Consider the following 135,139-nt stretch of genomic DNA (forward strand, 5'->3'; position numbering starts at 1 on the left):
CTCCCTCCCTCCCCCCCACACACATACACACACACACACACACACAGAGAGAATGGCAGGGGGAACTCTGTCAGAGAGAGACAAAACCACATTCAAACCAAAATATCTGACTTCCTGTTGGTCGGAGCTAATGACTGTAAATGAGAAAGTTGTCCGGATCGATAAGCACAATATACAGACCGAGTTTTGTGACTGTAGGTAAAAATAACCCACCCACTTTAGTCAAAAGTATCTTGAAAGTAACACACTTCCTGCTGCCAGTTGGTGGCGCTATAACTTTGACTCACAATAGTCACATCCATGTGATCGCCCTCTTACAACAAACACACTGCTGAAGTTTCATCAAGATCAATAAATGTATGAAGACGTTATAACACATTGTGTTTTTCTTTTCTCGCCATAACTTCGTTTCCTCGCCACGGCCAAACCGTTCGAGATATCAAAAATCTGTCCGCAATTTAGCGTCCTCAATGTCTTGACTTCATGCTGACCGAGTTTGGTGGCGATAGGATAATTTTTCTTGGAGGAGTATATCAAATTCCAGGGGCATGCATTTTCATACAGCCCATAATAGCCGACTTCCTGTTGGACTGGCGTAAAACTTAGAGCACGAAAGTTGTTCGGCCCGATTAAATCTATATGTGTACCGAGTTTCATATTATTACATGCAAACGTGTTTGATATATGGACCAAGTTTTTCGGACCACGTTCAAGGGGGCGCTGTTGAGCTCCCCTGCCACGCCCGGGTACCAGCTTCAGCCCAGCCCTGATGGCCGCAGGTTCTGACCTGTGTTCAAAGTTTCAAGAGTTTTCGAGCACGTTAAGGGCCCCAAAAGTGCCCGAGAAGTCCCACACAGCAGAGAAAGGGTTAAAATAAAGCCCCCCTCCTCTCTCACACACACAGACACTGAGAGAGACTGGCAAAATTCCCATCAAATCACATTCAAACAAAAATATCTGACTTCCTGTTGGTCGGAGCTAATGACTGTAAATTAGAAAGTTGTCCGGCTCGGGGAGATAAATATAAATACCGATTTTTGTTACTGTAGGTAAAACTAATACCCCATTTTTGACTAAAGGTGGCGCTACTGAGCCCCTCCACCGCGCCCGTTTCTGAAACTTCACACATGCCTAGTACCTAATAAATGTGATATGCATGTTGAGTTTCATGCAATTTGAAGCATGTTAAGAGCCTCAAATGCACCCAAAAAGAATATAAAAGTTTAAAGCGTTGCCATGGCAACAGTATTTAAGATATCAATAATTCTTTCACAGGTCTACATCTGCCGTGTGTTTACATTATACACATAAAGTTTGAAGCAAATCGGGTAAAAATAAGACAGTGAATTCAAAGCATTTTGAAAGTGACACACTTCCTGCTGCCAGTTGGTGGCGCTATAACTTTGACTCACAATAGTCACATCCATATGATCGGCCTCTTACAACGAACACACTGCTGAAGTTTCATCAAGATCAATTAATGTATGAGGATGTTATAACACACTTCCTGTTTCCAATATTCGCCATAAATTTGTTTCCTCGCCACGGCCAAACCGTTCGAGATATCAAAAATCCCCTGGCAATTTATCATCCTCCATGTCTTGGCTTCATGCACACCGAGTTTCGTGGTGATTGTTTGAATCGTCTAGGAGGAGTATTTTAAATTCCATTGCATGTGTTTTTTAAACTACGCCAAATAGCCGACTTCCTGTTGGGCTGGCGTAAAAAGTCAGAGCATGAAGGATATATGAACCGATGAGATCTATAAGTGTACCGAGTTTCATATTATTCCACGCAAGCGTGTTTGATTTATGGACCAAGTTTTCGGACCGCGTTCCAGGGGGCGCTGTCGAGCCACCCTGCCACGCCCGGGTCCCAGCTTCAGTCCGGCTCTAATGGCCGCCGGTTCTGACCTGTGTGCAAAGTTTCAAGAGTTTTTGAGCACGTTAAGGCCCCCAAAAGTGCCCAAAAGGTAGTAATATAATAATAATAATAATAATAAATAATAATAAATAATAAAGAAGAATAATCCGAAGGAAAACAATAGGGCCTTCGCCTTTTCAAGGCTTGGGCCCTAATAATAGAGAAGAATAATCCGGAGGAAAACAATAGGGCCTTCGCCTTTTTAAGGCTTGGGCCCTAATAAAGAAGAAGAATAAATAAATATATATATATATAAATATAGCTGCAAGCAGCGATTACGGGCCCAAGCCGGTGGCACCGCCACCCCGGTGCCTTTAGTTGCACTAAAGGCACCGAGGTGGCGGTGCCTCCGGCTTGGGCCCTCCATCGCTGCTTGCAGCTATATTTATATATATATATATATATATATATATATATATATATATATATATATATATATATATATATATATATATATATATATATAAAAAAAACCCCGCCACCCCGGTGCCTTTAGGGTTCCTGTGCACAACGGGCAATAACGTAACTCCGCTTTGACTGTCGAGAAGAAGTCTGCTTTAGAGCTTGCATCAGTGTGGGTTCTGCAAAAGTGCGCATCGAGGGCACATATCAACCACAAAGTATGCGTGAACACCCTTCTGAAACCTAAAATGAAAAATTAGACACCCTACAGTCTCATGGACTTAACGGACACATGAAATCAGCAGCCATTGTAAGTACACAACACCGAAAATTCCTATGAAGTGTGGTATATATATTCATTGAAATTACTGTACTTTAAAACACTTGTTTAAAAGAAAAAAAACACATATACATAGTATAAAACACTAGATGGCACAATATACCTATTTTTAATAGAGTCTTTCTGCCCCCCTCCCCACACACACAGACAGGGGGGGCTGTCTGTGTGTGTGCCCTCCCTCCCCTCCCCACACAGACACACACAATGGGGGGGGGGGGGCTGTCTGTGTGTGTGCCCTCCCCTCTCCACACACACACACACACACAGAATGGCAGGGGGAACTCTGGCAGAGAGAGACAAAACCACATTCAAACCAAAATATCTGACTTCCTGTTGGTCGGAGCTAATGACTGTGAATTAGAAAGTTGTCCGGCTCGATGTGCACAATATACATACCAAGTTTTGTTACTGTAGGTAAAACTAACCCCCCACTTTTGTCAAAAGCATCTTGAAAGTAACACACTTCTTGCTGCCAGTTGGTGGCGCTATAACTTTGACTCACATTAGTTACATCCATGTGATGGGCCTCTTACAGTGAGCACAATGCTGAAGTTTCATCAAGATCAATTAATGTATGAAGACGTTATAACACATCGTGTTTCTCTTTTCTCGCCATAAATTTGTTTCCTCGCCACGGCCAAACCGTTCGAGATATCAAAAAGCCATCCGCAATTTAGCATCCTCAATGTCTTGACTTCATGCTGACCGAGTTTGGTGAAGATCAAATAAAATTTCTTGGAGGAGACTATATAAAATTCCAGGGGCGTGCGTTTTCATACAACCCATAATAGCCGACTTCCTGTTGGGCTGGCGTAAAACTTAGAGCACGAAAGTTGTTCGGCCCGATGAGATCTATATGTGTACCGAGTTTCATACTAATTCATGCAATATTCAGTTTGATATATGGACCAAGTTTTCGGACCCCGTTAAAGGGGGCGCTGTTGAGCCCCCCTGCCACGCCCGGGTACCAGCTTCAGCCCGGCCCTGATGGCCGCAGGTTCTGACCTGTGTGCAAAGTTTCAAGAGTTTTCGAGCACGTTAAGGGCCCCAAAAGTGCCCGAGAAGTCTCACACAGCAGAGAAAGGGTTAAAATAAAGCCCCCCTCCTCTCTCACACACACAGACACTGAGAGAGACTGGCAAAATTCCCATCAAATCACATTCAAACCAAAATATCTGACTTCCTGTTGGTCGGAGCTAATGACTGTAAATTAGAAAGTTGTCCGGCTCGGGGAGATAAATATAAATACCGATTTTTGTTACTGTAGGTAAAACTAATACCCCATTTTTGACTAAAGGTGGCGCTACTGAGCCCCTTACCACGCCCGTTTCTGAAACTTTGCACAAATGTGCTAGGCAATAAATGTAAAGTGTCTGTCGAGTTTCATGCAATTTCAAGCATGTTAAGAGTCTCAAAAACTTTAAAAAATAATATTAAAGTTTGATGCGTTGCCATGGCAACAGTATTTAAGATATCAATAATCCTTTCACAGGTCTACATCTGCCGTGTGTTTACATTATACACATAAAGTTTGAAGCAAATCGGGTAAAAATAAGAGGGTGATTTTAAAGCATTTTGAAAGTGACACACTTCCTGCTGCCAGTTGGTGGCGCTATAACGTTGACTCACAATAGTCACATCCATGTGATCGGCCTCTTACAGCGAACACACTGCTGAAGTTTCATCAAGATCAGTTAATGTATGAGGATGTTATAACACACTTCCTGTTTCCAATATTCGCCATAAATTCGTTTCCTCGCCACGGCCAAACCGTTCGAGATATCAAAAATCCCCTAGCAATTTAGCATCCTCCATGTCTTGACTTCATGCACACCGAGTTTCGTGGTCATCCGATGAATTCTCTAGGAGAAGTGTTTCAAATGCCAGAACATGCGTTTCCATACAGCCCATAATAACCGACTTCCTGTTGGACTGGCGTAAAACTTAGAGCACGAAAGATGTTCGGCCCGATGAGATCTATACGTGTACCGAGTTTCATATTATTACATGCAAGCGTGTTTGAGATATGGACATGTTTTTGAATCCCATTCCAGGGGGCGCTGTCGAGCCCCCCTGCCACGCCCGGGTCCCAGCTTCAGTCGGGCTCTAATGGCCACGGGTTCTGACATTTGTGCAAAGTTTCAAGAGTTTTTGAGCACGTTAAGGCCCCCAAAAGTGCCCAAAAGGTAGTAAAATAATAATAATAAAGAAGAAGAATAAATAAATATATATATATATAAATATAGCTGCAAGCAGCGATTACGGGCCCAAGCCGGTGGCACCGCCACCCCGGTGCCTTTAGTTGCACTAAAGGCACCGAGGTGGCGGTGCCTCCGGCTTGGGCCCTCCATCGCTGCTTGCAGCTATATTTATATATATATATATATATATATATATATATATATATATATAAAAAAAAAACCGCCACCCCGGTGCCTTTAGGGTTCCTGTGCACAACGGGCAATAACGTAACTCCGCTTTGACTGTCGAGAAGAAGTCTGCTTTAGAGCTTGCATCAGTGTGGGTTCTGCAAAAGTGCGCATCGAGGGCACATATCAACCACAAAGTATGCGTGAACACCCTTCTGAAACCTAAAATGAAAAATTAGACACCCTACAGTCTCATGGACTTAACGGACACATGAAATCAGCAGCCATTGTAAGTACACAACACCGAAAATTCCTATGAAGTGTGGTATATATATTCATTGAAATTACTGTACTTTAAAACACTTGTTTAAAAGAAAAAAAACACATATACATAGTATAAAACACTAGATGGCACAATATACCTATTTTTAATAGAGTCTTTCTGCCCCCCTCCCCACACACACAGACAGGGGGGGCTGTCTGTGTGTGTGCCCTCCCTCCCCTCCCCACACAGACACACACAATGGGGGGGGGGGGGGGGCTGTCTGTGTGTGTGCCCTCCCCTCTCCACACACACACACACACACAGAATGGCAGGGGGAACTCTGGCAGAGAGAGACAAAACCACATTCAAACCAAAATATCTGACTTCCTGTTGGTCGGAGCTAATGACTGTAAATGAGAAAGTTGTCCGGCTCGATGTGCACAATATACATACCAAGTTTTGTTACTGTAGGTAAAACTAACCCCCCACTTTTGTCAAAAGCATCTTGAAAGTAACACACTTCTTGCTGCCAGTTGGTGGCGCTATAACTTTGACTCACATTAGTTACATCCATGTGATGGGCCTCTTACAGTGAGCACAATGCTGAAGTTTCATCAAGATCAATTAATGTATGAAGACGTTATAACACATCGTGTTTCTCTTTTCTCGCCATAAATTTGTTTCCTCGCCACGGCCAAACCGTTCGAGATATCAAAAAGCCATCCGCAATTTAGCATCCTCAATGTCTTGACTTCATGCTGACCGAGTTTGGTGAAGATCAAATAAAATTTCTTGGAGGAGACTATATAAAATTCCAGGGGCGTGCGTTTTCATACAACCCATAATAGCCGACTTCCTGTTGGGCTGGCGTAAAACTTAGAGCACGAAAGTTGTTCGGCCCGATGAGATCTATATGTGTACCGAGTTTCATACTAATTCATGCAATATTCAGTTTGATATATGGACCAAGTTTTCGGACCCCGTTAAAGGGGGCGCTGTTGAGCCCCCCTGCCACGCCCGGGTACCAGCTTCAGCCCGGCCCTGATGGCCGCAGGTTCTGACCTGTGTGCAAAGTTTCAAGAGTTTTCGAGCACGTTAAGGGCCCCAAAAGTGCCCGAGAAGTCTCACACAGCAGAGAAAGGGTTAAAATAAAGCCCCCCTCCTCTCTCACACACACAGACACTGAGAGAGACTGGCAAAATTCCCATCAAATCACATTCAAACCAAAATATCTGACTTCCTGTTGGTCGGAGCTAATGACTGTAAATTAGAAAGTTGTCCGGCTCGGGGAGATAAATATAAATACCGATTTTTGTTACTGTAGGTAAAACTAATACCCCATTTTTGACTAAAGGTGGCGCTACTGAGCCCCTTACCACGCCCGTTTCTGAAACTTTGCACAAATGTGCTAGGCAATAAATGTAAAGTGTCTGTCGAGTTTCATGCAATTTCAAGCATGTTAAGAGTCTCAAAAACTTTAAAAAATAATATTAAAGTTTGATGCGTTGCCATGGCAACAGTATTTAAGATATCAATAATCCTTTCACAGGTCTACATCTGCCGTGTGTTTACATTATACACATAAAGTTTGAAGCAAATCGGGTAAAAATAAGAGGGTGATTTTAAAGCATTTTGAAAGTGACACACTTCCTGCTGCCAGTTGGTGGCGCTATAACGTTGACTCACAATAGTCACATCCATGTGATCGGCCTCTTACAGCGAACACACTGCTGAAGTTTCATCAAGATCAGTTAATGTATGAGGATGTTATAACACACTTCCTGTTTCCAATATTCGCCATAAATTCGTTTCCTCGCCACGGCCAAACCGTTCGAGATATCAAAAATCCCCTCGCAATTTTTCATCCTCCATGTCTTGACTTCATGCACACCGAGTTTCGTGGAGATTGGTTGAATTTTCTAGGAGGAGTATTTTAAATTCCATTGCATGTGTTTTTCAGACTACCCCAAATAGCCGACTTCCTGTTGGGCTGGGGTAAAAAGTCAGAGCATGAAGGATATATGAACCGATGAGATCTATAAGTGTACCGAGTTTCATATTATTTCATGCAAGCGTGTTTGATTTATGGACCAAGTTTTCGGACCGTGTTCCAGGGGGCGCTGTCGAGCCCCCCTGCCACGCCCGGGTACCAGCTTCAGTCCGGCTCTAATGGCCGCAGGTTCTGACATTTGTGCAAAGTTTCAAGAGTTTTTGAGCACGTTAAGGCCCCCAAAAGTGCCCAAAAGGTAGTAAAATAATAAATATATATATATATATATAAATAAATATAGCTGCAAGCAGCGATTACGGGCCCAAGCCGGTGGCACCGCCACCCCGGTGCCTTTAGTTGCACTAAAGGCACCAAGGTGGCGGTGGCACCGGCTTGGGCCCTCCATCGCTGCTTGCAGCTATATTTATTTATATATATATATATATATAAACCGCCACCCCGGTGCCTTTAGGGTTCCTGTGCACGACGGGCAATAACGTAACTCCGCTTTGACTGTCGAGAAGAAGTCTGCTTTAGAGCTTGCATCAGTGTGGGTTCTGCAAAAGTGCGCATCGAGGGCACATATCAACCACAAAGTATGCGTGAGCACCCTTCTGAAACCTAAAATGAAAAATTAGACACCCTACAGTCTCATGGACTTAACGGTAACAGACACATGAAATCAGCAGCCATTGTAAGTACACAACACCGAAAATTCCTATGAAGTGTGGTATATATATTCATTGAAATTACTGTACTTTAAAACACTTGTTTAAAAGAAAAAAACACATATACATAGTATAAAACACTAGATGGCTTTCGATGGCTAGTCTTTCTGCCCCCCTCCCCACACACACAGACAGGGGGCTCCGTCATTTAGTTCCACTAAAGGCACCGGGTGGCGGTGCCACCGGCTTGGGCCCTCCATCGCTGCTTGCAGCTTTAATTATATATATATATATATTATGTAAATTCTTTTTTCCCCCTATTTTTAACATATATATTATTATACATATAATAATAATATATATATTATTAACATTTTTGGATGCTAAACTATTCTTTATTATAGGCTTTGTACTTTGTACACTTTGTACACTCACGTTCCAATATAGAAAAATTATCCTCTTCAAATGCGCAAAAATGTGCTTGGAAACATCACAGTGGAGCGGTGCTTACTGTGAACGGTACGAACTGTACAACTAACTATTTAAACAGAGCAGTGTCATTTTTTTATGTAAGGTTGACTATTTTATTTTTATATTTTATTAAGGCTATAATGAACATGCTGCGATGTCAAGATTGCAATGCTAGAATGCTGTGTGTGTGTGTGTGTGTGTGTGTGTGTGTGTGAGGCTCGATCGAACAATGGAGACATAAAAACATACTCCGTCATTTTGTTCATACAGAACATCATTCAAAATGCAAAGTGTTTCCTTATATTTGTGTACACTCGCAATGAAACACAACATTGTGCTTTTGTTAAACTATAGTGATGGGCAATCCGGCTCTTTTTCGTGAGCCGGCTCATTTGACTCAGCTCACTGAAATGAGCCGGCTCTTTTGACTCACAAACGGCTCTTTAAAAAATAAACATTTTAACTCCCTGAAAGTCCACCGCACAACAGTGCAACGTGAATATTCACACAACCCGAAAAATTGCCTGCTTGCCTTGCACATCTAATTAATATGCAAAGTTTTCCGACAATTTTTCTTAGGCCTAGGCCTACCTTCTTTTTTTATGTGGATGTTTTTGAGCTTGTAGAAGTTAGCTCTTACGTTCTTCTGAACATCTTGCGCTGCCATTGCCCGATTTCATTTCTGAGTCATATCCATAATCTGCCTCTCACAAGTGGTAGGCTACAATGACTGGTTGTTTTAAAATATAACTAATATCGAAACAAAATAACCCAGTCAGTCTCATCTACGAGACGTTTAGGCCTCCTCCTGACAGCTCGGCTCATAGCTTGCAAGTTTGCTTAGTGGCAAACTTTCTTCATTTGATTGGTTTAACCGCCACCCGCCCAAATTGAATTAAAATATTATTTTTTGTCACGCCATCCGCCCGATCAGCGGTTTATCCGCATATAGTGTGTGTGTGTGCGTGCGTGCTCGGCCCTCCCTCATGCAGTATAATTGGTTGACATTGCGTGTTTGATTGACAGGAACAGAGTGTGAGGCTGATCAGACAGTCGAAACGAATGTGTGTGCGCCTTTAGGCCGATAGCCTAATTATTTTGTTGTGTTTCTTTGAATTAGTCAATTATTTTAAATAAAATTAAAATAATTAATTATTTCTTTATTACATAATGATTTAATTTCTATAGGCTATATATATTTTTAAATCGAGTCGGCTCTTCAGATATGCGAGCCAGCTCCCGTCGTTCACCTAAAAGAGCCGGCTTTTAGATCCGGCTCATTCGCGAACGACCCATCACTATTAAACTATAAACTCTTGTCAAACTGTAACCTACAACTGTTACCCAACCAAAATCACACACACACACACACACACACACATCCCCCTCCCCTCCCCTCCTCTCCCCACACAGACAGACACACACACACACACAGAGAATGGCAGAGAGACAGAGAGAGAGAAAATACACATTCAAACCACAATATCTGACTTTCTGTTGGTTGGAGCTAATGACTGTAAATTAGAAAGTTGTTCGGCTTGATAATATCAATATACACGCTGAGTTTTGTAACTGTAGGTAAAACTATAAGTTATAACACACTTTATGCATCCTTTTTTAATCATAAATTTGTTTCCTCGCCACGGCCAAACCGTTCGAGATATCAAAAATCCGTCCGCAATTTAGCATCCTCAATGTCTTGACTTCATGCTGACCGAGTTTCGTGGTCATCTGATTAATTCTCTAGGAGAAGTGTTTCAAATGCCAGAACATGCGTTTTTAAGGTATCCATAATAGCCGACTTCCTGTTGGACTGGCGTAAAACTTAGAGCACGAAAGTTGTTTGGCCCGATGAGATCAATATGTGTACCGAGTTTCATATTATTACATGCAAGCGTGTTTGAGATATGGACATGTTTTTGAATCCCATTCCAGGGGGCGCTGTCGAGCCCCCCTGCCACGCCCGGGTACCAGCTTCAGCGCGGCCCTGATGGCCGCAGGTTCTGACCTGTGTGCAAAGTTTCAAGAGTTTTTGAGCACGTTAAGGCCCCCAAAAGTGCCCAAAAGGTAGTAAAATAATAATAAATATAGCTGCAAGCAGCGATTACGGGCCCAAGCCGGTGGCACCGCCACCCCTGTGCCTTTAGTTACACTAAAGGCACCGGGCTGGCGCTGCCACCGGCTTGGGCCCTACATCGCTGCTTGCAGCTATATTTATTTATATATATATATATATATATATATATATATATATATATATATATATATAAAAAAGCCGCCACCCCGGTGCCTTTCGGGTTCCTGTGCACGACGGGCAATAACGTAACTCCGCTTTGACTGTCGAGAAGAAGTCTGCTTTAGAGCTTGCATCAGTGTGGGTTCTGCAAAAGTGCGCATCGAGGGCACATATAAGAAAAAAAAATGTATATATACATATATATATATACCGGTATGTGTTTTGTTAAACTATAAACTCTTGTCAAACTGTAACCTACAACTGTCACCCAACCAAAATCTCTCTCTCTCTCACACACACACACACACACACACACACACACACAGTTTAAAAGCAAAAAAAAATTATCCAACCTCATTTAAAAACAGTCTGTCGGTGCCATCTTTTGGACATTCATCATATTGCATTGGTTTTAATTTCTTGTCCTCAAACAGAGCAGTAATCTGTTTATTTTAAGCAGCAAAGATCAGCAGCAGGAGTCCGATTTCATTTACTGTAAGAACAATAGGCTATTGAACTCACAATTCAAGCAATCCACCCCGAACTATAGAGCCAAATCATGAAACTAAAAAGCGCATGGTTGAGACAAAGATAATTTTACTTGCCCAACCTGATTAGAACATGGGGAAAAAAGAAACAAAATCCTGATTATAACATTTATTGTAAGCTGCTATCGATAGTGCATTATAAATACATTACTCACGGTAACAATGTTGCGAAGCACTCACAAAATAATCCCAGTGAACAATTAAAAAATGGGGCGTTTTCATATTTTCTAACATGATACAGTTAAGCAACCTCACACGACGAGTCCTCTTTTCATGAATACCACCATCACAATTGAAAAATTGACATTGATTTCATACAACAGTTCAATAAATGCATAAAATGAGTCAATTACACTTTAGATGCAATGTTCCTGTTTTTGTTCTGTTTCAGCAGCGAAAATAGTTCAACAAAGATCACAGCAGAACCATCGCGCATCTCACAGTGTTTTTTCATTAGTGAATGATTCCGCTTTTTGAAAGAATCGCTTGACTCAAAGATTCAATTATCAATCAATAGACAACTGTCTCATTCATTAATGACTCAGTCGTTCAAACGACTCGTTTGAACGAATGAATCAATGACTCGCTCATTAAGACGGTCGCCTTGCGACACTTAAAGGAGGTTTAGTGTTATGTTCAAAAGTATAGCCTATCATTCTTTCCAACGATTGTTAATTAACTTATATTTAAAACAATCTCATAACATTATTTAATCCATTGTAATTTTTCAGTTTAAAATATTTAATTTGATCAGCCACAGGGTGTCCCTATAGTGTCTTATTATTCTAAATAATTTAATTTATTGATCAAATTTAGAAATTAAAAATGAAATATGAAGCATACATTTAATAAGAGTAGGGGTGTGACTAGGTACAGATATTAGGCTACAATATACAGATTTAAATATATAATCGCGCTCCACCGTCGATTTGAGATTGCAATGCACGTGTGTGTGTGTGTGTGTGTGTGTGTGTGTGTGTGTGTGTGTGTGTGTGTGTGTGTGTGTGTGTGTGTTAAAATAATTTAGTTTAGTTAGAGAACGGGCACTAACCTATTAAAACCTGAACGTGTCCGCTTAATAAAACGTGAGTTGAACGAGAGTCGCAGCAAAGATCAGTCCAATTTCATTAATCATCATGGGTGAAGAGCTGACTGAAAAGATGATGACGGAATATTTTGTGTAAAAACGACTATTTAAGCGAATCTGTCATTGTACTGTTTTATTGTTTTCCATTAAGAATAATAGGCTATTGAACTCGCAATTCAAGCAATAACGCGTTCACGGCGAGGAACGAGCAGAACAGAGTGTGTTTTAGTTCATTCCTACTGGACGTCCAGTACTTACTTTCGCTTTTAAGTTAGCGATTTAAAAGCTCCCGCCGGTGTCACACGTCGATTAACCGGTGGGAAAATATCCTCACACAGTCACCCTAATAAATATATATTTATGTCTGAACTATTTTGATCTCATTTAGACCTTACATGCTGGCATTGACTGTCATACATCACTAGAGGGCAGTATAGCCCTATGTATGACTTGATTTTTATTAAATAGCCCTATTCTGTTGGTCTGAGCTAATGACTGTAAATTAGAAAGTTGTCCGGCTCAAGGAGAAGAATACATATATAGATTTTTGTGACTGTAGGTAAAACTAACCCCCCCTCTTGGGTCAAAAGTATCTTGAAAGTGACACACTTCCTGCTGCCAGTTGGTGGCGCTATAACTTTGACTCACAATAGTCACATCCATGTGATCGGCCTCTTACAGCGAACACACTGCTGAAGTTTCATCAAGATCAATTAATGTATGAGGATGTTATAACACACTTCCTGTTTCCAATATTCGCCATAAATTTGTTTCCTCGCCACAGCCAAACCGTTCGAGATATCAAAAATCCCCTCGCAATTTATCATCCTCCATGTCTTGGCTTCATGCACACCGAGTTTCGTGGTCATCCGATGAATTCTCTAGGAGAAGTGTTTCAAATGCCAGAACATGCGTTTCCATACAACCCATAATAGCCGACTTCCTGTTGGACTGGCGTAAAACTTAGAGCACGAAAGTTGTTCGGCCCGATGAGATCTATATGTGTACCGAGTTTCATATTATTTCATGCAAGCGTGTTTGATATATGGACATGTTTTTGAATCCCATTCCAGGGGGCGCTGGCGAGCCCCCCTGCCACGCCCGGGTCCCAGCTTCAGTCCGGCTCTAATGGCCGCAGGTTCTGACATTTGTGCAAAGTTTCAAGAGTTTTTGAGCACGTTAAGGCCCCCAAAAGTGCCCAAAAGGTAGTAAAATAATAATAATAATAATAATAAATAATAATAAATAAATATAGCTGCAAGCAGCGATTACGGGCCCAAGCCGGTGGCACCGCCACCCTGGTGCCTTTAGTTACACTAAAGGCACCGGGCTGGCGCTGCCACCGGCTTGGGCCCTCCATCGCTGCTTGCAGCTATATTTATTTATATATATATATATATATATATATATATATATATATATATATATATATATATATATATATATATATATATATATAAAAAGCCGCCACCCCCGTTGCCTTTCGGGTTCCTGTGCACGACGGGCAATAACGTAACCCCGCTTTGACTGTCGAGAAGAAGTCTGCTTTAGAGCTTGCATCAGTGTGAGTTAGAGGATGGATACCCGACCCGAGCCCGACGGGACCCGCCGGTACCCGACGGGCCGGGCCGGGTTCGGACATATATTTAGAAATGATGTTGGGGTTCGGGTCGGGCTCGGTCACATCAGCGCGATAAGGCATTGAACATTTTAAATTTAAAACAGCTTATGTAGGTAGCCGATGTGCCTGATGCTTTCACTTGATGCAAACGTTCGTTTTTGTGATTAAAATACATGTAAAATATTACCATAACATCCGTCTTCCTGTGTGCGGACATTTGTTTATGTAGCCGTGACAACGAAACGCGTGCATAATGTGCGCGCGCCAGGTGTTAAGAGCGCTTGTTGCTCCGCGCGCTGATGCGCTTGTCCTGTTGACATTTCCGATTGCCTTCCTACAGTTGCTTAATAAAAGTGGGCTTTCCACACAAAAAAACGTACAATTGTCATTAGTATGAGAAAAAAATGGGATTTTAACTGTCGGGCTCGGGTCGGGCTCGAACATAAATATCTTTATGCCTGTCGGGCTCGGGTCGGGTTCGGTTACTGCTCTGTCGGACGCGGGCCGGGCTCGGACTGAAAAATTTGGCCCGATCCGCACTCTAGTGTGAGTCTTTCTGCTCCCCTCCAAACACACACAGAAAAGGGGGGGGCTGTCTGTGTGTGTGCCCTCCCTCCCTCCCTCCCCACACACACACACACACACACACACACACACACACAGAGAATGGCAGGGGGAACTCTGTCAGAGAGAGACAAAACCACATTCAAACCAAAATATCTGACTTCCTGTTGGTCGGAGCTAATGACTGTAAATGAGAAAGTTGTCCGGATCGATAAGCACAATATACAGACCGAGTTTTGTGACTGTAGGTAAAAATAACCCACCCACTTTAGTCAAAAGTATCTTGAAAGTAACACACTTCCTGCTGCCAGTTGGTGGCGCTATAACTTTGACTCACAATAGTCACATCCATGTGATCGCCCTCTTACAACAAACACACTGCTGAAGTTTCATCAAGATCAATAAATGTATGAAGACGTTATAAGACATTGTGTTTTTCTTTTCTCGCCATAACTTTGTTTCCTCGCCACGGCCAAACCGTTCGAGATATCAAAAATCCGTCCGCAATTTAGCGTCCTCAATGTCTTGACTTCATGCTGACCGAGTTTGGTGGCGATAGGATAATTTTTCTTGGAGGAGTATATCAAATTCCAGGGGCTTGCATTTTCATACAGCCCATAATAGCCGACTTCCTGTTGGACTGGCGTAAAACTTAGAGCACGAAAGTTGTTCGGCCCGATTAAATCTATATGTGTACCGAGTTTCATATTATTACATGCAAACGTGTTTGATATATGGACCAAGTTTTTCGGACCACGTTCAAGGGGGCGCTGTTGAGCTCCCCTGCCACGCCCGGGTACCAGCTTCAGTCCGGCTCTAATGGCCGCAGGTTCTGACCTGGGTGCAAAGTTTCAAGAGTTTTCGAGCACGTTAAGGGCCCCAAAAGTGCCCGAGAATCCCACACAGCAGAGAAAGGGTTAAAATAAAGCCCCCCTCCTCTCTCACACACACAGACACTGAGAGAGACTGGCAAAATTCCCATCAAATCACATTCAAACCAAAATATCTGACTTCCTGTTGGTCGGAGCTAATGACTGTAAATTAGAAAGTTGTCCGGCTCGGGGAGATAAATATAAATACCGATTTTTGTTACTGTAGGTAAAACTAATACCCCATTTTTGACTAAAGGTGGCGCTACTGAGCCCCTCCACCGCGCCCGTTTCTGAAACTTCACACATGCCTAGTACCTAATAAATCTGATATGCATGTTGAGTTTCATGCAATTTGAAGCATGTTAAGAGCCTCAAATGCACCCAAAAAGAATATTAAAGTTTGATGCGTTGCCATGGCAACAGTATTTAAGATATCAATAATCCTTTCACAGGTCTACATCTGCCGTGTGTTTACATTATACAGATGAAGTTTGAAGCAAATCGGGTAAAAATAAGAGGGTGATTTCAAAGCATTTTGAAAGTGACACACTTCCTGCTGCCAGTTGGTGGCGCTATAACTTTGACTCACAATAGTCACATCCATGTGATCGGCCTCTTACAGCGAACACACTGCTGAAGTTTCATCAAGATCAGTTAATGTATGAGGATGTTATAACACACTTCCTGTTTCCAATATTCGCCATAAATTCGTTTCCTCGCCACGGCCAAACCGTTCGAGATATCAAAAATCCCCTCGCAATTTAGCATCCTCCATGTCTTGACTTCATGCACACCGAGTTTCGTGGTCATCCGATGAATTCTCTAGGACAAGTGTTTCAAATGCCAGAACATGCGTTTCCATACAGCCCATAATAACCGACTTCCTGTTAGACTGGCGTAAAACTTAGAGCACGAAAGTTGTTCGGCCCGATGAGATCTATATGTGTACCGAGTTTCATATTATTACATGCAAGCGTGTTTGAGATATGGACATGTTTTTGAATCCCATTCCAGGGGGCGCTGGCGAGCCCCCCTGCCACGCCCGGGTCCCAGCTTCAGTCGGGCCCTGATGGCCGCAGGTTCTGACATTTGTGCAAAGTTTCAAGAGTTTTTGAGCACGTTAAGGCCCCCATAAGTGCCCAAAAGGTAGTAATATAATAAATATAGCTGCAAGCAGCGATTACGGGCCCAAGCCGGTGGCACCGCCACCCTGGTGCCTTTAGTTACACTAAAGGCACCGGGCTGGCGCTGCCACCGGCTTGGGCCCTCCATCGCTGCTTGCAGCTATATTTATTTATATATATATATATATATATATATATATATATATATATATATATATATATATATATATATATATATATATAAAAAGCCGCCACCCCCGTTGCCTTTCGGGTTCCTGTGCACGACAAGCAATAACGTAACCCCGCTTGACTGTCGAGAAGAAGTCTGCTTTAGAGCTTGCATCAGTGTGAGTTAGAGGATGGATACCCGACCCGAGCCCGACGGGACCCGCCGGTACCCGACGGGCCGGGCCGGGTTCGGACAGATATTTAGAAATGATGTTCGGGTTCGGGTCGGGCTCGGTCACATCAGCGCGATAAGGCATTGAACATTTTAAATTTAAAACAGCTTATGTAGGTAGCCGATGTGCCTGATGCTTTCACTTGATGCAAACGTTCGTTTTTGTGATTAAAATACATGTAAAATATTACCATAACATCCGTCTTCCTGTGTGCGGACATTTGTTTATGTAGCCGTGACAACGAAACGCGTGCATAATGTGTGCGCGCCAGGTGTTAAGAGCGCTTGTTGCTCCGCGCGCTGATGCGCTTGTCCTGTTGACATTTCCGATTGCCTTCCTACAGTTGCTTAATAAAAGCGGGCTTTCCACACAAAAAAACGTACAATTGTCATTAGTATGAGAAAAAAATGGGATTTTAACTGTCGGGCTCGGGTCGGGCTCGAACATAAATATCTTTATGCCTGTCGGGCTCGGGTCGGGTTCGGTTACTGCTCTGTCGGACGCGGGCCGGGCTCGGACTGAAAAATTTGGCCCGATCCGCACTCTAGTGTGAGTCTTTCTGCTCCCCTCCAAACACACACAGAAAAGGGGGGGGCTGTCTGTGTGTGTGCCCTCCCTCCCTCCCTCCCTCCCTCCCCACACACACACACACACACAGAGAATGGCAGGGGGAACTCTGTCAGAGAGAGACAAAACCACATTCAAACCAAAATATCTGACTTCCTGTTGGTCGGTGCTAATGACTGTAAACCAGAAAGTTGTCCGGCTCGATGTGCACAATATACATACCAAGTTTTGTGACTGTAGGTAAAACTAACCCCCCCACTTTTGTCAAAAGTAACACACTTCCTGCTGCCAGTTGGTGGCGCTATAACTTTGACTCACATTAGTTACATCCATGTGATCGCTCTCTTACAACAAACACGCTACTGAAGTTTCATCAAGATCAATTAATGTATGAAGATGTTATAACACATCGTGTTTCTCTTTTCTCGCCATAATTTTGTTTCCTCGCCACGGCCAAACTGTTCGAGATTTCAAAAATCCGTCAGCAATTTAGTATCCTCAATGTCTTGACGTCATGCTGACCGAGTTTGGTTGCGATTGGATGAATTTTCTAGAAAGAGTGTTTCAAATTCCAGGGGCATGCGTTTTCATACCACCCACAATAGCCGACTTCCTGTTGGGCTGGCGTAAAACTTAGAGCACGAAAGTTGTTCGGCCCGATGAGATCTAAATGTGTACCGAGTTTCATATTATTACATGCAAGCGTGTTTGATATACGGACAAGTGTTTGAATCCCATTCCAGGGGGCGCTGTCGAGCCCCCCTGCCACGCCCGGGTACCAGCTTCAGCCGCGGGTTCTGACCTGTGTGCAAAATTTCAAGAGTTTTCGAGCACGTTAAGGGCCCCAAAAGTGCCCGAGATTTTGCACACAGCAGAGAAAGGGTTAAACTAAACTAGCCCCCCTCCTCACACACACACACATACACAGATCCCCCCCTCCCCTCCCCACCCCACACAGACAGACACACACACACAGAATGCCAGAGAGACAGAGAGAGACACAATTCACATTCAAACCACAATATCTGACTTTCTGTTGGTCGGAGCTAATGACTGTAAATTAGAAAGTTGTTCGGCTTGATAAGATCAAAACACACGCTGAGTTTTGTAACTGTAGGTAAAACTATAACTAAGTTATAACACACTTTATGCATCCTTTTTTAATCATAAATTTGTTTCCTCGCCACGGCCAAACCGTTCGAGATATCAAAAATCCGTCCGCAATTTAGCATCCTCCATGTCTTGACTTCATGCACACCGAGTTTCGTGGTCATCGGATGAATTCTCTGGGAGAAGTGTTTCAAATGCCAGAACATGCGTTTCCATACAGCCCATAATAGCCGACTTCCTGTTGGACTGGCGTAAAACTTAGAGCACGAAAGTTGTTCGGCCCGATGAGATCTATATGTGTACCGAGTTTCATATTATTACATGCAAGCGTGTTTGATATATGGACATGTTTTTGAATCCCATTCCAGGGGGCGCTGCCGAGCCCCCCTGCCACGCCCGGGTCCCAGCTTCAGTCCGGCTCTAATGGCCGCGGGTTCTGACATTTGTGCAAAGTTTCAAGAGTTTTTGAGCACGTTAAGGCCCCCAAAAGTGCCCAAAAGGTAGTAAAATAATAATAAATATATATAAATATAAATAAATATAGCTGCAAGCAGCGATTACGGGCCCAAGCCGGTGGCACCGCCACCCTGGTGCCTTTAGTTACACTAAAGGCACCGGGCTGGCGCTGCCACCGGCTTGGGCCCTCCATCGCTGCTTGCAGCTATATTTATTTATATTTATATATATATATATAAAAAGCCGCCACCCCCGTTGCCTTTCGGGTTCCTGTGCACGACGGGCAATAACGTAACCCCGCTTTGACTGTCGAGAAGAAGTCTGCTTTAGAGCTTGCATCAGTGTGAGTCTTTCTGCTCCCCTCCAAACACACACAGAAAAGGGGGGGGGGCTGTCTGTGTGTGTGCCCTCCCTCCCTCCCCCCCCCCCCCCCCCCCACACACACACACACACACACACAGAGAATGGCAGGGGGAACTCTGTCAGAGAGAGACAAAACCACATTCAAACCAAAATATCTGACTTCCTGTTGGTCGGAGCTTATGACTGTAAATGAGAAAGTTGTCCGGATCGATAAGCACAATATAGAGACCGAGTTTTGTGACTGTAGGTAAAAATAACCCACCCACTTTAGTCAAAAGTATCTTGAAAGTAACACACTTCCTGCTGCCAGTTGGTGGCGCTATATTTTTGACTCACAATAGTCACATCCATGTGATCGCCCTCTTACAACAAACACACTGCTGAAGTTTCATCAAGATCAATAAATGTATGAAGACGTTATAACACATTGTGTTTTTCTTTTCTCGCCATAACTTCGTTTCCTCGCCACAGCCAAACCGTTCGAGATATCAAAAATCCGTCTGCAATTTAGCGTCCTCAATGTCTTGACTTCATGCTGACCGAGTTTGGTGGCGATAGGATAATTTTTCTTGGAGGAGTATATCAAATTCCAGGGGCATGCATTTTCATACAGCCCATGATAGCCGACTTCCTGTTGGACTGGCGTAAAACTTAGAGCACGAAAGTTGTTCGGCCCGATTAAATCTATATGTGTACCGAGTTTCATATTATTACATGCAAACGTGTTTGATATATGGACCAAGTTTTTCGGACCACGTTCAAGGGGGCGCTGTTGAGCTCCCCTGCCACGCCCGGGTACCAGCTTCAGCCCAGCCCTGATGGTCGCAGGTTCTGACCTGTGTGCAAAGTTTCAAGAGTTTTCGAGCACGTTAAGGGCCCCAAAAGTGCCCGAGAAGTCCCACACAGCAGAGAAAGGGTTAAAATAAAGCCCCCCTCCTCTCTCACACACACAGACACTGAGAGAGACTGGCAAAATTCCCATCAAATCACATTCAAACCAAAATATCTGACTTCCTGTTGGTCGGAGCTAATGACTGTAAATTAGAAAGTTGTCCGGCTCGGGGAGATAAATATAAATACCAATTTTTGTTACTGTAGGTAAAACTAATACCCCATTTTTGACTAAAGGTGGCGCTACTGAGCCCCTTACCACGCCCGTTTCTGAAACTTCACACATGCCTAGTACCTAATAAATCTGATATGCATGTTGAGTTTCATGCAATTTGAAGCATGTTAAGAGCCTCAAATGCACCCAAAAAGAATATAAAAGTTTAAAGCGTTGCCATGGCAACAGTATTTAAGATATCAATAATTCTTTCACAGGTCTACATCTGCCGTGTGTTTACATTATACACATAAAGTTTGAAGCAAATCGGGTAAAAATAAGAGGGTGAATTCAAAGCATTTTGAAAGTGACACACTTCCTGCTGCCAATTGGTGGCGCTATAACTTTGACTCACAATAGTCACATCCATGCGATCGGCCTCTTACAACGAACACACTGCTGAAGTTTCATCAAGATCAATTAATGTATGAGGATGTTATAACACACTTCCTGTTTCCAATATTCGCCATAAATTTGTTTCCTCGCCACGGCCAAACCGTTCGAGATATCAAAAATCCCCTCGCAATTTATCATCCTCCATGTCTTGACTTCATGCACACCGAGTTTCGTGGTGATTGGTTGAATCGTCTAGGAGGAGTATTTTAAATTCCATTGCATGTGTTTTTTAAACTACGCCAAATAGTCGACTTCCTGTTGGGCTGGGGTAAAAAGTCAGAGCATGAAGGATATATGAACCGATGAGATCTATAAGTGTACCGAGTTTCATATTATTACACGCAAGCGTGTTTGATTTATGGACCAAGTTTTCGGACCGCGTTCCAGGGGGCGCTGTCGAGCCCCCCTGCCACGCCCGGGTACCAGCTTCAGTCCGGCTCTAATGGCCGCGGGTTCTGACATTTGTGCAAAGTTTCAAGAGTTTTTGAGCACGTTAAGGCCCCCAAAAGTGCCCAAAAGGTAGTAATATAATAAATATATATATATATATATATATATATATATATATAAATAAATATAGCTGCAAGCAGCGATTACGGGCCCAAGCCGGTGGCACCGCCACCCTGGTGCCTTTAGTTACACTAAAGGCACCGGGCTGGCGCTGCCACCGGCTTGGGCCCTCCATCGCTGCTTGCAGCTATATTTATTTATATATATATATATATATATATATATATATATATATATATATATATATAAAAAGCCGCCACCCCCGTTGCCTTTCGGGTTCCTGTGCACGACGGGCAATAACGTAACCCCGCTTTGACTGTCGAGAAGAAGTCTGCTTTAGAGCTTGCATCAGTGTGAGTCTTTCTGCTCCCCTCCAAACACACACAGAAAAGGGGGGGGGCTGTCTGTGTGTGTGCCCTCCCTCCCTCCCCACACACACACACAGAGAGAATGGCAGGGGGAACTCTGTCAGAGAGAGACAAAACCACATTCAAACCAAAATATCTGACTTCCTGTTGGTCGGAGCTAATGACTGTAAATGAGAAAGTTGTCCGGATCGATAAGCACAATTTACATACCGAGTTTTGTGACTGTAGGTAAAAATAACACACCCACTTTAGTCAAAAGTATCTTGAAAGTAACACACTTCCTGCTGCCAGTTGGTGGCGCTATAACTTTGACTCACAATAGTCACATCCATGTGATCGCCCTCTTACAACAAACACACTGCTGAAGTTTCATCAAGATCAATAAATGTATGAAGACGTTATAACACATTGTGTTTTTCTTTTCTCGCCATAACTTCGTTTCCTCGCCACGGCCAAACCGTTCGAGATATCAAAAATCCGTCCGCAATTTACCGTCCTCAATGTCTTGACTTCATGCTGACCGAGTTTGGTGGCGATAGGATAATTTTTCTTGGACGAGTATATCAAATTCCAGGGGCATGCATTTTCATACAGCCCATAATAGCCGACTTCCTGTTGGACTGGCGTAAAACTTAGAGCACGAAAGTTGTTCGGCCCGATTAAATCTATATGTGTACCGAGTTTCATATTATTACATGCAAACGTGTTTGATATATGGACCAAGTTTTTCGGACCCCGTTAAAGGGGGCGCTGTTGAGCCCCCCTGCCACGCCCGGGTACCAGCTTCAGCCCGGCCCTGTTGGCCGCAGGTTCTGACCTGTGTGCAAAGTTTCAAGAGTTTTCGAGCACGTTAAGGGCCCCAAAAGTGCCCGAGAAGTCCCACACAGCAGAGAAAGGGTTAAAATAAAGCCCCCCCTCCTCTCTCACACACACAGACACTGAGAGAGACTGGCAAAATTCCCATCAAATCACATTCAAACCAAAATATCTGACTTCCTGTTGGTCGGAGCTAATGACTGTAAATTAGAAAGTTGTCCGGCTCGGGGAGATAAATATAAATACCGATTTTTGTTACTGTAGGTAAAACTAATACCCCATTTTTGACTAAAGGTGGCGAAAGTGACATTTTGAAAGTGACACACTTCCTGCTGCCAGTTGGTGGCGCTATAACTTTGACTCACAATAGTCACATCCATGTGATCGGCCTCTTACAGCGAACACACTGCTGAAGTTTCATCAAGATCAATTTATGTATGAGGATGTTATAACACACTTCCTGTTTACAATATTCGCCATTAATTTGTTTCCTCACCACGGCCAAACCGTTCGAGATATCAAAAATCCCCTCGCAATTTATCATCCTCCATGTCTTGGCTTCATGCACACCGAGTTTCGTGGTCATCGGATGAATTCTCTTGGAGAAGTGTTTCAAATGCCAGAACATGTGTTTCCATACAACCCATAATAGCCGACTTCCTGTTGGGCTGGCGTAAAACTTAGAGCACGAAAGTTGTCCGGCCCGATGATATCTAAATGTGTACCGAGTTTCATATTATTACATGCAAGCGTGTTTGATATACGGACAAGTGTTTGAATCCCATTCCAGGGGGCGCTGTCGAGCCCCCCTGCCACGCCCGGGTCCCAGCTTCAGTCGGGCCCTAATGGCCGCGGGTTCTGACATTTGTGCAAAGTTTCAAGAGTTTTTGAGCACGTTAAGGCCCCCAAAAGTGCCCAAAAGGTAGTAAAATAATAATAATAAAGAAGAATAATAATAATAATAAATAATAATCTGAAGGAAAACAATAGGGCCTTCGCCTTTTCAAGGCTTGGGCCCTAATAATGAAGAATAATCCGAAGGAAAACAATAGGGCCTTCGCCTTTTCAAGGCTTGGGCCCTAATAATAAAGAAGAAGAAGAAGAAGAATAATAAATAATAATCCTAAGAAAAACAATAGGGCCTTCGCCTTTTCAAGGCTTGGGCCCTAATAATAATAAAGAAGAAGAAGAATAAATAATAATCCCAAGAAAAACAATAGGGCCTTCGCCTTTTCAAGGCTTGGGCCCTAATAATCCGAAGAAAAACAATAGGGCCTTCGCCTTTTCAAGGCTTGGGCCCTAATAATAATAAATATATATATATATATATATATATATAAATAAATATAGCTGCAAGCAGCGATTACGGGCCCAAGCCGGTGGCACCGCCACCCTGGTGCCTTTAGTTACACTAAAGGCACCGGGCTGGCGCTGCCACCGGCTTGGGCCCTCCATCGCTGCTTGCAGCTATATTTATTTATATATATATATATATATATATATATATATATATATATATATATATATATATATATATATATATATATATATATATATATAGCCGCCACCCCCGTTGCCTTTCGGGTTCCTGTGCACGACGGGCAATAACGTAACCCCGCTTTGACTGTCGAGAAGAAGTCTGCTTTAGAGCTTGTATCAGTGTGAGTCTTTCTGCTCCCCTCCAAACACACACAGAAAAGGGGGGGGGGGCTGTCTGTGTGTGTGCCCTCCCTCCCTCCCCCCCCCCCTCCCCCCCCCACACACACACAGAGAGAGAATGGCAGGGGGAACTCTGTCAGAGAGAGACAAAACCACATTCAAACCAAAATATCTGACTTCCTGTTGGTCGGAGCTTATGACTGTAAAAGAGAAAGTTGTCCGGATCGATAAGCACAATATACATACCGAGTTTTGTGACTGTAGGTAAAAATAACCCCCCCACTTTAGTCAAAAGCATCTTGAAAGTAACACACTTCCTGCTGCCAGTTGGTGGCGCTATAACTTTGACTCACAATAGTCACATCCATGTGATCGCCCTCTTACAACAAACACACTGCTGAAGTTTCATCAAGATCAATAAATGTATGTCCTCAATGTCTTGACTTCATTCTGACCGAGTTTGGTGGCGATAGGATAATTTTTCTTGGAGGAGTATATCAAATTCCAGGGGCATGCATTTTCATACAGCCCATAATAGCCGACTTCCTGTTGGACTGGCGTAAAACTTAGAGCACGAAAGTTGTTCGGCCCGATTAAATCTATATGTGTACCGAGTTTCATATTATTACATGCAAACGTGTTTGATATATGGACCAAGTTTTTCGGACCACGTTCAAGGGGGCGCTGTTGAGCTCCCCTGCCACGCCCGGGTACCAGCTTCAGGCCGGCCCTGATGGCCGCAGGTTCTGACCTGTGTGCAAAGTTTCAAGAGTTTTCAAGCACGTTAAGGGCCCCAAAAGTGCCCGAGAAGTCCCACACAGCAGAGAAAGGGTTAAAATAAAGCCCCCCTCCTCTCTCACACACACAGACACTGAGAGAGACTGGCAAAATTCCCATCAAATCACATTCAAACCAAAATATCTGACTTCCTGTTGGTCGGAGCTAATGACTGTAAATTAGAAAGTTGTCCGGCTCGGGGAGATAAATATAAATACCGATTTTTGTTACTGTAGGTAAAACTAATACCCCATTTTTGACTAAAGGTGGCGCTACTGAGCCCCTCCACCGCGCCCGTTTCTGAAACTTCACACATGCCTAGTACCTAATAAATCTGATATGCATGTTGAGTTTCATGCAATTTGAAGCATGTTAAGAGCCTCAAATGCACCCAAAAAGAATATAAAAGTTTAAAGCGTTGCCATGGCAACAGTATTTAAGATATCAATAATTCTTTCACAGGTCTACATCTGCCGTGTGTTTACATTATACAGATGAAGTTTGAAGCAAATCGGGTAAAAATAAGAGGGTGATTTCAAAGCATTTTGAAAGTGACACACTTCCTGCTGCCAGTTGGTGGCGCTATAACTTTGACTCACAATAGTCACATCCATGTGATCGGCCTCTTACAACGAACACACTGCTGAAGTTTCATCAAGATCAATTAATGTATGAGGATGTTATAACACACTTCCTGTTTCCAATATTCGCCATAAATTTGTTTCCTCGCCACGGCCAAACCGTTCGAGATATCAAAAATCCCCTCGCAATTTATCATCCTCCATGTCTTGACTTCATGCACACCGAGTTTCGTGGTCATCCGATGAATTCTCTAGGACAAGTGTTTCAAATGCCAGAACATGCGTTTCCATACAGCCCATAATAACCGACTTCCTGTTGGACTGGCGTAAAACTTAGAGCACGAAAGTTGTTCGGCCCGATGAGATCTATACGTGTACCGAGTTTCATATTATTACATGCAAGCGTGTTTGAGATATGGACATGTTTTTGAATCCCATTCCAGGGGGCGCTGGCGAGCCCCCCTGCCACGCCCGGGTCCCAGCTTCAGTCGGGCCCTAATGGCCGCAGGTTCTGACATTTGTGCAAAGTTTCAAGAGTTTTTGAGCACGTTAAGGCCCCCAAAAGTGCCCAAAAGGTAGTAATATAATAATAATAAAGAAGAAGAATAAATAATAATCCCATGGAAAACAATAGGGCCTTCGCCTTTTCAAGGCTTGGGCCCTAAATATATATATATATATATAATTAAAGCTGCAAGCAGCGATTGCGGGCCCAAGCCGGTGGCACCGCCACCCTGGTGCCTTTAGTGGAACTAAAGGCACCGGGTGGCGGTGCCACCGGCTTGGGCCCTCCATCGCTGCTTGCAGCTTTAATTATATATATATATATATATTAAAAAAAATATATATATATATATATGTAAATTCTTTTTTTACCCCTATTTTTAACATATATATTATTATATATATAATAATAATATATATATTATTAACATTTTTGGATGCTAAACTATTCTTTTTATAGGCTTTGTACTTTGTACACTTTGTACACTTTGTACACTCACGTTCCAATATAGAAAAATTATCCTCTTCAAATGCGCAAAAATGTGCTTGGAAACATCACAGTGGAGCGGTGCTTACTATGAACGGCACAAACTGTACAAATGACTATTTAAACAGAGCAGTGTAATTTTTATATGTAAGGTTGACTATTTTATTATTATATTTTATTAAGGCTATAATGAACATGCTGCGATGTCAAGATTGCAATGCTGGAATGCTGTGTGTGTGTGTGTGTGTGTGTGTGTGTGTGTGTGTGTGTGTGTGTGAGGCTCGATCGAACAATGGAGACATAAAAACATACTCCGTCATTTTGTTCATACAGACCATCATTCAAAATGCAAAGTGTTTCCTTATATTTGTGTACACTCGCAATGAAACACAACATTGTGCTTTTATTAAACTATTAACTCTTGTCAAACTGTAACCTACAACTGTCACCCAACCAAAATCACACACACACACACACACACACACACACATCCCCCTCCCCTCCCCTCCCCTCCCCTCCCCTCCCCACACAGACAGACACACGCACACACAGAATGGCAGAGAGACAGAGAGAGATAAAAAAAAAATACACATTCAAACCACAATATCTGACTTCCTGTTGGTCGGAGCTAATGACTGTAAATTAGAAAGTTGTCCGGATCGAAGAGAAGAATATACGTACCGAGTTTGGTTACTGTAGGTAAAACTATAACAAAGTTATAACACACTTTATGCATCATTTTTTAATCATAAATTAGTTTCCTCGCCACGGCCAAACCGTTCGAGATATGAAAAATCCCCTGGCAATTTATCATCTTCCATGTCTTGACTTCATGCTGACAGAGTTTCGTGGTCATCGGATGAATTCTCTAGAAGAAGTGTTTCAAATGCGAGAGCAAGCGTTCTCCAATCAACCCGTAATAGCCGACTTCCTGTTGGGCTGGCGTAAAACTTGACCCAGGGAAAGTTGTTCGGCCAGATTAAATCTACATGTGTACCGAGTTTCATATTAATTCATGCAAGCGTGTTTGATATACGGACAAGTGTTCGAATCCCATTCCAGGGGGCGCTGTCGAGCCCCCCTGCCACGCCCGGGTACCAGCTTCAGCCTGGCCCTAATGGCCGCGGGTTCTGACCTGTGTGCAAAATTTCAAGAGTTTGAGCACGTTAAGGCCCTCAAAAGTGCCAGAGATTTTGCACACAGCAGAGAAATGGTTAAACTAAACTAGCCCCCCTCCTCTCACACACACACACACACACAGAGGGGCAGAGGGAAAATGCTCCAAAAAGTACACATTCAAACCAAAATATCTGACTTCCTGTTGGTCGGAGCTAATGAGTGTAAATTAGAAAGTTGTCCGGATCGAAGAGAAGAATATACGTACCGGGTTTGGTTACTGTAGGTAAAACTAATACCCCATTTTTGACTAAAGGTGGCGCTACTGAGCCCCTTACCACGCCCGTTTCTGAAACTTCGCACAAGTGTACTAGGCAATAAATGTCAAATGCATGTTGAGTTTCATGCAATTTGAAGCATGTTAAGAGCCTCAAATGCATCCAAAAAGAATATAAAAGTTTAAAGCATTGCCATGGCGACAGTATTAAAGATATCAATAATCCTTTCACAGGTCTACATCTGTCGTGTGTTTACATTATACAGATGAAGTTTGAAGCAAATCGGGTAAAAATAAGAGGGTGAATTCAAAGCATTTTGAAAGTGACACACTTCCTGCTGCCAGTTGGTGGCGCTATAACTTTAACTCACAATAGTCACATCCATGTGATCGGCCTCTTACAGCGAACACACTGCTGAAGTTTCATCAAGATCAGTTAATGTATGAGGATGTTATAACACACTTCCTGTTTCCAATATTCGCCATAAATTCGTTTCCTCACCACGGCCAAACCGTTCGAGATATCAAAAATCCCCTCGCAACTTTTCATCCTCCATGTCTTGAGTTCATGCACACCGAGTTTCGTGGTGATTGGTTGAATCGTCTAGGAGGAGTATTTTAAATTCCATTGCATGTGTTTTTTAAACTACGCCAAATAGCCGACTTCCTGTTGGGCTGGGGTAAAAAGTCAGAGCATGAAGGATATATGAACCGGTGAGATCTATAAGTGTACCGAGTTTCATATTATTTCATGCAAGCGTGATTGATTTATGGACCAAGTTTTCGGACCCCGTTCCAGGGGGCGCTGTCGAGCCCCCCTGCCACGCCCGGGTACCAGCTTCAGTCTGGCTCTAATGGCCGCGGGTTCTGACCCGTGTGCAAAGTTTCAAGAGTTTTTGAGCACGTTAAGGCCCCCAAAAGTGGCAAAAACCTTGAAAAAAAAATTATTATAAAGAAGAAGAAGAAGAAGAAGAAGAAGAAGAATAACAAAAAACCCTTAGAAGAACAATAGGGCTCTGCGCCCTTTCAGGGCTTGGGCCCTAAAAAGAAGAAGAAGAATAATCCGAAGAAAAACAATAGGGCCTTCGCCTTTTCAAGGCTTGGGCCCTAATTATAAAGAATAAAGAATAATCCTTTGGAAAACAATAGGGCCTTCGCCTTTTCAAGGCTTGGGCCCTAATAATCTGAAGGAAAACAATAGGGCCTTCGCCTTTTCAAGGCTTGGGCCCTAATAAAACAAAAGTCAATGCAAAATAATAATAATAATATTGAAAATAACATGTAAAAAGTCAATAATTGTATATACTCAGTTTAAATGATTTGTCATAATTATGAGATAAAAAGCCAAAATTATGATATACTAAACTGAAATTATAAAAAAATTGAAGATTATGACATTAAAAAGACAATTTTGACGGTCAATAATTTTTTTTTGTCAATTTTCACTTTTTATCTTATAGTAATTATGACTGTCATAATTTCGACTATGTCATAATTTTGACTTTTTATTCTCATAATTTAGCATTTTTGTCAATTTCAATTTACTAGGTATAATTTCGACTTTTGTGATCATTTTTACTGTTTAGTCTCATCACTTTTTATCCTCATTTAGTTATTCTCATCATCTTTTTATGTCATATAATTATGAGATAAAAAGCCAAAATTTGTATATAGCCTACTAAATTGAAATTATGACCAAAAAAAAATCAAGATTATGACATAAATCGAAATGATTATGTCAATTTCAATATCTGTCAATATAAAATAGTCAATTTCGACTTTTTATCTTATTATGACTCAATTTCGAAGAATTTCATTATGTTTATCAATTTCAATTTAGTAGCTAGGTAGAATTGACGTTTTATCCTCATCATTGATTCTCATCATCTGCATGTCACACAACTCTTCATCTCATGATTATGATTTACAGAGCATGATTTAGTTCCTGATGTGGTTAAAGTGGGGCCTGTTAAAGACACGTGTCTCTGGCAGATCTGAGATCAGAGATGATCAAGCTCCTCACTGTGGCCTTTACACGGGCTGAACTCTCTCTCACATTACACACACAGCCTTCACGATGTTGCCCAATTACCGGCGCGTTGACCGCGCGGAGTGACGCCAGCTGCGCTCGCGCGCCCTGGACTCGCTCTCGGCCCATAACTCACTCTGACGCGCGTCTCTGAAGTCAATCCAGAGGAAAAGTCCATAAAAATGTCCAAGCGCTCAAACGCATGAATGCCGTCATGCACTTTAAGAGGAACCCGAGATGAGAGCGATCACGAGATCTTCCCATCATGCTCTCTGTCTTCAGGGGGACGTGATGAGTGTGTGTCGGTGAGATTGAGAGTGTGTGTCGGTGAGATTGAGAGTGTATTGTATGTCCGCTAGCGCTGACAAGACCCATCTTTTACATTTTAATACAGGTATCATATCCAGGGTGTAATAATGAGTATTTGTTGATTGTTTTATTGTGTTATAAGTATGGAGATAGAATTGGGTCTTTAATACATGCGAGAAAATAAATGATCTGAGAGAAAAAAATATCACACTGATAGCAAAAAATATATATTTGAGAGTTGTTGTTTTTTCAAAGTATTTTGAGAGATTTTTTTTTCTCAGAAATAATTTTAAAAATTTCAAATTTATATTTTTTTATGTTCTATGACAAATTACTTTCTCTCAAAACTTTTTTTAGTCTCAAATATTATTATTTTTTGCTATTGGTGGGCGATAACTTTTTCTCTCAAACTTTTCTTTTTTCTCTCTCAGATCATTTATTTTCTCGCATGTAATAAAGACACAATTCTAGCTCCATAATAAGGTGTCCTTGAGTGTCATGTAAGGCGCCTATAAATAAAATGTATAATAATAATAATAATGTTACTGAGAGGTTTTCAAGATTGACTGACAGGATCATCACTGCAACAGTAAAGATGTGAGATCTGCACAATTAATGATTCTGGCTTTATCAAACTACCAAAGCCTCTCTTCTGCTCATTTATTTGATCAGATACTATAAAATACAGCAAAAATTGTGAAATATTATTACAATGTAGAATATATGTTTTCTATGTGAATATATAGTAAAGTGTAATTTATTCCTGTGATCAAAGCTGAATTTTCAGCATCATTACTTCAGTGAAATTATGACTTAAAAAGTAAAAAGTTTGACAAACTAAATTGAAATTATGACTTAAGTCACAATTATGACTTTGAAATTATATGTCAATAAGACCTGTCATAATTTTGACTTTTATTCTCATTACTTTGAATTTCTATGTCATTATTCATTATTCTGGCCTTATAAAAAACTACCAAAGCCTCTTTTCTCACCAAGGCTGCATTTATTTGATCAAAAGTACAGTAAAAATTGTGATATTTTATAATAAAAATAAATAAATTATATATTTTAATATTTTGAAGCTGGATTTTATTCCTGTGATCAAAGCTGAATTTTCAGCATTATTTGATGTTCGAGAAACATTTATGATTATGATCAATGTTGTGCTGCTTAATATTTGTGTAAACCGTGATTTTTAATATTTTTTTTAATCAATGAAAAGAAAACAAACTGTGTTTTTTTTTTTAACAAAATCTTGTAACATTATAAAGGTCAGTTTTAATCAATTTAATGTATCCTCGCTGAATCAGTCTTAATTTCTTTAAAATAAAAAAATGTACTGACCCCAAACTTTTCTACAGTACTGTACACTAAATATGAAAACCATAATTGAACTAGTTTTGCATTTTCAGATGTAAAGATCAGTGTGTATCAGCAAAAGAATATTGTTAAAGAGTTTAATGCTTTGCTTATCAACACAAGAAAAAAAGCTCACGATCACAATACAGTATATACAGTAAATCCTGTATAAGTCATCATGAACTACAGACAGTATTCAGCCAGATGTATTAGAGCACAGCGCCACCGTCTGGTCAATATGAGGAACTACAGCCAAATCATTCTGTACAAGTTCACAATATCATCTTTCTTTATAAACCACTCTATGGTTATCATTATATAAGTTATATTGACTAAACTGACTAAAGGTTCTCAAACCGGACAGCAAATAAACTGGTATGCTGAAATGTTTGATTAAATGTGGGCTAAAGTTTGGACAAGCTTTTATAACCCAAATCTCATCAAACAAATATTTGCTACATTCACTAACCAGCCAACTTAGATTTATTCAAGATAAATCGCACAGATTCAAGGTTGTCTAATGACTAATACATTCAATATTTACATTACAAGTTTAATGGCCTCAGAGTTTATGGCCTCTTACGAACATTAGCCTTCATCATTAGAATAATTATTAGATTTTAAATGCAATTTCTATGACAAACATGTAAAAATGCACTAAAGAGAAACTGTTTATTCATTTATCAAAGCTTTGCTCTCAAACAAAGGGATTGTGTCATGTTTAATATTCATGATTTGTCATTAAGCGGACAATCTCCACCCCCAAACTGGAGCCATTTTACAGAAGAAACCGAAGAGCCATCATCATCATCATCAGCAAGAGAGAAGAAACACATAATACTGAGTTACAGTGAGTTATAGCCTTTTATATCTGAATACTGTCCGTCGAGCTTGCATCACTGCAGATAATCGATTATAATAGCCTACTTTGTTTATGCACGTGTCGAATAATGAACTTCACTTATTTTATCAATGCATCAGTTTTGTAACGCATATTTAACTCGATGTATGACCCATCAAAAGCGCATCAGCATTGCATTATTATTGTTGTTTATTTGACTACAAGCGTCAGGGAAGATGACAGATTTAAGGGGAAAAACGCATTTTAAACATAATTCTAGGCAAAAAATAGCAGTTAATTAAAATAGCGCATTCTTACACACGACGGCTGGATGTCAATACATTAAACGCTTTTAATAATATGATAAATAATAAATGGAGAATATCCCTGTGACTGTCATGTGATCTGGATGGCGCTCGTGTCGTAATTCTCCGAGTTTAAGCGCAACAAGAAACCGGTAGAGTTACTTGAATGATCAAAAATACACCTCTCTGCATAACTCAATCCTAATATTACTCAAAAGTCATCTTCTACCATAAACATTTCCTAATCTTACGAGAACAATCACATTACTCATTAACAGCCCGTTCAGCCGAGCTCATATACTGTGTTTTACGGTAACTGAGTTCATGTGTGTCTGTTGGTCCACGCTCACCTCAGTCAGATGTAAAGATCTTCAGTTGGAGAGCTGTATTAATAATGTCATCTCATAATTTATCCAGAGAAGCGATTATAGGCTCAGCGATGCTGGGATCGATTTTTATAGCGGGATATTATGTGGGTAAGGAAACCATAGAACTAAACTAAAGCAGAAGTCAATCGTGTGTATCTTTCCGGAAGTTCGTGTACTTCGATTCAAGAAGCCGCAATTAAAGGCGCAGCACCCTAATTAATTTAAATATATAAAACGAAACAAATACATTTTCATCTGCCTGAGAAAAATAAATATCATGTGTTGACTTTTTTCCCTAATCTTTTGTATTAAAAGGGAAATTTCTTCTGTAAAACACTTTTTTAAAAGACTTCCCATGATAATGCATATAGCGAAGTATAACTGAAATAGTTAAATACAATAAAAATGTATTGTTTTATTGAATAGAAAACCTTAATTAATAAAATAAAATAAAAAAACCTACACAAATTAATGTTGGAGCCCGAATAATAAAAAATGCTGGTTTATAAATATCTTTGGATTTTGATACGACGAGTCCGAATGATACGATGATACGAATAAAATATATATATATTTTTTTTAATTGCATGTGTAATTGCACAAAACACTGAGGTGTTTCAGTGAAAACCAACCTGCTCATAAATGCAAACATCACAATTGAATGTTGAAATTGCAAATAAATAATAATTAAATAATTGTAAAAAAAAAAGAAAAAAAAGAAGATTTAAACAAGGTGTTGTCTTATTAAATGTACACTAGTGTAAATAACAAACAGTATAGCTAAAAGTGATTTCTTTCTCTGATTTCTTCTCTCTAAAGGCAAACGCAAATCTAAAATCTTCAGAATGCCGTCGGGTAAAAGCCACGTGGGGAAGAAAGATGATCCAGTGATGCAGTATCTGCTGAACAATTCCCTGCGGGAACATCCGGCTCTCAAAAAACTCCGGCTGGTAAAACTCCTCCTGCTTCTTCTTCTCATCACGACGACATCACGTCTCAACCCTAAACACACACAGATGTCCATAGAAAATCAATAGGGCTCAAAACTGCATATATGCATTCTAGGTTTAAAAAGATAGTTCACCCAAAAATTTAAATTAGCCCATGATTTACTCACGCCATCTCAGGTGTATATGTGACCCTGGACCACAAAACCAGTCACATGGGTCAATTTTTATGAATAAATAAGCTTTCCATTGATGTGTGGTTTGTTAGGATAGGACAATATTTGGTCGAGACACAACTATTGAAAATCTTGAATCTGAGGAGCAAAAAAATGTAAACATTGAGAAAATCTCCTTTAAAGTTGTGCATTTATGTTCACGATTGTGCTGCATTCACTCACAAAAATACATGTTTTATATATTTACGGTAGGACATTTACTAAATATCTTCATGGAACATGATCTTAATATCCTCATGATTTTTGGCATAAAAGAAAAATGGATAATTTTGACCCGTACAATGTATAGTTGCTATTGCCACAGATATACCCGTGCGGCTCCAGACTGGGTTTGAGTGACAGGGTCACATGTGTCATTCTTCTTTCAGATGAAAAGCATGAACTATCCCTTTAATATGGATTATTAAAAAGTAATTTCAAAGGTATCACTACTAATAGATGTTGAAGTAAGGGATAATGTATAGCGAGGCGGTTGTTATAGCGAACACAACCCCGACAGGCTGATCAGGACCCGACGCGGAGGGGTTGTGTTCGCTATACATTATCCCGCTTATTACATGGCTACCTACCAAATAAATCAATAATATGACACACAATATTGATTTAAAAAGGAGTTTATTGATTTAAAAACGACTGTATAGAGACAGAGCGTAACGCGTCATAATCTGAAGACCACGCCCACACCGGGGGGGAAGCAATCCAGCCGTCTCCATTGACTCTGCATTGTGAGAGGCTCCTCCTCGTCATTTCTTGCTTCTAACTAAAGACAGAAAAATGTCTAAAAGCTGCAGTGTGACGAGGTGTACAGCAAACAAGCTAAACAACCCAGAAATACGTTTTTATAAGCCGTCGACTCCAAAAACGAGCGTTTAAGGACATAAAAGTGGACACCGGCTGGAGCGAATGGGTAAATTGTGGGATCCTGACACTCAGTATGCACTAGAAACACAGTTACGTGTGCAGTGAGTTAAACATTTGTTAAACACAAATATCCAAAAGTCAGTTTTATATATTATATTTCTGTTAAATAAGCGATCCTGTGTTGCCGATGACGTTCTCCTCCAGCGCGGCGTACGCTAGTTCTCAGAGTAATGAGACACGTTACACTCGGTCTCGACTGCCTGATCCACTTTTATGTCCTTAAACACTCGTTTTTTGGGGTCGACAGCTTATAAAAACTTATTTCTGTGTTTCTTAGCTTGTTTGCTGTACATCTCGTCACACAGCAGCTTTTAGGCATTTTTCTGTCTTTAGTTAGAAGCAAGAAATGACAAGGAGTCATTTCGCAATGCAGAGTCAATGGAGACGGTTGGATTGTTCCGATGTGGGCGTGGCCTAAATACGCTCTGTCTCTATAGAGCATCACAGCCCGAGAGAGCTTTGGTGCCGGAAGTAAATTTCCCATTCATTTCTCCCATTGACTTTTGGAAAAATCCGTATCTAAAGAGTTTTAGAGCATGTCTGAGCATAACCAGCTACGGCTGAACTCATAAGCATACAACATATCATTTCGAGTGAAAAAACGAAGAGAAAATCCAAAAAAGGCAAAGGTACAAGACTGCGTACATATTTTCATTTCCGAGCGAAGGAACTACTCATCCCATAAACCACCGCGCCTCACTGAAGTCGACTGAAGCCAACCGCGAAAGAGCCTTACCAAATAAATCAATAATTTGACACAAAATATTAATTTAAAAAGGAATTTATTGATTTAAAAACGATTTATATGGCTTCCGCTAAAGAAAACAGTCCGTTCCGTCTCTGCGATTAGAATCCTGCTTCCATGGCAACGCTCTGTTTTTTCACGGACCTTCGCGGGGTTTACACGACTTCCACCAATCAGATGCATCACTGTGGGATTGTTTAGGATTGTGGGTAATGAAGTACTTATCCAAGACATCGCGAATAAAAGGCATTTATCTCAAAACAAGGTTAGTGCCCCATGAACTTTTGGCGTTTATATGAGCATACACAATCGCTTAGTACAGCCGTTGCTGGTTTTAAAGGGTTAGTTCACCCAAAAATGAAAATAATGTCATTAATGACTCACCCTCATGTCGTTCTAAGCCCGTAAGACCTCCGTTCATCTTCGGAACACAGTTTAAGATATTTTAGATTTAGTCCGAGAGCTTTCTGTCCCTCCATTGAAACTGTATATACAGTATACTGTCCATGTCCATAAAGGTAATAAAAAGATCATCAAAGTAGTCCATGTGACATCAGTGGGTTAGTTAGAAGTTTTTGAAGCATCAAAAATACTTTTTGGTCCAAAAATAACACAAAATAAGACTTTATTCCGCATTGTATTCTCTCCCGGGTCTGTTGTCAATCCTTCACAGTGACGCTGATGGCGTAAGACGCTGATGACGTGTTATCTGGTGCGCCCGAGCTTCATTTATAGTCTGAGGGAAACGCACGCTGTAAAAGTGTCTCATCCGCGACATGCACATTTACGCACCATTAAAAAAATGATATCCACGCAAACAATGTAGAATAGCTTGAATATAGCGTGCGTCTCCCTCAGACTGTAAACGAAGCTCGGGCGCACCAGATAACACGTCATCAGCGTCTTCCGTCAGCAGCGTCACTGCGGAGTCCTGAACGCAGATTCACAACAGACCCGGGAGAGAATTTAATGCGGAATAAAGTCTTATTTTGTGTTATTTTTGGACCAAAAAGTATTTTCGATGCTTCAAAAACTTCTAACTAACCCACTGATGTCACATGGACTACTTTGATGATCTTTTTATTACCTTTATGGACATGGACAGTATACTGTATATACAGTTTCAATGGAGGGACAGAAAGCTCTCGGACTAAATCTAAAATATCTTAAACTGTGTTCCGAAGATGAACGGAGGTCTTACGGGCTTAGAACGACATGAGGGTGAGTCATTAATGACATTATTTTCATTTTTGGGTGAACTAACCCTTTAAGTCTACCATGTATGCTTACGTTTTTATGGCTTATACCCCAACTGTCTATGGAGAAATTGTATTGAATTCTTACTTCCGGCACCGGCTGTGGGCGGGACTGTGATGCTCTATAGTCCTTCGATGACGCAAAAGTAGCGTTGGTCTATTGCTTCCGTTGAAGAACACCGTGTCCATGGCAATGCACTGTTTTTCATGGCAACGGTGTGTTATCCTTAGCAACAGTGTGTTATCAAGAAATAACAGACCGCATTCTACATTCGAATTTAACCAAGCCATGTAATAAGAGTAATTAACATGCGTTTGAATCGTTGTGTTTAATGAAGATGATGTATCTCTGTAGAAAACCATGGAGCACCGGTTGAACGGGATCATGGTGGCCTGTGAGCAGTCGCAGTTCATGGCAAATCTAGCCCGACTAATCAAAGTGGAGAAAGCCATTGAAATCGGTATGTGTGTGTGTTTCAGGAATACTGTGTGAAACACTGTACGTGTGCTGAACTCAGTGTGTGTGTGTGTGTGTGTGTGTGTGTTTCAGGAATACTGTGTGAAACACTGTACGTGTGCTGAACTCAGTGTGTGTGTGTGTGTGTGTGTGTGTGTTTCAGGAATACTGTGTGAGACACTGTACGTGTGCTGAACTCAGTGTGTGTGTGTGTGTGTGTGTTTCAGGAATACTGTGTGAAACACTGTACGTGTGCTGAACTCAGTGTGTGTGTGTGTGTGTTTCAGGAATACTGTGTGAAACACTGTACGTGTGCTGAACTCAGTGTGTGTGTGTGTGTGTGTGTGTGTGTGTGTGTTTCAGGAATACTGTGTGAAACACTGTACGTGTGCTGAACTCAGTGTGTGTGTGTGTGTGTGTGTTTCAGGAATACTGTGTGAAACACTGTACGTGTGCTGAACTCAGTGTGTGTGTGTGTGTGTGTGTGTCCAGGTGTGTATACGGGCTATAACGCCATGAGCATCGCTCTCACTCTCCCTGAGGACGGGAAACTGATCGCTTGTGACGTCAGCGAGGACTTCATCAACATCGGCAGACCCTTCTGGAAGGAGGTGAGTTACTCGAGCGCAGCGTATCGTCAAACTCACACCAGCCGCGTTTCCATCACCCTTCAAATGTGCAAAATGAAATTGCGAATTGAAAATACGGCTAATGGAAACACATCAATGTTTGCCAAAAAAAAAAAAGTTTACACGCTCGCATGAGGAGGTTTTTCAGACAATTCGAAAAAGGAATATTTCGCAAAACTGCAATGGAAACAGTTTTTGCACTTTTACAGGTCTCCTGACAGCAAATTTACCCCGTAGTGATAAAATAAAATAAAATTCTGTATCAAATTTATAGGCAGGACAAGTAGTTTGTTAAGACTTGGTTTGTAGGGAATTGCAAACATACACACATAACTATAGAATTAATTCTTGATGCGCACGTGAGCGCCATCAGTGTTTCTCACAGGTTCAGTGTAAAGTCTGTGTTGAGAGAACGTGTCGTCTTAGCGGTCTCTAATTTAATAACTAATGATCGTTGCGGCAGAAGTGAATCAATCAAAACTAACTTTAGCTGGAAAATAACATTATTCAAGAACCGCTATAAAACCAAAACAATCTGTTACCTTAAATTATACGTTTATCTCAGTAAAGCTGCTTTAAAACAGTCTACATTGTTAAAAGCGCTATATAAATGAAGATGACTTGACTTGACTGACGTTGAACCCGGCCCGAACCCGAAATAATTTAACCTGACCCGACCCGAACATTACGTTATATTTTAAGCCCGACCCGAGGTCCGTTTCTCACCTTTTTTTCATTTTTTTTTTTTCATATGCATTTTATGATTGCTTGTAACTATAATTAAAAAATAGGCTACATGTACAAACACCGCTTCACTACGGCACTGCGGCCCCTCATCAGTCAGCAAACAAGAGAGAAAAAAAGAGAAAGAGCACGGACTTACTAATTACGAAACTTTGATGTGGTTGAACAGGTACACAGTCACAAATTCCTCTGGAACTCAAACATTAAACTTCAAAACAAAGTTCGCGCAGTTGCACAACTATTTACACAGATATATCCTTCTCAGTCGGCTACGAGTTATGAATGAAGAGAACAGCATTGAGAGTTGATGGTTTCAGCGCGTCCTCTGATTGCAGTGTTGTGACTGATATAGCGCGCGTGGGAGCACATGCGCAAAACAGTTTTGTAAAATGATATATGATCAAATAAAAATGATTGATATATAATTTTAAAAAACTGTTTTGTGCATGTGCTCCCGTGCGCTATTCTGTCTATACTTTCTGTCGTGCACTGGAGGATATGTCTGCTGCATTACTCCAAAACCACTAGGGTGCTTTCACACCTGCCTTGTTTAGTTCGGTTGAATCGCACTAGAGTTCGTTTTCTGAATTGGTGCGGTTCGTTTGGGCCGGTGAGAATGCAGCAATCGCACTCGGGTGACGGGTGCGCACCAAAAGCGGACCAAACGTACCGAGACCTCCTAGGAGAGGTGGTCTCGGTACGCTTTCAAACGAACTCTGGAGCGGTTCGTTTGTGGTGAGAACGTGATCCGACCTCGAACAGACCCAACTGCCAAATAACTGCGCATTTTTGGACTAAACCAGCTGCCGTAGTCAGCCGCGCTGTGCATTATGTCAATGTTTAGCAACATTAATGCACGCGTTGCCTCCTCCTGAAGTGACTCGCTGCGTGCATTATTTATTTAAATTATTTTCAAGCCGCATTCTCGCTTCATTCTCAAATGTTATTGTTTGCCTAAAGTGGTGTAGACAAACTAATATAATAAACTATGACCAGGGATACAATCAGCCCACAAAGTCATTTCTCCATAGTAAAAAGCGGCGTGTTGTCTTCCGGATTTTCCTCCTCTTTGTTTACTTCCGTAAGTTCTGTTGGAATTTTCCCGCACGTTAATTCTGACAATAAAAGTGCAGTTATGAAAATACGTTCAAGACCCATCTGGCCAACGAGTGATGTGGATGTTGTCACGTGACTGCATTTTGGTTCGTTTCATAAACTGATTCGGACCAGAGCAATCAGTGTGGTGTGAAAAGGAACCAAAACGCCTGAAAAATGCTACAAAGTATAATTTTTCTCGCTTGGTCCGGACCAAATGAACCGAACTACAGATGTGAAAGCACCCTAAATGTATGGAGCTCAAACCAGCCATGTGTCTGGTTCTCAATTGTTTGACGGGCGTAGTAACAATAACTAAGGGGCGTGGCTTTTGCAAACGGTCAATTACAGGAATACTGGATTCTAATCCTCAAAGAAATGCAAAAATCTTTAAATAATAATAGCAAAAAATTGCACATGGAATTGAAAAAAGCAAATAACAGGTATTTTAGTGAAAATAAAACTGCTCATTAATGCAAACATCACAATTATATGTTGAAATTGTGAATAAATAATAATAATGGTTCCCAGTTCATGAAAAACTAAAAAAAACTCATTTTCAATAACAAAACCATTTTTCTATAAAGTTCATATTTGCTGTAATGAAGTTGTTTAACCAGGAAGAGTCAGCACAGGAATTTCCCACAATCCCTTATTGTTTAATATTGGAGCGCATGTTATAATAAAGTTCATCTGTTCTTATCAGAGACCATAAACCTTCACCACGGCCTTTATGTGCGTTAATATTTAAACGCAAGAGACTTTTAACACAGTTAATAAGTAACAATGTCTAACCCCAGTTTGCTCTAATGGAGAGTCACTTTAATCTATATTTCTATAATTCGCTTTGGATGTTTATTAATTGAGCGTTTATGATTCTCAGTGAATCACTCTCTGTGAATTATGAATGATCAGATTTCTTATGAAGTGCTTGGATCTCCAGGTTGATGTCTGTGAGATCAGACTCGCCGCTCTGAGGATGTGTTACATTAATTTCAGTTTTATAATCATGTGTTTAATAATCGTTCTCGTGTTCTGGAATCTTCAGGCTGGTGTTGAGCAGAAAATCGACGTGCGTCTGAAGCCAGCGCTGCAAACTCTCGGTAACTCCTGCTTTTACTCCAGCACTGGGGAATTATTCTCAGACTAATCACCTTTAGACTATATTCACATCGCATGACTTCTGACACACATCTGTGTTTTTTATTTTATTTTTATGAACAGCAAAGTTAAAGTACAGTAGAATCATTGAGACGCTATTATATTTTTTACTAATATTTTTTTATTTCCCGTTTTATTTTTAGTTACCGTTTTAGTAATTTTGTTATTAATATTTTTAAAATATTTGTTTTTCCAGTTTTAGTTATTTAGTTATTAATATTCATTTTATTCCAGTTTTAGTTATTTTGTTATTAATATTTTTTAAATATTCGTTTTATTCCACTTTTAGTAATTTTGTTATTAATATTTTTAAAATATTAGTTTTTCCAGTTTTAGTTATTTAGTTATTAATATTAATTTTATTCCAGTTTTAGTTATTTAGTTATTAATATTTTATAAATATTAGTTTTATTCCAGTTTTAGTTATTTTGTTATTAATATTTTTTAAATATTAGTTTTATTCCACTTTTAGTAATTTTGTTATTAATATTTTTAAAATATTTGTTTTTCCAGTTTTAGTTATTTTGTTATTAATATTCATTTTATTCCAGTTTTAGTTATTTTGTTATTAATATTCATTTTATTCCAGTTTTAGTTATTTTGTTATTAATATTCTTAAAATATTCATTTTATCCCAGTTTTAGTTATTTTGTTATTAATATTTTTAAAATATTCATTTTATTCCAGTTTTAGTTATTTTGTTATTAATATTCATTTTATTCCAGTTTTAGTTATTTTGTTATTAATATTTTTAAAATATTAGTTTTTCCAGTTTTAGTTATTTTGTTATTAATATTTTTAAAATATTTGTTTTATTCCACTTTTATTTATTTTGTTATTAATATTTTAAAAATATTCGTTTTATTCCACTTTTATTTATTTTGTTATTAATATTTTAAAAATATTCGTTTTATTCCACTTTTAGTTATTTTGTTATTAATATTTTAAAAATATTAATTTTATCCCAGTTTTAGTTGTTTATATTTTTAAAAATATTCGTTTTATTCCAGTTTTAGTCATTTTGTTATTAATATTTTTTAAATATTTGTTTTTCCAGTTTTAGTTATTTAGTTATTAATATTTGTAAAATATTCATTTTATTCCAGTTTTAGTTATTTTTGTACATAGTTGAACTAAATGAAAATTTATGCTTTGGAAACTTTTTTGTGTGTTTTGTTCAAGTGCCGGAAATGGTTTTAGTTTTAGTCATCTATAATAATATAAGTTTTAAGCATTTCTATTTTGTGACTTCAGTGTGAACGCTCAGATTGGAAGTAACTTGACATGCATCATAATAATTGCACACAATTTACTCTTGGCATGAATCATAAAATAATAGTACAATCTGAAGTATTTACATAGATAAGTGCAAACATTAGGTCTCATATGATGTGAGATTTTCAGTGAATATAACAAATTAAATCATATTAAATATGAAATTGGTTGAGGATGTTATGAGGAACATACATGTGAACGACCGTGTGTGTGTGTGTGTGAGTAAGTGAGTGTGTGTGTGCATGTGTGAGTGTATGTGCGTCTGTGTGTGTGTGTGTGTGTGTGTGTGTGTGTGTGTGTGTGTGTGTGTGTGTGTGTGTGTGTGTGTATGTGTATGCGCGTCAGTGTGTGTGTGTGTGTGAGTAAGTGAGTGTGTGTGTGCATGTGTGAGTGTATGTGCGTCTGTGTGTGTGTGTGTGTGTGTGTGTGTGTGTGTGTATGTGTATGCGCGTCAGTGTGTGTGTGAGTGTGTCTGTGCGTGTGTGTAACTGCAACCACCCTAGCAACCACCCAGAACACCGTAGCAACCGCCTAGCAACCACCCAGAACATCCTAGCAACCACCCAAAAAGCTTTAGCAACCGCCTAGCAGCCACCCAGAACACCATAGCAACCACCTAGCAACCACCCAGAACACCATAGCAACCGCCTGGCAACACCCTAGCAACCACACCTATAACACCCTAGCTTACTGCATAGCAACCACCCAGAATACCATAGCATCCGCCTAGCAACACCCTAGCAACCACACCTATAACACCCTAGCAACTGCATAGCAACCACCCAGAATACCATAGCATCCGCCTAGCAACACCCTAGCAACTGATTTGAGCAGAAATGGGATTGTGGACTTTGATCATATTTGCTTGTGTGTTTTTTTTGTCATCAGACGAGCTTCTGGCTGCAGGTCAAGCAGAGACGTTTGATTTTGTCTTCATTGACGCGGACAAAGTAAACTACGACAACTACTATGAGAAATCCCTGCAGCTGGTCAGGAAAGGAGGAATAATCGCTATAGATAATGTGAGTGATCATGTGACGTGTCTGCTCATAATAACAGCGTCTGGAATAACTCTCAACTCCTGAGAGAATTTTAAAAAACGACCTAAAAGTGATTGCAAGGAATGTTTCCGCCAAAATAAGATGTGCCTGCTAGCGGAGGGCTGACTGACTGTTCTCCTTCAGGTCCTGTGGAGTGGTAGAGTGGTGAACCCCGAGGAGGGCGACGTCGACTCCATCAGCATCGATGATCTGAACAAGAAGATCCATCGAGACGTGCGGGTCAATCTGAGCATGCTCACTGTGGGCGACGGCCTGACGCTAGCATTCAAGATCTAACGTCAACCAACATCACACACTGAAGAAACCATGTGATCATTCATTCATGTTGCTCCATTGAGGATACACACTGTGATAATTGATGTTTGACCATAAATATGTGACCCTGTCACTCAAACCCAGTCTGGAGCCGCACGGGTATATCAGTGGCAATAGCAACTATACATTGTACGGGTCAAAATTATCCATTTTTCTTTTATGACAAAAATCATGAGGATATTAAGATCATGTTCCATGAAGATATTTAGTAAATGTCCTACCGTAAATATATAAAACATGTATTTTTGTGAGTGAATGCAGCACAATCGTGAACATAAATGCACAACTTTAAAGGAGATTTTCTCAATTTTAATTTTTTTTTGCATCAGATTCCAGATTTTCAATATTCATATCTCGACCAAATATTGTCCTATCCTAACAAACCACACATCAATGGAGAGATTATTTTTTCAGCTTTCATATGATGTATAAATCTCAATTTAAAAAAAAATTGACCCATGTGACTGGTTTTGTGGTCCAGGGTCACATATATGAAGTTTTGTATTTGAATGTTCATAATGCCAACCACTGATTGTAACTGAAGTGTAAATGTACAATGTATTTGTGGTATACAATTTTTCAATAAACAAAATTACGGCACTGGAATCTGTAATACATATATATATATATAAAAAAACAATATCATTATTTTAATCCTTAGTTTTACAACAACAACAAAAATGTCTAAGCAAAGAGTTTTTAGTAAATTATGTATTTTGTCAGTTTTAGTTTTTTAATGTCTAGAGTTTTTTTTTCAGTATTAATGTCTGACAAAAATAACAAAATTACGTTTATATTGCAGTGCATCAAGGTGAAGGTGCGCGGTCGCGTTTGGCCCTCTAGCGGTTCAAACACAAAACGTACTCGGTTACTTACGTAACCTCGGTTCTCTCTAGAAGAAGGAACGAGTACTGCGTACTGAAAGTACGCACCGGGTAAAGTCTCTTTGCTCGAGATATTGAAGCCAAAATTTATCCTTAAATTTCCATATCTTGTAAACGCAGTGCAGCAGCAGTCAGACCTAGAGCGGGCAATCTAGCGCGCTCATTGGCTGCTCCGCGGCAACTGCTGCAGCCTACCACTGAGCCCCTGGCGTGACGTCACGCCCAAGCGCCCTCACGCGGCCAAGCCCGCCAAAATGGGAGTGGCTTAGCGTATATAAGGGGCAGTTCAGGCTGCTAACACTCGATTTTGATCGCTGAAGCGAAATGAGCTCGAAGCGCGACACGGCAGGGAACGCAGTACTCGTTCCCTCTTCTAGAGAGAACCGAGGTTACGTAAGTAACCGAGTACGTTCTCTTACGAGAGGTTCTCTCGTACTGCGTACTGAAAGTACGCACCGGGAACCCCTTGTAAACGCCGTGTGCGCTTAAGCAGTCACTATATGAATCCCAGGGGGGAACGCCCCGGGGGACATGGATAAGTGAAATTTAGGTGGCCAACAGAGTGGGCTCGCACCTGTACATAAGCACTATATGAGGGGATATACATACAGAGCGGCACTGCCGGTCTTATATTTGAACACATCTACCCTTGTAGCGCAGTTCACAAGTGAGTCGCTAGGACTTCTTTTTTTTTTTTTTTTTTCAGACTGAAAGGAGTCTAGCCTGCAAGGCGGGGACTTCTAGGTTGTAGAACCTAACAAATGTAGACGGGGAGGCCCAGCCTGCCGCCGTACAAATGTCATGAATAGAAATCCCGCTGGACCAAGCCCACGACGAGGCCATGCCTCTGGTGGAATGAGCCCTTACGCCCAAGGGGCATTGCAGGTCTTTTGACGCGTAAGCCGCAGCAATAGCGTCCACTATCCATCTGGATAGGCTGTGTTTCGAGGCGGCGAGACCTTTGGTGCGCCCACCGAACGAAACAAAAAGCTGCTCCGAGCGCCTGAAGGCGGCGGAGCGCGTGACGTAAATTCTCAGTGCTCTGACAGGACAAAGGAGGTTCGTATCGACCTCGTTGTCTGATGCCGGCAAAGCTGAGAGCGAAATGATCTGTGCTCTGAACGGGGTACCGATCGCTTTGGGGACATAACCATGTCTCGGTTTAAGGATGACTTTAGAGTCATTAGGTCCAAACTCGAGGCACGTAGCACTCACAGAGAGCGCGTGCAAGTCACCCACACGTTTAACTGACGCAAGAGCGATCAGAAACACGGTTTTGAGCGCGAGGTACTTCAAATCCACAGAGTGAAGCGGTTCGAAGGGATGTGCTTTCAGGGCCTCTAGGACCAGGGAAAGATCCCAGAAAGGAACCGAGGGGGGCCGTGGGGGATTCATCCTCCTAGCTCCTCTAAGGAAGCGGATGATGAGCTCATTCCTTCCTATCGCCTGGCCGAGCGTCGACTCGGCGAACGCTGCGATGGCCGCGACATATACTTTGAGCGTGGAGGGGGACCTGCCCCTTTCCAACATCTCTTGAAGGAAGCAAAGCACCCACGAGACTCCGCACGTTTGAGGCTGTAAGCCCTTGTCCGTGCACCATTTAGTAAACACCGACCATTTAGACGCATAAAGCCGCCTGGTAGAGGGGGCTCTAGATTGCGTGATCGTGTTCACGACCCCTTCTGGCAAAACAACGGGTACCCATTGATTATCCATGCATGCAGAGACCATAGCTCTGGATGAGGATGCCAAATCGATCCGCCGGCTTGGGAAAGGAGGTCTTTCCTCACCGGGATCGGCCATGGGGCTGAGTCTGACAGCCGCACCAACTCCGAGAACCATGTCTGGTTCTCCCATCGGGGGGCTATGAGGAGCACCGAGTGACGCATTTCCCTGATTCTCTTGATTACTTGTGGTAACAATGAGACCGGAGGGAACGCGTATAACGGGCATCTGGGCCATGTCTGGGCCAGAGCGTCCTCGTTCTTTGAAAAGAACCTTAGGCAATGGGCGTTGTCTGTCGACGCGAATAGGTCGACTTCCGCCTTGCCGAAGCGGTGCCACAATAACTGGACTGACTGAGGGTGCAGGGACCATTCCCCGAGGGGAACGTTGTTCCTGGACAGTCTGTCCGGTCCGTCGTTCAGGCGTCCTGGCACATGCGTGGCTCTGAGCGAGCGCACGTGGTGCTGAGCCCAGACGAGGAGGCGTTCCGCCAGATCGCAGAGTGCCCTGGATCTGACACCGCCCTGGCGGTTCACGTACGATACCACAGACATGTTGTCCGTTCGAACCAGTACGTGGTGGCCCCGCAGAAAAGGGAGGAAGTGTTTCACAGTGTACTCGACCGCTATCATCTCCAGACAGTTTATATGGAGGAGCCTCTCCGTGTCTGACCATAGGCCAAAGACCGGTCTGCCCTCGAATATCCCGCCCCAACCGAGGTTGGAAGCGTCCGTCGAGATAACTTTTCGGTACGAGACAGTTCCCATCATAACTCCCCGCTGATACCAGTCGGTCACAAGCCAGGGCTGCAGAGCTGAAACACAGCTCTGAGTCACTCTGATTCGGTAACCGCCGGAAGCCCACGCTCGGTGGTGTACACGAGCGTTGAGCCATCGTTGCAGGGGGCGCATACGCAATAGACCTAGCCGGAGCACTGCTGCGGCTGAGGCCATAAAGCCCAGCAATCTCTGAAACGTTTTCAGGGGAAACACTTTGTCTTTCTGGAAAGATGCGGCCAAACGCTGAACACGGCGCGCGCGCTGTGTTGACAAGCGAGCCGTCATTGCCACTGAGTCGAGCTGTATTCCCAGAAAGGAAGCTGACTGACGGGGCAGCAGTGAGCTCTTGGTCCAATTGACCGTGAGACCCAGGTTTTCCAGATGACTGAGTAGCACAGCTCTGTGAGACACAAGTTCCGCCTCTGATTGTGCTAAAATCAGCCAATCGTCCAGATAGTTCAATATTCGCATCCCCTGACGCCTCAGGGGAGCGAGCGCCGCGTCCATGCACTTCGTAAATGTACGGGGTGCTAAAGACAGGCCGAACGGCAGGACGGTGTACTGATATACCTGACCGTCGAAGGCGAATCTCAAGAATGGCCTGTGACGGGGTATGATCTGAATCTGAAAGTACGCGTCTTTCAGATCGAGAGAAATGAACCAGTCCCTCGGGCGAATTTGCGCGAGGATTTGTCTGGTCGTGATCATTTTGAACGGTCTTTTCATGAGAGCTTTGTTCAAATGTCTCAGATCTAATATAGGTCTGAGCGCTCCGTCCTTCTTGGGCACGAGAAAATAACGGCTGTAAAAGCCTGACTCGCTCATAGAAGGACGTACCGGCTCTATCGCCCCCTTGCATAACAGTTTAGCTATTTCTGCGCGAAGTAGGTGTGCTACTTCTGGGTTCACGCTCGTCACTGTACGGGCTCGGAAGCGCGGGGGACGGCGAGCGAACTGCAGTGTATAGCCTTGTTTTACAACCTTCAGCACCCATTCTGACACGCCCGGGATAGCTTCCCATGCTTTCGCACGCATAGCTAGGGGCAGAATGGTCTCCGCGTCCTGAGCGCCGCACTGCGCGGGCTCGAGGAACTGAAACGGAGGTATCAGCGCGGCGCGCGCGCCCTCGTTTGCTGAGTAATGCTGCTCGCTGGTTACAGCAGCCTGCCGTTTCGCATTCAGTAACTCGGTCGCTAGGGACGGAGAATAGTCTGTGGCGCGAACAGCGGTGCTTGTGAGCGATATGGGGGGAACAGTGTTCGTCAGTGAGCGCGCGTGCTCGTGAGCACGTGCGGCGCTTATATCTGAAACACGGCCTATTGGCTTTATTAGTTTCGCCCCCCGTGATAACTGTACAGCAGAGCGGACATTTTGTAGGTGTGGGCACTGGGACGTGGGCACAAATCCTACATTTAACACTCGAGCGGCGCGTGCCCGCTTTATATGAGTGGGCTCTGTGACAAACCTGGGGGGCGTGCTTGTGTGTAGGGGTGAACACATTGGAGTGGGCACATTTTCTACACATAGAACACAATCGGCGTGAGCCGTATATACAGACATTACACTCTTTTTGTGATTTATCTGGGTCGCCGTGAAAACGGCGTTTGTGTGCAGGCGAGCGTGTACTGTGAGTGGCTCGTTGGCTGCTAAATACACAACTGCAGTAGCCTTGTTTAAGGGGACTGACAGAGCGGCTAACTTTGATGGCGGTCCGGCGGCGGCGGCGGGACTCGCGCATCTTTTCCTCTTCGCGGTGGCTAGGAGGATTTCGCGGCTTCAGGCTTCAGCACGATCTTCTGTCGCGGTCCCCGGGGGGGAGGCGGTCTGTGACGGCTGTTTGAGCGCGATCGAGGGCGGCCGCCCTGTCGCTGCTGCGAAGCTGATGGAGGCTGCGATGGGCGTTGTTGCGATGAGCTTCGTGCAGGAGGCTGCTGGGAGCGGCCTGCAGCGGAGCTAACGCGTCGTGGGAGGAACAGCTTCATGGCTTGAGAAGTTTTCTGTACCTCAGAAAACCTTTCCACGATCCCGGTCACCGCAGGGCCGAAGAGGCCGGCGGGGGAGAGCGGGGCGTTGAGGAACACGGCGCGCTCAGACTCACTCATCTCGGCGAGCGTCAGCCAAAGGTGCCTCTCCGTTACCGTGAGTGAAGCCATGCATCGTCCCATCGCCTGTGCTGCGGATTTCGTGGCGCGGAGGGAAAGATCCGTCGCGCTGCGCAGATCCGTCACGATGTCCTGAACCGGGCGTTTCTCGTCCAAACGGCGGAGGAGTTCAGCCTGGAGGATCTGGAGGACAGCCATAGAATGCAGGGCGGAAGCGGCTTGTCCGGCGGCGGCGAAAGCGCGGCCGACAAGGGCTGAAGTGGTCCTGCAGGCTTTCGACGGGAGGGCAGACTTTGAGCGCCATTTTGGTGATGGCGGGCAAAGATGCACTGCGACCGCCTCTTCCACTGGGGGAATCCGGCTGTAGCCTTTTTCGACGGCTCCGTCCACTTGGGAGAGAGTCGAGGAAGCAGGGGAGCGGAGTCTCGCGGAGAATGGAGCATTCCACGATTTAGAGAGCTCGCTGTGGAGCTCCGGCAGGAAGGGTGCTGACCTAGAGGCAGGCGCTAGGCGGCGGCTAGGTAAAAAGCACCCATCGAGCCTGTTGGGCGCGGGCGCCTCCGGTGGAGACCAGTCCAGGCCCAGTTGGTCAACGGCCATGGTGAGGAGGCGGATAAGTTCGGCGTCCACATTAGACCGGGCCTTGCCAGGTTCCTGCGTCGAAGAGGAGGTGGAGTGTGTAGATCCAGACCACTCTTCACTGTCCGACGCCAGGAGAGAACAGCTGTCGATGGCGTCGTCCCCCGCCTCGTCCCCTGTGTCGACGGCAGTGAGGGCCGAAGCCGTCATCTGCGCGTCGGGAAGGGGGGGCGGTGAAGGGGAACGCGAAGCTCGAGGGGAAGGTTCCGGCGAGCGTTCGCGAGCGACGGGCTCCGGGAGTCTCTGGGCACGGCGCTTCTTCTTTCGCGGGCCACTGGAGAGAGGCGGAGCGACAGCCTCGACGTTGAAGAGGGCGAGTCGAGCCCGCAGGGTCGAAATCGCCATCTCGTCGCACTCGATGCAGCCACCCGTCGAGAGAGCGATGGCTGCGTGGTCTCGGCCCAGGCAGAGAGCGCATATCACGTGGCGGTCTCCGTCGCTGAGCGCGGTTCGGCACGAACCGCAGGAAAGACGAGGCATTTTTGTACAAACGCCTTTGCTCTTTTAGGACGTGAGTCGCGGCGGCGAGCTCACGGAGAGGTATTTGGAAAAGGATACTTTGTCGCCGGATAGCGTAGCTGGCACGGACGGCTGAAGGTGGCGAAGACGGCCGGCTTCCTCAGGCGCTGTCCTAAGCTGGCTGGTCGCTGGATTCGACGGCGGCGGCTTCTCTCGGAGATCAGCGTAGCGTAGAGCGTCGCTGAAGAGATTAAAAATCGAGTGTTAGCAGCCTGAACTGCCCCTTATATACGCTAAGCCACTCCCATTTTGGCGGGCTTGGCCGCGTGAGGGCGCGGAGCGCCCTCATTGGGCGTGACGTCACGCCAGGGGCTCAGTGGTAGGCTGCAGCAGTTGCCGCGGAGCAGCCAATGAGCGCGCTAGATTGCCCGCTCTAGGTCTGACTGCTGCTGCACTGCGTTTACAAGATATGGAAATTTAAGGATAAATTTTGGCTTCAATATCTCGAGCAAAGAGACTTTACCCGGTGCGTACTTTCAGTACGCAGTACGAGAGAACCTCTCGTAAGAGAACTGCATGCATTGGTCTCTGTGTGATTGCAGATTAATATGATTTGATATGATCCTTCTCCTCATAAAACATTCACTATTAGGCTTAAGAGAGATGAGCAGTTCAGATGGAAAGGATCTCAAGCTGAAGACTGTAGCTTTACACATTAGATATACGGTACTTCCTTGAAATTAATTCCAGCACAACTATAATAATGAAATGATCTTCACACAGAGAATGCTTCACAGTGAGAGAGACACATGACAGTTTATCTGATCAATAAAACACAGCTAGTCCTACTCACCGGTTGAGTAATAAAAACACCATCATCTCTGCGTGGCTTTTACAACATTTCAAATCCCTGGTGTCATCTCCTAAAGCCAATATAATGTTGATTCTTGTTTTATTACGAGCGCTATCTCCTTCTCCTTTGCCACTATGTCAATCTTTCTCGCTCATTTAGAAAACTAACCTCTGCCACACACACACACACACACACACACACACACACACTTTACTCTATTTATGGCTATGAAGAGACACAGGTTATGACGCAATTTCCCGCCAAAACCATCCCGTCAATTAACAACTCTTATATTTATTCAAAGATATGACTTAACCTTATTATTATGTTTTTCTTTTCTTGTGTTTATGTATATTTACATAATTTTATGCATGCAAATTCAGGATATTCATGTTTTCTGTTGTGCATTATTGTTTGTTCATTGTAAATGATACAACCTTGCTTAACTTCCCTGAGCTTGTAGTTATGTAGAAGTTCTGCAACAATAAATAAATGAATAAATAAACAATGTATTTATAAATTGTAACCTTATAATAATGTAAATATAATATAATGTAAACTTAAAACTTATAATAGACTTACCTTAATGAATCAGGGTAAGGCAAACACAAGTTTTGGAAGAAACTGATGTATTAACTCATTTATATTTTGTTATTTTGAACAACATTTTTTACTTAGTGTACCTTTAAATTAGAAATGTTGCCATATCAAGTCGTTAAAATAAACGTTTTTAAATATTTAATTTTAAGTTAATGCTCTATTTCAAGTAATACACGTTTATTTTCATGGTTTTATCTATAAAAAAAAAAAACAGAAATATTTTGAAATTCGCCTACATTTTTATAAAGTGTGAATATCCATGTTGGCATTGATCATAAAATAATCATACAGTTTGAGATGTAGTTTGAGAACAAACAAAACAACTCCAGATGTAGGACTTTATTGCAAAGGTTGACATACACAAGGGTGTGTGTGCGGTTCAGCATGAGTGTTTCTGGAGAGAGTGTGTTGCTCTCCAGACATCTCACCAGAGGACCTGTTTGAAACATCGTCAAGCCGGAATACAGAGAAGAACGAGCACAACAGCCACCAAATCAGCCCACACACACACACACACACACACACACACACACGAGACGGCGGATCCATGTGCAAATCATCATTGACATTCAAAAGAACAGAAGGAAACGATCGGGACAAAATGCGACCTCTGCCAGTGTTTACAGAGCCAGATTTTGAGCATCTTGATCGTGGCGAAGCTTCTGAGGATTTATGCAGCTTTTTCTACACTTTTTTTTTTTTTTTTTCAGCAACAAAATTACTAAATTTTTTATTTAAGTTTAAAACCGTCAAGCTCCAAAAAGTAATTCATTTTCAGAATATCATTATGTTGCTCACACAAAGATATACGTTTTCAGAAGACTGTATTTTATATTGTGTTTTTAATGTTTTGTTTGTTTGTTTGTTGAGCTTGACAGTCGTGGTCGGTTAGTCGTGTAGAAAACAGCTGCATAAAGATTAGTCAAAAGTTATCATACGCAGCATAAAGGTTTGCAACAACATGAGGAAGAGTAAATAATAACAATTACATTTTTTGGTGAACTTCCTCCTAGAAATTAAATAAATAAATCACCCGCACAGAAAAGCACACACAGATTGAAAGCGCTGGTTTGGAGAGAAATATCGACCGTGCAAATAAATAAGAGACGGCGGTTGGGTTTGTGTGACAGCCGTCTGTGTGAGGAGGTGTGAGACGCTTCAGAGACACACACACACACACACACACACTACGCCTCCAGTTCCAGTCCCAGACCCAGTTTATGACCTCCAGCGTTAATGCTCTTTCCATCAACCAGAGCGGACAGCGTCAGCTTCACTCCTGGACACACACACACACACACACACACACACACACATCAGCACACGAGCGACAAATTCATGTCCGGCTCACAATTATCACAAAATCAAAAGAGAAGAAATTAGAAGTCATATTCTGCACAAATAACATTCATTATTTTGATTGGGTTCTTGCTTCATTTAATGAGATTTACCCAGATACACACTTCAGCGCTCACACTGCATATATGGAATATTATTAGACAAATTTTAATCAAGCAAAATAAGTTTAACACAAAAATTAAAAGCATAAAAAATGTTTTAAAAAAATTACACACAACAAATTTTTTTCAAAATAAATATTTTATACAAAACGAGTTAAATAAAAAATAATGATACACAACAAAAACAAAATAAAAATATAACAATTAAATTAAACATCAAACATTTTATATAAAAAAATACTAAATAAAATATTAAAACAAACTATTTTCACAAAATAAAATATAAAACAAAATAAAATATAAAACAAAATAAAAATATTTTAAACAAAACTAACAATAATAAAATTACAAATTAAATATTGTATACAAAATTAAACATTTTATACACAACAAAAAATAAAACAAAATATTTTATACAAAAAAAAAGTTAATAAAAAAAATACACAAAAATAAAACATCAAACACTTTATATATATATATATATATATATATATATATATATATATATATATATAAAAACCAAAAATATTTAAACAAACTATTTTACACAAAATAAAATATAATAAAACAAAATAAAAACTATTTTAATATTAAAACTAAATATTTTATACAAAAAAGCAAAAAAAAAATCTACAAAAAAAAGAAAAGAAAAAGCATTTTATATAAAAATAATAATAATCTGGATGGAGCGAGTTGTATAACACACTCTCTCTCACACACACACACACACACACACACTCACCTGGTCTAAGGGTCTGAGTGTAGCCGATCCCAACCAGGCTGGAATTATTGACTTTAGCCTGAGAGGAAAACACACACGCTGTTAAAGACTGAAGCTTCACACTCATTCCTGCAGGCGGACAGAACACACTGAGCACATCGAGCCGGCAATACATGACCACTTTACACCACGATAACTGCATATAATCACAATATATACTGTTATCTTACATTAGTTATTTGGAGAAAGACATTTATATACTGTAAATAATTTATTTATAAATCAAAGAAACAAAATGAACAAAAGTAGAGTCATTTGTAATGTTCGTAAAGTTAAACTAAATTAAAACTGAGTTCAAATTGTAAAAATATCTCCCACAAGTGATCAAAATGTAAACGGCAGCAGATCAGACGCAAAATCATCAATCATAAACACAGGATTATATATATTAACAACGAGGAAAGCTGTGAAGACACACGTCAGATGTGAGTGAGTGAACACTTGATTGCACTTTTTATAATGAACAGCTGTCTACACTAGAAGTGCCATCATGGACAGTGATCTCTAGTGAAGCCCAGATTATGTGAGCGTGAGTTTTGATTGGCTCAGAGGAACTCACACTGATAGAGGAGCTGGAGTCCAGCATGTATGTCAGATTATGTGAGCGTGAGATTTGATTGGCTCAGAGAGACTCACACTGATAGAGGAGCTGGAGTCCAGCATGTATGTCAGATTATGTGAGCGTGAGATTTGATTGGCTCAGAGAGACTCACACTGATAGAGGAGCTGGAGTCCAGCATGTATGTCAGATTATGTGAGCGTGAGTTTTGATTGGCTCAGAGAGACTCACACTGATAGAGGAGCTGGAGTCCAGCATGTACGTCAGATTATGTGAGCGTGAGTTTTGATTGGCTCAGAGAGACTCACACTGATAGAGGAGCTGGAGTCCAGCATGTATGTCAGATTATGTGAGCGTGAGTTTTGATTGGCTCAGAGAGACTCACACTGATAGAGGAGCTGGAGTCCAGCATGTATGTCAGATTATGTGAGCGTGAGATTTGATTGGCTCAGAGGAACTCACACTGATAGAGGAGCTGGAGTCCAGCATGCATGTCAGATTATGTGAGCGTGAGTTTTGATTGGCTCAGAGAGACTCACACTGATAGAGGAGCTGGAGTCCAGCATGTATGTCAGATTATGTGAGCGTGAGTTTTGATTGGCTCAGAGGAACTCACACTGATAGAGGAGCTGGAGTCCAGCATGCATGTCAGATTATGTGAGCGTGAGTTTTGATTGGCTCAGAGAGACTCACACTGATAGAGGAGCTGGAGTCCAGCATGCATGTCAGATTATGTGAGCGTGAGATTTGATTGGCTCAGAGGAACTCACACTGATAGAGGAGCTGGAGTCCAGCATGCATGTCAGATTATGTGAGCGTGAGTTTTGATTGGCTCAGAGAGACTCACACTGATAGAGGAGCTGGAGTCCAGCATGTACGTCAGATTATGTGAGCGTGAGATTTGATTGGCTCAGAGAGACTCACACTGATAGAGGAGCTGGAGTCCAGCATGCATGTCAGATTATGTGAGCGTGAGTTTTGATTGGCTCAGAGAGACTCACACTGATAGAGGAGCTGGAGTCCAGCATGTACGTCAGATTATGTGAGCGTGAGTTTTGATTGGCTCAGAGGAACTCACACTGATAGAGCAGCTGGAGTCCAGCATGTATGTCAGATTATGTGAGCGTGAGATTTGATTGGCTCAGAGAGACTCACACTGATAGAGGAGCTGGAGTCCAGCATGTACGTCAGATTATGTGAGCGTGAGTTTTGATTGGCTCAGAGGAACTCACACTGATAGAGCAGCTGGAGTCCAGCATGCATGTCAGATTATGTGAGCGTGAGTTTTGATTGGCTCAGAGAGACTCACACTGATAGAGGAGCTGTGCCCGGTTGCATAAAGCACCTTAAGTTTTTCCCTTAAGTATGACACTTAAGGGGCGATTTCCCCTTACCTAAGATAATAACTTAAGGGTGTTGCATATAATCTCTTAAACGATTATCTTAGGTAAGGGAAACATTTAAGTGTTTCACGACAGCGATCCTGGATTCACGTTATAAAAGTCTGTTGTTGCCATAGATACGCAAAACACTAACACTAGCGGGAAATAGCCCCCGCAACCCGGTGAACCACTCTGCTGACAGACGATTTATGAACGTGGAAAACATCTCCCACTATCGTCTGAAAACTCACAGTTGCAAAAAAACGCAGTGCTATAAGCAGTTGTAACACCGCAGGTAAAGAGTGGTTGCGATCTGTGACACGGTCAAGGTCGCCGTCTAGTTTGTTAGTGATGTCAAATATTGCGCGTCGATCAAAACGGTATTCATGCAACAATAGGGTTCTCCCTATCCCTAAAAAATCTTCTTGGCACATAATTATCTTCAGCTGGTTCCATAAATTCAGCCATGTCGTCTTATTTTTTGTCCGCGTTACTCTTAAGGTAACGATTTCCAAACCTTAAGTTATACTTAGGGAAATGACCGTTAAGGGGCTTTATGCAACACTTAACGCTTTTTAAGGGATTATTTAAGTGAAAAAACAGCATTTAAGGGAAATTCTAAGTGTTTATGACGTTTCACTTAAAAAAACAGTTAAGTAACACTTCAGGGTATTTTTCTGCAACACCCTTAGGTTTAAGGGAAACATAAGGGCGAACTTAAGGGAAAATTTCACATAAGGTGCTTTATGCAACCGGGCACTGGAGTCCAGCATGTACGTCAGATTATGTGAGCGTGAGTTTTGATTGGCTCAGAGAGACTCACACTGATAGAGGAGCTGGAGTCCAGCATGTACGTCAGATTATGTGAGCGTGAGATTTGATTGGCTCAGAGAGACTCACACTGATAGAGGAGCTGGAGTCCAGCATGTACGTCAGATTATGTGAGCGTGAGATTTGATTGGCTCAGAGGAACTCACACTGATAGAGGAGCTGGAGTCCAGCATGTATGTCAGATTATGTGAGCGTGAGTTTTGATTGGCTCAGAGGAACTCACACTGATAGAGGAGCTGGAGTCCAGCATGTATGTCAGATTATGTGAGCGTGAGTTTTGATTGGCTCAGAGGAACTCACACTGATAGAGGAGCTGGAGTCCAGCATGTATGTCAGATTATGTGAGCGTGAGTTTTGATTGGCTCAGAGGAACTCACACTGATAGAGGAGCTGGAGTCCAGCATGTATGTCAGATTATGTGAGCGTGAGTTTTGATTGGCTCAGAGAGACTCACACTGATAGAGGAGCTGGAGTCCAGCATGTATGTCAGATTATGTGAGCGTGAGTTTTGATTGGCTCAGAGGAACTCACACTGATAGAGGAGCTGGAGTCCAGCATGTATGTCAGATTATGTGAGCGTGAGATTTGATTGGCTCAGAGAGACTCACACTGATAGAGGAGCTGGAGTCCAGCATGCATGTCAGATTATGTGAGCGTGAGTTTTGATTGGCTCAGAGGAACTCACACTGATAGAGGAGCTGGAGTCCAGCATGTATGTCAGATTATGTGAGCGTGAGATTTGATTGGCTCAGAGAGACTCACACTGATAGAGGAGCTGGAGTCCAGCATGTATGTCAGATTATGTGAGCGTGAGTTTTGATTGGCTCAGAGGAACTCACACTGATAGAGGAGCTGGAGTCCAGCATGTATGTCAGATTATGTGAGCGTGAGATTTGATTGGCTCAGAGAGACTCACACTGATAGAGGAGCTGGAGTCCAGCATGTATGTCAGATTATGTGAGCGTGAGTTTTGATTGGCTCAGAGGAACTCACACTGATAGAGGAGCTGGAGTCCAGCATGTATGTCAGATTATGTGAGCGTGAGATTTGATTGGCTCAGAGAGACTCACACTGATAGAGGAGCTGGAGTCCAGCATGTATTTGGCTGCGATGCCGAAGCGTGTGTTGCTGTTCCCCGCGGTCCAGGACAGATTCACTGCCGTCTCCAGGTCATCGTTCACTTTCTGATAAATAGAGCCGCCAAACTCTGTCCCATCATTCCTACGCCACACGAACATTCATACATGTTTCAAATCAACATAAACACTGTGATATATACACATTAAATATATACACATATATATATATATATATAAATAATTACAATTATTCTAAATAATAGTAATTAATAATAAATAAATTATTATTATAATTATCATCATCGTTAATAATAATTGTTTTCCAATTATAACTATTATAATAGTTTAAAAAAAGAGTGTATTATTTAATAATATTGAATAAATACATCAAATAAAAATATTTGTATTTATAAATCATTATTATATTTATAAAATTATTCTAAATAATAATAATTAATTATATTATAATAATAATAATGTTTTACAAATAATAATAATAGTTATTTATTACTTTTAAATAATAATAATATTTAATTAATTTTATATTAAATATATTAAATTAATTAAATATAATTATTATATACAATAAATAATTATGTATAATAATTTTAAGAATAACTAAATATTTGATTAATAACTAGTTTTTATTATTATTATTTAGTAAATATATTTATTTTTATTTACTTATTTTATATTAAATATATTAAATTAATTAAATATAATTATTATTATTTAGTAAATATATTTAGTTGTTAATCAAATATTATTTTAGTTATTCTTAAAATGATTATACATAATTATTTATTATTTGTAAATAATAATAATTTATATGTATTCTATGATTATTATGTAAATGATTATTAAATAATAATGGATTGCTGAAGCAGAACGTACACATTAGTGTGCAGCTGGAAGTCTCCGGTCTTGTATCCGATTGCAAAGTTGCTGCGGGTCATCTTGGACTTGGCGGTGTCAAAGGTCATCTGGTATCCGGCGAGCCAGCCCTCGAAGCCCAGCACCGCCGCGCCGTGCACCGCGGGACCAGCGAAGTCAAAGTCCACATCACAGCCCACGTTCAGGAACTCACGCTTATAGGCCGACTTCACCTTGCCACTCTTCTTGCTATTATAAGAACACACATAAACGTTAACATCGCCTCATCTGAAGATCACAGTGCTTTAGTCACCTTTGACAATATTGTGCAAAAGTTCATTTATTTCAGTAATTCAACTTAAAAGGTGAAACTAATATATTATATAGACTCATTACATGCAAAGTGAGATATTTCAAGCCTTTATTTGTTATAATTTTGATGATTATGGCTTACAGCTTATGAAAACCTTTTCACAATATTCTAATTTGAAATGTAAGCATCAAAATTATAACAAATAAAGGCTTGAAATATCTCAATTTGCATGTATTGAGTCTATATAATATATTAGTTTCACCTTTTAAGATGAATTACTGAAATAAATGAACTTTTGCACCATATTCTAATTTTTCCAGTTTCACCTGTATATATAAATGAACTAAATTAATAACTTTTTTACAACAAAAATGAATCCTCGCTGAACTTAAGCTGGACTGTGACGCTATTTTCTTCTAGAAATAAACTGTTGCATTATTTTCCTGTTGTCTCTGTAAAGCTGCTTTGAAACACTCTGTGTTGTAGAAAGCTCTATATATAAATAAAGGAGACTTGACTTGAGACGTGGCGTTTAAGTCACCGTACCCAGTGTTGGGTGAGAAGGTCGTGTCAAAGGTCAGCTTCAGTCCTTTGGTGATCTGTGAAACACAAAATATGATTATTAGAGCTGCACAATATATTGAAACGCCTGCTAACCTCTGCGTATGACGGGTTCATAAGACAACCATCGCTGTAGTTTCGACTGAGTGAAAGAAATGTGCTGGATATATATGTGACCCTGTCACTCAAACCCAGTCTGGAGCCGCACGGGTATATCTGTGGCAATAGCAACTATACATTGTACGGGTCAAAATTATACATTTTTCTTTTATGCCAAAAATCATGAGGATATTAAGATCATGTTCCATGAAGATATTTAGTAAATGTCCTACCGTAAATATATAAAACATGTATTTTTGTGAGTGAGTGCAGCACAATCGTGAACATAAATGCACAACTTTAAAGGAGATTTTCTCAATGTTTAAATTTTTTTGCTCCTCAGATTCCAGATTTACAATAGTTGTGTCTCGACCAAATATTGTCCTATCAATCCAGCTGAAAGGGTTAAACGTGGAAAGTGAAATAATCTATAAATAATGGTTAAATCATCTGCAAAGAGTGATTTCCAGCTGAATAATAATATATATATATAAACTACCAAGCAAACGTTTGCAATATTTAAAGATTTTAAAAATGTTTTTAAAGAAGTGTCTCATGCTCACATTGATAATAATCATAAATGTTTCTTGAGCATCAGATCATCATATTACACTGATTTCTGAAGGATCATGTGACACTGAAGACTGGAGTAATGATGCTGAAAATGATAAAAAAAAAATCTTAATAATTCCAAACTTTTGATTCTCAGGATTTACTCTTCTAGGCCTGAAAATTCCCATATTCATTTATTTTTCTTCCATAACACAGTTATTCTCTGACACGCGTGTGTATCTGTTGTTGAAAATAAGAACTTGTTCTTAAGTGACTTGCCTGGTTAAAATAAATGAAATCTAAATGAAATCTGCACCTGGTCCTCGACGGTGATCTCCGTGCCCAGCGTATTGTCCGTGTTCCACTTCTCCGTGAAGGTCAGTCCGTACTCGGCCCATTTATACTTGGTCTCCAGGTTCCCTATGACCTTGTTTGAGTCCATGTTGGACGTGCCACATGTTTTAAACTCCTGATGAGGGCAAAAAAAGAGACAATATTGTGTTATACAACCGCCTGCATGAGCTGAATGACAAGGTCAGGTAAGGTCATTACATTAAGATTCAGCTTTAAAATGATGATCATGGATGAATTGTGCACAGGGAGAGCAGAACATGTGAATTAGTGTGTATTTCTGAGCACGCACCACTCCGTTCACAGACTTGGTCTTGACATCCAGCTTCACCATCCCAAAACCTTTTCCGTTCGAAAAGACACAAGAGAAAATATGATATGCATGTTAATTAGAATAAATAAGTTTTATGCCCAGCCGAGGAAGTAAAGAGCGTTACCGTAGCCCTTATTGAAGACGTCCTTTGCAGCCTTTCCAAGGTCTGCGTATGCTGGAGGAACAGCCATTTTATCTGGAAACAAGATGAAAAATTATGATTTGTGTGATTGATATTAGTGGTGTTTTCTTCTTGAAACCTCTGACACTAAAGTGACTTTATATGCTAGTTTAAAAATGTTGTTTTGGAGTCTCCTGCAACATGTTCACATGCATTTAAGGTCAAAAACACTTTAATATTCTCATAATCTCCACTGCAGCGTCAGCTCTTTTCTCTCAGTGTCCGAAACGCTTCGTCTGCAGTCTCTAAGCTCCGCCTCTCTGAGAGCTGCTCTGCTCTGATTGGTCGGAAAGCAAACGCTCATTATCATATCTGAATCTCAGCTCTTGATCACAGTGATACGAACAGTAACGATGGCGTGGGTTTTACCGCCTCAATCTCAGAAAACAGCGTCTTCTCGACACGAGCAACACGAACCGAACTCTTCCAGTCTCAGATACACTACAGTGTTTGAGGGCGGAGCTAAGAGACGCTGTTCAGCCAATCAAGACCAGAGGCGGGCATTATGCAAATGACTTACAAACCTACATAGATTCAGCAGAAAGTGAGACTGGATTACTGACGACTCAGTTCAGAGTCGATTTATCTTTTAAACTTTGCAAAGCTTTTACATTCACAAACTGCATGAAAGGTAACAAACACATGTGTGTGTTGTTCTGCAACATTTGTGCTCCAGACATCAACGATTCCTCAAATCATGTGTTGTGTTGTTGTGGAACTGAATAGGAAGTGAAACAGCTAAAAAAAAAAATCCCAAAGACATTTCTGTGACTCATGTGGTGGATCATGTGGTGAGAGTTTCATTATGAATCCTCTGAGATCAGGTGTGGTCAGAGTAAACACACACACACACACACACACACACACACACCTTCCAGGATCAGAACAGAACAAACAAACCCCGCAGGAATATGCTGTATTCACAAAGAATCCCACAATGCAATGCGTCCAACAGTCCCTGCCATTAACAGAATGTCATTCATTTTACTTAATTATTTTATCAATCATCATAGCATTAAATTAAGACATTTCTACACAAAACTGAATTAAAATACACACAATTAAATAACTTGATAAAATGATATCACCATATTACAAAACAAGTGTCTGGAGTTCATTAACTCAATCAGATTGAATTCAAGAAAATATCAATAATAATTATAATCAATGAATATTGATGCTCTAAAATATAAACTATAAAACAGAAATATTTTAATTAGGTTTTATTAAAGGAGAACTCCGGTCAATTTTAACATTGAGCTCAATTTTTAGTAAATTTGGAGTGATGTCAATACAGAGAACAACGACAAAATCGGTGTTGCCTACACTGTGTTATCCTATTTTTAAAATTTACACCCTATTGACTTGAATGGGGCAAGTTTTAAACTTAACCAGTTCTTAGTCTTATCATCCTTGATGTGTCATTACAAGTGCCCAGCCATGTTGAGTGATTCCTTCAGAGTGAACACGGTGAATCTGACTGCAGTAGATGTGAAAGATATGAATAAAAATGATGTTATATCAGCCAGCGCAAATACCTGTATTTAGTTCCTGTTTTCGGTGGAAGTCCAAAGTAGTCGATTGTCGAGTTCACGCGCGTGATCATAGTAACTAAACCTATGCGCGCGAACTCGACAATCGACTACTTTGGACTTCCACCGAAAACAGGAACTAAATACAGGTATTTGCGCTGGCTGATATAACATCATTTTTATTCATATCTTTCACATCTACTGCAGTCAGATTCACTCGTTTTCACTCTTAAGGAATCACTCAACATGGCTGGGCACTTGTATGACACATCAAATATGTTAAGAGGATAAAAGCAGGTTTAAAACTTGCCCCATTCAAGTCAATAGGGTGCAAATTTTAAAAATAGGATAACACAGTGTAGGCAACACTGATTTTTGTCGTTGTTCTCTGTATTGACAGCACTCCAAATTTACTAAAAATTGAGCTCAATGTTAAAATTGACCGGAGTTCTCCTTTAAGTAAAACAGCACTAGATGACAATAATCAAACTAGACAAAATATCTGCTGTCAGTAATTTTCTTGATAATTATATTATATTTTAAATGACAATTAAAATAATAATAAATTATTTTAAATAGACAACGTCTGACATTGACCCTATATTCTAAATGTATTATTATTGTCCATATATGCCCATGTTTATTTGTTACACGTACAAAAATACAGCAGGTAAAATTAATTTCTGATATAATTTTATTTATTTATATGCTATAAAGGAAAAATATTATAACAAAAATATTACGAGATAACAGCAAAGTTCAATTTTAAAGAGAGAAACATATACGCACTAAGCCGGTCTGGTTTGAATCAGCATTTAAAACTAAAAACAAAATCCGCCGGTCATCCGTCACTCTCTGACCGAACCGAACCGAGCCTGGCCCGGAGGAGCGCAAGGTTTCGGTTCAATGTTCGTTTTAAAGCACAGCCAGCCACACATGAGCATCAAACGCAGAGACAGGAGAGTTTTTAAAGGTTTAAACTGCACTAACCAGGGAATGCAGATCGAACCTGTGCAGCAGAACCGGGCCGCGGCTCACCGGCGACAGATGAAGGAGACTCGAGTAATGCTAATGCGCTAATGCTAACAGCAGCATCAGGACCTCTGAGACCTGCCGCGAATAATGCCTGACCTAAATGATAGCTTCTGCAGCAGCATAGACATGTAAACTATTAACATAGATTCTCCGTTAGCGTATAATATGTAATTTTCTGACATTTGCTATATATTCTGAACGTATTAATGTAATTAAAAACGTAAAATAACGGCAAATCTTCAGCTAACAGTCATTTTCTGGCAATATAAAAACAACTGGACACGAAGGGCACTTTTGTGAATTTGTAAATTTTATTAATGATGGCAGACAAACAAATCTAGACCATCCTGAATCTCACTAGTACCCACCGGAACACAATATTCCACTTTTTATTCCCATTTTTTTTCAGTCTTAATAAAAGTCCATTAGAGGCTTAATGACATTTTCAAGCACTTCACAATGAAATTATCTACAGATGATGAGCAGATACTCTTGTTAAGCAGCATACAGAGTGTTTAAACCATTTAAAAATTAAATATATGGCAAATCAGACGATGAAAGCAGCAAACGATGTTCCTCATCCCCAATGTTTTCTGTAATTTGCTTAATTTTTTTTAATGATTTCGATTTAGTGTTACATACTGCAAATAAGCGAAATGTCAAGAGACGTTTTAAACGGATAACATAATAATACTACTATTGAATTATAATTATTAATCTCCACAAAACACACACGAGGTCACTCAATCCTCATGTGCTCAAAGAGATCTATAAATACACCAAATTAAAATCCTAAATGACCTAACACCGAAAACCTCATCAAGACTAGCCCTGATTATGATCAAACACGGCTCACTTCATTTAGACATCCGTTAAGACATGAGATAAGACGAGATTTTTCTGTTTAGCCATCAGTTACATACTTTTTTTGTAAACGTTCAAAAAGTAACAAATACCCTCATAAACAGTGAATCTGAAAATAAATCAGAGCATTAATGAACAAAAAAATGTTTGTATAAAGACTAAGACACGTACCGTTGGCAACTGGAATGATGCTGTTAGAAAACTTCCTAAGTTTGGCGAGATTTACTTTTCAAAACACTCATTAAAAATGGGGAAATGTACAGTAACAACGACAAAACCGAGAGTGAATCTCACAAAACCTGTCAGGAACATGTCCAGGTCATACTTATAAAATAATACAGATTACATTTGTAAAATATTTAAACATCCTTGCAATCGGTAACACTTTACAATAAGGTTCATTAGTTAATGTATTAACAAACAATGAGCATTTGTTGCAGTTTTTATTAATAGGCTAATAATGTTAGTTAATAAAAATACAGCTGTTCATGTTAGTTCATAGTGCATTAACTGATGTTAACAAATACCTTTGATTTTAATAATATATCAGTAAATGTTTAAATTAATAACTAAGATTAATAAGTATTGTTCAGTCTTAGTTCATGTTAACTAATGAACCTTATTGTAAAGTGTTACCTTGCAATGTTTGTTGTCTAGGTTTTAATTAATGTTGTTTAAAATAAAAATAATTGCATGACAGTACTTTTTCTTAAAAACCTAATTTGAATAGGCATTGAAGAGTACAAAATAATAAATAATAGTAAACCAATGTCATAATGCAAAAAACACAATATTATATAAATTATTTCTTTCATAATATATATTATATATATTCTTTATGCAAAAAGTGTATATATATATATATTTATTTAATGAAAAAAAGTAATTTATATAATATGTATATTGTGTGTGTGTGTGTGTGTAAATGTATATACCGTATATAACATTTTTTTTTTGTGTGAAATATGACCTTGCCATATTTTGTGAGATTCACTCAAACACAGGTGACAATTTTAAGTCTTAAACACAGTATTTTCATTTTGTCATTCACACAGATACTAATACTGCCAAAATAAGATCCGCACTATGAACATAGCAACAATAAATGGCAATAAGACCTATGCAACAATCATAGTAGAATTAAACCCATACGGTTTCACACAAAGATCTTCACAGAGCATCGAGAAGTTCAATATTGCTTCAAAGGAATTGATCACGCCGGTTCCTTTAAATGTTGAAATGTCTTTGGGAGAAATGAGGACTTCACAACATCAAGCGTCTACTATTATGAAACTAGGGGGAAAGTAATACTGCCGACTGTCAATTAACGCAAACCAGGCCTGAACGTTCCCCTGTCAGCGGGAAAAGCGAGACTACAGTTTATTAGTTTTAGTGTCTGACGTAAATAATAAAAGAATGACGTGATTTCTGAATCCTCTAATGGGAAAATGAGCCGTTATCCACAGAAATCCCTTTAAAGCCCGACATCTACTGGGAAACCGCTGTGTTGTTGATGCGCCGTTTAATCGAGGGGTCAGAGTCGGGTTTTGGCCTCCTCTACATCATGGCAATCATGTGTGTGTGTGTGTGTGTGTGTGTGTCAGCGTATGAGGCGTTTGAGCAGTGTGGGTCGAGTGAAGGGCCAGCAGTATTCGTTGGGCACGGGTCCGTTAACGTTGCACTCGAAGAAGGAGAACATGGGGAACCAGATGCGCGCGCGGCGGCTCTGCTGGTACGCGCGCGTGTTGGCCAGCGTGTGGTAGTACAGGAAGAGTCTGGTGGTGATGTAGAACGCGATGAAGACGTCGATGGAGTAATGCTCGTGAGCCGCCAGGATGAAGAAGATCCCGAACAGGTTCAGGACCCACGACAGCGTGTGGATGAAGTTCCAGCTGCGCGGCGTGTCTGTGAACACACACAGAGAGAGAGATCAACACACACACACACACACACAGAGAGAGAGATCAACACACACACAGAGAGAGAGAGAGATCAACACACACACACACAGAGAGAGAGAGAGATCAACACACACACACACACACAGAGAGAGATCAACACACACACACACAGAGAGAGAGATCAACACACACACACACAGAGAGAGAGATCAACACACACACACACAGAGAGAGAGATCAACACACACACACACAGAGAGAGAGATCAACACACACACACACACACACACACACAGAGAGAGAGATCAACACACACACACACACAGAGAGAGAGATCAACACACACACACACACACAGAGAGAGATCAACACACACACACACACACACAGAGAGAGAGAGAGAGATCAACACACACACACACACACACAGAGAGAGAGAGAGAGAGAGAGAACAACATACACACACACACACACAGAGAGAGAGAGAACACACACACACAGAGAGAGAGAGAGATCAACACACACACACACACACAGAGAGAGATCAACACACACACACACACACACACAGAGAGAGAGAGAGAGAGAGAGAACAACACACACACACACACAGAGAGAGAGAGAAATCAACACACACACACACACACACACACACACACACACACACACACAGAGAGAGAGAGAGAGAGATCAACACACACACACACACACAGAGAGAGAGAGAGAGAGAGAGAGATCAACACACACAGACACACAGAGAGCGAGAGAGAGAGAGAGAGATCAACACACACACAGAGAGAGAGAGAGAGAGAGATCAACACACACACACACACACACACACACAGAGAGAGAGAGAGAGATTAACACACACTCACACACACACACACAGAGAGAGAGAGAGATTAACACACACACACACACACACACACACGTACTGTGATTCTTGCGTTCACACCGTGAGCCCTATTCTATGTTATTGTGGGCATGTTGTGTATTTATGCTTTGAGCTGTTTTCTGGGAAACTTCTCACAAATCTCTACGTTCATTTTAGACTTTATTTAAATAATTTAAGACTGCTCGTATGAGGACACTCGACAAAACTGACATTTTGGCATAATTTGTGTGTTATGGTTTGTTCAAGCCCGAAAGAGAACTCGATACTGACTGTGTGTGTGTGTGTGTGTGTGTGTGTGTGTGTGTGTGTGTGTGTGTGTGTGTAAGTAATAGACAGGACTTACAGCGCGGTCTCTTTAGTCTTGTCACGCTTAAACGGTTTAAAAGGATTCACATTAATAAGAGCGTGATCATACAACGCTAGTCAATTGCGTTAAATATTTTTAACGCTTTAAACGCGGGCAAGTGATGAAACCGGTGTTGTGACTGAACTCCGTAACACCGGTAACACCGACTATTGTAGCAAGCCTATTACATATATGTGTTTTTTTTTTACTTGACAAGTTTTGACTTGTCTGGCGCCCGAACAATTATTACCGGAGGCGAAGTACATTTACTTGAGATTTTTTTTTTGTGTGGAAAATTTGTACTTTAAAGAATAGATTTAAATGTGGGTACTTTCACTCGAGTACATCTCTAATAAATTTTTTTTTTTTAAAGTGTACTTTTACTTTGTTACAGTATTCGACCCGCCATCGACGTTCCTCTCGTTACTTTATTTTAATGGAATAGATGTTCAGAAATGCGTAGTTAGTAGTGCTTTATAGCATACAAAGCGCTTTATAAATAAAGGCGATGACTTTTTTTAAATGTAAATGTTCAGAGGTATTTTTGTTATATGAAAATAGTTGTTAAACCTGTTAGGAGGACAACAAGTCCTGCGTGACAAAAGCTTCAGTAATTATTGTCATATGAAAATTGTATGCCGTCACACGCCTACTCCTCAGAAAACAAACAGGAATCAAAGGGTGTGTGTGTGTGTGTGTGTGTGTGTGTGTGTGTGTGTGTGCTCTTGTTTATGTGATTTATGAGGACACAAATGTGTATAATGACATGTATATTACTCTGGTATTACAACATAAACGTGGTTTATGAGGACATTTCATGAGTCCTCATAATTCAAATAGCTTAAAAAACAATAAAAAATGCAGAATGTTTCCTGTGATGGGCAGGTTTAGGGATAGGGGCAGTGTGTGTGTGTGTGTGTGTGATGGGCAGGTTTAGGGATAGGGGCAGTGTGTGTGTGTGTGTGTGTGTGTGTGTGTGTGGTGGGCAGGTTTAGGGATAGGGGCAGTGTGTGTGTGTGTGTGTGTGTGATGGGTAGGTTTAGGGATAGGGGCAGTGTGTGTGTGTGTGTGTGTGATGGGCAGGTTTAGGGATAGGGGCAGTGTGTGTGTGTGTGTGTGTGTGTGTGTGTGTGTGGTGGGCAGGTTTAGGGATAGGGGCAGTGTGTGTGTGTGGTGGGCAGGTTTAGGGATAGGGGCAGTGTGTGTGTGTGTGTGTGTGATGGGCAGGTTTAGGGATAGGGGCAGTGTGTGTGTGTGTGTGTGTGTGTGTGTGTGTGTGTGTGTGGTGGGCAGGTTTAGGGATAGGGGCTGTGTGTGTGTGTGTGTGTGTGTGTGTGTGTGTGTGTGTGTGTGTGTGTGTGTGTGTGTGTGTGGTGGGCAGGTTTAGGGATAGGCGCAGTGTAGAATACACAGTTTGTACAGTATAAAATTCATTAACGAGTGAGAGAGAGTGTGTGAGTGTGTGTGTGAGTGTGTGTGTGAGTGAGTGAGTGTGTGAGTGAGTGTGTGAGTGAGTGTGTGAGTGAGTGAGTGAGTGTGTGTGTGTGTGTGCACTTACATTCTGTGACAAAGAAGTTGAGCATGGTGATAACGACGGTGTGTCCGCTGAACATGTAATCTCCACACGTCTTGACTCCAGTGAGAGTCATTCCAAACCCACTCCATATGGCCACAGCACGCTGAAGCTTCGCCCACATGTCCCCGTATATCTGACACACACACACACACTTTTTATCTATACTTTTTGGTATTGAGTGAACAATACATTTAATCAACATTTCTTGTCAGTTTACTCACTGAAAAAAAAAAAGTTACACTTTATTTGAAGGTGCCTTTGTTAGTGTAATTATACATGTACTTATTATAGGGTTAGGCTTTGGGTGAGTTGCATGTAATTATGCATAATTTATGTTATTACTACAGTAAGTATATATGTAACAAGGACACTAAAATGAAGTGTTTCAGACAATCAGGAAATTGTAAAGTATTTTAACATTATGGCAAGTGTTGTTGTTTTGGTCTTAAGCTGTTTAATGCTTATTTTTGATGTCATTCGAATAAAAATGATAATAACTGGGAAAAAAATGTGTTGCGTCACATTTATAATGCAAAAACAATTATTTTATATATATATATATATATATATATATATATATATTCACACAAGGGTCAACTTAAACACGGTATTACCATGTTTTATTATATATAGGAAGTAAATATAGGCCAAAATAAAATCTGCAGTATAAAATTGTATATTTCAGTATTGCAAAAAAATTTGCAAATTACAATATTTGCAGTTTGCAAGGTATTTTTTTTAATCTAAACATGCACCAATGCTAAGTTTTCCATATATTGTAATCAACTGGTAATGATTACTTCAATGTTTCTGCCTTAAATTAATACATTGTTAGCAAACTGCATGATTTGTAAATACTGCTTGTCACCTCTGATCAATCGTAATGTAGACACAAGCCTTTCTGTAAAGCTGCTTTGTGAAAAGTGCAACACAAATAAATGTGAATTGAATTAAGCATTTTGGTGTTGAATGAACTATATATACATTTAATCAACATTTCTCACATCTTGGATGGACTTTCCCCCCATTGTGCATTTGCTGGCTGCTTCTATCCAACGTGATTTACATTGCATTCAAGAAACACACACATCTAATCAGTTACATACACACAATCACTGGGAGTTGAACCCATGACCTCAGCGCTGATGAAAAGCTAATAATTCATTAAATCATAAAGTGTCTGTACCTTCCCAGTGCACTGCAGGTGTTGACCCGGTACAGAGAGAGACGTCACAAACATAGTGACGCACCGCAGCATGAAGACCGTCCCCATCAGACTACACAACCGTCTCAACAGGATCGACCTGAAACACACACACACACACACGTCAGGGATAAAAGTGGTTTCTCAGGGCCGTCGGATGACGAGACACTGTCATGACCCAAGAGAAATGAGCTCGTGTCTCTAAAACTGACTTTCTCAAAAGAAACACAACGTTTATTGTGTACAATTCCTTGGTGCATATTATTATTCTACAGGAGAAAATGTAACGAAACATGTGACCCTGGACCACAAAACATGAGTCACATGAGTACATTTTTTAAAATTGAGATTTATACATAATCTGAAAGCTGAAGATCTCCATTGATGTGTGGTTTGTTAGGATAGGACAATATTTGGTCGAGACACAACTATTGAAAATCTGGAATCTGAGGGAGCAAAAAATGTATGTTCACGATTGTGCTGCATTCACTCACAAAAATACATGTTTTATATATTTACGGTAGGACATTTACTAAATATCTTCATGGAACATGATCTTAATATCCTCATGATTTCTGGCATAAGGGAAAAATGGATAATTTTGACCCATACAATGTATAGTTGGCTATTGCCACAGATATACCCGTGCGACTCCAGACTGGGTTTGAGTGACAGGGTCACATATAACGACTCTAAAATGACTTTATTTGGACCCAAAACCTCACATGCTTGAAATCATAATTATTTTATGATGCCTGACAATTGTCTAAGACGTAGAAAATCATACAGCGTACACTAGTGATGGGAGAAATGAAGATTTTCAAAACTTCGAATCAACTGAACCAATTGCTTTGCAAAATGATTTCAAGGTGCTTGAAGCGCCACACGCTGGTCAGACGGTGTAAATGCAGTGAAAACATGCTTTTTATTTTTTTATTTTAAGTGCAATATATTAAAAGCAATCACCAAATCATCTAATGCCATTAACTATGGAGTGTCTTTATAATACGTGTTATTTTATTAAATTGTTTAGGTTAATCAGCCCAACAAGATTCTTTTTAAGTCAAGTCAAGTCATCTTCATTTATATAGCGCTTTTAACAATGTAGACTGTTTTAAAGCTGCTTTACAGAGATAAACGGATAATTTAAGGTAACAGATTGTTTTGTCTTTATAGCGGTTCTTGAATAAAGATATTTTCCAGCTAAAGTTAGTTTTGATTGATTCACTTCCGTCGCAACGATCATTAGTTATTAAATTAGAGACCGCTAAGACGACACCGTTCTCTCAACACAGACTTTACACTGAACCTGTGAGAAACACTGATGGCGCTCGCGTGCGCATCAAGAATTAATTCTATAGTTATGTGTGTTTGAATATATGTGCGCAAAGCCTTAACAAACTACTTGTCTGGCCTTAAACATTTTTAGACAGAATTTTATCACTTCGGGGTAGATACGCGAAACCGAAATTATCCCGACAACGCTTTATCAGTAGACGTCTTATTATACAAATGTGTCATATCTACACATTTATAAAACTTAAACCATATAGACACAAAAAAAACCAAAAAACGAAGCCTCGTTTACTGAAATCACGTGACTTTGGCAGAATCACTGGTTCGAAACAAATGATCCGCAAAGGTTTCGGAAACGCCCACCACTCTAGCGTCTCTGTGCATTTTAACCTGGATAACAAGGAAGTGTTTATGTAAAGAAGATATGCAACACATGGATTATTCATTGTGTCGTGTGTGTGTGTTACCTGTGTTTATGAAGCAGCAGAACTAGCAGCCAAATACAGCAGAGGATCACGCCACAGGCCTCAGCCATCGCAAAAGCCCAGGGGATTCTGGGTACACTGTAGGCAGAAGAGAACCAGGCGAAAGGTCAAAAAGAGAAAACACAAATCCTCTTCCAAACAGATGCTATTTTGTGCTTTCATGCCCATCTTCAGCGGTGACCACCTCCTGTGGTGGATTTCAGCACGATGGTGAATATTATCATCAACAGGAAACCACAAACCTCAACGTCTGATGGTACAACTCAAAATAAGAGCGGTTACGGATATTTTTGATGTCAAAAAACCTCATTCATCATCATGTTAGAGCGCATTAGCATAGATATACATAATAAAGGCTAGATGTCTCACGGCGGAGTCTCTAACGGCATCACCCGGCGGCCATCTTGTCACAGGCGGGCTCTGTGGTTCCTGATGTAAGGCGAGTGATCGGCACGAACACACACTCTTATCTCGCTGAAAGCGGATTTACAAACGGCTTGGTTTCTTACAAACATTATTAACGTGGCTATAATTCTGGATGCTTGAACATGTTGAAATATATGTAAGCAATAAGGTACGAGAGGCTGAAGGGCGTTGTTAGGCACGACTCGAAGCGGAGTTAGCCGTGACTTATTCACGATACAGCACTTGCCTCGAGTACCTTATTGCTTTTATAAAACGGTTACCACACAATACAACTATTAAAGACGAAAAATATGTATCTATGCAACTTTCATGAAGTAAAATCACTAAAAGCCTTCCTTCCGCTGGAAAAAATAGTCCCTGATTGTAAACGGCAACAGAATTTACGTACATTATTTCTCCAATAGATGGCGGCAAAGACTGTGTTTATGAGCGAGTCAGTCAGCAGAGAGACTTATACATTGAAAGGACTCAACTTAGACTACAGCTAGCCGTCTCAAACACTATTTAGGTGAATTTAAACAATGGCTAAGTTGCTAAACGCATCTTGTTGTCATGTAAGGACCCTGTTCATGTTGGACAGACATTTTAATTGCATTTTGTGTCTGTTAAGAGGCACAAAAACACTCTTTATGAATATGCCCCATAACTGCCGTTTAGCTGAGTGGAGCTCTGGGCATTAGCGGTAGCGGCTCCGTGTTGCAAGCACCAATCCGGTTCGTTTTTATTTCTATAGACAGTACTCACAAAGGTATAACGATCAAGATTAACTTACAAATTGCCCGGAGTTCTCCTTTAAGGCCCTTTTGGTGACTTCGAGATGATATATAATCTTTCTGTCTCCAAAAATCATCAATTGCCTCCTGTGAAAGCTGCCATAGCGCCTTGTCCAAGTGAGTGGAGGGGGCGTGGCTTAGCCATAGGTCAATTCTATTAAGCTACTAATAACTAAGTAAAAGTGTGGCATTAACCCCGCAGGCTTGACATCAGCACACACTCACCTGTCCAGGAAGATGTCGGGTAGCGGCGGGTACATCCTCATGTCCGGCACTCGCTCGTGGACGATCACCATGACAAACGACGTGAAGCCGAAGACGAAGACCACGTAGACGGAGCTGAGGATGGTCTTCCAGCACTCCGGGTCCAGTCTGCGCGGCTGCTGCTTGTATTTGCCGTTGTTGTACTGGTGATACTGGTCGCCGTTCAACGCGTCCAGAACGGCATCGCAATCCCGCGCAGATTCACCGTTACACAACCAGTCCACTCCACCTGAACAACACCAAACACACAAACTATACCTGTATCAGACTTTACCTGGCATATTTTAAATAGGTAAATAGTAAAGATGATATTTAAATATCAGAAACACGGCTATTTTTATGCTAATTTTTTGGTTTCATTTTTAGGAACGCTGTCTAATGCTAACAAATCAGACCTCAGAAAATGCCGCAAATGCCACATCAACCAATCAGGAAAAAAATTTTTTTTTTAATTTTTCATGATCGATCGTCGCTGTCACGAACAAGTACTCGATCACTCGATCACTTTAGCTGTTTGTGAAGTACAACTCTTGAAAGCACACCTCTAATGTAAACGCCTCACCATCACTGTCTGAATAGAGCTGTGTATCGAAGAGCTGGGTATCGATCAGATGTTCCAATTCGATTCGATTTCGATTGTAAATTCGATTTCGATTGTAAATTCGATTTCGATTGTAAATTCGATTTCGATTGTAAATTCGATTTCGATTGTAAATTCGATTTCGATTGTAAATTTGATTTCGATTCTAAATTCGATTCCCGATTCGACTCAATGAATAGATTTAATACAAATCCTATATTTATAAAAAAGAAGTGAACATAAGTTTACAAGTGGTTTTAAGAAAAGAAATTAAGAGCCACAAACCTATATATTAAACACTTTTAATGTTAGGTACACTTGGGTATATTAAAGACACACTCCACTTTTTTGGGGAAATAGGCTCATTCTCCAGCTTCCAGAGAGTTAAACAGTTTTACCGTTTCCGAATCCATTCAGCCGATCTCCGGGTCTGGCGGTAGCACTTTTAGCATAGCTTAGCATAGATCATTGAATCTGATTAGACCGTTAGCATTAATAAACTGTGCTGCCATACCAGCAGCGCAATGATATTACGCGGCGCCTGAAAATAGTCCCCAGCTCGGTAACTTCCAGCGTGACCGGCACTAAGTGTGTAATATCATTGCGCTGCTGTACGGCAGCAGTTCCTGGATTATTACGCAGGAATGAGAGAATAGTTCCTAGTCATATTGGCCTAGAAAATCACAACTTTTCATTTTCTGTCGGTCTTAGTACACGATGTAACTACAGAAGAGTCGAGTTTTAAATTGGAAAAATATCGTAACTCTTTGGACATTTTTTTGAGAGAGATGCTAACGGTCTAATCAGATTCAATGATCTATGCTAAGCTATGCTAAAAGTGCTACCGCCAGACCCAGAGATCGGCTGAATGGATTTGAAAACGGTAAAACTGTTTAACTCTAGGGGAGCTGGGAAATTAGCCTATTTCCCAAAAATAGATGGATAGATAAATAAATATGGAAACAAATCGATTCATGACCTTTGAGAATCGACCACATTTTAAAAAACGATTAATTGAAAGATCAATTTTAATTGCCCTATATCAGAACTACAAAAAAACACACAAATAGCTCAAATCTAGACGGCTGATAGTGAGCAGCAGCACCTGCACTGTTCTGAGGCGAGTGTCCGTCGTACGACAGGCCGAGCTCCTCCAACACGTCCGGGTTCTGCTTCTGAAGCTTCCTGAGAGAAACCATCAGCCGTTTAATGTCTCCCAGGACCTTGAGCTCCAGCGGCGGAGAGCGCAGGTCGTACTCGCTCAGGCTCATCAGGCTGGTGCCGTCCAGCCGGTGTTTGTTGCACAGAAGGTCCACGTAATCGCAGAAACCCTCTTCACGCAGCCAGCGGCCCACGTGCTTCGGCGTCCAGTGCCGGACGCTGACCTGCCCGCCGTTACCGGCCATCTCTCGCTCGCGCATGCTCACCGACACTGGACACAGAAACAACCGTTTTATTAAAGCCATGTCAGCAACAAGATGAATAATGAAAGTTAATAAACACATGTGACCACAAAACCAGTCAAAAGGGTCAATTTTTTTAATTGAGATTTGTATAAGCTGAATAAATAATCTTTCCATTGATGTGTGGTTTGTTAGGATAGGACAATATTTGGTCGAGATATGAATATTGAAAATCTGGAATCTGAGGAGCAAAAAAATTGAGAAAATCTCCTTTAAAGTTGTGCATTTATGTTCACGATTGTGCTGCATTCACTCACAAAAATACATGTTTTATATATTTACGGTAGGACATTTACTAAATATCTTCACGGAACATGATCTTAATATCCTCATGATTTTTGGCATAAAAGAAAAATGGATAATTTTGACCCGTACAATGTATAGTTGCGATTGCCACAGAAATACCTGTGCGGCTCCAGACTGGGTTTGAGTGACAGGGTCACATGTGAAGACTCATCTTTGCTCCGCCTGCTTCTTTATGGAGTTACACATCACATCCAGATGTAAAGTAGCACACATGTGTGGATACTCTGGTAAAGCCGGCCACACTCACTCTTGGCTTGAGCTTTGAGTGTCTGGCCTGTGAACGGCGCGTTCGTTACGCCTCAGTCTGAGTCAGCAGTCTCTGCTTGTCCAGAGACGACTGGACGTGACAAACTGCCTCTTAAAAGCACAAAATGCAGCCACAACTGCCAATGGCTGGAGTTCAACGAACTGTGTGGGGAAATCTATGAAAATTGATGCAAAAGTTCATTTATTTCAGTAATTCAACTTAAAAGGTGAAACTAATATATTATATAGACTCATTACATGCAAAGTGAGATATTTCAAGCCTTTATTTGTTATAATTGTGATGATTATGGCTTACAGCTTATGAAAACCCCAAATTTATAGAATATTGTGAATAGGTTACAAATTAATTATACACAATACACACATATTATGTAAACACAAACTTTTATTTTGGATTCGATAAATCGTTTACAGCCCTAATTATGATGATTATGGCTTACAGCTTATGAAAACCTTTTCACAATATTCTGATTTTGAATTATGGGTTTTCATAACCTGTGAGACATAATCATCATAATTATAACAAATAAAGGCTTGAAATATCTCACTTTGCATGTAATGAGTCTATATAAGTTTCACCTTTTAAATTGAATTACTGAAATAAATTAACTTTTGCACCATATTGAGCGTGAATATCACCTCAAACACGGATCACATGACCTTAAAGGTTCACAAAAAAAAAAGGAAATTCTGGCATCATAACAAAATGCGTTCACATATTACAGTAGTCAACATTTGAAGTGGATCAAAACCTTTCAAAGTTACACATGAATTTTGGAAAATACCCGTTCTTGTCTTTCTCTCACATGTCGACTACTGCAGTCGTTCTGATAATAGATTGCAACACACTTGCACTAGGAGTTATTGCCCCTGCTAGCATAGAAAACTGATTAATTTTGCAAGATTTCTTCATATTCCCGCTGCATATTTGTGATGGGAAGATCGGATCATTTTACTGGCTTGATCTCTGAAACTTTTCTGACTAGAAAAACAAATCTTTATTCAAGTAATTTCATTAATTTAGTTTGTTGTGAACACGTCCACATACGCAATCTCTGATCATACTCATAATCAGGACAGAGTTATAATGCAGCCGGAGATAAGTTATGAGAAACATAAAGGATCATAAAGATCAGACTTTGCGTTCACAATTTATAGGTAAATTACTCAGTATTGAAAAAGAAAAAATAATAATTTCAACACTTTAAAAGCAGTGATTCTCAACCATGGGTAATTATAAACGTAAAATAATTTTAAATAAGTCAAAACAAGCATTAAAATACTGTTTTTTTTTTTTTTCACCCACTCAATATTTATTTTTTCTATAAAGTTCAGGATGGTTTATAAAATCTGGATACAGGAGTTTGTTTAATTTTAAAAGTGAGATTTCTACACCTGGAATTAATAAAATTAAGGAAATAAGTAATAATAATAATAATAATAAATGGTTATAGTTTAGCAAAGATGTACATTTTTTAGCAGGTAGAAAATCGTGAGGAAAAAACAAATGACTAGAAAAGGTTTGCAAGTCATTGCTTAAAAAAATAAATAAAAATATCCAGCTCTGAAAACATCTGGACTCATGAAACAATGTACAGAAACTAGAAGTGTCGGGTCTTCAAAATATTATATAATAATATATAACGGGAGTCAAAAAGGCCAAGAACCAACGGCTTAAAAACATCTCGTTCTGTTCCCGAATCTCGGTTCATTAGCTCTCAGAAAACACTCTTTTCCCGCCGGACGACTGCGTTAACTCTCCTCCGAAGCAACACACACACACACACACTCTCACACACACACACACACACACACACACACACACACACACACACACACACACACACACACACACACACACACACACACACACACACACACACTTTACACTTAACATAACCGTTGCATTTAACACACCACAGGAAGAGAAACATGCTTTTTTTGCTGAAACGTCTCACTTGCTCAGTGTGTGTGTGTGTGTTTGTGTGTGTGTGTGTGTGCTGGCGTCAGGCTAAGACGTGAAGAAACATCCTCTTTCCCTGATTAAAACAGCTTTAGATCTACTGACACATCAGTAAAACCCAGCAGACCGCTGGTCTAACAGCACTTTAGTCTCATGACTGGTGACTCCCTCTCACGGAAAACCAGATAAAAGACAGAAGCAAACGAGCAATTCAGTGACGAGATGAACAGATGCATGTGAAAAACACATCTGAGCATATACGCTCTACTTTGTATATTTTCTTAACAAATAAGCAAGTAAATACTAAACAAAATATCAGAAGATCTTCAGATATTTTATCAATCAAATATTTTTTTTTCTGCATGCAGGAAAAGCTGAAGTTGCTGATAATGAACAATTCTTTCTTCAATGCCAACAGAAAAATACATATATTATATCTCTATACTCAAAACCGGACAGGAACTTGGAAAAGTGCCATAAAAGTAATTCATATAATAATGTGTGTTTGTGAGGTTTCAGAAGACTTATATAGTGCATTTGAGCTGCTTTTTTACATATTTTTTTTAGCAATAGTGCTTAAAATATATTGCAACCAATCAGATCAATGTGTGATCGTCAACGAGTGGATCTCTGAGCTGAGTGAGTGAGTGGAGGCGGGGCTCATTTGCATATTCATAGAACCGCGTATACTAAATGAGGCAAGGGTGTCGAGTTTTATATCTTCATGCATGTCATTTTGGTGATTAAAGATGAGTTTTAAAGGATAAAATTAATTATTGACCTTTAGAGTACCTAAATATGTAAACGCCTCCTAAAAACACGACTGACCGACATAGAAAAAACAGTCTAATTATAAAACACCACATTTAGGACTGATTAGTCTAATCATCTAAGGAAAATTGGTCAATTTTTGAAATATGTATTTTTCCACACTTATTTCTTCAAAAGCATCACAGTGGCGGTCACGCCCAACAAAGCCAATCCAACAGGTAGCCACACCCACACGACGTCCCGCCCCTCGATTAACCACGCCCCATTCAATAGCCACGCCCCTCAGCAGCAGAAAAATAAGGTTGTGTTATCGGAAAACAAGAGTGAAGTAATATAAGTCTGTTAGTAAAGTACTGCAGGTATAATTATGTCTCTCAGCTCGTCACACGGAGGACTTTAATCAATACCTGAGCTTGTTGATAAGGAAAAGGACCGGGTACCTGGCGAACAGGTACAATGCCACCCTGTGACTGTGACCAAACCTAGTGAGCTGCCTAACGTTACCTAGTACCTGTCTGCGGTGAACGAGGCACACAACATCAATCTTAAACATCACACAAATATGCAGTGCGACACTTAAAATATGCAAATGTCTTGACTAGCATGTCTTATCCCCACACATAAACCTATCACAGCAATAATAAACTGAGAATAAAATCAAGTATAAACCCGACAATGGGTTCATCATACGCCTATTGCAATACATCATGACAGTATTAGGAGGATATTTCAGATGCATGTGAGTGTGTTAGCATGCTAGCGCTTAGCCGACGCGCTTCACTTACGTTAAACATCAGATTGTTCAGTGCGAATCGCGATTAATCTCCTAAATGTCGCTCTATCGGGACATCTGTGGTAAACCATCGCGCCGTGACCCAGCTGGAAGTGCAGTCGATCTGACAGCAGTGGATGTGTGTTTCGTGAGTGTGTGTGTGTGTGTGTGTGTAAATACTGCAGATGAGGTCACTTCCGCTGGCACACACAGCGACATCTTCTGGCCAACATGTGGAATTACACCATCCTGCAGTTTTCTAATGTTCCCCTCAGAACATTTTTAGTCATCTGAACCCCTTTGACTTTAATCAATTATATTTAATTACCTATATTTGTTTATTTAAAGCACTCAGTCGTTTTCCTGCTATGTTTGGTACATGCTAAACTCACTGTTATAATGCCAGGGTGTAGTTGCTATTCAGTTGTTAGGGTGGACACTAGAGCATTGCTAAAATGGTTGCTAGGTAGAAAGTCTGGTTCAGTTTTAGATTGGCAGCTGCACCTGCTCCTGTCACTTCAGATTAACTCATATTGGACAGCGGCAGATATGATGCACATCTTACCAGAGACACACAGAAGGTGTAGCCGTGACACACACACACACACACACACACACACACACACACAGATCCACGATGAGTCCGTGTAATGGATGATGTCTGTGAAACGCCCTCCGTCAGGGAGCTGGAGAAAGTCCTGTTTGGAGGGAAGAGGAGTGGGAATCATGCGGATGAAGTCTGGCCCAACCTTTTCCTGGGCGATATGTGAGTCGCAGGGTTATTATAGTTAACTGAACTAACACTTTAATTACTTTAAATGAAATAAAGAAAGCCAAATCAACATTACACGTTTCCATTTGCCCCCGGTTTCACAGACAAGGCTTAAGCTTGTCTCAGACTAAAATGTGTGTGTGAGCAGTTTTAACTGAAAGCATATCTAAAAAAATATGTCACTGTCATTGTTTTATCTCAAGATATCACATCAGTAATGTTTTTTTTTCTTTCTAAGATGTCTTTATGTCCTAATCTAAGCCTTGTCTGTGAAACCAGCCCATTATGTAGCTACTAAAATAACTAAAACTGAAATAAATTGTATATAAACTATGTAGACATATTAAAAAAACAATAATTAATAAAAATGACTAACACACAAGAAATTTACTAAAACTTTACAAAAAACTTTACTAAAACTAAAATTTAAAATACAAAATAAAAACTAATTTTATATATATATATATTGTGTGTGATCAGTGTTTGGACATAATAGACAAGTTTTGCACATTTAAATATAATAAAATGTATATATGTATATAAACTATGTAAACATATTTAAAAAACACTAATAAAAATGACAAAAACAAGAAATTGACTAAAACTTTGCAAATTTTTTTTACTACACTTAAAATAAAAAATTCAAAAATAAAAACGAATTTAAACGATTATATATTATATATCTTGTGTGTTTTTGTATCTCAGTGAGAAATTTTGGTCATAATTTTTAAATAAAAAGTTTTGCACATTCAAATCAAATCCAAATATAGTGCCCAAAAATATAGAAAAAAAAGAGACCATAGCCACACTGTAAAAATTCCAACTTGCAAAATGTTCTTACAAATGTAAAAAAAAAAAATATATATATATATATATTTTCTTTTTTTTTTTACATTGAACAACGTTGTGCCAGTTCCCAGCATGCATTCTGTTTAAAAAATGATAATTGCTTTGCATTTACTGGCTAAATTTAAGTCACTGTTATTTAGCTGCCATATGGTTCAGAGTTCATATTTGTACCGAATTAACATTTGTTGATCATCACTACTGTATGTTCAAGATGTTTGTTGTGTGGAGGTAAACGTGCATCTCACTGCAACTTTTGCATGCGATTCATTTGCCTATCACAGACGGATCAAATGTTCTTGTTTTAAGAGGCAAATAATGTTCACATCAGCAGAATGAAAGAAGAGGATGATCTCTGCATTGCTAAACTATCTTTAGTTGCCTTGACAACAATGTTTAAGTTCAAAAGACTATACCAGCTACTCATTAGATGAACTAAAGTATTTAAGTTGACTTTAATTGGAGCACAGTTGTTGAGTTAACTTCAGTTGAATGTGATAGATTGCCTTAAAGTCCCCCTGTGGTGAAAATCCAGTTTTTAATGTAGTTTATGTGTCTATGTGGTGTTTTTAATCTGCTTTAAGACAAATCATGTGTAAGTTCATAAGTCGACAGCATTGCTGAGTATTTTCTGTTTAAAACTGCAGTGAACCAAAGACAGTCTCAAAAACACGGTTTGAAATCGCTGGTGTTTCTGACGTCACACACTACCTCGTAACCAATCAGATCAACGTGTGATCGTCCACCAGTGGATCTCTGAGTGAGTGAGTGAGTGGAGGCGGGGCTCATTTGCATATTCATAGAACCGCGTATACTAAATGAGGCAAGGGTGTCGGGTTACATTCAAGATATTTTAAGGCATGAAGACACTTTCTTCAAAGAAAAAAACATTTAAATCTCATTTTGGTGATACAATTATTGACTACAGACTTTAAGTTAGGTCAACTTTTTTTAACAGTGCATAGTTAGAAGAGGAGAGCTCATTTTCAGAAGTAATTACCTTTAATTTACAGTGTGCCTGCCTGACAAATTTTTTGCCATAATAGTTTATGCCGTAATATAGTGCCCAAAAATACTGCTGATTTTGCCATAAAATGTGGAAGGTGAATCTCACACAATAATTTCTTATTTTTCCGCAATAACACACCAAATGAATGTCTCCAAGTCAGTTGTTCTCTAGATGAGTTCGCTTTTATGGGCATCATGTGTTTATTTGCCCAGAGATCTGCGTTCTCTCAGGGCCCGTCGGACATTTCAACAGCTGTGTGTTCCTGATCTCCAGGTCTGTGGCCAACGACCGGTTCAGTCTGTGGAAGCTGGGCATCACTCGAGTCCTGAACGCCGCCCATGGGAAGATGCACTGCCAGGGCAGCCACCAGTTCTACGGGTCAAAGGTCGAGTATTACGGGGTCGCAGCAGAAGACTCGCCATCGTTCAACCTGTCGGTGTATTTCCACCCCTGCGCTGACTATATCAAGGCGGTCCTCGGTTCTCCAGGAGGTAAAACCCGCTGAGCCTCCGCTTGTGTTCATTTAAAGGCACACTATGTAAGATTTTTTGATCAAAATATCCTAAAACCACTAGAACAATGTTATTTATTTTGTTGACTTGTGTACTTGTGTGCATTATCCCAAAAGAATGTTTAAATCCAAAGAAATAAGCCGTTTTAACCAGGACACGCCTATCAATGACATCAGGGCCCGTATTTAGTCTTTACACTTTGCCCTGTCTGTATGCTTTTTGTCTTTTTTTATTTTCTTACATTGTATCTCAGTTGTTTTTAATATTGTTAAACTGTATTTTTATCAAAAAGCCCTAGTAGGGACAAGTGTCGAGAATTAGCTTTAGCTAAAAACACTATGATACATACATCGGATGACTGTTAAGTTTATCTATGTCATTGTATCTGTCCCTATTTAAATAAACTGAATTAATAAAAATCATACCCGCGTTATCCTCGATTTCCGGTTTTATTTTGTAGAAACCATAGAAAGACGCTCTAATATATTATGTGTTTTATTAGACAGGGGAGCAACTGTGGATACATTCATCGACAGAAAACGAATTGTTATACAGCTTTGTTTACATCGCGTTTTCTTGATGAGTGCGTTCACATTAGGGCTTTGACTCCAAACTTCGTTATTCGAATATAATTTGAATATTAAAAAAATAATGATATTCGAACGAATATTAGGCAGCCTTTAATAGCATTATTTTTTGTAAATGTGTTTGCTTGTAAATTTTCAATTCAGATTCGGAGGCTTTTTCCGAGGCCAGGTGAAGTTGTGAATCGCGAGCTCATTAGCAAGGCTATTATTGGTCATCTGGGGTCCTGTAGGTGACGCTAGCGTCCTGGTTAGCGCCTATATTGTATACCAAAACAATGGCCGCGATTTATTTATTTTTGATAAGAACAGTGGATAGAACCTGTCGAATGCATATTGTTTGTGTTCAATCCAGGGTCTGATTTTTAATATAATTTTTTTTTTTTTTCCTGAAAATTTCATTGCTTGTCTATTGACTGATACACTGCCCTCTGGTGGACAGAACATATACAACTTAAGTTTGATGCCAATATAGGTCTTACTAAAAGGCATTTAATGGTCAGAATATTATGAATAAATATTCTAATATATTCTAATATTAATAAACAAACAAACTTCGAATATGATTTTTGGGCAAAAGTCAAAGCCCTAGTTCCCGTAAAGACACGTGACGTCAGGATGTGTTGTAGAAAGGCCAGTCTAATCTTCCGCTCTTTTCATTGTAGTCGTGCACTCGCTGGATCCAACGGCTTTCGTAACGTTAATAAATCTTTAATACATTACTGGTCATCCATGAATATGATTCTCCACCGGCTGTAGAGGCGAAGACAACAACTCCCATGATTCAGCGAAATCAAGGTGTCATCAAGCTCCGCCTTTGTTTAGAATAAACGCCCTCTAGTGGCGAAACATTGCATAGTGTGCCTTTAAGCTGAAAAATATTTGATGCATAACATAAGGCCTCTAAATGATCAATGCAATCATATCTTTTTGCTGTGAAATTCCTTACTGATTTTCTGTTCTCTGGTGTCTTGCAGAGCGTGTTCTGGTTCACTGTGCGGTGGGAGTGAGTCGCTCGGCCTCTCTGGTTCTGGCTTATCTCATGATACACCAGAGGCTTTCCCTACTGGACGCCATTAAAACAGTGAAACTGCACCGCTGGATCTTCCCGAACCGAGGCTTTCTCAAACAGCTGCGCGCCCTTGATGCGAGTCTGCGCTGTATGAAGTGACGCTGGTCTGGAAACATCATCCGTCTGTGACTTTAATGCATTATCAACTCTCAGCACTGACAAAAATGACTCCGTGGTGAAGGAAATACTGCAGAAAAAAACTTCTGGTTTAAAGCAAGAATTTAAAAAGCACAGTATATTCTATATTAGTAAGTTTGTAGAAATGAATGCGTAAATATCAACGTTAAACCTACTCAACTTTCTGATACTGGTATGCCCATCATGCATTGGGGCATGAATAATTAAAAAGATTGCTTTTTTTCTCCACTGTTTTCCAGCTGTATGTTCACTGCGTTATCATTGCTTTTGTTGTTAGGTTTAATAACTGGCTTGTTTTGTGACATCTGGAGTTTATTTATTTACTTAAAATGACATTCACGCTCAAAAATGATCTGACGGATGTTAGCATTATTGTGTAGCAAGTACTCATATCTCTGTGATCGGGTGGGTAACACATTATTTCTATTGTATAGATATAGATATGTTGTTTACTTGGATATTCAGTGTTATATTGTCAGAGTAAAATGTGCTTGAAACTAGAAATTACTCAAACTTTAACTGGCCAGTTTTCTTTTCTTAACTTTATAACTTCATTAAGTAGATAATTTTGACTTTAAAAAAATCTGAATGTAAAAACTTGCAAAAGAAAAGTACATTTGACTTTTTGATTTTTTTTTCAGTGAGTTTTTAGAAGTAAAATCTGATGAATTACTTTAGTACTTGCAGTGAAATTAGATATTGAATTATTTAGTTGTAAATTAGATGATTAAGTGATTTATTTTATATTTAACAATACATGTACTTTTAGTGTACAATATTTTTGTAAGCATAATTCACTGAAAAACAATAAAATGTCCCTAAAAGTTTTAAATAATTGAATTTAAATAATTATTTTTTGTTTAGTTTTGTATTTTGTGTGTGTGTGTGTTATATTCGCCCACAGCTGTCAGTTTTATCTATTTAATTCCACTTTTTATTTATTTTTTACCTGGCAAATCTGAATATTAGCCTATTATATGCTTCTCCTTCACTCAATAATAATTCAATAAAAGTTCTGTCATAATTTACTCACCCTCATGTCGTTCCAAACCCGTGTGTTGGTATTTTCTCTGTGGGAAACAACAAAAGTAGATCTATAAATCTTCATTCTGCTCATTTGCATATACAACAACAGTTCATAGTGTCTGTTAATCTCCAAAAAGATCTTGTATGATTTCCAAAATGCACCGGTTTTTAAATCTGAATGCAAATGTGAAAAAGATTTCAGACCTTCGGCAAAAGATTATCATTAAATGACTTAAATTAGATACTTTATGGTTCTGTAAATGCATTTTTTAATGCATTTTTGGAGCTTGGAAGATGTGGTGATTATAAACTATGAAAGAAAACATAACAAAAAAAAAAGCATAAGCATCAGATTATCCTGAACACCTTTGCAGTCGATTAGCGGAGTGTGTGTACATGTGTGTGTGTGTACATCATGTCTCTGAGTAAGACTATCTGCACACTAAATTGGGTAACAGCTGTTGTGGCGGATCAGTCAGAGAGCCTCGAGTCCGAGCGCCGGATCATTATAAACACATCTCTTCGTCTATCTGGCGGGTAATTCAGGAAAGAAATGATGGCCTGTAAATATAGCAGGAAAGAGTATCTGTCAGTCAAGGACCTGGAGAAAGTCTTGAACTCGTGTAAGTTAAACTTGCACCAAATCGATGAGGTCTGGCCAAACCTGTACATCGGGAATGTGTGAGTACAACACCTCAATCTCTCGAGTCTCTAGAAATCATATTAATACGGTTTTAAATGTGACTGTTTTATATCAAGCTGACTTCACAAGACATGAGATGTACATTTATACAGTTGTTTGTTTTATAAAGACCCTATAAAGTTCGATTAAACTATCAAAATATGAGGACATTTTTCTTTTAAATGTTTTAAAGATGAGGGAAGAACAAAACACTAAACTTGGTTAAAGGTATTTATCTGAAAAAATTATTTTGAAAAAAAGGCGAACTACAGCTACAGGTTTTATTTTACTATGCAAAAAAAATTAATAGAAAAATTATTTAAATTAAATAAACATTAATATTTTGTTGTTGTTGTATATGTTCATAATGTAGTATATAACTGTATGACGGCCTGGCTTGCACAATTTGCATTTGATCACAAATAAAACAAATTGACTGCGCAATATAGGCTACTTACAAAATCTTTAACGCATTTTTAATCATATTTGGATAAAGAGTGAAGAAGTGAATTTTCCTATAGGCCGGTACATTACTTTTGGCCAAATTATAATATTGTGCAAAAGTTCATTTATTTCAGTAATTCAACTTAAAAGGTGAAACTAATGTATTATATAGACTCATTACATGCAAAGTGAGATATTTCAAGTCTTTATTTGTTATAATTTTGATGATTATGGCTTACAGCTTATGAAAACCTTTTCACAATATTCAAATTTTGAATTTGGGGTTTTCATAAGCTGTAAGCCATAATTGTTTACTTCAAATACTACATTCCCAAACATTTAACTTTCATAAACTGATGCATTTCTGAGTGAAACTGGATATTCAACAAGACTTAAAGTCGTCCGTCGGCAGTTGATTGGATGGTAAAAAATGGCTGTTTTATAGAATGAGGTGAAATCTTCCTTACATTCTTTAAAAAAATTAAGATTCTTTATTAATATTGATGGTTACATGAAGAACCTTTAACATCCGTGGAGCCTTTTCATTCCACAAAAGTTATAGTGATTCTTAAGATTATTCATATGTGATCCTGGACCACAAAACCAGTCACATGGGTACATTTTTTGTAAAATTGAGATTTATACATAATCTGAAAGCTGAATAAATAATCTTTCCATTGATGTGTGGTTTGTTAGGATAGGACAATATTTGGTCGAGATATGAATATTGAAAATCTGGAATCTGAGGAGCAAAAAAATGTAAACATTGAGAAAATCTCCTTTAAAGTTGTGCATTTATGTTCACGATTGTGCTGCATTCACTCACAAAAATACATGTTTTATATATTTACGGTAGGACATTTACTAAATATCTTCATGGAACATGATCTTAATATCCTCATGATTTTTTGCCTTAAAAGAAAAATGGATAATTTTGACCCATACAATGTATAGTTGCTATTGCCACAGATATACCCGTGCGGCTCCAGACTGGGTTTGAGTGACAGGGTCACATTTGTGTAACGTTTTTAAATGTTGCTACTTTTTTCTGAACATTCCAAAAAAAAAAAAGTAACGTTCTCAAAAGTAAAGTGGAATGTTCTATTAAAAGTAAAAATAGAAAGTTTAAAAACTGGATGTTTTGAACGTTCTGAAAACATTCAAAAATAACAAATGTTCTTCACACTAAGAACTGATCACTGAAAGGTTCTTTGGGGAACAAAAAATGCAACAAAAAAAAACTTTTTAAGAGAGTAAGGAAAGTAAACCAGGTCGATTTTGACTTTGATATGTGACCAGCTGCAGTTACTTCCGATGATTGTGTGTGTTATTCTGTCCCCATCAGAGGAATAGCGCAGAACCGAAACGCCCTGCAGAACCTCGGCATCACTCACATCCTGAACGCCGCTCACTCCAAGAGAGGAAGCATCGGGGACCAGAGATACTACGGCACTAGTTTTGTGTACTGCGGTATCCCCGCTGACGACTCCACACACTTTGATTTGGATGTTTACTTCAAACCGGCAGCAGATTTCATTCACAAAGCCCTCAACTCTCCTGATGGTAAGAAGTCACTGAAGAACTCACTCTCATAGTAAAACATCCGGTGCTCTACTAATTACTTTCTAAACACGTGGACCTGGACTTACAGTGTGTTATTAATCAGTGCATGTTATTCTGTCTTTATAATCTTTCATATGTGACCGTGGACCACAAAACCAGTCATATGGTTGAACTCTTCCTTACATTCTTAAAAAAAATAAAGATTATTTATTAATATTGGTTACATGAAGAACCTTTAACATCCGTGGAGCCTTTTCATTCCACAAAAAATTATAGTGATTCTTAAGATTATTCAAATGTGACCCTGGACCACAAAACCAGTCACATGGGTACATTTTTTTTCGAAATTGAGATTTATACATCATCTGAAAGCTAAATAAATAAGCTTTCCATTGATGTGTGGTTTGTTAGGATAGGACAATATTTGGTCGAGATATGAATATTGAAAATCTGGAATCTGATGCAAAAAAATGTAAACATTGAGAAAATCTCCTTTAAAGTTGTGCATTTATGTTCACGATTGTGCTGCATTCACTCACAAAAATACATGTTTTATATATTTACGGTAGGACATTTACTAAATATCTTCATGGAACATGATCTTAATATCCTCATGATTTTTGGCATAAAAGAAAAATGGATAATTTTGACCCGTACAGTGTATTGTTGCTATTGCCACAGATATACCCGTGCGGCTCCAGACTGGGTTTGTGGTTTTCTACTCTATTTCTACATTTGATTTCTCAGTTCATCACCCCTTTAAATTCATAAAGTCTGAATGTGATCAGATCTTATCTCTTCCTTACAGGAAAAGTCCTGGTGCACTGCATCATGGGAATGAGCCGCTCCTCGTCGCTAGTGCTGGCGTACCTGATGCTTTATCACGACATGCCTCTGCACACGGCCTTGCGTCGCATCGTCCAGAAACGAGCCATTTATCCCAACAGAAACTTCCTGGCTCTGCTCCTGGATCTGGACCTGCAGAGGAAGAGGAAACACAGAAGATGTGTCCTGCTGTGAACAAACAACGACAGGACCGATCACATGATGGAAATAATGATGAACGATCATAACACCACGTCCTAACCAGGCCAGAGACGGGACGAGTGATATTTCTCTCTTCCCTGAACAAGAAAACATATACACGTGAAACTAGAAAAAATTATAATATGGTGCAAAAGTTCATTTATTTCAGTAATTCAACTTAAAAGGTGAAACTAATATATTATATAGACTCATTACATGCAAACTGAGATATTTCAAGCCTTTATTTGTTATAATTTTGATGATTATGGCTTACAGCTTATTTTTCACAATATTCCAATTTTGAATTTGGGGTTTTCATAAGATCATAATCATCACAATTATAGCAAATAAAGGCTTGAAATATCTCACTTTGCATGTAATGAGTCTATATAATATATTAGTTTCACCTTTTAAGTTGAATTACTGAAATAAATGAACTTTTGCACCATATTATAATTTTTCCAGTTTCACCTGTAAATTCTATCGACCTAATTAATATGCAATAATGATGAGCTGGAATTTGGACCAATGAGATTTGACTGTGGGTGAAGCTACATAATGCAAGAATCTAGTTCAAATGAACTATCGCAGCAGTCAAAAATTGTATATATATTTATATTTATCTTAAAGGCTTGAACATGCACTTCATATGCAAATATACACTTTCAGAGAGTAATACAGAGAGATAGTAGATGAAAAGTGAAATGTTCGCGGGATTCATTTAAAGGGCCTTTAAGTAAATATACACACACTTTAAAACTCACGCTCACACACTCAACACACTACCTCTATGTACAGCGAACTCTGGACCATCACACACACACACACAGACACGCACACTTACACTTACACACACGAGCACACACAGACACGCGCACACGCACACACACAAACGCACACACCAGGACCAAAACACCACAGGATCATGCAAATGTGACATACCGTTCAGTTTTAATGTTCAGAGAAGTTTCTTCTGCTCACTAAGGCTGTATTTATTTGATAAAAAATACAGTAAAAACAGTAAATATTATTACAGTTTAAAATATAACGGTTTACTTTTTTAATATCTTTTAAAAATGTAATTTATTCCTGTGATCAAAGCTGAATGTTCAGCATCATTACTCCAGTCTTCAGTGTCACATGATCCTTCATAAGTCAGTATAATATGATGATTTGATGCTCAGGAAACATTTATGATTATTATCAATGTTGAAAACAGTGGTGCTGCTTTTTTGTGTGGAAACTGTGAAACATTTTTCAGGATTCTTTGATGAATAGAAAGTTCAAAAGAACAGCATTTATTTGAAATATAATCTTTTGTAACATTATAAATGCCTTTACTGTCACTTCCGAACAATTGCTGAATAAAAGCATTATTTTTTTCAAAATCAAACAAATCTTACGGTCCTCAATCTTTTCGACGATAGTGTGCATTGTACATTAATATATATGTTGTAAATGTCAAAATAACACGCACTCATTAATTGTTCACAATAAACCAGGAACATGTATTCAAATCTTGATTTCAAGTCGACTTTCAGAACTCTTGATAATTTACTGTCCATATTATTTCTATAGTTCGGTACACTTTGATTCTTTTATATATATATATATATATATATATATATATATTTGAATGAAATAAACAGTTTATTATAAATTAGATTAAAAAGTTTGTTGAGACAAACTTTAAGTTGGCTTGAGAAAGCCGGACCAGAAAGTTTAAAGAAGTTTTAAAAGCTTTACGTTTAAAGTAGTTTACAGTTTAAAGTAGTTAACAGTTTAAAATATAGTTTGAAGTTTAAAGTAGTTTAAAGTTTGATAGATAGATAGATAGATAGATAGATAGATAGATAGATAGATAGATAGATAGAAAGAAAGATCAACCGGGGTTGCTAGGGTGTTTCTAGTGGGTTGCTAAGGTGTTCTGAGCGGTTGCTCGGGTATTCTGGGTGGTTGCTATGGTGTTCTGGGTGGTTGATATGCTAGAGTATTTTGGGTGGTTGCTAGGGCGTTCAGGGCGGTTGCTAAGGTATTCTGGGTGGTTGCTATGGTGTTACTAGGTGATTGGTAGTTGTCACAGATGGTTACTATGGAGTTTTTATAGAGTTCTTAGCATGTTCTTGGCTTGATTTAGCACTTAACTAATCACTATTAGCATGTAGCTATTCACTGCTAGCATGTGTAGCATGTTGGATGTGCTGTGAGTCAAAAGAGCCAGCCGTCATCTCTATAAAAAGCAGCCGTGCAGCAAAGCACATGAACTCGCTTGTGTTGACTGATACTCTAGATGACGAGAACAGAGAGCGGTGTATTTTTAACTCACGCTGTGGGAATGAGGTTGTCTAATTTGAGACGCTGTCACTCGGACACAGACGAGGGCGACTGCAGTGTGTGGAAATAAGCAGAATCGTCCCTCTGTCTGTACTCGTTCAAATCAGTGTGATATTACAGAGAAGATCTGGTTTCATCCGCTCCCCGGTGCTTCTATCCTGAAGAAAGAGTGTTTAGAGCAGAGCCTGAATCAGATATATACACACACACACACACACGCGCGCGCGCCCTGACGAGCGGATCCTCAACACACTGTGAGTCTGTTTGTGATTGAAAATGTGTTTTAGATTCATTCATTAGATGCATTATCTTGAGTATATACGGCTAGTGGTGCATATGCATTGATTATAATGAGGTGTATGGATAAATATTTGATTTGCAATGTGTAAAATTGTTATTTTATCACAAGCATACTTCATTGATGCTTAAAATGGCACTTTACCTTGATTAATTATAACTTGATTATTACACAATGAGAAGAACATGAACAAAAATATATAAAGTTAGTCGTCTTTTCACCTTAAATCAAAATGACATGAGATATTAAGTCTCGTTTTCTGAAAAAAAAAAATGTCTCAAATTAATTACGTTTATACTTGAGTTTAAAGAAGAAAATAATATCTGCCAATGGGGTCAGAAAAAAAACGTAATTTAACCCTTTAAGCGGCTAACTTGATAAACTGAAGGTTGAGCCGCTGTAGTCACTTGGACTATTTTAAACATTGTCTTTACTAACTTTCTGGGCCGGCAAGTTTCAATTACAACAGAAGCCGATGGAGGAGTGAGACCGCTCTCAGATTTAATCACTAATATCTTCATTTGTGTTTCTGAAAATGAAGGAAAGCAGGACGGGCGGGTGTAAAGCCAGTCGATATGCCACGCACCGGTGCAGACGGCAGGTACGAGACGCCGAGCGCCTCTGACCTCCAGAGACTTCTGTGGGTCAAACCTGGAACCAGCGGCCATCTTGATGAGGTCAGACCTGGAATATACATCGGAGACATGTAAGAGAATCAGGAGATGATTTTTGGGGAAACTCGGTTGATGGGTTGTTTCAGTATGAGGCTAAAGAAAGAGACTGTTTAGTATACATTTAGGGCCTGTTCACATATCGCGCCGAAAAACGCGTAGAAAACGCTAGGTGCGCCGCCTTCTGCTTTTTCCAAAGCACTAGGGCGGTTGCGCTCCGGAGGAGTCTGTCGTTGCTAAGCAACCATCAGCTGCGCTCTCCGTTACAGCAAGGATAAATAATTAGAGCTTGACAAGTCATAAAGTTCAGGAAATCCCTGAACCGCGATGATGAGCTGCTCCTCCATTTTTCTGCTGAGGTTGCAACGTAAACAGAAAAAGTGAGGAAGCTGATTGGTTGGTTCTTGTCACGTGACCTATGGTGCATTTGCGGCATTCTGAAAAGTTGAGATTTATCTCGATTTATCTTAGAAAAAACGAGCGCGTCGCACCGCGAACCGCTTTAAATATGAGCGCGCATAATACATTTGAAATAACGAACTTGAGCACGCAAAAGACGTTATATGTGATCATGATTTTGAGACGCTAAGTCAGGGAATTTAAAAAAAGAGGAGATTCGATTTGAGATGATCCTTGTGCTTCACCTTTTCTACTATTTTGATTTTACCTCTAAGTTAATAATATTCATCCCTTAGTTTAAAAACAGTGTTTTTTTTATAATATTTTGAGTGCCCATGCAGTTTTGTGACCTTGTGGACGTGTAATTTTAGTGGGTAAATATCATATTCACACATGAAAATGGAAGAAAAGTAAGCCTTCATTTATTTCTTCATGATTTTGAAGAATGTGAGAATAAAAAATAAAAAAATCATTTTCTATGTTGAAATATTTACTATTTTAATGGTGTCCTGTTTTACATCTTCGTTAAAGTTATTCCATTCCATTTCAAATCTTGCTCACTCTTTTAATTTTTCTTTTAAAGGGGACATATTATGCCACTTTACAAAGTCTTGAATGTTGATTATTTTCCTCATATTCTCCATTGTTGCGGCTCCTCTCTTCCCAGTCTGCCAGTAACGCTCTGTTTACTTCCTGTCTCTATGAAGCCCCGCCTTCTGAAAAGCACACTGTGCTCTGATTGGTCGGCTGGAGGAGTGTGATGTGATTGGTCGAGCGCTTCGAGTGTGTTTGGGAAATGTCCCGCCCCTTACCATAACCGCCAGTTTAACACACTACTAACTAACTCAAGCAGGCCCCGCCCCTTTATTCTGCATATGAATTATTATAATGAGGATTAAGACTACAATGGAGGCGTTTCAGGAGTTCAGAAACACTGACACTGATATAGAGGAGAACTCCCGCTGGAGGGACTTTGAAACCTTTTTCATGCTTAACCATGTAAAGTTATAAGCATAATAGGACTCCTTAAAGGGATACTCCACCGTTTTTTTCATATTAAACTATGTTATTCCCTTAACTAATACGAGTTGATAGATATCTCTCTCGTCTCAGTGCGTGCACTTAATCGCTCTGGCGCGCGATGACACTTTGATAGCACTTAGCTTAGCCCAGTTCATTCATTAGGGACCAGACAGAGATGAAGTTAGAAGCGACCAAACACCTCCACGTTTCCCCTATTTAAATACAGTTACACGACCAAGTATGGTGACACAAAATAAAACGTGACGCTTTTCTAAGCGGGTTAATAAGGATAACTATAATGTATGGCGGAATAGCACTGGGAGCACTTCGACTCGGCGCAGTAATATCATCACTCACTTCTAACTTCTGTTTGGTCCCTATGAATGAACTGGGATAAGCTAAGTGCTATCAAAGTGTCACCGCGCGCCAGAGCGATTTAGTGCACGCACTGAGACGAGAGAGGTATGTATCAACTAGTATTAGTTAAGGGAATAACATAGTTTAATATGAAAAAAAGAAGGAGTATCCCTTTAAATTTAAGTGTGCATTACAAATGTGGCATGTTCTTGCGTTGTAAATGTGCAATAAAAAAGGTATATAATAAGTGTGCGCCTGTATGTGTATGTCATTCAGGTACGCAGCGAAGGACAAACGCATGCTACAGTCCCTGAACATTACATACGTGCTGAACGCAGCTCACGGGAAGCTCAACGTCAACACCGGAGCCAGTTACTACAAAGACACTAAAATCACATATCGTGGCGTGGAGGCGTTTGATATGCCCTCGTTTGACTTGAGCCCCTTCTTCTACTCCGCTGCCAAGTTCATCAAGAGCGCCATGAGCACCCCTGGAGGTGAGGAGAGGAAACACACTGATGGACATCCCAATACATCAGCTAAACAAATGCAGAATTCACTGTAAAATTGAATTATATATTTGACATTAAGTTTTTAGGACCATCAAGATGTTTTGCATCATGATATTACTTTCATGGGTCATTTTAAGTTTAACTATCAAGCAATGCACAATGGCAATTTGCAATAATTATATTTGACATTGGACCATTAAGATTTTTTGCATAATGATATTATTTTATGTTTACCTATTTTTTTATTTTTTTTTATTATGGCTCTGAGAGTTTGAGGGATGAACATGTGCTTAATAGACAACTACCTTATTTTTTTTCTTTATGCAAAATATATATAAAAATAAATAAATCGAATTTTCATCTTTTTTCTTTTGATTTGTGGGTGAAATATGATCAGGACATGTTTTTGTAAAAATTCGGAATTCGTAAACTTTTTTCGTTTGTAAACATTTCTATTTTTTATTTATTTTTCCTAGGAAAGGTGCTTGTGCACTGTGCAATGGGCCTGAGCCGCTCATCGTCGCTGGTATTGGCGTATCTGATGATCCACGAGGACATGACGCTGGTGGAAGCCATTAAAGCCGTCGCACTACACAGGAATATCTGCCCGAACTCCGGCTTCCTGGAACAACTGCGAGAACTGGACAAAAAACTGCACTTCCAGAGCGCTGTCCTCTAACACTGGACCAACACATGCACTTCATGTTTGCTGATCAGAAATACACTACAATAGGAACCAGGCCTGGACTGATAATCTGACTGATGGACTGAAGGGGAGGGACTTAGGCTCTCTATTGCATTTGTCAAAAAAAGTCAGCGTTCGTTTTAGTTTTTTTTCTGACAGACCGGCCCATGAAACATGTAGATCAGCGGCCCATTGGTTCTTTTCTTGATTGACACTGGGCTGACCCAATCACATCTTTAAACATTCTCCCTTTCAGCGAGCGTGCAGTGTCAGTGTGTATCTGAGAGTGTCAGTGTGTATCTGTCAACATAGTCTAAAAGAGGTTTGTATTTTTCTTTCATTTGCACACTGAATATGGGTTGGAGCTTTTAATTTTGAACTCTCAAAGTGTGCCAGATTAATGAATTTAACATTAAAATGCAAAAAAAATTATTATATGGGTTAGTTTCAGAAATTTTCTAGGGGGGTTATGCCCCCAACCCCCCTAGAAGGCCCGATGTCCACCCACCACAGTTTTACCAAAAATCCTGTGGGAAACACTGGTATTTCTATGCCATTGCAGCTTGTTTTTTGAATTCATCACTGTGGAGTATAGTTCAATTCGCCTTTGGCTAAGCCACACCCTAGAATGTAGATTGACCAATCACAGCGCAGCCAAGAACGAGCTCCACAGCGGTCCGACACTTTTTCACAGCGCTCCATTGACTTTAACACCGGCGTCTCATATTGTTGGTCTCGGCAGGCTATTACCGTCGTAGTTTTATCATAAATATGGTTAAGCGTTGTGTCTGGGGCATTTGTAACACAGATACACGTTTCCCAGAGAGGTTGGAGGGGGGTGTCCGTTTTTTTTCCCTTCCCAAAACCGAAGTCAAATCCTGACAAGTGTCGTCTCTGGATTAAACTGTGTGGACGTCCTCAGTCAGCGAAACCCCTCAAGATCAACAACACACTTTTGTGTTTTAACCTTACTGTGAAGTTACACTAGTTAGACAGTTTTAGGCTGTTTAGGTTATGATTTCGGTTCTCTACATTAATTGTTGATACGCTAGCACACGCTGCTAATAAATACAACTTTATACTCGCGTAGTCCGTTTGCTTTGTAATAACGATTATAGAAGTGAAGAGACCGACCCAGCTTTGCATGAACAGTGTTTCTCTTGATATTGTGAGTCCCAGCCTCCGTCTACATTAGTAGGATATGCGGTGGTTCATTTTTTGACTGTGACCGTTATGCTTTTTGCCTCTATTTGGATCTTGTTGTTGCTTGCGTTTATGTCTTGAATATAGCCTTCGAACACACACTGCAGCCCCTTTGCCTACTTCTATCGGACACTTTATTTGCTGCTTTATAAAAGTTTGATAAAATTTCAGCAGGAAGAGCCGTCACAGCATAAGCCATGTTGATACCAAACCAGAACCCAGATGAAGTTGACGGACGTAGCAACAGTAACTAAGGGGGGGCGGGGCTTAGCCAAAGGTGAATTGTATTAATAAATGACAATTTTGTACTTATTTCACCTGTTAACTCTCACTCGGTCCTACTTACTCAGTACATGGCATTAGTGTTTTTTAAGGAATAGGAGTTGGTATACATATTCAAGGGCGTGCAAAGATGGCTGGTGCTTATGATCCTATGCAGTGGGCCGGTCTGGGCCACAATGCCAGGGTCGATTTTTTGTCCCCGTCCAGCCCTGTTAAGTACGGTAACAGAGCTATTGACATGCAGAAAGATACTCATCAGTTATTATAACAATTCCTTGACAGAAATGCATGCTTCAGAAATTGCCTTATGGAATTACATGATTGAACAGGATTTAATTTCTCAATTAAAATGTATTTTTTTGTTGTGATCGAAATATATTCGATTCCTGCTTAATCTTCAGAGTCACTATAAAGTAATAGATTCACAGGTTAACACTGTAGTGCTTTCCAAACAACAAATGGGAGGAAAAGGGTTGAAAAACTAATTCATGACATAAGTGAGTCCAAAAGGAATATACTTCATAATTAAAGGTTATGCAGATAATGAGTTCATAAAAATATGTAATATATTGAAATGTGAATATATATGCATATATTTAATAAATATACAAGTCATCCTGTAATCAAACTTCTTTGTAATTTGGATTTCATGATGGCTTTAATATATTTGACCAAATATACGTTATTAAAATAACAAATTTAATATGTAAACCATCTACCGAAGTGAACTTCAATTCAAAGATCATCTCAAAGATTCTCAGCTGTCCGTCTGTTAGTGTCTCTCATCTATATTTACCACTTTGACACGCAAAGAGGCCAAAATAGAGACACGTATCACTTTCTGCATCACACAATCACACACAAACGCGGCTCTACGTGGATGACGGCGCTGGCAGAAGAACCAAGAGTTCAGAGAAACACAACGTACGTACATCAAGCGTTTTTATTTCAAAGTATGAGCACACAGGGTGTTGGATACGAGACTCCGCCCATCTGTGACCTTTTGACCCTCCTGCTAAAGAGCCGACGACCCTCCGGCGCCTATAATGAAGTCTGGCCTAACATCTACATCAGTGATGCGTACGTATTATACCACAAGACACTTTTAATCTTTTGAGGTTCATTATGTTCATTATGGCAGTCGGTTCAATTCTTTCCTAATCTAGTTGTCTAATAATCCTGGCACTGTATGTTATGAATATTGTTAGCTCCTTGATAAATTGCTTTTGTTCCTTTTCTGTAAGTTACTTCGGTTAAAAGCGTCTGCTAAATGCATTGATGCAAATAATGTTTTCCACTTATAAATAGTTTGACAAGAAGTGTTTTTTGACATGCATTACAAAACCTTTTAAATGACACCGGAATATCAGTGGGAATAAAATAATACAAATATATTCTAAGAACGTTTTGCTAACGTTATTTTTGAATGTTTTCAGAACGTTCAAAACATCCAGTTTTTTAACATTCTATTTTTACTTTTAATAGAACATTCCACTTTACTTTTGAGAACGTTACTTTGTTTTTTGTTTTTTTGGAATGTTCAGAAAAAAGCAGCAACATTTAAAAACGTTACACATATGTGACCCTGTCATTCAAACCCAGTCTGGAGCCGCACGGGTATATCTGTGGCAATAGCAACTATACATTGTATGGGTCAAAATTATCCATTTTTCTTTTATGCCAAAAATCATGAGGATATTAAGATCATGTTCCATGAAGATATTTAGTAAATGTCCTACCGTAAATATATAAAACAAGTATTTTTGTGAGTGAATGCAGCACAATCGTGAACATAAATGCACAACTTTAAAGGAGATTTTCTTAATGTTTACATTTTTTTGCTCCCTCAGATTCCAGATTTTCAATAGTTGTATCTCGACCAAATATTGTCCAATCCTAACAAACCACACATCAATGGAGAGATTATTTATTCAGTTTTCAGATTATGTATAAATCTCAATTTTGAAAAATTGACCCATGTGACTGGTTTTGTGGTCCAGGGTCACATATGTCATTTCAGAATAAGCACATTCCATGAACAATGTAGCCTATAAAAAAATTTTTTGTACTACATTACTAAAGACCAGATAAATGTGAACAATCATTCTAGTTACGTTATTGGAAGAATGTTTGTTCATTACTTTTTAGTCAACGTTCTGAGATTGTTCTCTGTTGATAACAGTAATCCATATGACTCGTGCACTATTTATACAGTATATATTGTGCAAAAGTTAATTTATTTCAGTAATTAATATTTCAGGTGAAACTAATATATCATATAGACTCATTATATGCAAAGTGAGATATTTCAAGAATTTATTTGTTATAATTTTGATGATTATGGCTTACAGATTATGAAAACCTTTTCACAATATTCTAATTTTGAATTTGGGGTTTTCATAAGCTGTAAGCCATAATCATCAAAATTATAACAAATAAAGGCTTGAAATATCTCACTTTGCATGTAATGTGTCTATATAATATATTAGTTTCACCTTTTAAGTTGAATTACTGAACTTTTGCACAATATTCTAATTTTTTAAGTCTTCTGAAGTATTTCAAACATGATAACTTGGGGTAAAGAACAGATTTAGCCATCGTTTGCTGTTATTTTTATCTTTGCAATAGTGCAAAAATGTCCTTCATGTTTGTATTCAGTTCAGAAATGTCTCTTTTAAATGTATAGCGCCAGGTTTGACATGATTGACCACAAATGCAGTTCTCACGCATCACATGACCGATATTGTTGAGTCAAGCTTGATTTGAGAGCTACTGCAGGAAATTAACTCTTGAGTGATTCTCTCAGGCCAACAGCAAGAGACAAGACGCTTCTACACCGTCTAGGAATCAGTCACATCGTCAACGCTGCGCACGGACCCGCTCACATCGACACTGGAGCTGACTTCTACTCGGGCGAGAGCGTAGAGTATCACGGCGTGGAGGCACCAGACAACAGAGACTTCGACATCACACCGTTTCTCTACCCCACAGCCCGTTTCATTCATAAAGCTCTGTCCCAGCAAAGTAATGCATTGTGCACTTTTAAACTTAGAGTTTGCATTGTGTACACACACACACAGAGCATGCTTCTGTGATATTTACTAACGTGTTGGGAGATATAATGCATTTAAAGGATTAGTTCACTTCAGAGTTAAAATTTCCTGATAATTTATTCACCCCCACGTCATCCAAAATGTACATGTTTTTCTTTCTTCAGTCGAAAAGAAATTAAGGTTTTTGAGGAAACAAACATTCCAGGATTTTTCTCCATCTAGTGACTTCAATGGGGTCCAAGTTGCAGTTTCAGCTTCAAAGTCTCTACACGATCCCAGCCGAGGAATAAGGGTCTTATCAAACAAAAGCATCTGTCATCTTCTGAAAAAAAAAGTATTTTCCGGACTATAAGTCACACTTTTTTTCATAGTTTGACTGGTCCTGCGACTTATAGTCAGGTGCGACTTATATATCAAAATTAATTCATACTGACTAATATGAACCAAGAGAAAACGCTCTAGTTAGCGGAGTTGTTCAGAAGCGACACAGAGGAAGAACTCAATGTTGTGGAATGAGATCGGGAGCTTGGTGAACTTGCTGACCGGTAACTTGTTGGACTCGCTGGCTAATGTTAGTTTAGTCTATTCAGCCTCCCAGGTATATGTTCTTTATGCTGTTGTGCAGCTGAATAACTGTTAATGTGTTACGCTAACATACCGGACACCTGTTCAGCCTGTTGTTCTGTGTGCTGTTGTGGAGCTGAATAACTTGCCTTTCCAGATTAAATGTCTGTTCTTGGTCTTGGATTTTGTGAAATAAATGTCTAAATAAATGCGACTTATAGTCCAGTGCGACTTATATATGTTTTTTTCCTCTTCATGACGCATTTTTTGACTGATGCGACTTATACTCCGGAAAATACGGTATATACTTTTTAACCACAAATGCTCATCTTGCATGTCCATGACTTCACACATTACGTAATCACGTTGGAAAGGTCAGGCGGGTCAATTATCAGGAAATTTTAATTCTGAAGTGAACTAATCCTGTAAACTGACTATTTACTTCCCGAATACACATTGGGTCGTGTTGTAAATCATTCATCGGTGACTTTAATACAGTGCTTTACTTGAATACAAAGTAAAATGGCTTGCATGCGAATAGTGTTTCACGTTCGTGACTCTACAGGCGTCTTTGAGATTTGTTTGAAATAATCATGATGTGTGATGGTGGTTTTATGTGTTTTTCAGGAGCGGGGAAGGTCTTGGTTCATTGTGCCAGAGGAGTGAGTCGTTCAGCAACGTTAGTGTTGGCGTATCTGATGATATACGAAAAACTCACCATCGCAGAAGCCATTGATTCGGTTCGCTCCCACCGGAACATTCTTCCCAACGCCGGATTCCTTCAACAGCTCCGTCAGCTGGACTCAAACCTCAGGAGAGATGGGATAGATTAGAATAAACTAACAGGCAACTGTGTTCACTAATTAAACAAATTGTAAATAAATCATAGAATTGAAGATTACAATATAATGTCACCTTGACGTCAATTTGACATCAACAAATAGTCAAGATTTTGACCACCATGTATATGAATATGCATATTTTAATTAGATTTTGTAATAATTTCCTTGTGGTTGTAAAGAGGCCCAACAATTAAAGGTATATCAATCTGACATGTTTTTTTCTGGTGCCTACATCTCAGGTCAATATCATTGACATTAAATCGATGTTGATTTGATGTCAGGAAATAAGACGTCAAATTGATGTGAAATTTGTCAAAACAACGTCTGATATGTTTGGAAAAGTATATTTATTACTCATTGTAAATCAATGCGACTCATTTTCAACATCTAAAAGACCTAGACTGAATGATCTTGAAAGTTGTAGGCCTATAGGTCTATATTTTGCATGTGTGTTTTTATTTGTTTAAATCTTTAGGTCACGTTTAAAATGACAGCAGACACTATAATTGCATATACTATAAAAGGTCAATTTAATCTGATATCGAAGCTTGATATTGAATAATACCAAAATAGCATTAAAATTACACCAACATCATGACATCTTGACGTCAAATAAATGTTGAATTAACATCAACCAAAGCATGACATCAAAATAGCAGAGGTCAAAATCTTGACAAAATTGACATCGACACTTTGTCGTCATTATGACTTTCCTTTTTTACCTATTTCATGACGTGATTTTGACATCAATGCTGATAAATTGACAAATGCCCACTGGGAAGTGAACAGGAAAGATATGGTTTTAAGGAAAATAATCCTAAATCATGATGCTTGGTTTCAGTTTTCTGCATTCATTTGGGTTCAATGTGTGGTGTTCAGTTATGACAGTATTGTATTGGGTAAATCTTTCAGAGAAGTGTGTAAATGTGTAACACACACTCACTCACACTCACTCTCTCACACACACACACACACACACACGTGTGTGTTTTGGGGTTCAGCCCTCTCTAGTGAGAGAAAGAGAGGGAATTCAGACCTCTAAAAATAACCCCGAATTTAACACACCCACCTCCGGCCTGTAGTCAGGCCACAGCAGTCGACTCAACTCAGCACCTCTCAAACCAACTCGACCACAAAAATACATGTGTTTTATGCTGTTTTAATCGAATCCGCGGTTGAAAATGACCTCACGGAGGAAGTTTGGTGTGAAGTCGGAGGTGAGTGAAGTGAAAGAGGAATATGTGACACCAAACGGATACGAGCTGGAGAAACACCTCACGCACGGCAGCGTCGCCTACACACACGTCAATGAGGTCTGGCCCAACGTCTACATCGGAAACGAGTGAGTCGTTTCATTTGACTAACCCTTTTGTGATGCTAACGATGCAGGAGCAACATTTATCCAATTAAGTCTACTGACGTACTAAACACTGACCCAGAAATGTGTGGTAGATACCAGAGTCAAATTTGAGACCCGTAACTAGCGTTCATTAACGGCTGTCAACGGTCGTTCTGTTAAGGCGCGCTTTTAAAGAGACAGTTCACCCAAAAATAAACTTACGTCATCACACTACGTCCAGATTGGATTCTGCATGATGATCAAAACAGATGGAGTAGATCGGGTCCATCAACACCCCTAAAACTTCAGTCATTAACCCTTCCTGGGCCAACATTTCATTCTGTAACTTTAGGCAGTTATTTTACATTTGCCCAAGCAATCTTCTATCACTTGTTACTGAAGGGTTAATGTTTCCTTGGCTTTGAATTGCTTGGTTGGAGACATTTAATATTCAACAATAATATTGATCTGCCTTACACTCAAAGTAATCTCACTAAATTAACTAAGAATGAACATGTAACCCAAAAAAGATGCAAATGAGTTTAATGGAAATGTTAATATCATGTTCAACCAACACATCAATTTTGTGTTCAAATAACATGATAAAGGTTGGTTGACTTAACTTGGTTTGTTTAGATGGAATATATGTGGCATGATTAAATCATATTCATCCAATTAATATTTTTTTTGAGTATACCTAAGGTGGACGATGACGCAATTTTCTTCTAGAAACAAACTTTGTATTATTTTCATGTTATCACTGTGAAGCTGCTTTGATACAATCTGCATTGTAAAAAGCACTATATAAATAAAGGTGACTTGACTGTGGCTTCTTTACCCCGGTTTTAATCGGGAGATTATGTACTCTTTCCAAGATGTGTTATAGCGCCCCTACCGTGAAAACATGGCTGGCTGGAAAATTCAGTCAATGGAGGGGAAAGAGTGAAGTAGATTTCATATAAATTTTTATGTATACTAGCATTGGACTACAAACAATTCAGATACTCAGAATTAGCAAACATAAATTCTCTAAAAATCAATTGTTTATGAAATAGTGAACAAGCAGCCAAGAATAGTTTTCAGTACATCTTGATCAAAAATGTTGTACAAGTATAGGCTAAATAGACTTTTCTGTAAGCATGTCAAGTATACTTAAGTGTAATTTTTCTTAGTTTTCAAAGTAGATAAAGTATATTTATTTAAAAAATATATAGTTTCGGTTTACTTTGTTTAAAAGGTATACTAATAGCACACTTGAACTGTTGGAAGGGTGACATGCTTCACATTATGTTAATGCATTGGGTCAGTTGGTCATTCAAGGCCATTTAAACAGTCTACCACATGAGCGTTAACACTAAGCAATCTAGTCAAATGCATTCAACTAGTTGTTGAAAGTGGATAAGCTCAACTTTTACACCTGTTTTTATCATAAACTTTTGATCTGATCAACCAAAACTCATCTCCAGGTGTAAACGTAGGAGAGAACAAAGCAGATTGTTAAACAAAGATGAGGACATGCTAATGCAGTACAAACAATACTAAAACGGGCAGTAGACATTGATTACAGGGGAGTTTATTTTTTTTTCAAACACTGAAGAAAACAAGGCAAAGTATGCAGCTATGACTTCACTTGATGCAACAACCTCAACATGCCTGGAGATAAATGCTTATCTTGAGTAGTTTGAGAGTGTAGAGGTGCTGGATATTGAAAGCCAGGCTGGACAGACTGCATCAGACTAATAGGTTGAAGTGGTATTTTACTGGGTTGCCGGGACACAGACTGGTACTGGGCTTGTGCTGATTGCAGACCACTGGGCCGGGACAGAGACTGGTAGCTGGCTTGGCCTGATTGCAGACCGCTTAGCTGGTCCACAGACTGGTAACGTACCTGGGCAGACTGCAGACTGCTGGGCTGGGACAGAGACTGGTAATGGGCTTGGCCTGATTGCAGACCGCTTAGCTGGTCCACAGACTGGTAACGTACCTGGGCAGACTGCAGGGCACTGGGCTGGTCCACAGACTGGTAACGTGCTTGTGCTGACTGCAGACTGCTGGGCTGGGACAGAGACTGGTAACGGGCTTGTGCTGACTGCAGACTGCTGGGCTGGGACAGAGACTGGTAATGGGCTTGGCCTGATTGCAGACCACTTAGCTGGTCCACAGACTGGTAACGGGCTTGTGCTGACTGCAGACTGCTGGGCTGGGACAGAGACTGGTAACGGGCTTGTGCTGACTGCAGACTGCTGGGCTGGGACAGAGACTGGTAATGGGCTTGGCCTGATTGCAGACCGCTTAGCTGGTCCACAGACTGGTAACGTGCTTGTGCTGACTGCAGACTGCTGGGCTGGGACAGAGACTGGTAACGGGCTTGTGCTGACTGCAGACTGCTGGGCTGGGACAGAGACTGGTAATGGGCTTGGCCTGATTGCAGACCACTTAGCTGGTCCACAGACTGGTAACGGGCTTGTGCTGACTGCAGACTGCTGGGCTGGGACAGAGACTGGTAACGGGCTTGTGCTGACTGCAGACTGCTGGGCTGGGACAGAGACTGGTAACGGGCTTGTGCTGACTGCAGACCACTGGGCCGGGATGACTGTAGGCCACTGGGCTGGTCCACAGACTGGTAACGGGCTTGTGCTGACTGCAGACTGCTGGGCTGGGACAGAGACTGGTAACGGGCTTGTGCTGACTGCAGACTGCTGGGCTGGGACTGAGACTGGTAACGGGCTTGTGCGGACTGCAGACCGCTGGGCTGGGACTGAGACTGGTAACGGGCTTGGGCTGACTGCAGACTGCTGGGCTGGGACAGAGACTGGTAACGGGCTTGTGCTGACTGCAGACTGCTGGGCTGGGACTGAGACTGGTAGCGGGCTTGGCCTGATTGCAGACCACTTAGCTGGTCCACAGACTGGTAACGGGCTTGTGCTGACTGCAGACTGCTGGGCTGGGACAGAGACTGGTAACGGGCTTGTGCTGACTGCAGACTGCTGGGCTGGGACTGAGACTGGTAACGGGCTTGTGCTGACTGCAGACTGCTGGGCTGGGACTGAGACTGGTAACGGGCTTGGGCTGACTGCACACTGCTGGGCTGGGACAGAGACTGGTAACGGGCTGATTGCAGACCGCTTAGCTGGTCCACAGACTGGTAACGGGCTTGCGCTGACTGCAGACTGCTGGGCTGGTCCACAGACTGGTAACGGGCTTGTGCTGACTGCAGACTGCTGGGCTGGGACAGAGATTGGTAACGGGCTTGGGCTGACTGCAGACTGCTGGGCTGGGACAGAGACTGGTAACGGGCTTGTGCTGACTGCAGACTGCTGGGCTGGGACAGAGACTGGTAGCTGGTTTGGCCTGATTGCAGACCACTTAGCTGGTCCACAGACTGGTAACGGACTTGTGCTGACTGCAGACTGCTGGGCAAGAACAGAGACTGGTATCTGGCTTGGCTTGAATGCAGACTGCTTGGCTGGGACACAGACTGGTAGCGGGCCTGTCCTGGATGTTGGCCACTAGGCCAGACCACAGACTGGTATCTAGCTTGAGCCAGCTGCAGACCAATGGGCCAGTTGACTGATTGAGAGCCAGTTTGTGTAGGTTTTTGGAAACCAGATTGTGAGCTGGCTTGTGCTGGTTGTTGGATGCCAGACGGTTCCACAGACTGTGAACTGGCTTGGGATGACAGCAGGCTACCTGACAGTTCAACAGATTGTGAGCTGGCTTCTGATGGTTGTTGGATGCCAGACTGGTCCACAGACTGTGAGCTGGCTTGAGCTGGTTGTTGGATGCCAGACTGGTCCACAGACTGTGAGCTGGCTTGGGATGGTTGTTGGATGCCAAACTGGTCCACAGACTGGGAACTCGCTTCTGATGGTTGTTGGATACCAGACTGGTCCACAGACTGTGAGCTGGCTTGGGATGGTTGTTGGATGCCAGACTGGTCCACAGACTGTGAACTGGCTTGGGCTGACAGCAGGCTACCTGACAGCTCAACATATTGTGAGCTGGCTTGGGATGGTTGTTGGATACCAGACTGGTCCACAGACTGTGAGCTGGCTTGGGATGGTTGTTGGATGCCAGACTGGTCCACAGACTGTGAACTGGCTTGGGCTGACAGCAGGCTACCTGACAGCTCAACATATTGTGAGCTGGCTTGGGATGGTTGTTGGATTCCAGACTGGTTGAGCTGTGTTTGCTCAGGTAGAGACTCAATGCGCATACTTGAACCCATTGCAGTGGTCACAGAACCAGAAACAAGACTGCCACTACCAGCTGAAGATATCAGAGATCCTTGAAGTTGACTACTAGCATCAGAGTCAGAACCAGGCTTATATTCATTAGTCACTGGTCCAAAACCAGATAAGCCATTTTGAGGACTATAGCTTACACTGCTATACACACCCTTAACTTGTGTAGCACTGTAAGTGTTACTCCTTGGTCTTTGAGGACTGATGGGATTTGATGCATCAGCACCATACCAGCTGTAGGAACTTCGCGGCTTCACATCCTGCATGGGGAAAGCAGCCTCATAGTATACAGGATAACCACTCCTGACAAATCCACCAACTAGAAGAAAATAAAAAGGGAAAGAAAGAATCAAACAGACATGCTAGCAAACATGAATTATTGAACTTGCCTGGATAAACCTTACCACTTCCAAAATGGTCACAGACACAAAGACTGAGAAGTGCCAAAGAAAGACTGCAGACGAAGAAAAAACACACCTTGTTAGATGAATGCTACTTGTTAACAAATACCACAATTTATCATCATACCTTAAGAGTCGGCTAGTGGTACCCTCCATGGCCAAACAGAAATACAACAACTAACCACCTCAACAACAGCACCACTAAAATTTCATACAAAACATGCCAAAACATTGACCTCCAACACATATTAGTGCTTCCTGATGAGACTCTTTATAGTGCCAGCAACTGCCATTTACCAATTGTTTCCTGACAATCAGTTGTCATGGGAACATGTTATACTCAATTATTAGGTTCAGGTGTTACAACTCTTATCATGACAGCTGCCATTTCATTAAAGATAGTTGCTTTTTTATACTATGATTACTGAACAATAAGACAGCACACAAAACACTTTTTGGGGATTAATTAAAATCCTTAATTTCTTATTTAGTGAAAATACATTTAAGGAAGCAGTAGTATGCTCACACAGTTGATGGGGCCCATTGACTTTCATAACAGGTTTAGAACAACTTGAGGATAAGTAAATGACAACAATGATAAAACAAAATTTTTGGGTGAATCCTGTTAAATCGCATTCTGTCAAAATAACACACGGAGACAACGGTATCGTTATCAAAACCTTGCACTTTGAAGCCCGTTTTCAAAAGTTTGCGTTTTCATGCTCCCAAAACGCAGTTGTAGTGTAGTAAATGAACGGCAAAAACCCATAAAAACTTTGCGTTTTTAGTTGAAACCAGTGTCTTGACTAAGCTGTTGTTTCTGTGAAGAGAGACAGCTAAAGACCGATACAAGCTGAAGACGATGGGCATCACGCACATCCTGAACGCTGCGGAGGGCGAGTGGAACAGTGTGGACACGGGCGCTGAATACTACAGAGACATGGACGTGCATTACTACGGGATCACAGCGGAGGACGTTCCCACATTCAACCTCAGCCAGTACTTCTATTCTGCTGCTGAACACATCCACCAGACCCTCACAAACCCACAGAGTGAGTTATTTTAGTATCACTGAGATACTACTAAAGGGGTGGTTGATTATGATTTCACTTTTCTAACTGTAGTTAGTGTGTAATGTTGCTGTTTGAGCATAAACAACATCTGCAAAGTTACAACGCTCAAAGTTCAAAGCAAAGGAATATATTTGCTTTTAAATAAATAGTTTTTTAAGGACTACAACAAACGGCTGGTAGGAACTACACAACATTTCTCCCGTGTTAGTGACATCACCAACACTAAAATGTATATAAACCCCGCCCCCGGGAACACGCAGTCCATGTTGAGAAGAGGAAGAGTTGTAGTAGAGCACATTTGTGAGTCTGGTCAAGCTTTCGAATCCGTTTTTGGGGTGTACTAAAATATGTTTTCATGCTTGATTGTTAAAAAACAAAATTTTTCACATATTTTACATTATTACAGCTCCTCTCAGTCTGGTTGAACGCGTCGTTTTCGATGAAGCCCCTCCTTCCAAAATCCGAAATGTGCTGTGATTGGTTAGCTGGCCCGGTGTGTTGTGATTGGCAGCGCTTATCATGTGTTTGGGAAATGTCCCACCCCTCCACAACCGCGAGTTCGACTCAGATGTAAATATTAACGATGGCATCAATTTCAAATCATTTCGAGGCCGATTCAGACCCTGACAGTGTTAACTGTATTTTAGGGTTAGTGATGTCACCAACCCAGGAAGAAGCTTGTTGTAGTCCCTACCAGCCGTTGGTTGTAGTCCTTAAAGTCCACGTGAACTGGAAGTTGCAACCGACTTTATCTCAGTGTTGTGACGTATTTTCAGAGAGAAACGGAATACTAAATGAGGAAAAATAGTGGGCGTGGCTCTTTTTCCAACTAGCACCTGATTGGATCTAGAAAAGTAGGTGTTTCATTCAGCCGGTCTGCTGTCAGTTGGAGGGGCGTAGTTATTGGTGTTAAGCAGACACAGTGTTGCCAGACGTACGATAATTATCGTATTTGTCCGATAATTTTGACCTCTGTACGATGTACGATCAATAATGAAAAAAATCCCAAAATGTACGATAATTTCAGAATTGCCCGCAAATTAGTTAAAAATCTCCCGGAATCTAGATCGAGCGAGCGCATGTAAGGACCTATTTTTTTACAGTCTATGGTAAGGACCCAACCAATCGAATTATTCAGGAACCCCCCCAGGAACACTGAGCAGAGCAGACACCAAAACCGTCAAACCGACGTCATCAGGGAAGGTCCTCCAATGCAGAGGGGAGGGGCATTTTCAGATTTTGATTAAAGATTACGAAGCCAAACATTTTTTTGTGTGGATTGACTTGCATGGATGAATTGTTCACCACAAAACGATCAATTTAGGCAAACAAAGTAAATATGGTCAATTTTGATATCATGTGGACTTTAAAAATCGGTTTCTGTAAAAGAAAATATCTCCCTTTGCATTGAACTTTGAGCGTTGTAACTTTGCAGGTGTTGTTTATGATCAAACAGCAACATTACACACTAACTACAGTTAAAAAAATTTAACTCATAATCAAGGACCCGTTTAAAAGCACCTCATGAAGTTGGTTAAAAAGCATAAGGAAAATAATAGAATGAATCTTGACTGCTATTGCAATAATGAGGTTTATTTCTCCAGATAAGCTTCTTGTTCACTGTGTGATGGGCCGCAGTCGCTCGGCCACACTCTTCCTGGCCTTCCTGATGATCTACGAGAACATGACGGTTGTAGACGCCATCGAACACGTCAAACGGCGGCGACACATCGTCCCAAACTGGGGCTTCCTGAAGCAGCTGAGGGAGCTGGATGAACACCTGCTGGAGCAGAGACGAGCTCAACACACACCACCGCAGACACTGAAGCACGCGGAACAAACACATTTATGCTTGAAAAGCAGCCAGTGACGTGTTAAAGTTTTAGGTAGGTTTAGGATTAGTGGGTTTCTCTGAAAATGAAGCATATTAGATCAGCCCTGTGTGAGGCGATGAGATGAATGGGAATGCGAACAGAAAGCTTTCTTCAGGTTTTACAGAGCTTCTTTCTATCAAACTACGGAATATACGCACACACACACACACTCATGCACACACTCACTAATGCACGCACGCACACACACACACTAATGCAGACACACTCATACACACACACACACTCATGCACACACATTCACTAATGCAGACACACACTCGTGCACACATTTACTAATGCAGACACACACTCGTGCACACATTTACTAATGCAGACACTCACTAATGCACAGACACACACACACTCACTAATGCACGCACACACACTCTCTAATGCAGACACTCACTAATGCACAGACACACAAACTCATGCACGCACCCACACACACTGACTAATGCACAGACACTCACACTCATGCACGCGCGCGCGCACACACACACACACACACACACACACACACACTAATGCAGACACACTCATGCACACACATTCACTAATGCAGACACACTCATGCACACATTCACTAATGCAGACACACACATGCACGCACCCCCACACACACACTAATGCAGACACACACTAATGCAGACACACACACACTCACACTCATGCACACGCGCGCGCACACACACACACACACACACACACACACTAATGCAGACACACTCATGCACACACATTCACTAATGCAGACACACACTCACTAATGCAGACACACACTCACACATTCACTAATGCAGACACACACTCACACATTCACTAATGCAGACACACACTCACACATTCACTAATGCAGACACACTCACGCACACATTCACTAATGCAGACACACACATGCACCCACACACACTTGCAGACCCACACTAATGCAGACACACACTCACTAATGCACACACACATTCACTAATGCAGACACACACATGCACCCACACACACTTGCAGACCCACACTAATGCAGACACACACTCACTAATGCACACACACATTCACTAATGCAGACACACACATGCACGCACCCACACACACTCACTAATGCAGACACACACTCACACTCATTCACTAATGCAGACACTCACTAATGCACACACTCACTAATGCGCAGACACGCACGCGCGCGCGCGCGCGCGCACACACACACACACACACACAGACTTTAAAACAGAGATGTAGAAGTTTGGAACAGTTAAAATCTTTTTATTAAACTGGTCAGTTGAACAGTCGTGTTCCAGAAGAGGAAAGAGCAAGTGGAAAGATCTTCCCACATGAGATACAGCTTATTATGCATATTCAAACATTGTGCGTTTAAGATCAAATTTGGTATTTCATAATAAATGTAGACCTGAAAGACAAAAAATGTTCTAAGCAAAAATTCCATTATATAATTCTGTTAATTTAATGTACCACTATTATTTTTGAAAATATAAATGCACTTAAAAGGATATCATGGATCTTTAATAGATTAAATATAGAATTATATTGCAATGTAGCATAAAAACAGATCAAAGACACAAACTCATCGGAGTGTACGTAATGTGGTCGTCGCAATCCTGAAAAATGCCCGTTTAACAGGAAACGTGTAAACGAATGTGGAGGCACGCAGGTTGTGTTGCTGAAACTCCAGCATAAAGAAAGAAAATGAGATGAAAGATTCCATATTGGGGTCACACAGGAGAGGTTGTGGGGTTGTTAGTGGAAGTCGGGTTTCTCAGGGAAGGTGCAGCCCGCTCGCCGGATGATGACATTAGCGGCGTAGTGACCCGCGCGGATACACTCTTCCAACGGCTTCTCCTGAACCAACTCTGACAGGAATCCTGCAGGACACGTACATTGAAACAATAATAAAAAATAATGCATTGAAAAAAATTAAAAATGTGTACTTTCTTGTAAAACATACTCCAATAATCCTTGTCTTATTTACAGCTTTAAAACACTTTAGCGTTCAACGGGACGTCTACGTTTACTACATATCGTTGGAAAGGTCTAAGACTCCTTAATATATATTTCAGCACTGTTTTTTGTTACAAATTATGCAGGAACTGTAATAGATGAATTTATGACAAGAGTGCACCTCAAAATATCTACATCATAACAGGAGTTCTGACCTTTGTCACAAAAAGTCGCCGCACACACTTTTAATAATTGAAATGTTAGTTTTCACGCTAAAATTTCATAAGAAAACATATAATATAGTATTTGTCAATAAAAAATTACAAAATAATATTATCTTCTAAAAAGTATAATATATATATTATCCTCTAAAATATGCTATCTTTTTTTATCGCCTTTTTTTATTACATTACATATTTTAGTAGTTATCATAAATTAGGTAGCATTTGAAAGCTTACGATCTCAGAATTCATCCTGTGAAAACTGTTTTGAAATTGGAAATTGTGTTACCATAGAAACAGTACTCTAAATTATTTTATCAGGCTCCTCCCCTTTTGGGCATCATTATGTTTCATAATTTATGATCAAAATATTTTCTAATCTTGACAAAACACATATTGTCAGAAAGGTCTGAGTCTCAAGGTTCCATATTTTGTGACAGAAATGTATTCATTTTTATGGCAGAATGCATATAGTTAAATTCAATGAAATTCAATGACACCCGGAGGCTATTTTTGCTAATACGCCTAAACAAAATCTCATGGGAACTTCAATTTTTGTGATATCAACTTCAAATTTGGAACACAACTTGGTTAGATATATGGCTTTGATTTTATAGTAATTTTATAGTAAAAACTATTTTGTAACATATATATTTTATATCAAATAAAAATATTTAATTAATTATGTTTGATTTAATGTAAATTTAAACTTCCATAACTTTTTCATACTTTATTCAGCAATAATCTGCTATTTTTTCCCTTTAAAACAAGACCAAACTTAGGTCTATACTCCCAAGGCATTCTTGAATTACAACCATTTAAGCTTGAATACTGCATTTTAATGTCCATTCTCAAAAAGGGGGGTGACAGCTAAAGGGTTAAAAAAATATATATTTTAGCATATTAAAGAGTGCACAGTTAATAAAGGCTGAATTAATAACTATCATTGTCTAAATAATTGATCTGATGAATCATTTACCTCCCACAAAAGCGTCACCAGCACCATTTGTGTCCACGATGTCGTTCTGGTCGATGTCTAAGACTGGAAACACTTTCACTTTATCACCTAAAAGAAAAGACAATTAATAAAACCATATGGAAGATAACTCGCGCGTTTGATTGGTTTGACGGACGCACCGACAGTGGCCACAGTGTCCTCGCTGCCCTGAGTGAACACCACAATCCTCTTCCTGTTCTTGTTGACTTTGGGCAGAGCCTGAACCCTCCGTGCGATCTCAGCGATGTCTTCTGTCTGCAGGAACACCGGGAGATTATACAGGACTGAGAGCAGGTCTTTCATTCACAAGTCTACATTACTCCTTTTGTGTTCATTGTGCTAGAAGAATCAGTATTTTTCACTCACCTCAAAGCCCTGCTCCTTTGCAAATGTAGCGGCTTCCTGTAAAACAAGCATCAGTTTAACACAATCATCACAGCCAATGAGAAGAGACGTGCGAAGAACTAACCTAATGCGTGGAGGTTTGTTAAAAACTAATAACTAACCCTCATACGTGACATTTAAAGTCCCACTGTTGTGAAAATCAAGCTTTTTAATGTCTATGTGGTTGACAAGTTGACAGCATTGCTTTCTGTTTAAAACTGCAGTGAACCAAAGACAGTCTCAAAAACACGGTTTGAAATCGCTGGTGTTTCTGACGTCACAAACTACCTTGTAACCAATCAGATCAACGTGTGATCGTCCACCAGTGGATCTCTGAGTGAGTGAGTGAGTGGAGGCGGGGCTCATTTGCTTATTCATAGAACCACGCATACTAAATGAGGCAAGGGTGTCGAGTTACATTCAAGCTAATTTAAGACATGAAGAGATTTTTTTTAAGAAAAAAACATTTAAATATGTCATTTTGGTGATCAAAGATGAGTTTTAAGGAATAAAATGGACTACTTTAAGTCTTTTTGTGAGTCGTTTAAACTGAAGATCTGAAGACTCACCGTCTCGTTTCCGAAGATGATGTCGACGTACGGCATGACCTTCATCAGCGGCTCCTTGAAGAACTGGCTGATGAAGGGGGCCGACAGGTTGAGGCCGAAGATCTTGTTGTTGTCAGACGCGTGTTTGGCCACTCTGAGGATGGACTCTGGAGACACGGTCAGGAAAAAACCCTTCAGGACGGAGATCAGGAGTCAGATTCATAATACTTTTCAGATTTATACTTTAATAAGATGAGCATTTTGACCAGAAAATGGCTTGGATTATTCAACATGGTATATGACATCATTAGTTTCTTGCACAAGCTCACAATCAAACTAGCATAATGCAAAAAGTGAATCACTCACTGCGATATAATAAACTTGAGCTTTCTCCACCAGACTCCAGTTGTGATCAACATCCAGATGTTTCTCTTTATTATAGCAGTTTGCTGCTGCCAGGTTTGCAATCAGAGACCTACAAACACAGAGAAATAGTCAAACATCGAGCCTGAAAATCACTATAGAACGTTATATATTACTTTAGTACAGACAGATTGTAATAAACAGCATAAATCAAAGATTGAAGCTCTAGATGAAACTGCATTAATCCACTGATGAATCATACAGTCTTTTAACACTCTGTAGAGATGCAACTATATATGGTGATGTTATCAGTATCGCCATCATTTCCATTATTTTTTATTAGGACAGACCTATTAAAAATAATAATAATGGAAATTATGGCGATCATCCTGGACCAGTCAAGCATAATTGATAGTGAATTGTTAAGCTGTAAGAAAGAATAAGAAATAATCTGAAGTATTAAGATGTTATCATAATTCTGATTACATTGTTATGATGCTGTATTTGATTTAAATCAATATCAGCCATATTCTCAATTACCGGTATCTGCTATAAGTCTATATCAGTGTATCTCTGGATAAAGCAGAGCATTAGGTATAATGTTTGATCTCTGATCAAAACTTTTAATTTCTCTTAGTATGAATTATGATTAAAAATATTTGATTCATATATGCTAAGCTACCATTTTACCAAAGGTTTGTAAGAATTGTTTTAATAAATTCATACTTTTATGCATCAATAATGCACTGAATGGATCAATAGTAACAGTAAAGACATTTATAATATTACAAAAGATTATATTTCTTTTGAACTTTGTTTGTCAAAGAATCCTTAAGCAAAAATGAGTTTTCAAAAAAATATGAAGCAACAACACCAACATTGATAATAATCATAAATGTGTCTTGAGCATCAGATCATCATATTACACTGATTTCTGAAGGATCATGTGACACTGAAGACTGGAGTAATGATGCTGAACATTCAGCTTTGATCACAGGAATAAATTACACTCTACTATATTCAAATAATTATATTTCACAATTTTCACTGTATTCTTGATCAAATAAACGCAGCCTTGGTGAGCAGACGAGACTTCTCTCCAGTCTTTTGAATGCTAGTGTGTGTGTATATGAGCCGGCTGCTTCCACTCATACACATGCATACGTGTGTTTGTTTCTGACCTGTTGTCTCCAGTAATGCAGGCCGCGCACGTTCCCGTCGGTTCTTGACCTTGTTCATAATAATGAGCGTCAACGTGACATTCGGCCGCTTTCTGCTTCAGAATCTCTCCAAAGTGATCCGTTCCTATACAGCCGAAGAACGTGGCCACTTTATGCGGCTCCTGGATCATCCACTGAGAGAGAGAGAGAGAGAGAGAGAGGATAAAGCACACAGTATTATTCTGGAGTAAATCTGAGGTAAGAGACGTATATAACGAGTCCCAGACTTACCTGAGCGATTTTGACAGAGTTCTGTGTGGATCCACCAGCATGATACTCCACTTTACTCTTATTCACGATCTCAGTAAACCTGCAGCACACACACACACACACACACACGAGAAGGGTTTAATGTTAGTGTGAAGTCGATGAGATGAACCTCAGGTTTGATTCCTGGAGTTACAGAATGTAAAGAGAAGTCGCTGCTGCTCTCTACAGGTCAGAGACGCCACAACACTAAAACTACATTCACTTTTCTGCTTAAATGGAGTATGGGGAGGCTGCAGACCTGGAGCCGGTAGATATAGGACCCAAACAGTTTTACGCCCCTGTTGTTCCTGATGCGTCCAGTAGGGGGAGACTGTACAGCGACACGAATTGAGGTATGTTTTAATCTTTTTTTAAATTTATTTATTTATTTTGTATTGCAAATGAAAGGATACAGACATTAACAGTGAGAAGAGGGGAAAAAAACAAAAAAAACAAGGGGGTATACGGACATCAGAAGAGATTGAATTAGGCTACTACACAAATCAATACAATATTACATTGTCAATAAAAAAATAAAGGTTCTTTACAACAGACTCGAGGATATTATTTGTTTTAGAAACCTTTGAGTTTAAAGGTTTTGCCATTGGATGGTTCTGTCTTTATGCAGATGAAACTTGCCCAGAATTTACCTAAAAGTTCAGGACGATCTGGCTTAAACTTATCTTACCACGTATGTAGGACACTGTTTTGTAGCTGTGTGACGACCAATAGAGAATAGTACAGCAGATATTAAATCGAGGATCCATATGATTACACGGTACTGTATGTCTAATTGTCTAAATATGGTTAATATCTAAATGTAACTTTATATAAATTCACAACAACATATTTCACTTAGTCTCCATATCAAAACATACGGTGAATAGGCCTATAACTGCAGTAGGTCATATCATTACTTGTCATAACACGTAGTTGATCCAACTATGTGTATTTTTAATTTTTCAATTCACAAAAACAAAAGTCTTCTGTAGGCTGAGTGAAGAGAGTGAACCCCGACTGAATATCTGCATCTATTTTTCGATTTTAATCCGTGCAGATCTACACTGTAGCGTTTATATTTAAATGAACAAAAAACACAAAATTGTCAAGTCTATGGACGGGTTATTAATGTGTTAGCGTCGATTTAATGATGTTATTTCGCAGTATATCCCCCTACTGGACGCATCAGGAACAACAGGGGCGTAAGACTGCCAGGGGCGTAAAACTGTTTGGGTCCTATATCTACCGGCTCCAGGTCTGCAGCCTCCCCATATAGCTCAAATGTGACCCTGGACCACAAAAACATGGGTACATTTTTTAAAATTGAGATTTATACACTCACAAAGCTTTATGTTTCTCCTCTGCCAGGATCTGATCATTGGGCTTCAATCCATACCTGTGAACACGAACACGAACGCGCACGTTAATTATTGATGAATAATTACACTAACAGTGCTCAAGGAAATCCACAGTGTGTTTCTGGCTCAGGTTGTGTGATCACAGAAGCGTATCGATCATAAGAACAGCGGCGCACGTATGACCTTAACACACACACACACGCACACACACACACACACACACACACACGTCACTACTCACTTATCAAGAAAATCCTTATCCACCACAGCAGAGATGTCCAGCAGCGGATTCCCCATCCCAAACAGAGCGTTCTGACTGCAACACACACACACACACACACACACACACACATAAAACATCTTACAATATCACACTGATATTTACTTTGTATTCACTTTTATGTAAAGCATTACCATTGCATATGAAATATACTACATAAATAAACACGACTTCAGTTGCATATAATGTAAAAATTAATAATCTGTATAAAGTTGGGGAAAGTTACTTTTAAAAGTAATATATTACAATATTGCATTACTCCCTTAAAAAGTAACTAATTACTTAGTTACTTTTTATTGAAAGTAATGCATTACTTTAGCCAGGCCTGGCATGTTTTTATTTACATTTTTTACTGAGAAGTTCTTGTTTGCAAGTGTTTAGCGCAGTAATACATTCAACCAAATATGCACGTTACTCAATGTGAATATGTTTTGTTGTTGCATACATTAAACCATGAAAAGCACACATTTGTCATAAGCAAAAACTGCCACCCAGCAGATCTGTGCATGCAAAAGCTTGATTTAATACCGCAGAATATTGCATTGCAATATTGTCTATTTTACGTATGCATAAGAACAGCATGAACATTCTGCTAATCTTCTGGTTTTTGTTTCACTGAAGTTATTTTAAGTGTTCAGAGGATATTCAGAAGCTTCATTCCTGAGGGAACTATTCCTTTAAGATCCATTCTGAGAGTGACAGGTGGAGGTCACATGATCAGGTTTCAGAGACTGTCTTTGAGACATGAACCCTTGCAATGGAAGGAGAGCCACAGACCCGAATCCGACTCTTTTCATCCGGAGAGACGGACATTATAGGTCAGGACAGGTTTTAGATCTACAGCCCTCCTCATTATCATTCTGTGAAGCTTTCTATACACCGGTTATTAACTTCACAGGTTTAAATGGACGCACCCTTCTAATATTAGCCTGACAAACCAGTTTGTGTATCATGGCGACTTTTAATGCAAAATTACAAAAAGTTCACAACAAAAGCAGTTTACAGGCCAAGTTTGAAGTGCTTTTATATAATCAACATTGTGAAAAGTTCACACACCCTGAAATGAAATCTAATATTTGAACATATAGTGTGTGTTTAATGGGTTTTACATGGGAATGTGTTTACAGCGCAGAGCACATGCTATAGTGCTGACTAAACACATGCAGCACACACACACACACACACACACACACACACACACACACACACACACACACACACACGAAACATTGAAAAGCATCAATTTGTCTGGGAACTAGAATGAAAACTGCCACAAGTGATCAGAGAATGTACATGTATTCTGCCATATATATATATATATATATATATATATATATATATATATATAATACTCACATGCATTACTGCAACATATGAGCACATGCACATTAATCTGACAGTTAAAGGTCAACAAAACCCAGAACACACACACACACACACACACACACACACACACACACACACACACACACACACGTCTTAATTTCCCAAATGAGGAAATAAAGCGCGTTGCATCACAAAAACACACAATTCCCAACCCGGAAGAACACAACCAGAGAGACTGACTGAATTCACACTGCTCTGCTGTACTGTACCTGACTGTCGGCATGATCACACACACACACACACACTGATTGTCTGCAGTAAAGCTGATTGTGCTCTCGCGCCTCGTCCACGCTGCGAGCGCGTGCGTTCTCCAGTCGGTCTCCACACACACACACACACACACACTCCAACTACAACCCGGAAGCCGAAATCACTCCTGAGTTCCAGATGATTGGTTACATCACACGCATGGGCGGATCAATAGATCCATCATCCTGATTGGCTGACCAGCACACATGTGTTTGTAAGCTCTGAAATGTTACTATCATAACATGTGTCGCGCGTGCACTGCAGCCCGACAGACAGAAAGGAGAGATCCAACTTATCTCTAAACAACATGCATGAACTCTGCCGACGTCATGATGTCAAATATGCAAACATGCACGCGCAGAAGAATGGATGCGCTGCTGGTACATTTTGTTCAGGCACCAGTGCAACCATCAAACACTCTCAGATGCATGTTTAAGATATGCATTAGGCTCATTTCTGCATATTACATCATAAATTACTCGAGCGCATGTCAGTGTTTTCAGTCTGTCTGAGTGTGAGTGAGTGAGTGAGTGAGTGTGTGTGTGTGTGTGTGTTATGGTGGCAGTATCAGCTCTGCTGTGATGACATCAAAACATGCCTGATCTCGACATGATTCTCAGATGCACAACGTGAGTCTGACAGACAAACAGACTCACAATCAAAGCTCCGACTTGTGTGTGTGTGTGTGTGTGTGTGTGTTTACCTCAGCGTCTTGTTGTGCGCGCGCGAGCCGCCAGTACAGTCACGGTACTGATCCACTTGTCCGACACGAATGTCGTGTGGTGTCGCAACGCCTCCCCACATGTGAACGTTGATGGGCGTTCTTCTAGTTTACCGCTATGGGCGTGGTTTTGAGCCAGCGGCCAGTCAAAAACAAAGGACCCGCGAGAGACTTCCCTCCGTCTCCATGTGCGTGCTTCTATTGGATAGACGCCTCGCGTTCAACGGAATTCATTTGCATAAAGATGGGCATCGGCCAGCTTTTTGACGCGCGGCATTTTTTCAAATGAAGCGCCGCCTTCCCGGAATGCTTTGCGAGCGCGTCAAAGTCGCTTGACGTCACCCATAGGAATATAGTGGAGTGCAGCGCGACAGAAGTGTCGCACGGACAAGTGGATCACCGCCGTCACACTCACACACCGACATCTTCCTTCTCACACTGACACTCTCCAGCTGCTCTCAGATCAGTTTGCCTGTGCTTATGCATTTAGCAGGTTGCATTCTTTAATTCCATGGTTTAATAGAAAAAAATTAACAAAATATTTCCTCAAATTTCTTAATAATTTTTGTATAAAATGAAGTTTTTTTAGGGCCCAAGCCTTGAAAAGGCGAAGGCCCTATTGTTTTTCTTCGGATTATTCTTCTTTATTAGGGCCCAAGCCTTGAAAAGGCGAAGGCCCTATTGTTTTCCTTCGGATTATTATTATTTATTATTATTATTTTTCTTACGACTATTCGGGCACTTTTGGGTCTCTTAACATGCTCAAAAACTCTTGAAACTTTGCACATGGGTCAGAACCCGCGGCCATTAGAGCCGGGCTGAAGTTGGGACCCGGGCGTGGCAGGGGGGCTCGACAGCGCCCCCTGGAACGGGGTCCGAAAACTTGGTCCATAAATCAAACACGCTTGCATGTAATAATATGAAAATCGATATACTTATAGATCTCATCGGTTCATATATCCTTCGTGCTATTACTTTTTACCCCAGCCCAACAGGAAGTCGGCTATTTGGGGTAGTCTGAAAAACACATGCAATGGAATTTAAAATACTCCTCCTAGAAAATTCAACCAATCGCCACGAAACTCGGCGTGCATGAAGTCAAGACATTGAGGATGAAAAATTGCCAGGGGATTTTTGATATCTCGAACGGTTTGGCCGTGGCGAGGAAACGAATTTATGGCGAATATTGGAAACAGGAAGTGTGTTATAACATCCTCATACATTAATTGATCTTGATGAAACTTCAGCAGTGTGTTCGCTGTAAGAAGCCGATCACATGGATGTGACTATTGTGAGTCAAAGTTATAGCGCCACCAACTGGCAGCAGGAAGTGTGTCACTTTCAAAATGCTTTAAAATCACCCTCTTATTTTTACCCGATTTGCTTCAAACTTCATCTGTATAATGTAAACACACGGCAGATGTAGACCTGTGAAAGGATTATTGATATCTTTAATACTGTCGCCATGGCAACGCTTTAAACTTTTATATTCTTTTTGGATGCATTTGAGGCTCTTAACATGCTTCAAATTGCATGAAACTCAACATGCATATCACATTTATTGCCTAGTACACTTGTGAGAAGTTTCAGAAACGGCGTGGTAAGGGGCTCAGTAGCGCCACCTTTAGTCAAAAATGGGGTATTAGTTTTACCTACAGTAACAAAAATCAGTATGGATATTGTTCTCCTCGAGCCGGACAACTTTCTAATTTACACTCATTAGCCCCGACCAACAGGAAGTCAGATATTTTGGTTTGAATGGGAGAAAATCTGAGAATTTTGCCATTCTCTCTCAGTGTCTGTGTGTGTGTGAGAGAGGAGGGGGGCTTTAGTTTAACCCTTTCTCTGCTGTGTGCAACTTTTCGGGCACTTTTGGGGCCCTTGGCGTGCTTGAAAACTCTTGAAACTTTGCACACAGGTCAGAACCCCTGGTCATCAGGGCCGGGCTGAAGCTGGTACCCGGGCGTGGCAGGGGGGCTCAACAGCGCCCCCTTTAACGGAGTCCGAAAACTTGGTCCATATATAAAACATGCTTACATGAATTAGTATGAAACTCTGTACACATATAGATCTCATCGGGCCGAACAACTTTTTTTTGAACAACAAAGTTTTACGCCAGTCCAACAGGAAGTCGGCTATGATAGGTTGTATGAAAACGCATGTCCCTGGAATTTTATATACTCCTCCTAGAAAAATTATCCTATCGCTACCAAACTCGGTCAACATGAAGTCAAGACATTGAGGATACTAAATTGCTGACGGATTTTTGATATCTCGAACAGTTTGGCCGTGGCGAGGAAACGAAATTATGGCGAGAAAAGAGAAACACGATGTGTTATAACGTCTTCATACATTAATTGATCTTGATGAAACTTCAGTAGCGTGTTTGTTGTAAGAGAGCGATCACATGGATGTAACTAATGTGAGTCAAAGTTATAGCGCCACCAACTGGCAGCAGGAAGTGTGTTACTTTTGACAAAAGCTAGTTTTACAGTCACAAAACTTGGTATGTATATTGTGCACATCGAGCCGGACAACTTTCTGATTTACAGTCATTAGCTCCGACCAACAGGAAGTCAGATATATATTTAAACATTATCAAAGTTAGGATGTCATTTTTTTAGTTTCAAAAGTTGTCTGTCTCTGTCTCCCTTTGGCTGTCATTACCCTCCCCTCACTCCCACAGTCTCACTTATTTCTTTCTATATCAAATAATATTACCATAAACAAAAAGTTTGAGTTTCTTTTTCAATCAATGTATTATGTGTAACTTAAAAATAAGCAGATTAAACAGATATGTTTTAGGGCAAGACATGAAAACGATGAAATATAATATAGTATTAGTAAAAGAGTGCAGTATAGGGTTGGATGAATCAGATAAATAACATATTTTGTTAAAAAAACATTTGGTTAAATAAAATCGAGTGATACATAGGGCTATAGTGCCCTCTCGACAGTCAAAGCGGGTTACATTATTGCCCGTCGTGCACAGGAACCCGAAAGGCAACGGGGTGGCGGCTTTATATATATATATATATATATATATATATATATATATATATATATATATATATATATAAATATAGCTGCAAGCAGCGATGGAGGGCCCAAGCCGGTGGCAGCGCCAGCCCGGTGCCTTTAGTGTAACTAAAGGCACCAGGGTGGCGGTGCCACCGGCTTGGGCCCGTAATCGCTGCTTGCAGCTATATTTATATATATATATATATATATATATATATATATATATTTAGGGCCCAAGCCTTGAAAAGGCGAAGGCCCTATTGTTTTCCTTCGGATTATTCTTCTTTATTATTTATTATTTATTATTATTATATTACTACCTTTTGGGCACTTTTGGGGGCCTTAACGTGCTCAAAAACTCTTGAAACTTTGCACAAATGTCAGAACCCGCGGCCATTAGAGCCGGACTGAAGCTGGGACCCGGGCGTGGCAGGGGGGCTCGACAGCGCCCCCTGGAACGCGGTCCGAAAACTTGGTCCATAAATCAAACACGCTTGCGTGTAATAATATGAAACTCGGTACACTTATAGATCTCATCGGTTCATATATCCTTCGTGCTCTGACTTTTTACCCCAGCCCAACAGGAAGTCGGCTATTTGGCGTAGTTTAAAAAACACATGCAATGGAATTTAAAATACTCCTCCTAGACGATTCAACCAATCACCACGAAACTCGGTGTGCATGAAGTCAAGACATGGAGGATGAAAAATTGCGAGGGGATTTTTGATATCTCGAACGGTTTGGCCGTGGCGAGGAAACGAATTTATGGCGAATATTGGAAACAGGAAGTGTGTTATAACATCCTCATACATTAACTGATCTTGATGAAACTTCAGCAGTGTGTTCGTTGTAAGAGGCCGATCACATGGATGTGACTATTGTGAGTCAAAGTTATAGCGCCACCAACTGGCAGCAGGAAGTGTGTCACTTTCAAAATGCTTTGAATTCACCCTCTTATTTTTACCCGATTTGCTTCAAACTTTATGTGTATAATGTAAACACACGGCAGATGTAGACCTGTGAAAGAATTATTGATATCTTAAATACTGTTGCCATGGCAACGCTTTAAACTGTTATATTCTTTTTGGGTGCATTTGAGGCTCTTAACATGCTTCAAATTGCATGAAACTCAACATGCATATCAGATTTATTAGGTACTAGGTATGTGTGAAGTTTCAGAAACGGGCGCGGTGGAGGGGCTCAGTAGCGCCACCTTTAGTCAAAAATGGGGTATTAGTTTTACCTACAGTAACAAAAATCGGTATCTATATTTATCTCCCCGAGCCGGACAACTTTCTAATTTACAGTCATTAGCTCCGACCAACAGGAAGTCAGATATTTTGGTTTGAATGTGATTTGATGGGAATTTTGCCAGTCTCTCTCAGTGTCTGTGTGTGTGAGAGAGGAGGGGGGCTTTATTTTAACCCTTTCTCTGCTGTGTGGGACTTCTCGGGCACTTTTGGGGCCCTTAACGTGCTCGAAAACTCTTGAAACTTTGGACACAGGTCAGAACCTGCGGCCATCAGGGCTGGGCTGAAGCTGGTACCCGGGCGTGGCAGGGGAGCTCAACAGCGCCCCCTTGAACGTGGTCCGAAAAACTTGGTCCATATATCAAACACGTTTGCATGTAATAATATGAAACTCGGTACACATATAGATTTAATCGGGCCGAACAACTTTCGTGCTCTAAGTTTTACGCCAGTCCAACAGGAAGTCGGCTATTATGGGCTGTATGAAAATGCATGCCCCTGGAATTTGATATACTCGTCCAAGAAAAATTATCCTATCGCCACCAAACTCGGTCAGCATGAAGTCAAGACATTGAGGACGCTAAATTGCGGACGGATTTTTGATATCTCGAACGGTTTGGCCGTGGCGAGGAAACGAAGTTATGGCGAGAAAAGAAAAACACAATGTGTTATAACGTCTTCATACATTTATTGATCTTGATGAAACTTCAGCAGTGTGTTTGTTGTAAGAGGGCGATCACATGGATGTGACTATTGTGAGTCAAAGTTATAGCGCCACCAACTGGCAGCAGGAAGTGTGTTACTTTCAAGATACTTTTGACTAAAGTGGGTGGGTTATTTTTACCTACAGTCACAAAACTCGGTATGTAAATTGTGCTTATCGATCCGGACAACTTTCTCATTTACAGTCATTAACTCCGACCAACAGGAAGTCAGATATTTTGGTTTGAATGTGGTTTTGTCTCTCTCTGACAGAGTTCCCCCTGCCATTCTCTGTGTGTGTGTGTGTGTGTGTGTGTGTGTGTGTGTGTGTGTGTGTGTGTGGGGAGGGAGGGAGGGCACACACACAGACAGCCCCCCCCCCTTTTCTGTGTGTGTTTGGAGGGGAGCAGAAAGACTCACACTGATGCAAGCTCTAAAGCAGACTTCTTCTCGACAGTCAAAGCGGGGTTACGTTATTGCCCGTCGTGCACAGGAACCCGAAAGGCAACGGGGTGGCGGCTTTTTATATATATATATATATATATATATATATATATATATATATATATATATATATAAATAAATATAGCTGCAAGCAGCGATGGAGGGCCCAAGCCGGTGGCAGCGCCAGCCCGGTGCCTTTAGTGTAACTAAAGGCACCAGGGTGGCGGTGCCACCGGCTTGGGCCCGTAATCGCTGCTTGCAGCTATATTTATTTATATATATATATATATATATATATATATATATATATTTATCATTTATTATTATTATATTACTACCTTTTGGGCACTTTTGGGGGCCTTAACGTGCTCAAAAACTCTTGAAACTTTGCACAAATGTCAGAACCCGCGGCCATTAGAGCCGGACTGAAGCTGGGACCCGGGCGTGGCAGGGGGGCTCGACAGCGCCCCCTGGAACGCGGTCCGAAAACTTGGTCCATAAATCAAACACGCTTGCGTGTAATAATATGAAACTCGGTACACTTATAGATCTCATCGGTTCATATATCCTTCGTGCTCTGACTTTTTACCCCAGCCCAACAGGAAGTCGGCTATTTGGCGTAGTTTAAAAAACACATGCAATGGAATTTAAAATACTCCTCCTAGACGATTCAACCAATCACCACGAAACTCGGTGTGCATGAAGTCAAGACATGGAGGATGAAAAATTGCGAGGGGATTTTTGATATCTCGAACGGTTTGGCCGTGGCGAGGAAACGAATTTATGGCGAATATTGGAAACAGGAAGTGTGTTATAACATCCTCATACATTAATTGATCTTGATGAAACTTCAGCAGTGTGTTCGCTGTAAGAGGCCCATCACATGGATGTGACTATTGTGAGTCAAAGTTATAGCGCCACCAACTGGCAGCAGGAAGTGTGTCACTTTCAAAATGCTTTGAATTCACCCTCTTATTTTTACCCGATTTGCTTCAAACTTTATGTGTATAATGTAAACACACGGCAGATGTAGACCTGTGAAAGAATTATTGATATCTTAAATACTGTTGCCATGGCAACGCTTTAAACTGTTATATTCTTTTTGGGTGCATTTGAGGCTCTTAACATGCTTCAAATTGCATGAAACTCAACATGCATATCAGATTTATTAGGTACTAGGTATGTGTGAAGTTTCAGAAACGGGCGCGGTGGAGGGGCTCAGTAGCGCCACCTTTAGTCAAAAATGGGGTATTAGTTTTACCTACAGTAACAAAAATCGGTATCTATATTTATCTCCCCGAGCCGGACAACTTTCTAATTTACAGTCATTAGCTCCGACCAACAGGAAGTCAGATATTTTGGTTTGAATGTGATTTGATGGGAATTTTGCCAGTCTCTCTCAGTGTCTGTGTGTGTGAGAGAGGAGGGGGGCTTTATTTTAACCCTTTCTCTGCTGTGTGGGACTTCTCGGGCACTTTTGGGGCCCTTAACGTGCTCGAAAACTCTTGAAACTTTGCACACAGGTCAGAACCTGCGGCCATCAGGGCTGGGCTGAAGCTGGTACCCGGGCGTGGCAGGGGGGCTCAACAGCGCCCCCTTGAACGTGGTCCGAAAAACTTGGTCCATATATCAAACACGTTTGCATGTAATAATATGAAACTCGGTACACATATAGATTTAATCGGGCCGAACAACTTTCGTGCTCTAAGTTTTACGCCAGTCCAACAGGAAGTCGGCTATTATGGGCTGTATGAAAATGCATGCCCCTGGAATTTGATATACTCGTCCAAGAAAAATTATCCTATCGCCACCAAACTCGGTCAGCATGAAGTCAAGACATTGAGGACGGTAAATTGCGGACGGATTTTTGATATCTCGAACGGTTTGGCCGTGGCGAGGAAACGAAGTTATGGCGAGAAAAGAAAAACACAATGTGTTATAACGTCTTCATACATTTATTGATCTTGATGAAACTTCAGCAGTGTGTTTGTTGTAAGAGGGCGATCACATGGATGTGACTATTGTGAGTCAAAGTTATAGCGCCACCAACTGGCAGCAGGAAGTGTGTTACTTTCAAGATACTTTTGACTAAAGTGGGTGGGTTATTTTTACCTACAGTCACAAAACTCGGTATGTAAATTGTGCTTATCGATCCGGACAACTTTCTCATTTACAGTCATTAGCTCCGACCAACAGGAAGTCAGATATTTTGGTTTGAATGTGGTTTTGTCTCTCTCTGACAGAGTTCCCCCTGCCATTCTCTGTGTGTGTGTGTGTGTGTGTGTGTGTGTGTGTGTGTGTGTGTGTGTGTGTGTGTGTGTGTGTGTGTGTGGGGAGGGAGGGAGGGCACACACACAGACAGCCCCCCCCCCTTTTCTGTGTGTGTTTGGAGGGGAGCAGAAAGACTCACACTGATGCAAGCTCTAAAGCAGACTTCTTCTCGACAGTCAAAGCGGGGTTACGTTATTGCCCGTCGTGCACAGGAACCCGAAAGGCAACGGGGTGGCGGCTTTTTATATATATATATATATATATATATAAATAAATATAGCTGCAAGCAGCGATGGAGGGCCCAAGCCGGTGGCAGCGCCAGCCCGGTGCCTTTAGTGTAACTAAAGGCACCAGGGTGGCGGTGCCACCGGCTTGGGCCCGTAATCGCTGCTTGCAGCTATATTTTAATTTTAATTTTAGTTGGTTTTTTTTGTAATTGTGTTTTTACAAAAAAATTAATTTTTTTTTCTTCAAATGTCTATAGTTTCAAATTAATTTTTATTTTTCAATTAGTTTTCATTTTTATTTTAGTTTTTTTTTTGTAATTGTGTTTTTACTAAAATTGTAATTTTTTTTTTCTTCAAATGTCTAAAGTTTCAATTAATTTTTATTTCAGTTGTAATTTTAGCTATTTTAGTAAATTAAGTTTAACTAAATTAAGAAGAGAAATGTTGCTTTGGCAACCAAGTAAGAAGAAAAAAGTACCTTTTAACTTTAACTACAAAAACCTTGACTTCAGATATCCCTTTTTAACTTTAATCGGGAATATATTGTACTGTATGTCGAACAGTTGAATAAACATTAATGTTGAATAAATAGCTATATATTTAGAGAGCCAATCTCATTATATAATGCATATTTCAAAAGATCACATCAACAAATAAATATAGTCCCACACATATGATTCAGCTGATAATAAGTTCTTTTATTATGACAAGGCACATTAGGTCTTACAGGCTGTCTTTAAAGATGAACACAATATTTACATTAAATCTGCTGGTCTCAACGATAGAAAAGGCAAATATATGCATATTCTCACTCATATTAATATACTCGAGTGTGCATTCTGCAAGAGATTTTAGTAGTGTATTTAGCACAGTGATGTCTTAGTGGAAATACAAGGATGGCAGTGTGTGTGTGTGTGTGTGGATATATGATGCAAACGGACTGGTTTTGCATAGATTACAAGTCGTCGCTCTGATTTCCTCTGTATTTCACTTCTGGTATCGGAGAGTTTGCAGCGTCATCCCTGAATGAAAGGTTTAATCCACTAACCAGTAACCAACATTAGGGCATTTATATGCGGTCATCAACACTTTTCATTAAAAAGCACATTATGAGGATTTTTTTATCCAAAATCTGTGCTTGTTTGTGAAGACGTTTTGTTGGTGACATTTAATAAAACATTCAAAGAGTGAAATTAAGGCTATATATATCTATCTATATATATATATATATATATATATATATATATATATATATATATCTATATCTATATCTATATATATATATATATATGACACGTTATAGATCCACATTTTGTAAAAAAAGAAAAAAAAGAAAGACAAAAATGACTGGAATCCGGAATCCATCAAAATAAAATAAATCATTCTTCGCAAATTAGAAAAGCAATGTTTTTTTTTACACTCTATAACATTCAAGAACAATGGTTTTGATAGTGGAATAGTTTAGTCCACGAGGGGGACGAGACGTCTGCATTGGCATTGAGGACCTGGACTCAAATGCAGTGCATGCTGGGATATGTGCACTGGTTGTGCGCTCACTGGTACCAGGGCGTCTTGCGGACCCAGCGCAGGGTGAACCCGGCGTCCGTGCGGATCTTGATGGAGGCGGCCTCGGCTTCTCTCACCGTCTCCTTCACCGACTGCATCAGGTTCTGAGCGTTGTGGACCAGCATCTCCGTGGCCTACGAGAGAACCAGCACGCATTCAGACGGGTTTGCGGGTTTTAAAGGAGAAACGGCAGAGGGTTTGAGATCTGACCTGCTCGGATTCCTCCTCGCTGATGTTGGTGCGTCCCAGCATGGTGGCCTTCACAGTGGAGAGGATCTTCAGCTGTGTGCTGATGGTGGGAATCCTCTCACACACCTACAGAGACACACACACACTCATTTTTACAAGAACAAACAGTCATAAAGTGCATCTTGTGCAGAAGTGCTTCATCTGTGATCTCACTTCTTCACATGCACTAGCTCATTTTTCATGGTTTCATTTAGGGATGCACGATATATCGGTATCGGCCGATACATGTCAATTTTTAATGTTATTAAACATTCCCAATAAGAAATTTTGGCCAATATATTAAAGCCGATAAATAATGTATTATTTCCTTCAGCTGAGACCACTATTCAACATGATGGTTTTGAATGCTTGAAATATGATTGGAATCACTTCAAAAAAGGAAAATATGGCAAAGTGCAACATTTTCTGTCATATCGGCTATATAAAATTATAATGAGATTATTATAATTGTGTGATTGAGACATGGATTTTAATGGCGAGACATTTGTTTTTGCAATCAGTCTCTCAAAAATGAAAAAAACTTGGATTTAGCTTAAACGGCCAAAATATCGGTTAACGACTTTCAAGTATAAAGAATTATCTGTTATCGGTATCAGCGCAGCCCTAGATTCATTATCAGTTGAACCATTTAAACGAATGTGCCGATTTCCTGAACGAGTCCATATTGAGTCTGAATGAGGCATCTGTTGAATGAACCGTGAGTGAATCTTGTTGAAAGGGGTGTAAAAAGACAACTTGGTGAACAAATCGTTTTGGTGAATAGATTCAAAAGAGTCACTTAGATGAATCAAAATCCCCAGCACTGCTGTAATGCGGTCTTGCCAACCACAAAACTGGCCAAACCCGACAAACAAGCGCCGCAAAAATGGAAATTGCGTTTTAAAACACAATCACAACTTTTTTTAATCATAAAAACCATAATCACATTTCCCCCCCAAATAGTGCAGGCCTAAAATCCACAACAATCTCTTCCATTTGGTCTCAGTCTGGTTCGCTTTTGAGCATTTCTCAAACTCTTCCCAGACTCCAGAACCACATCAACCCATGTGTCCCGCTATGGACTGGTCTTATCCCAGTGCTTTGCTCAGATTACCTGCAGAAGGTTTGTTCGTATGCGTTTATCCGTACACTGCTTGGCGACCTCTTTGGCGAGGCGCGTGACCTCGTCGGAGGCTTTGGCGATGTCTTTGGCACACTGGATGAGCGCTCTCTTATTCCCGCCGCTTCCTCGGACCAGTCGAGACATCTCGGCCATCAGCAGAGCCATGCGCTTGGCGGCGCCGATGATGTCATTACCCTGCAAAGACAGTCATCGTTTAACTCATCCTTCCCTCGCGGGTCAAAATGACCCGAAGCCCGAAAAATATACTTATAAGCCTATTTTATTTCATTTTGGAGATTTTTTTGTTATTTTTTATTTTATTTACCTCTAAATTACTAGATTTGATCAATATATAAAAAAATATATAATAATTTAAGCACATTCCTCACATTCTTTCAACTTAAATTCAAAATAACTCACAATTTCATGCCTAAACCTTTTAATTCAACTCAAAATATCTTACATTGGGTGTCTTTGCCGACCTCTTGTGGAAAAACATCATATTTCATGACTCTTGCCACTAGATGGCCTTATAGCTCTATATATGAAGTCCTAAAGTCATTTATCTTCAGTGTGCATTCAGATACACATTATAAAATAATTTTTTTGGTTAAGTTTTAGCATTTTTAGTTTGATTTTTAGCATTTTTAGGTTCTTCTATGTGTACTGAAGCAATCCTCGGGGTCAAATTGACCCGCGATGGAAGGATTTGTTATTTTTTTCAATTTCAACCACAAATCCATAAAAACAATTTGGTGTGTATTCGTGGTTCAAGTGCAACAAAAGTCTTCGGGGTCTTGGACCCCTCCGATTGAACACTCAATAAATTGTTTATTTTTATTTTTTATTTTTAAATCCGGGTCAACATGACCCGCAGGAAGGATGAGGGTTTTAATAACCCGCATGGATCCAAACCCACCCGGCAGACTCTTTGGGACTGACCTTGCTGGACCACTTGCGGGCCTCTTCGTGCAGCTGCCGGGCCGCCACCATCATGGGCTCGCTGATCACTTCTCCGGCCTGCGTCTCCGGGAACTCCTCGTCCTTCTCCTCGGGGGGTGGAGGTCTGGGAGGAGGCACTTCACCCTCCGGCAGGGGCGGTTTCGGCGGAGCCGCGGTGTCGCTGATCTGAAGAACAACCAGCGTTCATGTTTAAACTCTTGCCTGTGTAATGAGTGCATGTTTCGGTAAAGAGGCGTGGCCTAAGCCAGCTCGCGTGTTGTAGCACTCAAGAAGCAGTCAAGCAAGAGGAGGAGACAGTAACTAAATGTTTTTGTGTCTTTTCTCAGTTGATTTAAGTGCAGTTGTAGTTACTAGGACACAGTGTTTGTTTACTTCACTTTATACTTCATTGTCCTATTCCTGAGAATTTTGTCTTGGACGCAATGATATTACACAGCGCCTGAAAATAGTCCCCAGCTCGGTAACTTCCAGCGTGACCGGCACTAAGTGTGTAATATCATTGCGCTGCTGTACGGCAGCAGTTCCTGGATTATTACGCAGGAATGAGAGGATAGTTCCTAGTCATATTGACCTAGAAAATCACAACTTTTCATTTTCTGTACACGATGTAACTACAGAAGAGTCGAGTTTTAAATTGGAAAAATATCGAAACTCTGTGGTAATTTTTTTGAGAGAGATGCTAACGGTCTAATCAGATTCAATGATCTATGCTAAGCTATGCTAAAAGTGCTACCGCCAGACCCGGAGATCGGCTGAATGGATTCGGAAACGGTAAAACTGTTTAACTCTAGGGGAGATGGGAAATTAGCCTATTTCCAAAAAAAGTGGAGTGTCTCTATTGCTCTCATTTGTAAGTCGCTTTGGATACATGTGCACGTGAAGTGTCTCCGCATGCAGGAGTCTGGTCTGACCTGCAGCTGCTCCAGGTCTGGCGGCGGAGGAGGGAAGTCTGGCTCCTGCGGCTGGAACGACTCTCTCACTTTAGCCACCGCACTCAGGATCTTATAACCCGAGTCCAGGAAGCCTCTCTGAAGACCTGGCGAGGAAGACGAGGGTCATGACCACATGATGAATCGAGACAGAAAACTAAACCGTGTTGTGTGCGATATTGCCAAAATCTCTATAACGATAACGATAATTAGACGCTATTTTGCTTAATTGTCATTTGGGTAACACTTTACAATAATGTTCATTAGTTAATGTATAAACTAACATGAATAATACATTTGTTAAAGTATTTATTAATCTTTGTTAATGTTAATCAAAAATACAGCTGTTCATTGTTTGTTCGTGTTAGTTCACAGTGCGTTAACTAATGTTGACAAGATTTTAATAAAGTATTAGTAAATGTTGAAATTAACATTAAGAAAAATAAATGCAGTATAAGTGCAGTTCTTTATTAGTTCATGCCAACTAATGTAGTTAACTTTAGTTTCTGATGTTCTTCATAATCTTCTGTGGTGGTCAGTTCGCAGCAGATCTTTTCCAATAAATTCACATTGATTTTTAGCTTTCATGGGTATTTTTACCTTTATACAGCTATATTTTTAGCCTAATTAAATGTATGCATCCATTTTTGTCTCAAATTCTTACATTTAATCAATAAAATCAATTAGAATAAGACGACACCAGGGCTGTTGCCAATCAAATGAAATCCGTATCAACAAAATTGATCTTTGCAATGGAGAGGAATCACAGAAGCTGAATACACACTGACATGAACCTGCAGTTACAAATGCAGAAATAATGTTTTGATGCTCTAAACATAAAACATTGAGTATTGATATTTTGGAATGATTAAAAAAAAATGAAAAGATACTTCAAATAGGGAATTAAAACCGCCAGTAGGAAGCAGCAAGTCACTGTTAATGAGCGAGTCATTGAGTTTCAACCGATTCATTCGAACGTCTGATTCATTCAGGAACGAAGCATTTGACTCTCAATGAGTGAGTCATTGAATCATTCATTTAAACGATTCGTTCATTCACTGCCATGTGTTGCTCAGAGTCCTGTGGTAGATTTCAATAAAGTTGCTTTAACATACAAGTGAAACTGGAAAATTTTAATATGGTGAAAAAGTTCATTTCAGTAATTCAATTTAAAAGATGAAACTAATATATTATATAGACTCATTACATGCAAAGTGAGATATTTCAAGCCTTTATTTGTTATAATTTTGATGATTATGGCTTACAGCTTATGATTATAAGCCATAATCATCAAAATTATAAAAAAAATAAAGGCTGGAAATATCTCACTTTGCATGTAATGAGTCTATATAATATATTAGTTTCACCTTTTAAGTTGAATTACTGAAATAAATGAACACTTGCACCATATTCTCATTTTTCCAGTTTCACGTGTACATTTGGGAACGAACATGTGCAAATCCTCCCAAACTTAATGGGAAGAAATGCCTAAAAAATGAGCTTTTACCAAAGGATTGTAGCTTTCTGACCCATTTCAAAA

General features: G+C 40.2%; 10 protein-coding genes and 1 long non-coding RNA gene across 25 annotated transcripts in view; 6 read left to right on the forward strand and 5 right to left on the reverse strand.

The window, feature by feature from the left end:
- The first annotated feature begins 32,311 nt into the window (after positions 1-32,311).
- LOC306989072 (catechol-O-methyltransferase domain containing 1) lies at positions 32,312-44,658 on the forward strand. Of its 2 annotated transcripts, none has more exons than XM_079594388.1 (7): positions 32,312-32,523; positions 34,007-34,137; positions 37,648-37,753; positions 38,242-38,360; positions 41,266-41,320; positions 43,542-43,675; positions 43,838-44,658. In XM_079594388.1, the coding sequence occupies exons 1-7, from the start codon at positions 32,391-32,393 to the stop codon at positions 43,988-43,990; spliced, it is 831 nt and encodes a 276-aa protein (XP_079450514.1). In that variant the 5' UTR covers positions 32,312-32,390; the 3' UTR covers positions 43,991-44,658. The 2 variants fall into 2 exon arrangements, with proteins under 2 accessions (XP_079450514.1, XP_079450515.1); XM_079594389.1 differs by lacking the exon at positions 32,312-32,523 and adding an exon at positions 33,119-33,295.
- A 7,736-nt stretch (positions 44,659-52,394) lies between these two features.
- Positions 52,395-80,288, reverse strand: LOC306989046 (sterile alpha motif domain containing 8). The gene is made up of 16 exons (XM_079594365.1): positions 80,138-80,288; positions 75,688-76,014; positions 73,964-74,231; positions 72,522-72,617; positions 70,741-70,858; positions 69,537-69,687; positions 66,440-66,741; positions 63,928-64,105; positions 61,349-61,420; positions 61,204-61,253; positions 60,877-61,029; positions 59,895-59,947; positions 59,057-59,284; positions 58,154-58,304; positions 54,273-54,330; positions 52,395-53,349 (listed from the first exon to the last, which is right to left on the reverse strand). The coding sequence occupies exons 2-16, from the start codon at positions 76,001-76,003 to the stop codon at positions 53,258-53,260; spliced, it is 2,286 nt and encodes a 761-aa protein (XP_079450491.1). The 5' UTR covers positions 76,004-76,014; positions 80,138-80,288; the 3' UTR covers positions 52,395-53,257.
- Positions 80,289-80,326: 38 nt separating this feature from the next.
- LOC306989560 (dual specificity protein phosphatase 13A-like) lies at positions 80,327-86,104 on the forward strand. The gene is made up of 3 exons (XM_079595400.1): positions 80,327-80,890; positions 83,025-83,242; positions 84,825-86,104. The coding sequence occupies exons 1-3, from the start codon at positions 80,775-80,777 to the stop codon at positions 85,016-85,018; spliced, it is 528 nt and encodes a 175-aa protein (XP_079451526.1). The 5' UTR covers positions 80,327-80,774; the 3' UTR covers positions 85,019-86,104.
- Positions 86,041-103,226, reverse strand: LOC306989562. The gene is made up of 4 exons (XR_013795661.1): positions 103,091-103,226; positions 101,898-101,988; positions 89,643-89,750; positions 86,041-86,127 (listed from the first exon to the last, which is right to left on the reverse strand). It is a non-coding gene; the product is annotated as an uncharacterized lncRNA (long non-coding RNA).
- LOC306989558 (dual specificity protein phosphatase 13A-like) lies at positions 86,548-89,929 on the forward strand. The gene is made up of 3 exons (XM_079595398.1): positions 86,548-86,764; positions 88,555-88,772; positions 89,581-89,929. The coding sequence occupies exons 1-3, from the start codon at positions 86,637-86,639 to the stop codon at positions 89,790-89,792; spliced, it is 558 nt and encodes a 185-aa protein (XP_079451524.1). The 5' UTR covers positions 86,548-86,636; the 3' UTR covers positions 89,793-89,929.
- LOC306989559 (dual specificity protein phosphatase 13B) lies at positions 92,162-97,922 on the forward strand. The gene is made up of 4 exons (XM_079595399.1): positions 92,162-92,386; positions 92,972-93,136; positions 95,157-95,377; positions 95,869-97,922. The coding sequence occupies exons 2-4, from the start codon at positions 93,006-93,008 to the stop codon at positions 96,069-96,071; spliced, it is 555 nt and encodes a 184-aa protein (XP_079451525.1). The 5' UTR covers positions 92,162-92,386; positions 92,972-93,005; the 3' UTR covers positions 96,072-97,922.
- Positions 98,399-102,335, forward strand: LOC306989561 (dual specificity protein phosphatase 13B). Its single transcript, XM_079595401.1, has 3 exons — positions 98,399-98,642; positions 100,369-100,586; positions 101,807-102,335. The coding sequence occupies exons 1-3, from the start codon at positions 98,443-98,445 to the stop codon at positions 102,010-102,012; spliced, it is 624 nt and encodes a 207-aa protein (XP_079451527.1). The 5' UTR covers positions 98,399-98,442; the 3' UTR covers positions 102,013-102,335.
- Positions 103,094-111,404, forward strand: dusp29 (dual specificity phosphatase 29). Its single transcript, XM_079595397.1, has 3 exons — positions 103,094-103,363; positions 108,834-109,057; positions 110,683-111,404. The coding sequence occupies exons 1-3, from the start codon at positions 103,203-103,205 to the stop codon at positions 110,946-110,948; spliced, it is 651 nt and encodes a 216-aa protein (XP_079451523.1). The 5' UTR covers positions 103,094-103,202; the 3' UTR covers positions 110,949-111,404.
- On the reverse strand, positions 104,329-108,314 carry LOC306989554 (uncharacterized protein). 11 transcript variants are annotated; one of them, XM_079595383.1, is made up of 6 exons: positions 108,133-108,314; positions 108,009-108,058; positions 107,400-107,923; positions 106,740-107,258; positions 105,410-106,694; positions 104,514-105,264 (listed from the first exon to the last, which is right to left on the reverse strand). In XM_079595383.1, the coding sequence occupies exons 1-6, from the start codon at positions 108,159-108,161 to the stop codon at positions 105,221-105,223; spliced, it is 2,451 nt and encodes an 816-aa protein (XP_079451509.1). In that variant the 5' UTR covers positions 108,162-108,314; the 3' UTR covers positions 104,514-105,220. The 11 variants fall into 11 exon arrangements, with proteins under 11 accessions (XP_079451507.1, XP_079451509.1, XP_079451508.1 ...); XM_079595382.1 differs by having other exon boundaries at positions 104,514-105,332; positions 105,430-106,429; positions 106,469-107,306; positions 107,352-107,923; positions 108,133-108,273; XM_079595391.1 differs by having other exon boundaries at positions 104,914-105,264; positions 106,740-107,306; positions 107,352-107,923; positions 108,133-108,252.
- Positions 111,405-112,172: 768 nt separating the features above from the next.
- adkb (adenosine kinase b) lies at positions 112,173-121,335 on the reverse strand. 4 transcript variants are annotated; one of them, XM_079595396.1, is made up of 12 exons: positions 121,285-121,335; positions 120,858-120,904; positions 118,481-118,555; positions 118,224-118,277; positions 116,864-116,942; positions 116,594-116,766; positions 115,416-115,524; positions 115,071-115,241; positions 114,484-114,519; positions 114,258-114,372; positions 114,100-114,186; positions 112,173-112,823 (listed from the first exon to the last, which is right to left on the reverse strand). In XM_079595396.1, exons 3-12 carry the CDS (start codon positions 118,534-118,536, stop codon positions 112,699-112,701), a joined length of 1,005 nt encoding a protein of 334 aa, XP_079451522.1. In that variant the 5' UTR covers positions 118,537-118,555; positions 120,858-120,904; positions 121,285-121,335; the 3' UTR covers positions 112,173-112,698. The 4 variants fall into 4 exon arrangements, with proteins under 4 accessions (XP_079451522.1, XP_079451520.1, XP_079451519.1 ...); XM_079595394.1 differs by having other exon boundaries at positions 120,858-120,895; positions 121,280-121,330; XM_079595393.1 differs by lacking the exon at positions 121,285-121,335 and having other exon boundaries at positions 120,858-120,973.
- An 8,842-nt stretch (positions 121,336-130,177) lies between these two features.
- The window catches only part of vclb (vinculin b), a 38,013-nt gene continuing 33,051 nt past the window's right edge, over positions 130,178-135,139 (reverse strand). Inside the window, exons 17-21 of the mRNA XM_079595110.1 lie at positions 133,582-133,706; positions 132,650-132,835; positions 131,699-131,902; positions 130,567-130,671; positions 130,178-130,490 (exon numbers count right to left, since the gene is read on the reverse strand). Of these exons, the coding sequence (XP_079451236.1) occupies positions 130,344-130,490; positions 130,567-130,671; positions 131,699-131,902; positions 132,650-132,835; positions 133,582-133,706 (767 nt within the window). The 3' untranslated portion in view covers positions 130,178-130,343. The remainder of the gene's footprint in view (positions 130,491-130,566; positions 130,672-131,698; positions 131,903-132,649; positions 132,836-133,581; positions 133,707-135,139) is intronic.

This window comes from Phoxinus phoxinus, assembly GCF_949152265.1.
Source record: "Phoxinus phoxinus genome assembly, chromosome: 21".
Lineage (NCBI taxonomy): Eukaryota > Metazoa > Chordata > Actinopteri > Cypriniformes > Leuciscidae > Phoxinus > Phoxinus phoxinus.

What these genes read in the sequence shown, in the direction of transcription:
- LOC306989072 (XM_079594388.1), top strand. Translation starts at nt 32,391, where the DNA reads ATGTTTAATATTCATGATTTGTCATTAAGCGGACAATCTCCACCCCCA. An exon ending in GGAGAAAGCCATTGAAATCG is followed by an intron (nt 37,754 to 38,241) that starts GTATGTGTGTGT and finishes GTGTGTGTCCAG; the next exon opens with GTGTGTATACGGGCTATAAC. An exon ending in GCAGACCCTTCTGGAAGGAG is followed by an intron (nt 38,361 to 41,265) that starts GTGAGTTACTCG and finishes TGGAATCTTCAG; the next exon opens with GCTGGTGTTGAGCAGAAAAT.
- LOC306989046 (XM_079594365.1), bottom strand. Translation starts at nt 76,003, where the DNA reads ATGCGCGAGCGAGAGATGGCCGGTAACGGCGGGCAGGTCAGCGTCCGG. An exon ending in ACTCCAGCTCCTCTATCAGT is followed by an intron (nt 54,331 to 58,153) that starts GTGAGTCTCTCT and finishes TTTTCCTCTCAG; the next exon opens with GCTAAAGTCAATAATTCCAG. An exon ending in CACTCAGACCCTTAGACCAG is followed by an intron (nt 53,350 to 54,272) that starts GTGAGTGTGTGT and finishes GTGTGTGTCCAG; the next exon opens with GAGTGAAGCTGACGCTGTCC.
- LOC306989560 (XM_079595400.1), top strand. Translation starts at nt 80,775, where the DNA reads ATGGATGATGTCTGTGAAACGCCCTCCGTCAGGGAGCTGGAGAAAGTC. An exon ending in AACCTTTTCCTGGGCGATAT is followed by an intron (nt 80,891 to 83,024) that starts GTGAGTCGCAGG and finishes CCTGATCTCCAG; the next exon opens with GTCTGTGGCCAACGACCGGT. An exon ending in GGTCCTCGGTTCTCCAGGAG is followed by an intron (nt 83,243 to 84,824) that starts GTAAAACCCGCT and finishes GGTGTCTTGCAG; the next exon opens with AGCGTGTTCTGGTTCACTGT.
- LOC306989558 (XM_079595398.1), top strand. Translation starts at nt 86,637, where the DNA reads ATGATGGCCTGTAAATATAGCAGGAAAGAGTATCTGTCAGTCAAGGAC. An exon ending in AACCTGTACATCGGGAATGT is followed by an intron (nt 86,765 to 88,554) that starts GTGAGTACAACA and finishes TGTCCCCATCAG; the next exon opens with AGGAATAGCGCAGAACCGAA. An exon ending in AGCCCTCAACTCTCCTGATG is followed by an intron (nt 88,773 to 89,580) that starts GTAAGAAGTCAC and finishes TCTTCCTTACAG; the next exon opens with GAAAAGTCCTGGTGCACTGC.
- LOC306989559 (XM_079595399.1), top strand. Translation starts at nt 93,006, where the DNA reads ATGCCACGCACCGGTGCAGACGGCAGGTACGAGACGCCGAGCGCCTCT. An exon ending in GGAATATACATCGGAGACAT is followed by an intron (nt 93,137 to 95,156) that starts GTAAGAGAATCA and finishes TATGTCATTCAG; the next exon opens with GTACGCAGCGAAGGACAAAC. An exon ending in CGCCATGAGCACCCCTGGAG is followed by an intron (nt 95,378 to 95,868) that starts GTGAGGAGAGGA and finishes TATTTTTCCTAG; the next exon opens with GAAAGGTGCTTGTGCACTGT.
- LOC306989561 (XM_079595401.1), top strand. Translation starts at nt 98,443, where the DNA reads ATGACGGCGCTGGCAGAAGAACCAAGAGTTCAGAGAAACACAACGTAC. An exon ending in AACATCTACATCAGTGATGC is followed by an intron (nt 98,643 to 100,368) that starts GTACGTATTATA and finishes TGATTCTCTCAG; the next exon opens with GCCAACAGCAAGAGACAAGA. An exon ending in TAAAGCTCTGTCCCAGCAAA is followed by an intron (nt 100,587 to 101,806) that starts GTAATGCATTGT and finishes TGTGTTTTTCAG; the next exon opens with GAGCGGGGAAGGTCTTGGTT.
- dusp29 (XM_079595397.1), top strand. Translation starts at nt 103,203, where the DNA reads ATGACCTCACGGAGGAAGTTTGGTGTGAAGTCGGAGGTGAGTGAAGTG. An exon ending in AACGTCTACATCGGAAACGA is followed by an intron (nt 103,364 to 108,833) that starts GTGAGTCGTTTC and finishes GTTTCTGTGAAG; the next exon opens with AGAGACAGCTAAAGACCGAT. An exon ending in GACCCTCACAAACCCACAGA is followed by an intron (nt 109,058 to 110,682) that starts GTGAGTTATTTT and finishes TTATTTCTCCAG; the next exon opens with ATAAGCTTCTTGTTCACTGT.
- LOC306989554 (XM_079595381.1), bottom strand. Translation starts at nt 108,161, where the DNA reads ATGGAGGGTACCACTAGCCGACTCTTAAG. An exon ending in ACCACTAGCCGACTCTTAAG is followed by an intron (nt 108,059 to 108,132) that starts GTATGATGATAA and finishes CTTCGTCTGCAG; the next exon opens with TCTTTCTTTGGCACTTCTCA. An exon ending in CTGTGACCATTTTGGAAGTG is followed by an intron (nt 107,924 to 108,008) that starts GTAAGGTTTATC and finishes ATTTTCTTCTAG; the next exon opens with TTGGTGGATTTGTCAGGAGT.
- adkb (XM_079595393.1), bottom strand. Translation starts at nt 120,958, where the DNA reads ATGTGGGGAGGCGTTGCGACACCACACGACATTCGTGTCGGACAAGTG. An exon ending in CTCAAGTTTATTATATCGCA is followed by an intron (nt 115,242 to 115,415) that starts GTGAGTGATTCA and finishes TCCGTCCTGAAG; the next exon opens with GGTTTTTTCCTGACCGTGTC. An exon ending in GGACACTGTGGCCACTGTCG is followed by an intron (nt 114,187 to 114,257) that starts GTGCGTCCGTCA and finishes CTTTTCTTTTAG; the next exon opens with GTGATAAAGTGAAAGTGTTT.